The sequence below is a fragment of the Vigna unguiculata genome, chromosome 3 (genome assembly GCF_004118075.2).
Source record: "Vigna unguiculata cultivar IT97K-499-35 chromosome 3, ASM411807v1, whole genome shotgun sequence".
NCBI lineage: Eukaryota > Viridiplantae > Streptophyta > Magnoliopsida > Fabales > Fabaceae > Vigna > Vigna unguiculata.
In genome coordinates, this window is record NC_040281.1 from 43,487,669 (window position 1) to 43,631,847 (window position 144,179).

At 30.2% G+C, this 144,179-nt stretch overlaps 7 protein-coding genes, 2 long non-coding RNA genes and 2 other non-coding genes across 16 annotated transcripts in view; 6 read left to right on the forward strand and 5 right to left on the reverse strand.

Annotated features, from left to right (window-relative positions):
- Positions 1–2,368, reverse strand: part of LOC114178064 (auxilin-like protein 1) — a 6,416-nt gene extending 4,048 nt beyond the window's left edge. The window contains exons 1-2 of the mRNA XM_028063753.1: positions 1,792–2,368; positions 1–1,221 (exon numbers count right to left, since the gene is read on the reverse strand). The exon at positions 1–1,221 is cut by the window's left edge and continues 2,224 nt beyond it. Of these exons, the coding sequence (XP_027919554.1) occupies positions 1–1,221; positions 1,792–2,201 (1,631 nt within the window). The 5' untranslated portion in view covers positions 2,202–2,368. The remainder of the gene's footprint in view (positions 1,222–1,791) is intronic.
- Positions 2,369–19,253: 16,885 nt separating this feature from the next.
- TRNAE-UUC lies at positions 19,254–19,325 on the forward strand. The gene has a single exon. It is a non-coding gene; the product is annotated as a tRNA-Glu (tRNA).
- Positions 19,326–25,071: 5,746 nt separating this feature from the next.
- LOC114175473 lies at positions 25,072–27,141 on the forward strand. Its single transcript, XM_028060225.1, has 6 exons — positions 25,072–25,264; positions 25,357–25,438; positions 25,991–26,057; positions 26,179–26,349; positions 26,421–26,481; positions 26,975–27,141. The coding sequence occupies exons 1-6, from the start codon at positions 25,072–25,074 to the stop codon at positions 27,139–27,141; spliced, it is 741 nt and encodes a 246-aa protein (XP_027916026.1).
- A 2,848-nt stretch (positions 27,142–29,989) lies between these two features.
- LOC114177543 lies at positions 29,990–31,410 on the forward strand. Its single transcript, XR_003603144.1, has 3 exons — positions 29,990–30,082; positions 30,186–30,272; positions 31,342–31,410. It is a non-coding gene; the product is annotated as an uncharacterized LOC114177543 (long non-coding RNA).
- A 1,659-nt stretch (positions 31,411–33,069) lies between these two features.
- LOC114176521 (pheophytinase, chloroplastic) lies at positions 33,070–37,154 on the reverse strand. 2 transcript variants are annotated; one of them, XM_028061587.1, is made up of 7 exons: positions 36,951–37,154; positions 36,759–36,869; positions 36,520–36,658; positions 35,510–35,680; positions 34,807–35,047; positions 34,523–34,614; positions 33,070–33,550 (listed from the first exon to the last, which is right to left on the reverse strand). In XM_028061587.1, exons 1-7 carry the CDS (start codon positions 37,024–37,026, stop codon positions 33,277–33,279), a joined length of 1,104 nt encoding a protein of 367 aa, XP_027917388.1. In that variant the 5' UTR covers positions 37,027–37,154; the 3' UTR covers positions 33,070–33,276. The 2 variants fall into 2 exon arrangements, with proteins under 2 accessions (XP_027917388.1, XP_027917389.1); XM_028061588.1 differs by having other exon boundaries at positions 36,759–36,865; positions 36,951–37,058.
- A 5,359-nt stretch (positions 37,155–42,513) lies between these two features.
- On the forward strand, positions 42,514–50,529 carry LOC114177983 (tubby-like F-box protein 2). Of its 2 annotated transcripts, none has more exons than XM_028063620.1 (5): positions 42,514–42,667; positions 48,309–48,684; positions 48,762–48,849; positions 49,325–49,454; positions 49,549–50,529. In XM_028063620.1, exons 2-5 carry the CDS (start codon positions 48,331–48,333, stop codon positions 50,219–50,221), a joined length of 1,245 nt encoding a protein of 414 aa, XP_027919421.1. In that variant the 5' UTR covers positions 42,514–42,667; positions 48,309–48,330; the 3' UTR covers positions 50,222–50,529. The 2 variants fall into 2 exon arrangements, with proteins under 2 accessions (XP_027919421.1, XP_027919419.1); XM_028063618.1 differs by lacking the exon at positions 42,514–42,667 and adding an exon at positions 42,713–42,989.
- Positions 50,530–55,654: 5,125 nt separating this feature from the next.
- Positions 55,655–58,985, reverse strand: LOC114179103 (anaphase-promoting complex subunit 10). 2 transcript variants are annotated; one of them, XR_003603430.1, is made up of 7 exons: positions 58,700–58,985; positions 58,563–58,623; positions 58,383–58,475; positions 58,239–58,309; positions 57,224–57,328; positions 56,952–57,137; positions 55,655–55,904 (listed from the first exon to the last, which is right to left on the reverse strand). XR_003603430.1 is itself a non-coding variant. In XM_028065322.1 (6 exons), exons 1-6 carry the CDS (start codon positions 58,876–58,878, stop codon positions 57,068–57,070), a joined length of 579 nt encoding a protein of 192 aa, XP_027921123.1. In that variant the 5' UTR covers positions 58,879–58,985; the 3' UTR covers positions 56,641–57,067. The 2 variants fall into 2 exon arrangements, 1 of the variants encoding a protein (XP_027921123.1); XM_028065322.1 differs by lacking the exon at positions 55,655–55,904 and having other exon boundaries at positions 56,641–57,137.
- Positions 58,986–67,195: 8,210 nt separating this feature from the next.
- On the reverse strand, positions 67,196–72,715 carry LOC114176100 (U-box domain-containing protein 5-like). Of its 3 annotated transcripts, none has more exons than XM_028061028.1 (6): positions 71,931–72,715; positions 71,311–71,384; positions 70,627–70,803; positions 70,234–70,341; positions 68,773–69,947; positions 67,196–68,385 (listed from the first exon to the last, which is right to left on the reverse strand). In XM_028061028.1, exons 2-6 carry the CDS (start codon positions 71,365–71,367, stop codon positions 67,617–67,619), a joined length of 2,286 nt encoding a protein of 761 aa, XP_027916829.1. In that variant the 5' UTR covers positions 71,368–71,384; positions 71,931–72,715; the 3' UTR covers positions 67,196–67,616. The 3 variants fall into 3 exon arrangements, with proteins under 3 accessions (XP_027916829.1, XP_027916832.1, XP_027916830.1); XM_028061031.1 differs by having other exon boundaries at positions 72,570–72,607; XM_028061029.1 differs by lacking the exon at positions 71,931–72,715 and adding an exon at positions 71,518–71,924.
- Positions 72,716–82,430: 9,715 nt separating this feature from the next.
- On the reverse strand, positions 82,431–82,501 carry TRNAM-CAU. Its single transcript has one exon. It is a non-coding gene; the product is annotated as a tRNA-Met (tRNA).
- A 19,307-nt stretch (positions 82,502–101,808) lies between these two features.
- Positions 101,809–102,569, forward strand: LOC114177519. Its single transcript, XR_003603141.1, has 2 exons — positions 101,809–102,120; positions 102,316–102,569. It is a non-coding gene; the product is annotated as an uncharacterized LOC114177519 (long non-coding RNA).
- Positions 102,570–139,258: 36,689 nt separating this feature from the next.
- On the forward strand, positions 139,259–140,029 carry LOC114175012. The gene is made up of 2 exons (XM_028059764.1): positions 139,259–139,624; positions 139,702–140,029. The coding sequence occupies exons 1-2, from the start codon at positions 139,344–139,346 to the stop codon at positions 139,757–139,759; spliced, it is 339 nt and encodes a 112-aa protein (XP_027915565.1). The 5' UTR covers positions 139,259–139,343; the 3' UTR covers positions 139,760–140,029.
- The last annotated feature ends 4,150 nt before the right edge of the window (positions 140,030–144,179 follow it).

A 144,179-nucleotide genomic window follows, 5' to 3' on the forward strand; every position in this document is an offset into this window, starting at 1 on the left:
TGAGCCCCATTTCCTACTTTGTATTTCTCCTTGCATTCCTCTTGCTGAGGACCTTCAACTTCTCCAACCTTTTTGTATTCTGCTTTAACGTTGAACGCTTCCCTTTCTTCCTTGCCACACTCATGCGCTCTGATATCTTGAACCAGTTTCTTAGTATGGCTATGTTTTGTGGGCGTAATTACCTTTCCAGGCTCTTCTGTTCCCACCAATTCAAAAAATTCAGTTGCTTCTTTCCACATCCCAATTCCAGTACTTCTATCTGATTCTTGAGATGACCTGGACTCCTTGATATGCGTTTCATCAAACACGTTTAGAAGTCTTTCCCCTTCTAACAATTCCAGAGTTTCTGGGGCAGCCTTCCCAGTTTTCTGCCTTTCATCTGTGAAAGAAATTTTCTTTTTGCCGATTCTCTGCACACCTTTATCATTCAAACTATCAAATTTAGTTATATTCACACTTGTCTTTGCTTCATTAACCTTTACATCATATCTTGAATCTGCATTGCTTTCGGAAAGCCTCTTCTTTCTCTCTTTCAATTCCTTGGCACTCCTATGTTTTGCTTCAGATCTATGCATGACTTCTTTGATAGAAGCAGCAGATGAATTTGTATCAACCTCCACATCAAGGAAAGGTGGCGAAGTATCACCAAGGGTCTCTTCAATGTCAATCCCCTCTTTCTTTGAAAGAAAACCACCAGTGTATTCCTGTTTTGCATCCAATACAGGTGGTGGCCGAGAAGGGGGCGGCACTTGAGAGGGTAGGGTTCTGAGGCTAATGTGAGACACAGTTATGAATGTTTCACTGGAATGAGAATCATTTTTGCAGCATCCACTGCGCAGATCAAGATCACTACCAAAAACCTGTTCACCAGATGTAAAATTAACCGGAAGTGACACCATTTCTCTATGGTTTCTCCTTGCCTGGCTTGCATTAAATTCCATATCGAGGTCAACATCATCAACAACCTGTAAGGAAGGATCCGTCCTATGAAAGTGCGTGGTTTCATCAAATATTTGACCGAATTCAGGAGCAGCACGCAACTGACTAATAGTACTTTTTCCCTTTGACATATCTTCATTGCCTGTACCATTTACCTTATGATACAAAACGTTGAACTCTGTAATTCCATCAGAAGACCGGAAATGATCATCATTTGGCATGCCTTCGTGAAATCCAAAATGGTCCAAGTCTCCGGAAAATGAATCAGTTTCCACCGGCGTCCTACCAATGAAGAAAGAACACGGTTATATCGTTGCAATATCAAATTCCAATCTCAGTAAATTAAAATATAGTGAGAGTAGAGAGAGAGTAAAGCACAAAAAATAGATATAAAGAAAACAAAATCTTGCAACAAAAAACTTCTAAAAACACAAAGAAATACTGAAAAGCGGACAGAAGCATTTGACAACAGTAACACCATATACAATATATCTGTAAATCCAAAGAATTCACCATTTAATCGACAAAAGAATACTTATCACCCTTGCTTTAGAAAAACGGGGGTGGAGTAGGATTACGAAAAAAAACAAACCCAGCGTCTTCCTATCCTATGCAATAACCAGAAGCAAAAACCGTAGTTCCCGTTGCTTCATATAAAAAGCCCATTTTCACTACCATTACCCCAAAATCCTCAACGACGAAACTAAAATCACAAACTGATACTAAAATGCACAAACTCATTGCCTTGAGTTTCCACTGCGCATTAAAACAAAACCAAATCCAATCATGCATTTCAACGAACAATCAAAACCAAACTGTAAACACAACAACCGCGATGGCATTTATACATACCATGCTTCTTCTTCTTCAGCATCATCACCGTCGTCTTCTTCGGAGACACTGTCGTGAAACAAGTCCTCGTACGAGAGCCAAAAATCGAGGCCGTCGAAGCCTCGGAAAATTTCGGAGTAGTCGCACGCGACGTTTCGGAAGTCGAAGAAGACCTCGCCGTCATCGAGCGACGGAAGATCCAGCACCGGAATGGCGGAGGCGCGCGGCGCGTGGAAGCTGGAGAAAATCTCGCCGTAGTCCTCGAAGCGTGGCGAGAGGGAGTGGCCGCCGGCGAACCTCGTCGCGCCGCCGTATACGTGGTCGTATAGAGTTTCAGCCGGAAAACCTGCGCCTCCTGCGGCGCCGGTAATTTTCTTGGAAACTGTGACGGGAAACTTGTTTGGTTGGCGAGAATGCGCCAAGCTTTCCATGAGAACGTTAGGGTTGTTTCTTCTTACAGTTTTTTCTCTCAACACGCTCGCTCTTTTCTACTTTGTTTCTTCACTTTCACTTTCTCTCTCTTGCTCCTTCTGCTAACTGAGTGCAGACACTGCTCGGAGTCAGAGGAGGACGACGAAACCAGAAAAAACAAAAAATGAGTGATGAAATTGAAAACGAATGGGAAAAGGTGGTCACGCCAAATGACCAAACAGCCCTTTTTTTTTTTTACAACTTTGGTCTAGTCTCTGATTTCTATTACTATTTCAAAATAACCAATAATTCTATAAAGAATTTACGTAGATATTTTAAATAAAGATAAAGACTATATAATTACATATTTTAAATAATGATATATAATAAAATTGTTGAAAAACAAATACATTTATCGTTTTTCTTTCCAATTAATAGTACATATTGTTTATACTATTACATTACATAATGATAAATTATTGTGTATAATAAACTATATTATTTTAATAATAATGATAGTTTTTAAATTATACTTTAGATTAATTAAATGATAAAAATATCTAGGGACCAAAACAGAAACCAGAATGACTTTAAAATAAGAGTGATGTGATGTTGCAACTTCTTCGATATATTTTCTTCTTTTTTTTTTCTTTTGAACAAAATAAATTAACAGAGTAATTGATTGATTAATTAATTAAAGGAATGAAATAATTAAAATAGGTAAATAAAAGTGGTTACGAGTAATCACGCGGGAAAGAAGAAGAGTTGTTAAGCTTAACGATAGCATGATGGAGACATGCCTGCTACTTTAACGCGTAAAAGATCTTCTAACATCGTACACAAATATACTGTTTTCTATTTAATTGTAAAAAAGAATAAAGTTATTCTAATTTTATTTTTTATTTTTTATTTTCGTTTGCTTTTCAGGCGTTATTGCGTTCACTTTGTTTACCAGTGTGCGATAAAAATCATTAAAAACCTTGATAAAACTCATTGCACATGTGGTTATTAACTAGTATTTAAGAAAGTATTTTGAATAAAATTTTGAGATAATATTTTTTATCTTGTATATTAATTGTTACCATTAATAAAATTTTCAATTTTTATTATGATTAAAATTATCTGATAGATGAATGGTGTACATTTTGGTAGGAATACAGGGGACCTTTTGTCTTTGCTACCAAACAAAACCTACACCGTACCATTTTATTTTAAAACATAGAGACAAAAGTGACGCATTCATACAACGTTGGAGTGAGATTTGTTATGTCTAAAACTAAACTGACTTCAAAGTTCGTACATTGCACGAATTTCAATTTTTTATTATTATTACCAATTCAGTGTCCTAGAATTTAACAATAAGATGATTATTTTATTTTTAAATTAAAATCCATATATTTTTAAACAAAAATTTTCAGGGATAATTTTTAAAAATTCACTTTACTGTCGTATTTATTTTTCATTGTAAAAAAATGTTGCATTTTCAGTTGAATTTTTCTGAAGATTGATTTAATACAAGAAAAAATTTATCCAATATCTCTTATATACAAATAAGAAAAGTAATTATCAAACCTAGTGAAAAAGGACACAGATAGTAAGTTATTTGTATTATATTATATTATTACAATACGTAAATTTATTTCCATTTTTATTTTAAAATACAATTGATAACGAATAAAATATGAAGTATACAAACCAAATAGACAAATGTCTTTTACATTTTACTATATATAGTTAAAAATTAAAAAGTAAATTACAATCTTAACAAATATAACTCAATTAATAAAAGTAATTGAATTCGTAAATCTATTTTATATTTGATTTGGAAATTAAAGAATGATTATATATATAATTAAGTAAAAGTCTAACTCAGACAAGAATTTATTTTAAGTAAAAATTATCCTATCTTTCCACAACTTTATTCAGTACATGATTAATTACATTTAATTTTAATGAAAGTCATTTTTTTTTTCACAACTTGAACAATTAAATAGAAGTTGTCTCGTATTCCAACAACTTCAACTGCACAAGTCACAAATGGTCAAAGGTGGAAACCACTTCTTCATATTAAAGTGGTGTCAATAAGACACAACTTAGTTCTAAACCTTTTCTTTTTAAATCGACCTAAAAATATAATTAAAAAAAAAGTTAACCTAGATTGGTAAAAAAAAAAAACTCAAAACTCCAAGCATGTAAACAATAATAAAAAATAGTTTGACGTGGTAAAAAGAATATTATATATCTAATATTTTTTTATCAGATTAAGTATATAATAATAATAACCCTAAAGCAAAGCCAAAGGTGAAATTAAGGATGTGATATTTACATAAATTGAGATTCCATTTTGCTTTCATGTGAGATATACATTAAAAAAAAAAACTTTCAAATAAAAAAAAAAAAACTTCTGTTAACCAAAATGTTTCAGAGCCTTCGATTCAAATATTTTGCAATGAACTTCAAACTTCGTCAATACCTAAATTTTCAGCAAAGGAAAATATAAAAACCTATGTAACCCAAAATACCAGTGTGTATGTTTTACATGTGCAACACCATAATTAATTAATTCCCAAAATGTAATACAAACATATTTTGCCTCAAATATGCACAAAAGTACATTTCAGAAATGCCCAAATGCATCATACATTAGTACAAAAATGTATATAAGATAGGACCACCACCAAATGAAGTTCCAAATTGCACCCAAATGTAAAGCAACAACAGTTACACCAAAATGTAGTCCGAAATAGTAACACTAATAGGTACAAAATCTATAAAACAAGTACCAAAATAGTCCAAATTTGAAACAAATTGAGAACATGTGCAGCACCAATACACACTAAATGCAAATTAATACACATAAAAATACATTAATATACAGCACTAATACACCAAAAATGAAGTCCTACAATGAACCAAAATCATAAATTAGTGATATTCACTCTCTCATACACAATGCCACACCCCAACTTCCATTCAAGGGGTATTATGTCACAACTACCTCCATGTCCAAATATGTAGATATACCTAACTTTTTTTTCTCTCTCTTTAAATAATTAGAGATTTTACTAGATAATATAGTTAGCACAGATTTCTTTAAAATTGTGTGATTATGCATACACAAAATCAAATTAAAGATCATAATATAAGATGGTTCATTTCTTACAAATTTATACTAATTTGTGACTTTCAAGCTTTTCAAATTATTTATTATCCTAAATTAGTTAAAACTCAAATAGTTGGATGAATAAAAGAATGCTACAAGTTTAAATGAGAAGGGAAGTTGAAATAGGAGCCAATTTTACTCTTTTTTAAACATAAAGGAACTTATGTGATTCAAAAATTCTTGAAAGAGGCAAATTCTATAGGACTAAAAGTCAAAGGTAATTAAATTGCCTTTCTAATACTTATTTATTTCTTATATTACTCATTATTGGAATAATTTTATTAATTTAAAAAGTTTCTAATAATCTTTTATGAGGAAAAATATTGCAAAGATTTAATTTGATCCTAGTCGTTCTATACATCTTTTCCATCCGCTGTCTTATTAATTAACAATTTTAAAATAGAATTAAATAATTTCGTAACATACACACAACTATTCTCAAATTTTATATTCTTAATAGTTTAATATTAAAATTACTTTTATTGTCCTGCATTAATAAATAACATAAAGGATAATATTACACCTACTTCCGTATGTCCAGATCTAGGGACTACTTATTCATGTAGATAATACAACTTATTTACAAAATTCAATGTTAAATGATAATTTTTTAAATATTGTAATTGGGTTTTTAAATATAATTGATGCAATATCTACTCTTTGTATTTACCGTAAGATCCTAGAAAATGGCGTTTTAAAAGTGATAGTGGTTTAAAAATAGTGAGACTCGATTATTTTAATATTAAAAGGTTTTAGTATAAATAGAATTGTTATAAACGAGTTTCATTATTTTAAAACACACTAACTCTCTAGAAATCACTTTTCTAGAGTTCTCTGACTTCTCTGGTCGTCTAATTGAAGAACTGAGACCGTAGGATTGATCCTCTCGGCAAGCTCTTCAAATTGGACCGATTAGTTTCTCCGTTCGCGTAAGCTGAGTTTCCGCTCTCTTTTTAGTCTTTTTCTGTTTTCTGTTGCATGCAAGCCCTCTTCCGCTTGCATGCGACGTTTTAATCATCAGTATGAGTCTCTGTTGATCAATGATCATAACGGTATGTCCTGATCGTTCTTGTGATGTTTCTATGTGTAGATAGAGCATCCTGTGGAGTTAAAGGTGTTGACATTTTTAAGGCGTTGACGTTTATAAAGCTGTCTAAACAGCATAACATGTAAGGGAAGCTAACCACTCTTCTTAATTTGAATAGAAAATCCGTAGATGAGCTTGAATTACGTGTTTGATAGATGAATTAGTGTTTGAATTGCAGGATTTGGTGAATAATTGATTTGTGCTTGAGGCAAACTGATCCACTACATGTGGGAACAAGTTTGTGACCTGATATTTTCGCCTAGGCGAATGACGCTCGCCTGAGCGAAAACACTAGGAGATGCACCTCTGTTCCTGCGCGAAGTCTCGCCTAGGCGAGCTGGGGTCGCCTGAGCGAGAGACGATCTCGCCTAGGCAAACCAGCCTAGACTGAGCGAGAGTTCGCCCAAGTTTTCTCTTTTTGCCACTATTAGTGTCTCGCCTAGGCGAGACTGGCTCGCCTGAGCGAGATGACCTCTCGCCTAGACTAGACTTTTTAGTCTGAGCGAGAGCTACTGCAGTAGTAGTGCTCTAATTCTGTTTTCTTTTGTTGAAATGTATGTTTTAATGTATCCTTGTGCAACTTAGGCCCTGTATGGTTGGAATGCTACCATTGATGTATTGTATGATTAAATTGGATGAATACAAATTATGAGAAGATGAGGTTGAAATGGAATTTCAAGGGAAATCCAAGTGAAATTGTAGTGTGTGTAAGGATGTAAGGAATCTATAATGGTTGATATCCTGAAACTCCAATAATCATTCAAGCTCAAATAGAGCAGAATGAATTATGTCGTGAGGAGTAGCAGGAGGTCATCGTCATTGGACTTGATCCAGTCTAGACGTGGAGGGGACTTACCTTGGGAACGATCGGGTGAATACTCCATGTGTCCAGACTCTGCAGAGTTTGAGAACCGTTACAGGTGCAAGCCACCAAGAGATCTGATGTCGCTTACATAATCCAGATATTGAGTCTAGAGTCGTGTATATGTGTTGTGGTGGTCTATATGATTATGGTGATAATGAGAAAGATTACATGGTTTCTGTTTATAATTGAACTGCATGATTCCTTAATCAGATTAGCTTACCCTTGCTTTTTGTATTCCTGTCTTGTGTTGTATGTTTCCTTTTGCGATGATCACCTATTCGGTGGGAGCAGATGTGGTTGCAGTGTCAAAGGCACTTTTGGAGGATGAAGAGACATCGTGTTAGTGTTGAAGAGGAGGTTTCTAGTGGGAGCTTTAGCAGTGATCAATAGTACAAAGTTTATTAGTTTAGTTTAAGTGTATAAGTGATATATTTTTTATTTTTATAGTTATACCTTTTGGTAGACCGTATTAATATATTGTGTACACTGGATTATCTGTTTTGGAACTATGATGAAACTCCCTTTTATTAGTTTTAAGCTGCTGAAATTGAGATGTTACATCTATACTATATATTATATTATACAAGGGGTCATTTTGGTGTACATATTTATTTTTTATTTCTATCTTTTAAATATTTTTTTTTTAAATTAAAATAATTATTTTACAAATTTTATTCTTTAAGTAACCATTGTATAAAATTGATATTTTTTATTTAACCATTTTTTATAAATTTAAATTTCTTTAAATTAAAATAATTATTTATAATAAAATTTTAAAAATTATTTATATTTATTTAAATAATTATCGTATGTGTTAACTAATTAATTAATTAATTATAAATATAATTGATGAAAAATGTCTTATTGGACACCACCTTGTGTCTTATTCTTCTTTATTTCTTTCAGACTTTATATCACAACCTAGAACCAAAGTAGAAAATGTCACCTAATTTTTACATTGATTATTAACTAACATTAAAGCCTTCATGATTTTTCTTTTACATTGATAACATTTCCATGAATTCACTAATTCATGTAAACAACTAATATAAAGAATTAATATTAAAGTAGGGATAACATGATCTTGTATCTCTGTTGTTGTTATTGTTCACATTATAGTTTATTTAAATTTTCTATCATACTATAAATTTATTTTTATTTGAAATTACATTTTATGTAAAACAATCTTAACATGTTCTCTTTTTCTTTTCTTTTTCTTCCCTGTAGCACATTGATTAGCCTTGTGAATATAACTTTTGTTTATTGGAAAACTCAGTGACATCTACCAGTTAAATAAACAATATAATTAAAAGGTAACTTTTTCTAGTAGTAATAATAATGGTCTCTGAAAAAAAAAAATAGAGGGACAATAAGATGAGGTTTTCCGCCTCAAAAGTTCATGCATCAAAATACATTGACTCACAAAATTAATTAGAGAATTAACATTATAAAAAAAAATATTTTGAATCAATAGCAAAATATATATATATATATATATATATATATATATATATATATATATATATATATATTAATGTTTTCTTTTGTTTGAATGAACATTTTACAAAGATGTGAGGAGAGTAAAATAGTATGGGCCATTTCTTCCGTCAATACAAATGTTTTGAAAATACATAACTCTTCTGATTCAAAGGTAAATTGTTGGATTGACTAAAAGAATTAAAAATAGAGTGTAAAATGATACGTTAGCATGTTTTTGTCCTCTCAAGACCTCAGAAGTTAAAATAAGATTAAGTGGGGGTGGTAAGTTGAGATTAATTAACCTATCTCTTCAATTTTATTAAAATTAGAGGATTGATTTGTCGAGTTAATTTTTCTAAATTGCATATTTTTTTTGTTTTAGTATAATGATACACATTACTTTTAATTTAATTATAGAAATGTTCCTACCATGTTAAATAGTTTCAAATCACTTAAGAGTCGAGACTTAAAACAGTTTAAATATTTTTCTTCTTTCACTCTTTGATGTGTCTTTTAAAAACAAAACTGTGGTAGAGCACACACTCTAAAATGTACAATACCTCGAATGCATGGTGATTGACAATGATTCTATCATCAGACTTAAAATCGAAACATTAAAGCCTACTGTGGAACCGATAACAAGGTTTTATACCGAACCATAAGTCCCTTAAGCCCTTTAGTATTGGACAAAAACATATCAAAGTTTCAAACAACTACAAATTTCAATTTTTATCAAAATTTATAGACTAAAAGCATATTTAATAATTTTCTTAATAAGTCTTAGAATGTTAAAACATTTTTGAGTTGGTCTTACTCAATATAATTGAACTTTCACATACAACGTTGATGAATATTTCATGTTACATGAATATTTCATGTTACATGAATATTTTTTTCATAATTATAATATTGGTAAAAAAAATCTACTAATTGATCTATGACTAGTTTTTTATTAAAAATTAATTGATTTTGCAACCACTTCTTTTACATCAGCTCACATGTAACTGATTCAATTATTTAACAATGCTTAATATTACTATTAATGTGTTTTTTAAACATATACATTGAATAGTCACTCTTATTTTCACTCTTTAGTCTATAATATGATATGCTCTCAAGTTCAGTAGTTAACATCTTAGTTGGAGAGTGGATGTGCCTCCAAAAGACACTTTGACACTCAAGTCATAAGTGAACATCGTTGGATGGTAATAAATGTTGTAATAATGAACTTGTAACATGATTACTTCGTGAACAAAACCATTTATAATGCTATTTATACTAAGTTTATGAGCTTTTACCTGGTTAGGTATGAAATTCATATATGCTTGAACTTCATAGATAATTATCTTAATTAATTTGCTTAATGATCTAGCTAATACGTTTTTTAACTCTTAACATCTACTAATCATTGATCCTTGCTATCATATTGTGATGTTGTCCATATGATCAGTCATTACAAACTTAGAGGATGTGCAACCAGACATTCATATCCGCTTGAAATGGTTTTGGGTAGTACAATTCTCTAAAATAGTTCAATTTATTGGTGCATATAAGTTGAATATCATTTATGTTCCGATCTCAAGTCAGTGGAGTGTCATCGTTAGTGTCAATCACCATGCATCTAAGATATTGTCTGCTATGGAGCTTGTGCTTCGTCACAGTTTTGTCCTTAAAAGATACCTCCAAAGGTGGAATGAGTATTTAAATCGTCCTAAACCTCCACTCATAAGCGATATGAGATTATTGAGTGTGGTTAGTGATGGATGTTAGTAATGTTGTAGGGGACCATGGCCTCACTGAATTTTTTATTTATTTTTAAATATAGTATATATTATATTAATGAAAATTAAAGTAGATAAATTTTTAATTTTTGTATGAAATATAATATTTAATCTTAATAAATAATAAAATATAAAAGAAAATATAATGAAAAAAATTATTGAGATATTTTCTTTGGTCTCTCTTATTGTCTTTTATGTTTCTCACTTCATCTTCCACTATTGTATATCTTATTTATTTTTGAAAAAAAAATTAAAAAGTTAGGCATAAATTTAATATTTCTGCTCTCAATTCTCATCAATTATCTTCCATATTTTAAGATAAAGAAGTAATACTCTCTTAAATTTTGATAGTAAAATATTAGTTTAATATTTAGCAGTGGCGGATCTTGACCAAAAATGTCGGAGAGGCCAAAGTAATATAATTTTGATATAATTAGATTCCATCATTAGTATAATGCTTTAAAAACTAACTTCTCTAACTGAACATTTTTTATCATTAGTATAATGTTTCAAAATATGTGAAGAGGTAGAATTTATCTTGTTTTAGTCAATAATTTCCTTTTCATCACTCTTAAACGATTAATTTATTCTTCCATTCTTTATCAATATACCTTTTTTGTAAATAATACTAAAAAATAATTGATCATAATCTAATAAAAAATTAAGACATGTATTATTAAAAAAAATATATTCATTATTATTAATACATAATACATTATTTTTTTTTCTATATTCATAAAAAAGAGAATATACAAAAAGCTCATGAGATAAAAAAAATAATGTTTTCATTATCAACCAAGACAAGAGACAGGAAAGGAAGAGGATAAATGAGAAATATAATGAGTTTATGTCTAACTTTTTTTTTTCTTTAAAAATAAAAAGAAGACATATGAGAGTGAGAGATTATTACAATTTGTGAAAAACTAAAAAGACAATGAAAAGGAAAATAAAAATTATGTTAATAAATATTTAGTTTAATTACTTTTTTGATTCATGCTTTCCTTTAAAAATTTTAATTTGGTCCTCCAATATTTTTTTTTAATCTCAATTTGGTCTTGATTTTTGAAAAACTAATGTAATTCAATCTTTTACTATCAATTTCGTTAAATTTCTTGAAACAGATCAATGATCTTTTCATTAAAATTGAGACTCTTAATATGAATGATTTGCTTTGTTGATGTAATTAACCTAATCCCAATGTCAATTTTTAAATAAAAACAGGAACCAAAAGAAAAATTAAACCTGAATATTTTTATTTTTTATTATATTTAATTTTATGTTTTATTATGTATTTACAATAAATATTATGTTTAAATAAAAAAAATAAGAAATAAGAAATATAATTTTTATTAATTTTTAATATATATTGCCTACAATTTAAAAAATTTAATAAATTATATATATATATATATATATATATAACTATATATATATATATATATATATATATATATATATAACTCAAAAAAAATCAAAATCTTAGGGGGGCCAGGGCCCCTCCCTGCCCCCAAAGAGGTCCGCCTTGATATTTAGTATTTTTTTCATCTCATGAGTTTTTTGTATATTTATTTTGTTATGAATGTAGAAGGTAAAATTATGTATTATATGTTTTTTAATAATCATTCTTTAATTTGTGATCACTTGATTATCATAATTATTTTTAGTAATTACTCTCTCAATTCTCGATTAGATTTTGATAAATTAATTTTTAGTCTTAATTGTTTTTAAATAGCCATATTGATGAAGACTAAAATAATATATTAATTTCTTTTAAGTGATAAGAGGAAAGATACTCATGAAAATGAAAACAATACAAATCTACCTCTTCACATATTTTTCAGAAACATGATAATGAAGATACAATTGTTCAATTAGAGGAACCCTTTCTTAATACTCAAAGAGGTACATAGGGAAGTTTCATATTAATTATTTATAACTTATTCCAAGGAAACGTTTTCAAGTATGGGAGTACCTAAAAGTGGAAGAGATGAAATTAGAAAAACTTATATAAAATGGATTTCATATTAAATACAACTTCAAAACTATCATTTTTCCAAAAAAAAAAACATACAAGAAGATTTCAATATTAAATTATATATACTTTTGTTGCATCAATGATAACGATTAAATATATTATTTTGATTTTTTAAAATTTTTGATCAAAGTCACTAAACATGATAAAAACATTCTCTAAGTTGTTATTATCATTTTATATATATAAATTTTCATTATTATTATTATAACTAGATACCAGGAAAATATAGGAGGAGGAACATGATTTAGTCTGATCTATTTTAACCTACTAGTCATTAGCTTACGAATAGTAGGAGAGAATAAGTTGAGTTGTCATATAAAAGGAATTCAATTTGATTGTATAAAAAAATTAGAAAACAAAATTTTATATTCAATGGAATTGAACTCATTACAGAACCTATAATCACTTTGTATACACTTTCTGGAATCAACTAAGCCAAAAAGTATTTAAACATCATTAGTTTATCTTTGTCACAAATAGATATTTCAAAATATTTAATTTTGTTTTGTTTGATCTGATTTTTTAATTCTATTTATTTGAACATACATGATATATTTTGTTTTTATTCCTAATTATATATAAAATTTATCTTAACTTTTAATAAATACACATAAATACACACTTAACTCGAACATTGATTTCAATTAATTTTTTATATATTTAAAATATCTTATTTTAACGATTTCTTTATCAAGTTAGGGTTAAAATACGGAGCAAATTTTCTTAAAAAAATAATTATTCGTCTCAAATGTTATAAAAATTTCATCTTCTTCCATTTGATTTATGTTGAGTGACATTAATCTTTTACTGAATTTTTAATAAAATAATGTTTGTATCTTTTTTCGTTTTAAAAACATTATTTGAATAAATCACACACACACACACAATTTTTCATTAATTGTTTTTCTTATTTATGAGTATATTTCCGTATTATTTTTTTATTGGATGATTTTTAAATATATGTATTTATATTTGTAATGACAATGACATCAGCACACATCAAATGGATCTAAGAATGTTCATCATCTTGTTTTCAGCAAGTTTAGAAGAGGAAAAGTAGTTACTGAAATGACACTAATCATATTCAATAAAGCTTTTAATTCACACTCTCGTTAAAACCGTTATCATCCACATAATAAACCCAAGTGCATACAGATATAATCATAAACCCACATTTTCTGCCAATCATTATCCAAAATGGCAATTTAAAAAATAAAATTGTAGTTAATAATCTTCCCCAAGTCACGCCCAACAATATAAAACATGAAAATGTGAGCGAGAAGAAGTATCCTAAAAAGTCTAGAATAGAAGTATATTCAATGAATACTTGAGAAACAAGTTTAATAATTATGCAAAATGTTCTATGTACATCTAATATCCACAACCGCCTTGCGCCATCATCGTAGAACAAAGATTGTGTTTATTACATCCTCTAAAAAGATAATGATTATGATCATTTCCTTGCTACTCTCAATTTCAGATTTCAACTATGCACAATTAGTGATAGAGCACAAAAGATACCAAATTTATTCAATATGATCATAATCTAATAGTGTTTAATTCAATTTCAATACCCAGAAATTTTAATATTCCCAACAATAATATTAAAATATAAGTTTTAATATCGTCTATAATTTAATAAAATTCCAAAAATCTTTGAAAATAACAACATTTCATTGTTATTTTTTTTAGGATTAAATATATTTTTTAATTCTTTTAAATTTCATTTAAAATTGAAATATTTTATCTTCAAAACTCTTACTCAACGTAGTCTTGTAGATATATGTGTATTTAATTCTCTTAACCAAATTTTATTAAGTTTATTTGACGTTTTAAATGCGTTTCAAGAGAATTTCTTAACTAATATTGAATTGAAAATGTGTCAACCAGTATAAACAAACTCAGATGTTATCATGAGAGACGATTAAAACATTAAATAAACTTAATAAAATTATGTTAAAATGATTAAATTTACATATCTCTAAAATTGGAAGACTAAATTAGACTAAAGTTTTGAAAAGAAACTAATTTTAATTTTCATTAAAAATAAAGAGACAAAAATATATTTAACCTTTTTTATATTAAATATTATGTGTACTCTTCTTTTATCCAGAGTGAAGATGATATTTTTTTATTTTAAATAAATACTCAATTTTCCTATTCTATAGTATTATTTTGAACACAATTACATTTTTTCTCTTTTTACTATATAAACTATTTAAATTTAATTTATTTTTACCCATTTTTTTCTTCATTATTACCTTTTAAAGGTTACAAATGATCCCATTTGCAATCAAGATACATTATTGACCATTGCTTTTATATTCATTTGTTTTTTATAATGTAATTGTGTGTTTTTTTATTAATTTTTCTATACAAGGAGTAGTAACTTGGATTTACAAATACCGTAACAAATATTTTTTCTATGATTATTATGTTTTACTGTTCATCTTTGTGTCATTAATTAAAGAAATAAATACGTTCCAATTTTTGAGTGTAGTATTTTAAAAAACAAATTAATGATTCATTTGAGAAAGATACTAAATTATTGAATTATCAATTGAATCATTTGCGTTACCACTTGAATTTTGGTAATATGTGGATGAATAGTTCTCAAGTACTTTTTTTAAAGATATTGTAAATGGATTTAAATTGGTGCAATTTTTTTTTTCAAATTACCAAAAGAGACAGATTTATAAGAAGTTATAAAAATGGGTAAGTCAGGTCAGTTCGCTGTTTAATTTGAATTATTTGAATTTGTTAAATTTGTTTAGGTAAAATAACTCAAATTTGTAAAATATTAATATTTTTTATTTAGTATAATGTTTTAGTTACGACTAAATAACTAGATATATTTATTAAAAAAAATCCCAGATGAAAAATAATTAATATAAACTTTAATTGAAAAAAATATCAAAAAAATATTGATCAAATAGTTTCAATCAACATTGGATATACATGGTACTAATAATATTAATTAAGTGATATGTAGCGAATTGTGGGTGCGAATTGCAAGGACGAATTTTGTCCTTCATCTGTGTTTTTTCATGGGATATGTAGTGAATTGCGAGTGCAGATTTGTAGGATGAAGGATTTATTCCATCCACTCAAAAGTGAGGTAATTTCAATGTATTTTTGTGTAACATTACAAAATTACCCTTATTATAAACACATGAACCAGTGAAGCAATTGCTCCTTTCCCAGGTTCCTTTCTGTCATTTGTTTGAAGGAGAGTGGTGGTGTTAGTTCACTGTAAGAACTAAAGTTGTGTGTGTGTGAATTGAATGCACCGGTGTTGGTGTGTAGTGTGAGCTTATGAGTGCAGACACATGGCTGTGGTGAGTGGTGGAGGAGGAAGATGGTAGACGTGGTGGGCTATGGTGGGGGAGGAAGATCATAGATGTGATGGAGGAACATGGTGGTGGAGGGGGCTGATTGAAGGGGATGCGCACCAGTGCGGTGCATTGTGTGTGTGTGACATCGATTATGTAATCGATGTCTGTGCAAAAGAGAGAGTGACACTGATCGTGTGTGTTATTTTTTTTAATTTTTTGTATAAATTTGTTTAAAATTTAATTGTACAATTTTTTTAATTTTAATTGTATAACTTTTATTACATTCATAAAAATTTAAATTTTTTTATTTTAAAATTTCATATAATTTTAATATTTTTTAATTCGTATTAATTATTTGTAATTATTTTTATAACATCAAATTACAAAATTATTCTCTTTTTGCATCAAAGGTATTTTGATAACTTTCTAATTCTATCTATTTTTACAATTTATTTTATCTATCACATCAATCAAATATCTCATTAACTTTGATAAAACTTATCTCCAAATCAACTCACTTTACTCTCTAAATTCACTCCAAAAAACATACAAATTCATCCACTCAAATCCATTTTCACACTCTCCTCCAAATCTATCTCTAATCGAACACACACTAAAAGCTTATCTAAGGGTAAAATTAGTTTTATTACCATGAATTAAAATATCTATATAGAAATAGTCCGTAAACAATTAAATAATTTAGCTGATAAAACTTCAATTAATTAATAGTTAATAGAAAAAATAACTTTAACCTACTTCGTGTCGGATTTAAAACCCAAACCCAGTGAAAACAATATGCTAAGAAGGATAAATATATAAAATTAAGAGGATAAAATAATTTTTTATTTATATATTTAGTAATAATTTTAATAAAATAAGGACAATATATTAGATGGGATAAATATATAATATTAAAATGGTAAAAGAATTTTTTATTCATATATTTAATAAAATAATGGATGTGTTTGCCTATCTCGTATACAAGTTAGTCCATCACTTCTATATCAATTTAATAGGACCGGTGATATTCTTTATATATATATATATATATTATCCATATTATGTCTGGGTACATCATCTTGAGAAGCTTCTGACAGTGATAGCTGATTCCACCATTAAAACATCAATGCAAATTGCATTCGCTACATGTCGAAATTGCAGCCATTGCCAGGTTCTATGAGAATCAGGACCCCACTACCTTTCATATCAACGTTCATTTCAACTATGGACTTTCGGATGAATGAGGTAACACATAGATTACAAATATATATAATGTGGAATTAAAAAATCGGAAAAAAATTACGGTGCTGGTCTAAAATTAATTAGTGAATAATATTATATAAAAATTTGTATAACATATTTTTTTTTATGTCTTTTAACTTTAAGTACATTTATACTCTTTTAAAATATAATTTAACTTAAATCTCAGGATATTTTATTACAAAAATATAAAAATTAAAAATTAAAAAAAACAAATATAAATTTAGAATTACTTTAAATGGGAAAAAAATATCATAAATTTAAAATTTATTATATAATTACTAATATTTAATTTTCGATCTATTTTAAATAGTGTGATACCTTTCAAAAACATATTAACATATTACTTGACCACACATAAGAAATTTATATCATTCTTAATTCAAAATCTTAAGACTATAAGTTTATGAGTCTTTATCTTTATATGATATTCAATTTTCCCATTTTTATTTAATGTAAGACTTAAACTCACTTAAATTCCCAAATTGAATTAACCACTTTCATTTCCCATCATGCTTGCTTATCCTAATTTAAAATTTGCTTACAAAATCTCCATCATTACTTCAATGCATGAGTTCAAAACAAAAACATTTACATTGCCATGGTTTCTTGCTCAGAGGAATATTTAATAATTCTGAGACCAACCATGATGCCCTTTTCCTTCCTGCCTTCTGCCTAACATTATACATATTATATTTCGATTATCAATCATACTAAGTTTTTATCATGGAACAGTCAAACGTTGTCGGTTGCTCAAGACTTTTTCAACATATAATTAAGTACAAGTACCTACAATATTGTGTTGCACAATATGTTTTTCAATTTTAGTGTTTACATTTGCTTGGAATAGACAATGAAACGAACCCAGTCTTGGGAATCTGAATTTCTGAGTATAATTTAGTTAATTACTTTTTTTGTTTCGAATCGAGGTTTTTTCTTTTCTATCTTATCGTCACTTTGTTGTTTGCCTCCTAATAACCGGTCAAGGCATCAAATCAAGCAGCACATAATAAAACACTCACTTTCGAACATTCATAGGCAATATATTATACAAATTGCTCCATTCAAAATCGTACATGTTTTTCTTTTAACATAATCAATGGTACTTATCAGCGACTTGTCTAGGAAACTTCTACTAACAGCAAATATAATAACTATAAAGTTCTTTAATATATTAAATAAGCAACTTTAAGCACGTATTCTTAGTTGTTTGTTGCGCTTTAAGATTGAAATAGTTGATGTTTGTAGTGAGTAAAGAGATTGTTGAGTTTGTGTTAGAAAAAGAAAAGGGAAATAAATAAAAGAAAAGTGAGATTCAAATGTAATGAAACCTTTTGATTGCTTTTGCATCGTTGAGCAATCACATTCCATGGGGGTTTGTGTCCTTGTGGTTTGTTCCGTCATTTAAGTCAAATGATTATTCTCTTTTGCAGTAGTATCACTGTTTAAGAAGATTTGAATTGAAGAAATGATAGAACATAATATAGGGTCCACTTCAAGGATGAGACCAATTACCCAAATCCAAAGAAAAAAGAAGAAGGGTTAGTGGCTTCGTGGGTCATTGTGTCTTTTACTTTACACTCATTATGCTTCCACCTCACACTACTCAATTTCTTTGTTTCATACACATATCAACTCAATTCTATTTTAAGAATATCATTTCAACAATTTAATTAAGATCTTGGCCTCAAAATTTTGCTACTATGGGAACCAAATGGTGTAATATGTGTAAGAAATATTTATTTATTAACTTTGATGAAACAGAAACAACGACAACTCTGTTTGCCACACTTTGAAGACATCATTAACAGAGACACACCATTATGACTTCAAAATAGCTTCTTTCCAATAATATAGCATGTATAAATAAAATGATTAAATATCGGGGACATTTAAAATTAAAATCTATATTATAGCATGAATAATGAAACCCCGTGGTCAACTATGGTGGTGCTCTAGTGGGGTAGCACTTTCTCTCAGTCTCCAAACAAGTAAGACATTTTATAATTATTTGCAGTATTTCAGTATTTATATTAATAGTTTACGGATCAAAATTTTAACAAAAATTCCATTGTCGTCCAGCAGTTAGGATATCTGGCTTTCACCCAGGAGACCCGGGTTCGATTCCCGGCAATGGAAAATTTTATTTTTTTTAAGTTTTCTTTATACTCTTATATTTTCTATTGTAACAATGATAGTTTATTGTGGGCCAAAACACAACAATGAAATACTCATCCAAAACAACTGATGAATGAAATACACATCCAAGATAACTGATGAGTAAACTCAAATTAACATAAATCTAAAATCTTGATTCTAAATTTTCCGAAAAGATTTAATTTTGTAAGATTTTCTTAAAAATAAATTTCAAATATATCTAGAGTTTATATATATATATATATATATATATATTAAAATTATAAAACCACATTATCTTGCCCTTTTTTATTAAATTATCTATCATTTCTTTTATTTATACTTCTTTTAATTAAAAAAAGTTGTATGGTTTCTCATAGATAATTTCAGTTTTTTGAACTTTGTTCTTGTTAGATTATGTTTATAAAGTTTTTAAGATGCAATGATGTTTTCATTAGGAATAAGCTTTCTACACTAAAATGTGATGCTATATAATTATTTTTGTAGCAGATTTATGGATTTAAATAATGTATAAGTGAATGTTATAAAACCACATTATCGTGCCCTTTTTTATTAAATTATCTATCATTTCTTTTATTTATACTTTTTTAATTAAAAAAAGTTGTATGGTTTCTCATAGATAATTTCAGTTTTTTGAATTTTGTTCTTGTTAGATTATGTTTATAAAGTTTTTAAGATGCAATGATGTTTTCATTAGGAATAAGCTTTCTACACTAAGATGTGATGGTACATAATTATTTTTGTAGCGGATTTATGGATTTAAATCATGTATGAGTGAATGTTATTAAAATATTTTTGTTTTTAGAGTGAATGAAATTGCATTAATCCACTTCTACGCCATACGGTTGTTTGATCATTATTAATGTTAGGGGACATATCTTTATCTAAACTGCCACCAATGATATTTATGGTTCATAATAATAGAGTCTTTAAAACCTTATGTTCTTTCACTAGGATAATTTCTCACCACTGAGCATGGTATTTTCAATGGTACTATTCTTGGAGGTCATTGATAATTGTGTTATCTTCTCGATGCAAAGTCTTTTAATTGATAACTTTTATTCCTTTGAACAAATATTTGCATATGAGATGAATTGCATGTATCACTCAATCTTGTCTTTTACTATAAAACACTCATATGATGAGTGTTTGTATTTTCAATAATATCAACTTGTGGTATCGACGTTTCGGGTGTTAATACCTTCCTCAATGTTAGTATGAGGTCAATGTTGATTGTCTTTTCTCATATGTGCACCCCCTTTTAGCATTCAAGAGAGTGTAGTGTACAAAATTTGATGCTTTTGGTTCCTTGATTCATACAATGTGTTGTCATTAGGGACATTCCTTTGCATACTACCTCTTTTTATGAGGTTGTCTTGGCTCAAACCTTATTATAGAAAGTCTTTGAGTTCTTTCCAACTAGAAAAACTTGTCCTGCATCTCAATTCATTTAAGTCAATTGTGGACTTCTTGCATGACTATCAGTGAAGGGACCAAGTCTTAGAGCAGTGATCAAGTGGTGTAAAGCTACCTCAAGATTCAAATTTTATATGTTTAGATTCACTTTACCGAAATGCTATATAAATGACTACAACAATTCTCTTTTATGCTATTTGAGTTTGATCGCAACAATTAACATCAAATAATGTGGATGAATGGTCACAAGCCAATTATTGGACCTTGTTACCAAGGTGTTAAAATAATCTATCGATAAACATGTAAAATGCATAAAATAATAAAATGCATAAAATAGAAAAGGGAGGAACCAACAAACATTTAATGTGGGAAAACCTCAATATGGAAGAAAAATTCATGGTTCCTTGTCCTGTAAAAACTTTCACTAATAAAAATTGATGGGTACACCACAAGTTCTTTTGGAGATTCCAAGAATCAATAAAACACTATTCTCTTCACCAACAAGGTGGATAACAAACCCTAATAGGTACTTTAAATAAACAATAGAGTGAACCTCAATATATGAGAAAGGGAATAAAACATTTTCTCCAAGGTAGCTTCTCTGCACAGACTTGCACAGGATACACTGGTTGCTCTTTTCTTCTTCTTCTTCACTCTCTTTCTAATGGCTTCTCACTAGAGGTACTCACAACTTCATTCTCTCTGTCTCACTCTATTTTTCTCTCATTTCAAACCTGATGCAAGGGTTCCATATTTAAATTGCATAATGGGAGTTGGGAGCCCATAAAAAATACCTCCTTTTATTTTTTTAATTAAATCAGTGTGGACCCAATAAATTGGTGACCCACCTGACATGTTAGTGACCAATTTAAGTATAATTGGTTATTAATTATAAATTTTGATCCATAATAGTGATTATTTAAGAGAGTAATACTTTTTAGTTTATAAATTAGTATCTAAATTAGTCACTATTAGGGATAACAACGAGACAGGGCGGGAACGAATTTCACCATCCCAAAGAAAATATTCATCCCCATACCCATTCCTAAACCTAATGATCAGTATCAAATTTTTGTCTCATCTTCATCCTCACCGGTAACGGGCATATACTTGTATTCATACCTATATCCGTTTTCTTACTATTTTAATATTAATTATTTTTTATAAAGAAATACTAAATTACGGTAAATAAAATATAATATTATCAAATATTCGATATTAAAATGAGAGTTGTTTCTTCATTTTGAAATATTTAGAAATAAATTATAATTGTATACATTCCAAATTAGAATATCAAATAAAATTTCATGAGAGGCAAAGTATTTATAAATTTTGCACCATTAATGAAACCTAGTTGATAAAATTTAAACATATTTAAAAAATATAAAAAGAAAACAAATATTCAAATTAAAAAATATTTAAATGTTTGTTTACGTAAATTTTTCAAATTCTAATAAATTTTTTTTTACACTAATAGAAGTTATAATACATCACTTGATCAAAATCACACAAATAACAAAGATTCTAATAATAATAGAACTTTAACATAGATATTTCATCTTTTGAACTTCAATACATGTTGGATGATGATAAAAAAAATTCATGACAATTTCATTAATTTATTATATTATAGTCGATAAAATTTATTTATACAATTATAGTGATAAATTTACACATATGATAATAAGTTAGAAAATAAAAATAATTATATAAAAATATCAAAATAATATTTTACATGATAAAAATAAATAACAAATAAAATTATTAAAAAAATTATCAAACATGTGTCTTAAAACTTTTCAAATATCAACTTTAGAGATGTATATAAATTTCATGGCAAGCCAAACAATTAAAAGAAATAAAAAATAGAATGTGTGTAATGTTTTTAGTATGTATGTGTGTGTGTGTGTGTGTGTATATATATATATATATATATATATATATATATAAAAGATTACTTAATAGACTATGAGTGTTTTAATAATTGAAATGAGGATGAGGATATGGCGAAGACGGGTATTATTGTGAGTATAAGGACGAGACAAATATGTACATCTTCATCTCATCGTCATACCCAATTGAAAAAGTCGAGTATTTCTAATATCCAACTCATACTCAGTCGATACGAGAATTCCTAGTCAAAACAGGGATAGGTTTTATTTATCATCCCTAGTTACTAGAGTGACTACTTATTTTTTGTCTTTAAAATTGATTGTTATTTAAATATTTTCTTGTAACAATAAAATTAATACATCTCTTTAACTTGCTCCTTTGTACTTGTAGGTTCGTCAAATACATCCTAATGTCTTCTGCATGCTTTTTTGATCGAGAGATGAAGTCATTTCAAAGACAATTGGATGCTTAAATCAACAAAACATATTGATAATGTAACAAGTGTTCAACAAATAAAGAGGACACACCTAATAAATCTCAACATATTTATAACAAATTTAATATTTTTTTTAGCTTGATTAATTCAGTCCAATAACCTCAATACTTAATACCTTATTAAGTAATTAATTGTATAATATTAGTCATGCTGAAGTGTTAACTATGCCCGTGGGTACAAAATAATGACTAACATCATCTTGAAGATAAACGATACAAATATATTTGCATTATTTTACACCTCTAAAATTTAATGCATAGTTTAGTTTATTTATTCAATAACACAGTTAAAAAAATATTGTTAATATATATATACCAAATACCAAATAATTTTAATTTAGCAGGTTATTCTTCACTCACTAAAAAATTATTTAAATAGATAGTAAAGTTCAAAATAGATAAAATTATTAAATAATTAATATAAATAAGATATCATGAGATAAACTATTGTTATTATATGTATTCTTGATACACAATTTTTTAGATATATTTTGTTAAATAAGTTTTTTAGATATTACTAACGAAGAAAACACGTCTGTTATGATATGGATGTTTATGACAATAAAAAATAATAAAATAATTAAAAAGTATCAAATCGAACAAATTGGTTAAATTTTAAAAAAAGAAATACTTAAAAGATCAAATGTTGATAAAATAATTATTTTAATTTAAAAAAAATTATTCAAAGTACAAAATTGGAAAACAAGATGTGAACAACAAAAAAAAAAAACTTTTCATGTATAGGTACACATTTTATTTCTTTTCTTGCTTAACTAATTTATACAATGATTTTATTCGGCTCAATCCAATTGGGCCAAGTTTAACTATATTTTATATTTTATTTAGTTTTTATTTTAAAATGTTATTAGAATGTACATTCCAACATCTAAACATTTTGTTTTTAACAATTGTACACGACATCTATTATTTTAATCATACGTTAATCTCAAGCAATACAAACACATTATATCTTACTCTATGATTATAATAACATACGCACTAAAAAACTATCTCTTAACATATAATATTAATAGTTATTTCAAATAAATTAACACAAATTATGATAAAACTTATTATTTCAAGGAATATTAATTTTAAATTATCATTTTCATAAACTATATTTAAAATAATCAATTATATATATATATATATATATATAATTTATGAAAAATAATAATTTTAAATAAATATTTCTTCAATAATGCATATACACACACATTAAATAGAACTGATAATCAATATGAATAATTTATTTTAACACAAAGCAGAGAATAAAGTCCTGTTCGCATCACTTATGGGATGGTAGTAATTTACTCAAAATATCATATTCTCTTAGAAGATAATTTATGAATAAAAATGAATAAATTCAATGTTTTAGAAACATAGATAATCAATATTTAGTATATCATATTCAGAAAACAGAAATAGTAGGAAGAGATTATAAGAGATTTTTCAATTTAATTGTTTACCTAAACAAAATTACTCGGTTTAACTATTTGAAGTTATTTAACTTGAAGATTATTGAATAACTACATGAGTGAAGGTGGTCCTTATGATTTAGAGAAAAGCAATCTACAAGTGCTTGTTGAACTCTAATGCAAGCTTTTGAGGATAACAAGAGAGTAAGATAAATATTTAATGAATTAACTAATCTTAAGGGTTGAGACCCCCTAGTTCTATATAGGGGTCATATGAAGTATAAAAATTAGGTCAACTTTGAATTGATTGCATGATGGTTTCAAAAGTTGTACAAATTTAATAGGTTCATTAAACTATTTCCATCTCTAACAAAAAAAAAAGGTCTCTAATGTGAATAAGGGTTTGATTGATCTTGAAATATATAAAAACTAGCCATGTTTTCAACCTTGCACATAAATTAAGAACATTAAGAAGCATCACTTAAAATTGTACTTGAGAAAGAGGAATGGCAGAGAAGAAGAAGGGTGAAGAGAATGAGGAAGAATTTGATGTTGGTTTGGAGAAGCTGAATCTTGGAGCTAGAAAAAAGTTGGTGGTGATGAATCTTAATGGGTTACTACTTCACAGAACTAATCGTGGTAGCAAGCAACAAATTATAACTTCTCGACCTGCTGATTGGAAAAGTAGAAATTATCTTGGTATGTTACACACACAGTGCTAATTGGAAACATCATATATTTTAATGCATTTTTTGAAAACTATTTTTGGTTTTGTTATTGGTGTTGTGCAGGGTTCAAGAGGCCCTTTTGTGAAGAATTTATGAAATTCTGCATGGAAAGATTTGAAGTGGGGATATGGTCTTCCACAAAGGAGTTAGTTACCACCAACCATTCTCATTATATCATTCTTTTAGATTAATGATTTTATCGGGTGTTTCGTGATTTAAAGTAGGGTTGTTAAAGAGTATTTTAATATTTTTCAAAATATAATTATTATTTTATAAAAGTGAACTTAATCGAACATAATCTATCTAAAATCGTAGAGTTTCGTCATAGTGTTGTTTTTAAAAGATGTCTCAGAAGATGAAAATAAAAAGAATAAAGAATATTTAAACTACATTTGACCTTAATTCTTGAACAATGTGAGACTTATTGAGCATAACAGAACATAATCTATTATACAACATTGTTTGTCACATAGTGTTTAACGTCATTGAATTGATTGTCAAGTATATCACACATTTATTTATAAAATATGAAGATTAAATTGGTACAAATTTAATGATCACAGAAACAAAAATGTAATTTCAGTTGAAAGTTTAAAAGCTAAAAACATAATTAACTTTTTAATTTAAGATAATTTTTTTCATGCAAGTGAATTGAGTGTATTTTGTATTTAACACAATTATTTCATCATTGAAACAGGCATAACATCCATGCAGCCTTAAATTGTGCAATTGGGACATTGAAGAACAAACTGCTATTTGTTTGGGTACATTTATCAATCAACTTGCTTTTGAATAAATAGATAGATGGTTCATGTGCTAAGTATGGTATTTTGTTATTTTGTTCTTGCTTTTTTTTTTTTATTGATGGCTCATAAATTTGTTCAGGGTCAGGATCAATGTACTAATTCTGGGTTTAGGTCCTTGGAGAACAAATACAAACCTCTTTTTTTCAAGGAAATGATAAAAGTATGGGATAATGTGAAGATAGGAGGCCCATATTCTGCTTCAAATACTTTGCTCATTGATGACAAGCCATACAAGGCCCTTCTCAACCCTGTAATTAAAATACATCTCTTTATTCTTTTTAAGATTTTACTTCGAATTTACTTCATTAGTCTAAATTGCAGGATAATACATCAATATTCCCAGAGCCATATAAGCCTGAGGATGAAGCTGACAACACTTTGGGTTAGTTCTATATTTTTATTGGTTGTTTCATTTTCTGATTCAGTAAAACTTATTTTTGTTGGGTTATATATTTGATTATATGAGGGTCGTAGTCATTAAGATTGTGATTCTATTTAAATGACATTGGTTTTATACGTCTTTATTTTTATACAGTGTTGGGATATATATATTTTTTCATATGAGTTATAGTTCTATTTATATGACATTAGTCTTACACATATAAGACCTTTGACACCACTTTTATCCAAAAATCTTAAGACAATAGTGTTATGAATCTTTATTCTTATATAATGTTTAACTTTATTTATTTTATTCAATGTGAGACTTTTGATTCACAGTTAAACTATTCCTAACAGTTTTTTATCTTTAATTTATTATCTTTAAAACTTTTCAGTTTAATTTCTTGTGTTTTAAAGGTGGATGTATGATTCTTCCCCAATACTGTTAATTTTAAATTTTTTTCTTAAGGTGTTGAAAGTTTTTATTTGTGTAGATCCAAATGGTGAGCTTTGTTTGTACTTGGAAGGTGTTGCTGAGGGTAGTGATGTTGAGTCATATGTGAAGGATCATCCATTTGGTCAACCTGCAATCACTTCCTCTCATCCTCATTGGACTTTTTACTCCCAACTGAGAGAAAATCTTCACAAGAAGGAAAACTGAACAACAATGTTTAACCTTTCTCTTCTGGATTCAAGTTATTGAACTGCTTAAATATTTATAAAATATGATAGCATGCACTAAACAGTGGTTTACTTTTCTTTTGATTGATTTCAAAGAACATTGATGTTGTTTTCAGTATTTACAAAAAGCTTATATGTGTTGTTGTAGTTTAGTACTAAATTATTTTTTTCTATCTACTGTTACTGTCTTTGGTTGTATGTGTGGATGTATTTCATAAAAAATGGAACATTTATATATTTAGGGTTTCAATATTTGTAAACAAATATTTTTATCCTTACAATATCTAAAGGAAAGAGGATTGATTCATCATTTTTGGATCAATTAGTGGGTTATTGAGTGACAATGGTTTATCTATACAATGATGATCATTATTTAAACATCATTCAAGTAATAAATATATTTTCAACTTCAACATGTCCAAAGTATACCTCACTCTATTTCAAAAATAAAATTGAGAAATTGGAAGAGCAAAGATAGGTGCATTGATAAAATATTCCTTTCATTTTTCTAAAAATAACCTCTTAAGTTTCACCCCAATGAAAAATAACATTTTTCTCGATTATTTCGTTCAAATGTGAGGTTATAGTGTTGAAGTCTCTCAAAATATTGTATAGAAAGTTCTTAACCAATGGAAAGATGTTACCTAACTTACACTTGTTGGGTTGGCCAGTTTCGTATAGCTTTGTTATCAACTTCACCTTTCTAGACTTCACTACAAAACCTATAAAGACAATATTATTTATGTCAAAGATGCATTCTTTTTCTAAAGAAGAAAGAGAAGGATAATATTAACACTTCATCTTGGGTGCTCCTCATTGTTGTTCAAATTTCATTTTTCATTAGACATGAAATCTAACTTTTGTGAACCACTGAGAAAGAGAGATAAATTCTCAGATTTACAAGGATTACAAGTTTAAGAAATAAAATATAAAATGTATCTTTATGAGCAAGAATATTTGCTCTCATCATGTTCCTTATAATTCTTCTACTTTATTCGTGAAGTTGTAAAAACAAAAATTCGAAAAAGACAAAAGCTCTAAAAACCAAACTGTTCTTATGGGACCAAATTGTACTTCACAAGTCTCGCAAACTGTCTCGATGCTGGGATGTCGAGTAAATCTTCTGGCTTCGAGGGGTTGTGGTCACGGCGCAGGTGTGCCTGCAAAAGATACCCTGATGCCAAAGTCAGTGCTTAGTGATGTCAGTGGTTACAGAGAATATTTAATGCGTAATCAATGCATGAAATAGTGTGTTATTTATACCTTTTTTACCTGTGGGTCCTACCTGGGATGGGCTTTTGGCCCAACATTCTCTTTTTGGCTATTCTTGGATCCAGTGTTGAGAGGGGAAATTACCCAGAGATCCTTTAGGGGTAGGCGGTATTCGGTACTCGGTCATGAGGATCTAGATTGTTTTGGGGAGGGATACTCATAATGCGGGATAGGCGGCTTAGGGAATTATTGCCGCAAACCTATTTGTTTGCGATTGGAGACGTTTGGAAAAGGACGCGACCTCAAAGGGTCGTTGGTGGCCGCCTGGGGAGGGAGGGGCATTCCTCAGTACAAGGTATGCGGCTCGGGGTGCGTTTGGTGGCTGTGTACTATAGGGGATGTCTAGCGGGGGGTGTGCGGCCCAGATGTTTGTTGAGGGCCGCATGCTGAAGAGGAGGTAGCCGGCGTAGGGTGTGTGGTGGTTGGGTTTGTTGGGGTTGTATGCTTAGAGGTGCCGAGGCCGTGTACTTTGGGTATGGTTGGGACATCAGCCTCCCAGTCTTAAGGAGAGAAACAACACGTAAACTTAGAGGCCGAGGCCGTGTACTTTGGGTATGGTTGGGACACAAACAAACAAAAATATTTTTAACATAAAATACCCTTCAATATAACAGTGAAAATCTTAAGTCATTCAAACAAAAAAAAATCACTATAAAAGTATCTCTTACATATGTATATGCATATAATCATTCAAAACAACAAAAGAACAACTATAACAAGTACAACAAAATGAGAGGAGCTACTAGGAATGATAATGAGAAGAGTTAGGGATGATAATGAGAAGAGTTACAGAAAGGTAGTGTCTATCCACTACCTACCATGTCTGGAAAAAAAAATCGTTCACTTACCTACTTTGCTACTTGTTGGGTATTCATAAATAGTGAGTTAAAATATTATTATCTTCATAAAAAACATGAATAGATTTTTTTATACCTACATGTATTTATGAGTACTCACAAATATTTATATATATATATATATATATATATATATATATATATATATATATATATATATTTAATTTTAAATAAATTTGTTTAAAAACAAATGTTTAAAATATAAGCTTAGAAAAATAAAATAATTTTAAAATACAATTTAAATCAAATTACCCATTAAAATATTAATACAAATAAATTTGTTTTTTTCTAAATAACAAATTTAAACAAGTTGCACCAAAATATAAAGTTTTAAAAACTAATATTTTTAAAAATAACTTTGATTTCATATGTTTAAATTATATATATATATATATATATATATATATATTTTAAACTATTTTTTAATGATTAATATTTTTTTCTAATAATTATATTGAATTACCTTATATATATATATATATATATATATATATATATATATATTAAATAAAATTTATTAATAATGATTAACGAATAATGAGTATCCACATGTCACGTATTTTGTAAGCCCCAATTTTTCAGCTTATATGTGTATGGGCCTGACCCTTCTCGTAGATCCAAGGCCAGCCCAACCCAACTATAGGACCCCAATACCCTGTCCAGCCTTCTCATCTTCACTTGTCTCATTTTCAGAAACAGTTTCCTTTTCCCCTCTCTTGTCTCCTACAAGGTGTTCTGCTAGGGCACAACGCTCTTTCGTCTCTGAGCTAACGAAACCCATTCTACCTCCAAGTAAGTTGAACCTTAGTGTTTCTAGTCCGTTTCTTCCCCCTTTACATTGTTTAAGCATGTTAGTCAGGTTAGGGTTCAATCTCCTAACCTCGTTTTGTCTAAGTTTTCATGTTTCAGCTCACTATTCTTGTTAATGGAGCTGTTGTGCTCCTTAGCTTTGGGTTGTTTGCTTTTGCTACTCTAAATCCAGGTAAGGGAAGTTAGGTTCTCTTTGAGCATGCTACTTGTTTCACTGTTATTTTATGCATAACAATGATTTGAAAATGCTTATGCTCGTGTGTGATTGAACTATAAAGCTTGGTTGGACTATTTCTGGTGTTGCATGCGTGGAACAGTGGGGGAGAACTGATATTCTCGCCCAAGCGAGCTCACATCGCCTCGCTTGGACGAGAATACCAGAAGCTCGCCCAAGGTTCTGCCTCGAGCGCTCGCCCATGCGACCCGTTCATGTTTTGAGCGACACCCCGTCTCGCTCAAGTGAGAAAGTCTCGCCTAAGCGAGAGCTCGTGAAATCTCCTAGGGGCCACTGTTGCAGTCTCGCCTAAGCGAGAGCTTGCAGCTTAAGCGAGGTGACTTCCCTCGCCTGAGCGAGGGCTCCTAGCTTGAGCGAGGCTAGTGCAGAGGAACGTTATAACATTTTTTCTTGTATGTTTGGGTGATTTGTGGCATGATTGGTTTAAAATACCTTTTTAAACGAGGAGTATGTGAATATGCTTGACTGTTTGATTCCTATAAATTGAAATTTGCATGCTTGGTATGAAATTGATCATGGTTATGTTGGTTGGTAGTGTTTTGGCAAGAGAATTGGATGTTTGAGACAAAAATGGTGGTTATGGTATGAGAAACATGAAATCGGTGTGAGATAGGCATAATTCCATGAGTCTCGTGGGGAGACCTCATGGTGGTGTGTAGTGTATATAATTAAGATAAGGATTCAAGTAAGGATCACATCCCAAAACTCTAAAGGATCAGTGAGTCTCATGTAGAGCAAACTGATACAAGTGGTAAGAGTTGCAGAAGGCCCTAGTCTCTGGCAAGATAATGACCTTAGACACTTAAAGGCTAACCTTGAGTCATAGTGTCTTGCTTGTTTGCTCTAACATGAATTGGTGCTTACTTTGCTGCATGTTTGAGGATTGTTTTAAGCATTTGTTTGCTATAATATGTTAAATTTATTTTACATTAGTTTACCCTTTCATTTTTGTGTATGTTCGTGTCTTGCTTTCTCTTTTGCGATAATCACCTTATGGTGGGAGCAGATGGAGGAAATGTTGAAGGTAGACCTGACAGTCGCAACGGTGCAGTTTAGATGGCATGTTGTATGTGGCTCTTAGGAACAGTTTTAAGGCTCTAATGCCTTTGTAGTTCTTGCTATATAAGCAGCTTCTTTTGCAAAGCAGTTAACTTTTAGATTCATGTCTAGTTCATGGCATTATGTTTGGTATGCCTTAGTACCTTCAAGTACCTTCATGGATAACTGTAACAGTATATTCTGAAGTGTATATTGTTCATCTCGTGTGCTCTTTATTATTATAATCATGCGATGTTTTATTTAATAGATTATTCTATTTAAATAGATGTCACATATTTTAATACTTATATCCATCTCATTAGCAAGTATGCAATGAATTAGTAGTAAGAATTCATTAAAAATATTAATTTAGTGTTAATCATAAATTTTACTAACAAATATATGCTATAGATATTTTTTTACATCCAAACAAACAGTCTTTCTCTCTCTTCAAACTTCTACTCGACTATCCAATTATTGAAAATGAGGAATTATCCATAATAATTTTTGTCCAGATATTATTTTGACTTATTTTGACCTGTCGGAATAAATTCCACGTTGCAATTCGAAAATATACACTTTAGGCTGTCACAATAAATTTTTTTTTCTCTTCCCTCTAATTGTCGTCATATTTTAAATATGATTGTCTCTTACATACACCTAGATTGATTTCCCTCTACTTAAATAAGTGAGAGAAATAAACTTTACATACTGAAGCCTATTCTCCACACACAAAGAAAGAAAATCCAAAAGTTCATTTGTTCATTTGATGGTTATATGATGATCTCAAAGGTATACTTATTGTGAAAGTTCCTTGAGGAAGGAACGGCCATAAACCAAGTGTTGCCACCTTCAAACCAACATCCTTCAAAAATAAGAAACATTTAAAATCATTTGAATTTAACCACAACCCCTCAATTTTTAAGAAATGAATGTGAAGAGTTGCTTTTTATAGAAACAAATTGAGGTATTTTAAAAGAAACATTAATGAATGAAATATTTAAAGTATTGAATATCTTAAATATCATTTTATTAATCCTACAATTCATCTCAAATTATTTTAAATGTTATTTTACATTTTAAAAGTAATTAACTTATTTATAATTTTAAATATTTTTTATTTAAAATCTATAACAATATATAAAAAAATATCTTCTTTTATATCCACATTTCATTATTTCAGTTTTAACCAAAATTATTATTTTAAAAATTAATTATTTTATAAATAATTTATCTTTAACCGTTATTCTAACAAACTTCTTTTGTCTTTAACTATTATCTTAAAAACTTTTGTTTGTGTACATATTTTATTTTTATAATTTTATATTCAATAACTATTTTAAAATTTAATTATATATTTCTTAGTGATCTTAACTCAAATTTCTATAAAAATTAAAAAATACAAACACATGTTCAATAACATCTGTATTTTCACTGGTAATATATAAAGTGAATTGTAGAACTAATAACATATAAAACCTTTTGAAAAAAAATTAATTATTTTAAATAAGAATATATGAGATGAATTGTAGGATTAATAATAATAATAATAATAATAATAATGAAAATATTTATTATTTTGGCTATTTTATTTACTACTGTCAGATGATCGAAAACCAACCAGATTAACTCTTATTTGCAAATGTCTGAAGGAGAAAAGTCAGAGTGCAAACATATAACTAACGAAATTGTTTTATGTAAGAAATGAATGCATACATTATCTTAAAAATATACAGGTATGTAAAACGATTCTTGTAATGTATTCTTGCCATCATGTTCTCTATCCTGAGTATTCTTTACCCAGTTCTTTGTACACAAAGTATGCTGGTAACTACTATTGACTACTTGAAACTAACTGAATCAAGAACTTGCACCTGATTGGTTTTAAAAATTAAATACATGTTCAAACAGTTTGGAGAGTCACTTCAGGTGTGAGGGTTGTCAACCAATCCAATAAAGCCTTGTTCACAAGCTCTGGTGTCTCATCATGTGGACAATGCCCGGCCTGCAAGTTTACAAGAGTTGTTTTTGGATAGAACTCTTTGATTCGATTAGCCTTTCCTGGACCAACCCAAGGGTCAAGGTCGCCCCAGAGCAACAACAACGGGCAAGATAGTTCACTTAAGACAGCATTTAGAGTGTACTTGCTCTGATTCATCATGAACCGTGTCATTAACCTGGAGACAACATTGGGTGAAGCAATGAAAACAAATAAACAGGAATAGTTAGGAGAAGAAACTCATAATTAAGGTTGGAAATTTCTCAAATATGTGATATGTGGAATAATGAGATATTCATATGATCAATTATGTCTATAGATGTGGTTTATTTGTCGATCAATCTTATAATTGTTGCATAAATTTTGATACAGTAATCTCATATAATTGACAACAATTTATGATGGTATCTACTTTGTAATGGACCTAGAATGGACGAAGAACTCTATAAATTTTACCTATGCTCTGTGTTTTTGATTCATCAAATATGCTCTATTCTACATTATACTATACCATCAACTATACCATCAAAGTTTAGAGAAGAAAGGTTTGAAACGAAAAACATTAAAGCATTCTCATTATAGTGACAAATGGTCGAAGGTTAGTCCTTAATCATTTTCCCACATTACTTTTACATTACAACTTTACTTTGACCACATTAGTTGGTTTATAGCATAAGTATCCCTCTTATCTACATTGCTAAAGCCTGAGAAAACGTGATTCTTACCCATATATAACAACAGGAAAGCCAAAATAGAAATTTACAGCATAGTATTTGGATCTAATTGCAAGGTAGAGAAATTCGGTCTCACACTGAAAGTATGGAATTCTGATGCGGGTTTATAAAGTCTTATCATCTGGAGCTTTTTCTAACTACAATTGTTACTTTTTACGGTGCAACTTTCCCAAGGTTTATATTATTCAATATTATAGTTTTTTACCGTGTATCTCGATTGCAAATGTGCAGCACGCATTTTCTCAAGCTAGTGAAATGGAATAGTGAAAAGCATGGGATTACATTCGAGGGGATTCTGAAGTCAATTTTATAAGGCCTTGGACTCTAACAATAGTAATAGCTAGGCTTTACGGTGTAAAGCTCGCAATGTCCTTTTCATCAAACATAAAAGTATTAGCATGGACATAGTCATGTACCTGTAATAAACTTCTCCAGCATTTGGATCTTGAGCTGGCCTTGATATAGATTCCACAAGATAGTCATCCACATTGGAAGAATTTATATACACCTGTGAAAAACTATGCATTCAGACATATATGTACAATGCAACTAGTAACAAATAAATAGTAGAAAGTTGTTGAAAGGGAATACGCAATCCCACCAAAGACAAAAGCCTCCGGGAATGATATCCTCACAATTAAAAAAGCTAACACTTTAGTAACACAAATTTGGTTTAATAAGATGATAGCAAGAAACATACACTTTTTAGAACTGACACAATGCGAGCTGGTTGCTTTGCCTGCCAGAACAAAAATCCAAGAACTACACGCTGGAAAGCTTCCTTCAAAGGCTTTAGGACAAACTTTTGTAGGGCTGTTTCTTCAGAAGTTTTACTTTCCCTTTTCTCATCACCAAATTGTCCAGCAGAATTTAGTAAAGCAACACCATTTACAAGCTCAGGCAACCCAATTGCTGCAACCAAAGCAGTAAATCCTCCGAGGCTGAAAAATTATCATGATGGAGGTAAACAGCATTTATACTTTATATAGCACATATTGTTGTCTGTCAATTCTATACAAAAAACAAAATTGTACTTGGAATTTAGTATAAATAAGATTTTGGTCCTGTGGCATCAACTTGTAAATAAATTATTAGACAACTCAGGAGTAAGAAAAAGTTAAGCATTGCATTGCAACAACCATATTTGACAACATAATACTTGAGAATTAATTTGCCGAAGATAATTTTCTACATGTTTTCTAGTTAATGAAATCTCTGTTGCTAAGGTAAAATGACATAGTTACTAGTGCACGAATGCCTTGAGAGCCAATCAAACAGTGTCCAACAAGACGACTATGTTTGGGGGAAACCATGCATGGAAAACAACATCAAAACTTGTGAAAGGAAGAAGACCAGAATTTCAGACTATACCCAGATGCAAATTCAGGCAATATAGTTCTTACCTATTTCCAACTAAAACTGCTGGTTCTTTTACTATTTCCGTCACAAAGTCCACCACTTGATCCCTCCACACCATGGCATCATAATCGATAAGTGCTTTGTCACTCCACCCAAATCCAAGCAAGTCAATGGCATATACCTTATGTTTCTTGGCCAATTCTGGAATGTTGTACCTGGAGATATAAATAAACATATATGATTATCTCCACATAAAAAGTGATCTTATCGCACGGATAATTCAAGGCACTAACAAAAGAAAAATTGCTATAAAAATTACATACACCGCAAAGACAAAACAGAAACACTCAAGCTTATTAGCTTACAAGAAGGAGCAATAGTAACACATTATATCCGATGTATTGATGAAGTTAGAATACAAAAACATATGATGGAAACACGTGTAAAATGGGCACACTCGGTCCCTATACTGTAAAAGGTCGGGGTTCATTTTCTCCATGTACTTTCATTCGGCCATTCCATGTAGATTCCGATCCCCGTCTGCAGCAATATGTTACAACACATACCCTTTACGACACAACCATCACGACTAATGTCTGGAGGATGAAAATATAAACAGAACCATAGTATAAGGACCGAAACCTAAACTAAATAGGAACAAGGACGCTAAACCTACTGGAATAAACGTTAGCAAAACATTATCTAACAAGCTTCTATTGACATACACTTAGTCCAACACGCACGATCCTGTAATTTCTAATGAACTTGAACCCATCATAATAATATACTTAAAAGAATGTGTCAGGTAGAAACTATTATTTCCAGGAAATGCTAGTAGCTCAATCTCTAATACTTATACACACTTTCAAACATACGCTCTTATTCACTGTAATTTAGAATTGAAAATCCAAACTTCGCTGGGCCTTACTTCTAGTTTCCAAAAGAAAACACATTTCCCAAAAAAAATAAAATAAACAGCAGTCTGGTAAGGTGATATGCAAAATGAAGGTAAACTATTGGCGCCAAAAGATAAAAGGAGCAAAAAAAAAAAAACCTCCAGTGGAACGCAGAGGCCCCAAAACCATGAATAAGAACAATGGGGGAACCTTCTCCTTGCACAACGTAGTGTATTTTATGACCCCTCCATGTCCAATAATTGTAACCTTCTGCCTTGTACGGCAATCTTTCAAAACCTGAACACATATTCATTCTCCGTAAGCACAACATAAGCAACATTCAACACAAACCACACACACACACACTCGAATGTGAGTTAGTATCAAATCCACTAACCTTTGGAAGACGGCTGAGCTTCCGCTGTGAGAGTGGAAGAGGCGACCGAAACGCCGGAGGCCACGATTCCCTTAACCGCAAAAGTCCTCCGACTCATTTCGCACTTGCTTCCTTCAAACGACATGAAAAGTGAGGAACGAAATGTTGTGGAAGTTAGTGAAAAAAAGAGAGAGATAGAGATAGATGCGTTACGTTGAGAGAGAGGGAGAGAGGTTTTAGTGAGGTGTGATGGGACGGAAGGGCAGAGAGCACATATGGAAGAAGCCATTGAAGTGAACTGAAGTTGGAACTGGAATTTACTTGTTCCACTTTTGTTTGTGGAATTGGGAGTTTTGTGTGGTGAGTGATTTTTGAGCTTTGTGGCAGACTCCAAACCAGAAAACCGCTCTCACTCACCGTGATATTATTTCTTTTTCTTTCCACAAAATTGTACTCTTTAAATACCATTACCGATATTCTTTTTAACATTTTTCAAAATATGTTTTGTATTAATGAATGAATTCCTTTTTTAAAATTATTATTCATATAATCTTATTTCTTATTTGATTATTATAAAATATAAATATAAGATTTAATTAAGTTTTAAGTTCCGTTTTCTTAATATTTTTTTATAATAAGGTCTTCCAGATATTTATATTTTTTAATTGAATTTCTGTGGTTAAAATTTTTTATTAGACAAATTATATGATTGTTGTCTAATTCTATGGTTTTACTTTATTTTCTTTCCGTATTAAAAAATGTAAATTTTTACTATAATATATAATTACTCGTATAGTATCCAGTTTGGGACTAGTACCTCAAATAAGTACTTTAAATAAGGTGTTAATTGCATCTTAACTTTTGAAAAACTACTTCAATTAGATCCTTTTTAGACGGATTTGACTAACGCCGTTAACAACATGTCACGTATTAATTTGTGGTTTTTTTAATTTTTTTAATTTTTTTTTAATTTAGTCAATTTTTTAAGTTCGATAACTAAAATATAAGTTAGTATATTAATTTATACCTACACATGATCATATAAGAGAAAATTTGTTACATTACCATAACTTTGTATGATCTGTTATTAACATAACAAAATCGTGAATGACGTAAGCAAAATCTTTATATTTAAACTTGTGTCTAACTATGAATAAATCATCTAATCTCAATAATTAATAAAAATAATTATTATTAATTTAACATATTTTAAGTGTTGATCAATCATAATTAGTTTGGATTTGTATATCGTTCAAGTAATAAATTAAACAATTGTTTAAGTCTGCATTTTAATTTTGAGAGTTTGATGTGAACTTAATTGGAATACAAACTTATAAAATTTTAAAAGTCATATTACATTATGAAATATTAGAGGTTATATATGTAATTACAGTATGTAATACTATGAACATTGAAAATTTGTAAAAATTTAAGAGATATAAGATATATAATAGAGATAAGAGATATGTCGCAAGAGGAACTTATTTTATTTATATATATATATATATATATATATATATATATATATATATATATATATATAAACAAAATGCAACAAGATATAAAGTGACAGTGACATAACTTTACGTGATCTTATTTTTTTAAATAAAGTTACAAAATTATTAATCTAAGAATTTTTCATTTCTAAATGCAGATTTAGATAGAGTCTAAGAGGTCAGGTCATAAGTTGAGCATGAAGCCGATAAAAAAATAAATAAAATTAAGTTGGTATAAAATCATACCATATTTATTAAAATAAGTTTAGTGAGAATTTCTCGTAGATATCCTTATTTTATTTACATATTAACTCTAACAATTTTTATATGATGTATACACAAATATATTATATTGTTGAATGGATCTATATGAAATTAATGTATGTGATGAGATGATTAAGATTGAGAAAATGGAAATACCTTAACGGTATTGTGCTAAGTTGTGGTAATTGTTTTAATTATACAAGTTCATTAAAAAATATATATATATATTATAACTGCAAGATAATCTAAGTCATAGATTAATGTATCAGGTGACAATAAAATAAATGAAATTCTTGCATAATAATAAAGTAGGTAGAAAGAACCACCTAATGAGTCAAATGTTAATATAATGGAGAAACATGCTTAATATATGTTTTCTAAAACCATCAAATTCTATCAAGTTGTCCTAGTGTTATATGTTACAATTGAAGACTTGTGTAGTTGTGATTTATGGATCAAGTGTAACTTGTAGTTGTGAGTTTTCTAGATTGATACTGTGTTGTGTGAATGATATGTGTGTACCCTTATATTGTATATGCTATTATGTTGTAATTATATTTGTATGAATTAATCAAGTGATCTTGCACGTAAACACAAATTTTCAAGCAGGATTATGAGTGTTATTTTAATGGCTAAATTACCCTTTTGGTCCCTCTATTTGTCATGAAATTTCATTTTGGTCCTCGAGTTTTTCGTTGTCTCGATTTGATCCTCATATTCTTAAAAATGACTCAATTTGGTCCTCACCGTTAACTTTGACCAGACGGTGTTAAAGTCAACGCCACCTGTCAATTTCTGGTTTTTTTAATTTTTTTTTAATTTTTTAAAATTTTTTTTAAATTTTTTTTAAATTTTTTTCTTTTTGACACGTGTCACTTTATAGTCGTGCCACGTGTCAAAGTGACTCAATTTGGTCCCTATATTTGTTTTTAGTTTCAATTTAGTCCCAATTTTTGTAAAAATGAAGCAATATTGTCCCTCCTTAGATTGAGACTCAATTTAATCTTTATATACAACTTATGATGATATTCTTAATAAAATTGACATTTTTATTAAATATTTATAGAAATATTTTTAAAAATCAAATAACTTGTCACACATAAATTTAGGAACTAAATTTCAAGTTCAAAACAAAATCAAAGTCTAATGTTTTGTGTAGAATTTAAAGTTAATTTAAAATATTTATAGAAATATTTAATAAAAATGTTAATTTTAGTAAGAATATCACCATAAAATTTATAAAAAAGTAAATTTAGTGTCAATTTGAGAAAGGACAATATTGCTTCATTTTTACAAAAATTGGGACTAAATTGAAACTAAAAACAAATATAGGGACCAAATTGAGTCACTTTGACACGTGGCACGACTATGAAGTGACACGTGTCAAAAAGAAAAAAATTTTAAAAAATTTTAAAAAATAAAAAAAAATAAAAAAAATTAAAATTAAAAAAATTAAAAAAACCAGAAATTGACACGTGACGTTGACTTTAACACCGTCTGGTCAAAGTTAACGGTGAGGACCAAATTGAGTCACTTTTAAGAATATGAGGACCAAATTGAGACAACGAAAAACTCGAGGACCAAAATGAAATTTCATGACAAATAGAGGGACCAAAAGGGTAATTTAGCCTATTTTAATTCACTTGTTAAAACGCTATGTATATTTTTGAGAACTTGATATTCAATATTATTATGCAAAGAAATTTAATTGCAGTTGTCAGAAGTATTTCCAATCGAAACAATTGATCAAAAAAAAATAATAATTAACTAAACCAATTATTTTAGATTAATTTTTATTTTTTTCCGAAACTGAGTGGTTTGATTCAGATTTCAGTTTGACAATTTAGAACCAACTCAAACTGAATTCAATTGTTTAAGTATTTATTATCTATTATTTCACTATATCAAAGAAATGTGTGTATGAGAAAAATCTAATGTGTCTAACTATGTTGATGAACATAAATATATGAGAGATATGTAACACAATATGTTCAATTATTATGAATGTAGTGGATAAAGAATTATGATTATGATACAAATATTAAATTATTAGCCTTAAAGTGTCAAAGAAAGATAAAATATTACTAGAGGAAAACAATACAAAGATACTCATCTTAATGTTTGTGTTTTATAATTTTTTTCAATATTGTATAAGTGTGCGCAAATTTGTTAAGCTTATGGAGTAGATTCTAACCACAATGTATAAATATAACATTATCATCAATGTTATTTGTTTTTCCTTTTAAGTGTTATTTATATTTAAGATAAATATGTTTTTGGTTTTTATATTTTAGTAAAAATTGTTTCTCTTTGAAATTTTGACGTCTCAAATACGTTTCTCAACTAATACTGAAGCAGAAATATGTCAAACGGGGATAAACAATTCAAATGTTATAATGAAACAGTTTGAAATGTCAAATACACTTAACAAAACTTTGTTAAAAAGATTACATCCACATATTTCTAAAATTTTGAAACTAAATTTGTCAAAAATTTTGAAGATAAACTAATTTTAATTTTTAATAAAAGTCAAAGGATTAAGTACATATTTAACCCTTATATTTATTATAAATCATTACCTAATACAAGAAAGAAAGAAAGTTAATAATATAGACAATAAATTATTAAATATTACACTCAAGTTGAAGATAACACATGTTTAATTATAGTGGACTAGAGAATGAGAACGAAACTATTTATGATAATATTAGTTCATCACATAGAGAAATGAGATGAAATACCAATACTAAGAAAAAAATATAACCAAAATGTAATCCTAATCCAAACAAAATCACAAGTAATTTTTATGTTGGATTTAGATATATCTTTAATAGAATATCTAGGGATATGTAGGTTGGGTTCGATATGGTTTGTACAAATCTAGTACCCAACCCATTAAAAATATCAAGTTGGGTTTCTACAAATTCTTTGTGTTAAGCCCAATCCACTATTTTCCACTTTTAAATTTGATTAATTGGGTTAAGATTTTGTTAAAAGTTATAATTTTTAATTATCAGTATGATTAAAATATAACACCATCATTAAGAAAATTAATTTAATATTTCAAGTAATCTAATAAGTCACAATTTTGTCTAAAAGACACGAAAATGAAAAACCTACAATTTCTTCTCAAGTTATTAATACTAAACTTGTCACCCGACCTATATAAGAGTGAGTTAGATACATATATAAAAATGAGTTAGATACAATTGACTTAATAATAAATGAAACCCAACTCAATAATTAATAGTTATACAAAAATTAAACGGAACTATAATATCAATACTTTTAATAGTTATATATATGTTAATTAGTATTTTTAGTCCATATATTTGTAAGAATAATTTTTTTTTTATATTTATTTTGAATCAATCTTTCTTTAAATCAACTTTAACACCAACAAATCAGAATTAACATCCATCTAAAAGATTTAAAAAAAAATAGGTTCACATTAAATAAAGAATAAATAAAAAAAAACATTAAATCATAAATATAGGAGAAAAAAAAATATGTTGAGTCTTACATCTAATAATCTAATAATTGTACATAATAATATATTGGCATATATCTTACTATTATAATAATAAGTTATTATTATTATTATTATTAGAATGTTACAAATTATAATTATAATTCTACTAATTTAAAATTTTTATTACACATATCAAAATTCACAACATGATTTATTTTATATTTAAAATGATATTATCACGATTTGAACCTTAGATAATTTGGTTAAGGAATATAAGTTGCAAGATTGATTGGTACACAATTTCTATTTTTATGTGATTTTAGTTTATACATTCTATAAAATTTACAACTAGTTTCTATTTATTTATTTATTATTATTATTATATGTTATTTATTGTAAATTTTAGTTATATAAATATTTACTTTGTATAGCACATGAGTTTATTATTATTCTCTAGCAATAGTCAGAAAAAGGCCACGTGTAGGGAGTCACACTTTATGAACAGTGGAGATTCCTGCACTAGATTTCATCCAATAAATAAATCATGCTTCACTTTTTCTACTAAAAATAATTTTAAAAAAATGGTGGAAAGATAATGTGCATCCGTTTCAAACCACACGTTTTTGCGATCTTATTTTGGACCCCCGGTGGCGGTAGCGGTGGCCGGTGATTGATAGTGGCGTTGGAGTATAACATGGGTAATACTCCTTTCTCCTTTTACTTTCTCTACAAAATCAGAGAACACTGTTCTTTCCTTCTTCATATCGGTTAATCGTGTTTCTCTGTTTTTACTGTTTCTGGATCCGTATTCTAGAAGCTTTCTTCTTTTCTCTCACACTTTTGCTCGCGACCTTCTGAACTCTCTCTACCATTGATAGGAATTTTCATGCTTTTCTTTTTGGATCAATGCTCTCTCTTCGTTTTTATTATTATTTTTGGTATGAAAATAGATTCTCGTCTATTAAGTTGATTTCAACGACAGAACGTGTTACATTTTGTAAGGACTGCAGAGTTGATGAGGTTTTTTTTTTGACACTGCAACATTTTTTGTTTTGTTTGTATTACCTTGTCAGTAGTAAAAGCACAAATCGTTATGATATTATTAAATTATTTTGATTATGACCCAATATTAGTTAATTTTGGGGATGGCTTGTTTCTAGTTGTTGTCTTGAAGTTGCAAGCATTGAATATATAGCCATGTCTACGTGCTGTGTATGTATGTTATGTAGGAGTGAGATGATTATTTATTTAGGTAAACTACTCGGTCCTTATTTGTATAACCTTCTGTATAAATACTTTTAGGAGAAGGGAATATGAACTTAAGAGCGCATTTAGTTTCTCTTCAAGTTAAAATTAACTAGTGTACCTTAGCTTCTGGAGAAAGTTAAACGCATAAGTTGATCTTAGCTTTTTTTACATGCTTATGAAGAAGTTTATCTAAACAGGACCTTTATTTAGCACTCGTTGATACTGTAAGATCGACTGTAGTAAATTAAAATAAAAAACTTATCTTGACTTTGATAAGTTTCTCTGGCAAACTTTGTGAATCTAAAATGTACTTACACCAAAGCATAAGTATGTACAAATTGTGATTGTTTCTTTATCAGCTTTTGGCTTTTTACTTCTTGTTAGTAACAACTATAGTGGAATTGTTAGTATGTGCCGGTGTGTCATTGTTTCAATTGTTCTTTTCAGCCCAGTCAACAATTGTATGTTTTGTCTCAAGTATTGCTGTATCGTCTGTTTGTTCTATCTTTCGGAGAGTTTATCCATATGACCAAAATTTTGTCTTTACCATGTTTTAGTATCATCATCTGTACTTGGTGTTTGAGTCTACTCACTGTCTATTTTGTTCTCTAGCTGTTTCGTGACTGATTTCTGTTAAGATCAATTAATATGTTATGTTGTTAAGCCTTGTATATAGTCATATATCCTTGCTATGGTTGCATAACAGTTTATGAGAGTATATTTGTGAGATTACATATTTGAAGTTTGTTGTAACTCATCGAGAGAGTATTTTGTAACACTTTGAGAGAAATTGAGAGAGTATTTTGTAACTCTGAGAGAGAACTTGTTCTTGTTGATAGTGTGGCTTTGTTGTGGATGTAGATTGGTGTTGGTTAACACTCTTATTGAACCATGTTCTATCTTGTGCGTGCTTTGTTTCTTTGTTTCTTGAAGTTCTTGATTGGTGAGCTTTACCATTGTATTGACTTGTTTCACATCAAATTTGTTGAAAAGTGGTGACAAAGGTGTTGCCTTACCTGTGAGATGCCATGTTGATCATTGCTTTTAAGTACAATATCAACATATACTACTAGATAGATATACTCAACACTTGTGTGATGGTAAAATATTGAATGATCTGCCTCATTCCGATAGCAAATTGTTGAACAACAATGCTAAATTTGTCAAACCAAGCCCTAGGAGACTGCCTGAGTACCAATCCAAAAGACTCCTCCTAAGCAACAAAACCAGGAGGTTGCTCTATATAGATTTCTTCTCACAAATCACCATTAAAAAAACATTTTTGACATCTGGTAGATAAAGAGGCCAAGGTGGAAGAGCAACCATTGTTATGAATAAGTTAACACAGACCATCTTTGCAACTGAAAAAAAAGTGTCACCATAAAATTTGTAAACATATACCACCTCTTTGGCCAACCACTAACCTCAATGATGATGGTGAACAACGATGGTTAACAAGGCAATAGCAACAAGAGCTTTGATACAAACTTGAAATATGGTACGAAAATAAAGAATTATTTTATTGATATCAATCACACAAATTACACTCTCATCATCTCTATTTGTAATAACCAAAATCTTTGAAAAAGGTAATACAAATATGTTGAAATAAATAGAAAGGTTTTGAAGATATTTTTCCATAATTACTATGGAGATATTAAAATAATTTTTTATCCTAATAATCTATTATTTACAACATAGAGGTGATGCAAAGTTTGTGATTGTCATGAAGGGTATGAGGAAAAATGACTTGTATTCCTTGGAGGGTACTATATTCACTGGTTTTGTGTTTGTTGGTGAGAAAAATTGTTAAGAATTGAATTATAGCACAAAAGGTTAGTTCATATGGTGAAAGAGGTTTGGTTGAATTACAAAAGCAGGTGTTATTTGCTGATAAAACACTTGAGAAGTTGAAGTGTTGTCAATACCACGTTTGTGCTAAAGCCTATAAGGTCAAATTCAATACAACACAACAAAGAACAAAAGAGACTTTGGATTATGTTCACGATGATCTCTGAGTACCATAAAGAACTCTGTCACAGTCTTGGACAAGGTATTTCCTATAAAGAGTAATGATTACTAAAGGAAATTATGAATCTATTTTTAGAAGACCAAGGATATAGCTTTTGAGCATTTCAAGATCTAGATGCGACTAATGGAGAATGAGACGGGGAGAAGAGTAAAGAGATTTAGAACAATAATTATAGTCTTGAGTTTTGTTTAGAGGTATTCAATAACTTCTGTAAATAGAATGGTATAACATGACATAGAACTATGGTTGGAATTGCTCAACAAAATGCCCTAATAGACAGATTTGATAGGACCATTTTGAAGAGTGAGATGTATGTTGCATAGTGCAGAGTATCTTTTGGGTTGAAGCAATTGCGATTGTTGCCTATTTGATCAATCAACTACTCTGGAGAGAAAGACTACTGTGGAAATCTGGTTAGTTCATTCTCCTAACCTTAAAAATTTGAGAATCTTAGGTAAGATAAGCTGATAGTAGGAGCTGGTAAATGCATGTTTTTAGAATATCATGAAGGGGTGAGGGCATACAAAGCATGGTGTCTTGAACTGAGATTCAAGAAGTGTATGATCAACTATCATGTTATTTTCAATGAGATTGTGATCGCTTATAAATCAAAGGTTTTTGAGTTTGTTGACAGTCGAGATGCTGAGAAAAAGAAATCTATCTTTGATTGAGGTAGTGCCAAGAGCTTTCTCTGATTTTCTTTTGACAGACCATGATGAGTTTGGAGAAGATCTTACTAAAGAGCACCAAGTTGATGATGGTTAAAGTGTAGCACAAGGAAGGACAAGGAGAGTCATCAAACCACCAGAAAAGTATGAATATGCAAATTTAATTGTATTTTCTCTTGTGGTAGCCAGTGAGGTATTTTGTAAGATGAACCCGATTGCTTTAAATTTGCTTTAGCAAGCCAGGAGAAGAAGGAATATTGAACAACATGAATGAAGAGATGAAGACACATCATGATAATCATACTTGTAGGTTGATAAGGAGACTTGTTGGTGCAAAGATTGATCAGTTGTAAATGGATTTTTAAAAATAAATGATGAAATTTTAGGAATTGACCAGGGAAGGTTTAAGGGAAGATTGATTGCTAGAGATTTTACTCAAAGGAAGGGGATTCATTATAATGACGTGTTCTCCCCCATAGTAAAGCATAAATCCAAGTAGATACTCATATTTGCCGAGTTTGATTTTGAATTGGAGCAAAAGGGTGTCAAGACTGCCTTCTTGTACGGAAATCTTTAGGAAACCATTTTTATGAAGCAACCATAAGGGTTTGAGGTGAATGGTAAGTGTGTTTATTACTCAGATGGTTTCATGTGAAACAAGTTTGATAAGTGTGTTTATTTCAAACTCTTACCTGACAATCACTCACTGTAATATTGTTGCTCTATGTTGATGATATTTTTTAATAGAAAGCAGTAGTAAGTCTGAAGTTGAGAAGGTGAAGATTGAGTTGAATAGTAAATAATAAAGTAGGTCTTTGGGATTGAGATCATGGGAGACAAAAAGAAGCTATTATACCTGGCTTGGAGATCCACCTTAAGATTGTCTTTGATAAGTTTGGAATGACAAACTTGAAAACTGTTTCTTCACCTTTAACTTAGCATTTGAAGCTAAGTTGTAAACAATATCCTAAGACAGATGAAGAGTGTGGTTATTTAGATACAATTCATATGCAATCTATGGTGTATGCAATTATTGCACTTGACTTGATACTGCTTATGTTATGAGTATTATGAGCAAATTTATTTCAAATCTTGGGTAGGAAAACTGACAGACTCTTAAGTTGATTAAGTTATGAGGCACTTGAAGGGGGTCTCATGGCAGAGTTCAGTTTGTGGTGGAGCTAGAGTTACTGTTAGATCAATTGCTTTGGTACACATTTTAGACTCAAATTATGTTGGATGTCTAGATACTAGGATATCTCTCGCAGGTTATGTTTTCATTACTTATGGCTATTAGTTGGAAGACAAGTTATAGAAGGTGTGGTTTTGTCTACCACTGAAGTTGAGAATATGGCCATATCAAAAGTTGTGAAGGAAGCTTGTGGCTCAAGGGTTTTGTTGAAGAGCTGAGAATGCACGACCAAATTGTCATAGTGCATTGTGATGACAGTTATCAAAGAACCAAGTTTGTCATGACTGGCACTAAGTTGCATTTTGTAAGAGAGGAGATTGCCAAAGAATTTGTGAAGGTGAATAATATTTCAACAAACTATAGTCCCTTTGATACGATTACAGAAATGCTTCCAAACTTTAAGTTCTACCATTAGTTGGGTATGGTTGGGGATTAAGTGTTGTTCTGGGCTTGTACATGTTCCCTGTCTAGTGTTAGAGAAGCTTGTTCATGAACCAAGGTGGAGATTTGTTGTTTTTGGCTCGGTCAACAAGATGTATTGACTATCTCTAGCATTGTCATATCACCTATCTATTCTATCAACTGCAGAGTTTTTCTTTAGGACCAAAGCTTTAGTCTGTATTGTGTTTCAGTATCCTCATCTATACTTGGTGTTTGAGTTGCTCAGTGTCTGTTTGTTCTCCAGCTGTTATGTAACTGATTTCATTTACAAATCAGTTAGTATGCTATGTTGTTAAGGCTTGTATATAGTCTTTTATCCTTGCTATGGTTACATAACAGTGCATGCAAGTGTGTTTGTGAAATTACGTACCTGATATTTTCTGTAACTCATTGGGAAGTCTCCTTAACTCTTATGAGAGATAATTTGTTCTTGTTGATAGTTTGGTTTTTTTGTGGATGTAGAATGGAGTTTGTTAACACTTTAATCGAACCATGTTATATCTTGTGTGTGCTCTATTTCCTGGTTCTTTTCTTGTTCGTAGAAATTCTTGGTTTCTTCATTGTTACGATCTGGGCTTTCTTTATTTGTGAGCATTCCCTTAGAACTGGCTTGTTTCACATCAGTTTCTTTATCAGTCTTTGGCTTTCCTATTCTTGTTGGTATAAGAACACTTCAGTGGAATATATTAAAGCATGTTAGAATGGAATGTAGAAGCATTTTAATTTTGTTTGGATTGTTGTGGTTTTGTGCTGTGAAGAGGATTGGTAAGCCGTGAGAACATGTTGTTGAGAAGCATAGTCCGTGAACTCAAGGAGATGAGAGATGGAATAGGAAGCACATCTAAGCGAAGTGCAGAAAGCAAGCTTCGGCTCAGTCGAACAAAGTCACATATTGCTCCAGATGTTCTTGCAACTACATTTGAATTTATTCAACAGGGACAATGGGCAAATCTTCCACAAGAATTGCTTTTTGACATAATCCAGAGGGTTGAAGAGAGTGAAACATCTTGGCCTGACCGAGCTGTTGTTGTCTTCTGTGCTTCTGTATGTAAATCTTGGAGGTCGATTACAAAAGAGATTGTCAAGACTCCTGAACAATGTGGAAGGATCACATTTCCTATTTCATTGAAGCAGGTAATAAATCCGTCACCCTAATTCTTCCCTACTCTCTTACGTTTCTTATGTTCTTTTCCTTTTGTGTGTATGGATAGCCTGGTCCACGTGATTCTCCAATACAATGCTTTATAAGGAGGAACAAAGAAAGTTCTACATATCTCTTGTACTTTGGTCTGGTACCATGTAAGTTATTTCATTGCTGAAACCTTCCATCCTTTTCTAAAATGAACGGATATCATATTTCTCAACTTTAAATTGATCTTTAAAAGATTGGCATTAGTGTCTATGGATGTTAAACTTCAAGAGTTATTTTATAAATATTTTATTGTCATTTACTTTGTAGGTGTCCGCATCATTTTGTGTCTTTATATTTCCTTTGTGAAATTAGCCACTTGGTATCAGCATAATTGTTAACATTAATATAGTGTGTGGCAGAATGCACCTTGCTCGGATATAAAATCTTACCTATATATATAACTTAAATGGTGCTTGATTAAGATAGAAATGAACTTTAAACCTTTTGATGCAGTCAAAGCCAAAATTTTGCTTTGTTTTCATCCTTTCATGATCTGTTTGTTGATCCGTCTCACTGAAGTTTGATGGAGAACGAGTTATTGGTATTCTATTTGAGAAGCTTGTTTTGGCTTTAATTGTACAGCAGAGAATGACAATAACAAGTTGTTATTAGCGGCCAAAAGGATAAGAAGGGCAACAGGCACTGATTTTATCATATCCTTGGCCACAGATGATTTTTCTCGAGCCAGCAATAAATATGTTGGTAAACTGAGGCAAGCTTTTGGTCGATAGAAACCTTACCTTCTTTTCAATTTTCTCCTTGCTTCTTATGATCTTCTCTAATATTTGATGTTGTACTTTTGGCAGGTCCAATTTTTTGGGTACCAAGTTCACCATATATGACAGCCAACCTCCCCATGATGCTGCAATTCAACAAAATTGTCAATCTAGTAGAAGATTTCATTCTAAGCAGGTGTCACCAAGAGTTCCAGCTTGTAGCTATCTTGTTAGCACAGTTTCCTACGAGCTGAACGTCCTTTGCACTAGAGGGCCGAGAAGAATGCATTGTGTCATGAACTCTATTCCCGTCTCAGCAATTCAGGAAGGGGGCAACGCCCCAACTCCGACTTCTTTCCCTCAAATATTTGATGAACCTTTTTCTCCATCACCAGCAGCGAAAGAAAAAGTTCCAGTCCCCGATTTAAACTCTGCAAGCTTATCAGAGCCACTAATATCGACCCAAGTTTCAACTGAGCAATTAGAACTGAAAAACAAGGCTCCACGATGGCATGAGCAGCTACAGTGCTGGTGCCTAAATTTCAAGGGCCGTGTGTCTGTGGCTTCTGTTAAAAACTTTCAGCTTGTAGCTGCTGTTGATCCATCTCATAACGTTTCTGCTGAGGAGCAAGACAAGGTAATCCTGCAATTTGGAAAGATTGGAAAAGACATATTCACCATGGATTACCGTTATCCGCTCTCTACCTTCCAAGCCTTTGCCATCTGCTTGAGTAGCTTTGACACTAAACCAGCCTGTGAATGAGATTCATCACTTCAACTTGATCATCATCTGCTGAGTTGTTGATTGTCAATCATGGTGGCATGCAGCTGAAATTTAGCTGTTCAGCCTGTGGTAACCTTCCCTTGGATCGGTTGTTGATTCTGGAATTTGTTCAATTTGTTATCTCCTGGTCGCCTAAAATGAAATTGTATGAAGTTTAACGATTTGTGTAATATATGGTCGGGGTATTCCTCCCTCACAAATGTTTTGATTTGTTTAAAGAGCTTAATGGCCATGCCTTATTAATATAAACAACATTACACTATCAATCAATCGATCCGAAATTTGCACGAGAATGAATTTTGAGGTAGTTATTATAAAATATCAATAAATCTGTCCTATTTGGTTATTTAAGATTAGATAACCATGTAAATCTTTTTTTGATGAGTGTACAACTTATTTTCTTGTGTAAATACTGAAATTTTCAGTTGTTAACATTCTTTGCAGGTGTTTATAACGTTGAACAACTCTTTAGCAAGAGCTGAATATCATTACTTATTAACACTCTCAGAGGTGAGTTGCGTGTACTTCATATCTTCGTTTAGCGAGAGCTAAACATCTTTCTCTAAGTGCTCTCGTTCAGGTGAATAACAATTGAACCATTAGTAGACTCGAATTCAGTTCTGTTTGAGTTCAACTTGGCATTGTGATTCAGATTCATGATAAAAAATACGGGTTTGGGTCAACTTGTTACCACACTAAACCTGGCCAATAAGGGTCTGAAACTCACCCCCAAAAGAATCCATGTGATCATGGCATAATGATTATTTTAACTTTTCTATGATTTATTAACTTAAAGAAAAATTAAATATTGAAAAATATACAGGTTTAATTCTGATGGTCGCAAAACGTTTTTTATCCAGCCAAATACTAGCCTACATCTTGTTTCTTTTACTATCTTTTAAATGGTCCTATTAATAAAATAAACTATTGTTACTTCTCATTTGCCACAAGTACATAAAATCACTTGTAACCCCTTTATTTCTCCTTGAGATAAAGAAGGCAATTATTCTTTTTTCTATAAGTCATTTCCAGTCTTTCCAAGTATCTTGTAATTGCCACTTCTAAATACAACAAAAGAGTTGTCTAATTCTAAATTCAAGTTGTCTAAGATACAAACTTTCAATAGAGTGTATATACAAAAATAGAATTAGTTATTGAGAAATTAAAGAACATTTTCTTTATTTATCATTTCATAAATGTTCTAAGATCTAGTATTTATGAACTTGAAGTAGAGTTGCTTGCAAAACACATTAATATTTCACTTAGAATTATTAGTTGATGTTGTAAGTGACATTACTTGTACAGTTTCAGAGAATAAATAATAAGTCACTGTCAAATAATCATGTTTAGATTACTATGTTCTTAATTATAAAAAATCATATTCCAACAACTTTTTACTTAGTAATAGACGTTTGATTGGAACATTAGTATCATAGTACACCCTTAATTACTTTGAAATCATTAGATATGGCTTTAAAGATAATATTTTAAATGTTAATAATTTTACTATACACGATTTATTGATTGAGGTGAGGTAAAATTTTGAAATGTTCAGTTTATTGTAAAATGTTAATAATTAAAATATGAATAATAATGATATTAAATATTTATAATTAAGATTTCCAAAAGATTTCAAATGAATAATCAATTATTCTTCACATTGTTTTCGAACGATCTAGAATTCCTCCACACTTTTAGTTTTGCACGTCTCTAATCTTTTCTCCATATTTTATTTTTCTCTACTTTTTCCTTACGCTTGAGCATATTGACTAGGCTGCCAAAAATGACCAATCTTCAATATTTTCTTTTTGTTTTCATTTCTTATTTTCTTCAATTTTAGTTTAAACATTGAGCTTAGCACGTCTTTATTAGGCTACCAACAACCTATTTTCTTCTTTCCCCCTTTTAAGCGTGTTTACCTAGTTCAACATAAATCCTTCAATTTACTAAATGTTCACTAAAGTTTTCATGAGTCTTTCAAGTCCAATATAAATTGTAGAATATATTGCATTGGAATCTTTGGAATTTGGCCATAAAGATCATTGTTTGACAAGTCTAAGCTATTTTAGTTTGACCCTTATGCCTCATCAAAGTGGTCCATTGTGGTACAAATAAAGCTTAAGAGAAGAAAAAGATTGTCCTATTTTATGATTTAAAACACACGTCTCAGTTAACTAGCAATACTTCAAATAACCTGCAAAGAAAAGCCATCAAGTTATAAACCCCACAACTACAAGTCAACATTCAATTTTATTATTTGGGCCTAAACACATTTCTCTTTCCCTGCCTACAAAAGGTGTATGTCATGCATCAAAATAATTAGTTTTAAAATCAATCATAAATCCATTGACCACGCCTCAAGGAAAAATAATCCAAACAGAAAAGGTCAAGATAGAAGAGACAAGCACATTGTCATGAGATTTTGATTTAGTAAAAGTCATTAGAATCCTGGAAAGAATAAGACAAGTTGTCTGTAGATTATATTCTATGACAGTGGAACATGAACCAATACTAGATAATAGTGCCAATTTCATCATAGTTTCCCGATGAAAAGTAAGTAAAAATGATTATGAGCGGGAAAATTTTTCACACAATGCACATCATTTTGTTAATAAATATAGAACTCTTGAAGCTGATCTTAGTTTCAGATTGTGCATAATTTCTCACTGTATTAGAAACTAAAAAAGGTGTACACAATACATAGTTTATACAATACTACGTAAAATTGATAACTAATAGAAATTAATTGATTGTGAAACAGACAAACTACAACTAACCGATACAAACCACAAGGAAAATATCTAGTAATATCTCCCCATCAAGTTGGGCGATGAATGTCACAAAGTCCCAGCGGACGTGTGATGAAGTGCCTTGGAGAAGGCGTTAGCGAGTTAAGTTGAAGAAGAAACAGGAAGAAAATGAATTAAACCTTGTTAAATCTTCTCACAATTAACATTACAATCAATCTCAATATGTTTATTGTGCTCATGACACACAGGGTTATGAGTTAGGTGAATGGCAGATTGATTATCACAATTATACAGCGGGATTCTACAAACATAAAGATCGTGAAAGAGATAACGTAACCATTGAATATCACAAAATTGGCTACAGCCCGATACTCAGCTTCAAAGGAGGAATGTGAAACAGTATATTGCTTCTTGGTTTCCAAGATCAATGACGAGCCAACAAGACTGGCTAAAGCCCGATACTCAACTTCAGAGTAGAGATGTCAAATAGTAGATTGTTTCTTGAATTTCCAAGAGATAAGTGACAAGCCAAGAAACACACAAAAACCAGTGATAGAGCGTCAATTATCTAAGCAACAAGCCCAATCAAAATCGCCAAAAGTTGAAAGTCTGAGCTCTAAGGAAGGAAAGGGATCCTTTTAAGTAGCAAAGAACACTAAGTGCAACCTCGTAATGAGGATCAAGAAGATTGGACATGAGTTGACTAAGCCCCTGGACAAAATAAGCAATGTTTGGTCGAGTGATAGAAAGATACAAAATGTTTGCCATCTAACGGTTTGTATCTCTAGCTGCATCAGAAAAAGGTTGTCCTTGAGTAGCTTGAAGTTTGATAGAAGGATTATAAGGTGTATGCGCATATTTAGAACCAAGCAACCCACTGTCATTAAGGATTTCTAGAGTTTACTTGCGTTGATTCATGCGAATTCCAGATTTGGATCTTGCATTTTCAAGATCGAGAACGTATCTTAAGGAATCAAGGTCTTTGATTTTAAATTTGGTGTCTAAGACATGCTTAACATAGGTGATTTCAACCAAATCATTTCCAGCTAAAACAATATCATCCATGTAAATTAGTAAGCAGTTAACAAACTAAGATTTTACAAACAAGGCCTGATCAACAAAAGATTGTTTGTAATTGAGAGACAAAAGAATGTTGGATAACATGCTATGCCATTGTCTACTAATTTGCTTGAGGCTATAAAGAGACTTAAGCAACCGACAGACTTTAGAAGTACCAAGGATCGTAAACTGAGAGGAGGAAGCATATAAACCTCCTCATGAAGTTCTCCATGAAGAAAAACGTTATTTACATCTAGTTGCTCCAAAAACCAACCCTTAATATGGCAAGAATAATTATGAATGTAGTGATTTTAGCAATAGAAAAGGTGTCAAAGTAATCTACACCCTCTAATTATGTGTAACCCTTGGCTACTAACTGAGCTTTACCTCTCAACAGTGACATGGACATGATATTTAACCTTGCAGATCCCCTTGCAATCAATAGGACTCTTACCTTTGGGAAGATCAACAAGAGACCATGTTTGATTTTGCTGCAAAGCATGTAACTTAACATTCATAGCCTTTTGCCAAAAATCCATTTTTGAGGCTTGCGAAAAAGATGTGGGTTCAGAAATAGTATTGATAGAAAAAAAAAATTACAAGTATTACAACAATTATAATCGAGAAGATAAGACAAAGGATATACACAAGTTCCGCAGGATTCCTGAAACAGCTAGAAGCAACCACAAAATGACAGTGAAAATCTGCTAGATAGAAAGGCTCGCGCCGAAGTCTAGTGGATTATCCAAGAGGTTGACTTTGTAGAGATTGATTTGGGAATGTGGATGGATTTGAAATGTGGTCATTGGCTACCGTGGAAGAAGTTTATGCAGGAATGGTGACAACGAGAATATGTTGTGATGCAGTTGGGGTGGATATATTGAAAAGTAAAGGAAGCTGATTTGGAGAAGTACCAATTTGTGGGGGAATAGACACAGTCAATGGAAACACATTTTCATAAACAATGGCATTTCTTGAAAGAAGGATTTCATGAGATTGGAGATCATACAAGACATATTCTTTAGTACCTTTCCTATATCCTAAAAAAACAATTTTACGTGCGCTAGGCTAAAATTTTGTTCAGAGATGGAAGCGTACTAGCACAAGCTAAGCAACCAAAAACCTTTAGATGAATCATGCAAGGTGGTTGGGCATAGAACAACTCATAAGGTCATTTGAAATTCAACAATGGAGTAGGCGGTCTATTAATAATGTCAATAGCTTGTTGTACAACAAAATGCCAAAACATTTAAGGCAAATGGGTCTAGTACGAAAAGGCTCTAGCTATATTTAAAATATGTTGGTGCTTGTGTTCAACAATGTCGTTCTGTTGAGGTGTCTCAACACCTGTTCTCTGATAAATTTTTCCTCTTGAATAAAAATATAAAAAAATCAGATAATAAAAACTCTACTCCGTTGTAACTTCGAAAACATTTCAATTTAGTATTGAGTTGTGTTTCAATCAAGGAAATAAAGTGAGTCAAATGTGTCCTGGTTTCAAACTTATGTCTCATGAGTTTGGTCCATGTAAAACGATATAGTTATCAGCTAAACTAAAAATATTTATGTCCGGATATAGAAGGTACTAAATATGCCAAATATCTCCATGAAGAATGTAAAAACTTTAGTGGAATGTGTTTCACTACTGTGATGTGGCAACTTTCTTTGTTTAGAAAAGTGGCAAATGTCACAAGGAGTATTATGCGTATAATGAGGAATAACATGATATGGAATCAGAAACATGACCTAATCTAAGATGCCAAAGAGACACAATGCGGTGATGAGGTTGCAGATTTATCACATACAGTCCCTGGTGCAAGCTTAGCTGAACCAATCATCCTCCTGGAAGTATTCTGCACAATGACACAAGAATCAAAGTCAAAAGACAATTTACAGTGCAGTGTGTGAACTAACTTATGGGTGGAAATAATGTTGACATGAAGTTCCCGTACATAAAGAACATCATCAAGGATTAAAGAATAAAACAACAGTACCATAAATGGAAGTAGACACTTGAATATAATTGGGTACACTTGAATATCATTGGGTAAAGTAATAAAAATGGGAGAAATAGATTTGTGAGAAACAAAACTTTGGAAATTGAAAGTAATGTAGTAGTGGCACCTGTATCCAAAAGCCACTGAGAAGCAATTTTACCGTGGTTCAAATTTATACAATTCTTGTAAGTCAGCAACGCAAAAAATGTCTCCCTAATGAAAATGATGATAAAGGTCTTGCCATACGTTAGAGGCAGTGTCCATCCAGATAATGGATTTGAGAATCGATCCATGCACTGATCCTTGAGGTCATAAGAGAACTGAATGTTTGGCAAAGGTTAAGGCAAAGTGTCGTCATTGAATCTTAACTTGTTCTTAGATTTTAGGGCAAGCTTCATAGCCTGAGCCCAAGCATGATAATTCTTGCCATCTAACATAGGAGAGACAAGAGCAAGAGCTAGATTTTCATTTGAATGGAGGAAGAAAGGATTGGAAGGATTTGTGTGAAAATCGGTATGGGTTTCAGAAGCCATATCAACTGGAGAAAGAATCAAGAATGAGAAAGAGGATGCAGAATATTTGATGCCATCTTAGTTTATAGATTGTGTATAATTTCTCGTTGTATTAACAACTGAATAAAGTGTACACAGAACAAAGTTTATATAAGACTATGTAAAGCTGAAAACTGACAGAAACTAACTGACTGTGAAACAGAAAAACTAATACAACTAACTGATACAAACCACAAGGAAAATATCTAGTAATAGCTGAATCTACAGCTTCTACTATAGAGCACTAGCACAAGTAAAACGAAATATAAATATTTGCGAGACACAGGGTCCTGAATTACTGATGGCCTCATTTACTGATGACAATTTTTAAGAATATTGAAGTGAAATATACTTGAAATTTCGGCCAGTAGTGATTTGGTTTCAGACATTCCAGATAATATAATCACTTAATGAGCAGCATCCTTTGATTTAAGACCAGGTTTCTTCATTAACTCTTTCCGTAAATTCTCATCTTATAGAAGAGTAGGTGATGAACTCCCTTGAAGTAAATTGAAATGGCTGGTGTGGAATAGGATTCCTGCAGCATGGTTACATAGAAAAACGTTAATTAATAAATTTATAACTGTATCCAAGTAATTGTTTCAAAAGTAAAAGGAGACTCACGGTCGAGGCCCATAAACTTTGATTTGCCGCACATGAGTATCCCTTCCATTTAGATGGTTTGACAACACAGCAATTTGCAACATGAAAGTGTTCACAAAGGTATCCCTGTGATTGGTGAAAGGCAATTACAAGATTCTATTAAAAAGTATGCTGGTATCAAGAAGAAGCAATCCTTAAGTTACATTACATTACTTTGGTTACATTACAACCATTGAGGCTTCATTCACTATCAATTTCAGAGTAACAATTAAGGACAATCCAGTGGTTCAACAGATGAAATGAAACAAGAACTGATTATTGCATTCATAAATACCAACAAACACATCTTCAAGTAGCATGACAACGTTCCTATCCTATCTAATTTCTCAGTTCACAATTTGAATAAAACATCCTCAAACCTTGAACATAAATCCAGATATATAAGGAGTAAGAATTCAAAGAAAAATCAGTAAGATTTGAGCAACAAAAGCCCAGAATTTAGTCACTTCTTCAGAAGACCACTAGGCGTAAGCACATCGTATTGCCTCAAACACAATTTAATCAAAACGCACGGTCCATGTTGATCTTATCACTCCAACAATACAACAGTAGCTGTATCCTATTAGATTAAGTCAATTACAAGGATCACATGGCACCTTAACTCTATAAGTGGAATCATTGCCAGTCCCAAGTCTGACTAAAGGAGGAGACTATTAATCCCTCGACACAAGGTTTGTCAAAACCCCAAATATATGAAGTTAAATATAATGTTAAGAGAAACAAATATAAGAGAGTTTCTACACAATACTTTTTATACTTAGCTAGTTTTACCTCTTGTAAAAATCTATTTCATTTTTTTTTTCTGTAAGTGTTTATAGAGAAATTTATTCAGACACAAAATTACAGATATGGTTTATTAGTTTCTTCACTTTCACGAGGTTCCCTTAAATTCCCTACTATAAACTATCATGTCCCCCATTTAAAAAAAAAAAACACACACACACACACACAAACACAATGACCAAAGAACACTTACCTAGGATCAACTCCAGACAACGACAGATAGACCCACCCAGTTGGCTTCACTAGTTCCACGGTCTTAATCTCCTACAAATGTTCCCAAACCCATCATTCATCAACAATCGTAACAACCAAATCAAACCCAAACCAATAAAATTACCTTCAAGTTGTGAAACCCATCACCGGCACGGATGGAAACTTTACTCGGCGTGTAACTCTCGTCCAACTTGAAATCCACGTACAGCACAATTAGCTGCAACAATAAAAAAAAAATTAAAAATTTAGCACTTAGAAAGTAAAATTATATTTTGTTTGCAAGAGGGGTGTGCCGTGTACGTACTTGAAGTCTAACTTTCTTCTGAAACTGAACGTTAACCAAATGGGGTTGCGCTCCGTCGGATCTGAAACCACGAAAAGCGTGATTGAGAATGCGAGTGAAGATAAGAGAAAGAGAGTGTGAGCAAGTGAAGGAGTTACTGCCAATAGGTTTCGAGGTTATCGTCACGGAGAGAGGAAACACCGTTACCGGGCTTGCAAGAACTGACGCTCCAAGCAGCTTTTTTCCCCATCTCCGTTAAGTCATCGTCTACCGTCAACAATTGGTTTCCTCCGCTCAACTTTGTTTCTTCTTCGCCCTCTGATGATTCTGCTGCCATTCCCCGAAACCTCAGACAACCCTATCTCTCTCTCTTATTTTTCAAGATTCTTCAACTACTACAAGAGAAAGCAAGTGATGAATTGAACAACAACGGTGTTCAAAAAGGAAGACCTTTTAGTTAATGTTTTTAAATTTTTAAAAACTGAAATTAGGGTGTGCTTGTGAAAATTTAATTTTGGATTATATGTGTCCTATATGGTAAAAAGGTTCAACGTTTGTTTTTTAAGAAAATATTTAAAAATAAAAATAAAATATTTGAATATCAAAATGATTAGAATAGTTTTTAAATTTAAGGTTAAATTATTCCAAATGTCTCTAATCTTGTAACGAAATCTCAAATATGTCCCCTTATTCTTATTTGATTCAGTTAAGTCTTTATTTTAAAATTTTTTTTCAATTAATTAATTTCTTTCCGTTAGTAGTACATTAACGGTGTTAACTATGTGTCACATGTCATCACATGATTTTATTTTATTTTTTAATTTTTTTTACATAAATAAATTGTCATATGTCCCTCTTATATTGTGTCATGTGGCAGTAGCAGTGTAACATGTCACTATTGGATGTGAAAGGTGTGATGTAGTCTTTTTATTTCTCAATTTGATCCTAATTCTTTAAAAATTGAATCAATTTCATCCCTATATTTATTTTTTATATAAATTTTATAATGGTATTTTTATTATAAGTGATCTTTTTAATAAAATTATGTTTATTTAAATGTATATTTTGCATTGAATTTTATTTAAATATTTGTTTTCACATCCAATAGTGACACGTGGCTACATCACATCGTCTCAACCACGTGGCACAATATCAGATTGACATGTCACAATTTTTATTTTTTAAGAAAAATTATAAAAAAATAAAAAAAAATTACATGCTAACACGTGGCACATAGTTAATACCATTAGTGTACTACTAATGAAAATGACTTAATTGAAACGGAAATTTCAAAATAAAGACTCAATTAAGTCAAATAAAAATGAGGGGATCTACTTGAGATTTCGCTACAAAAATGGGAACGTCTGTGATGATTTAACCTTATTTCAACTTAATTTTTAAAGGTATAATTACTAATTTCGTTCCCTAATTTTTGGTTTGGTTCAATGTGGTCATTTATTATTCGTTGGTTCAATTTAGTCTCTAAATCATTTGAAAGTATTCAATTTGGTCTCAATAAGTTGGAGTTAACACCATATCCATACAAGACACATGTCAAGCCATGAATTTTTTTTTTTTAATTTTCTAGTTCTTTTGAAAAAAATTCTAAAAATTTATAAATTGCCACGTGTCCACGTGTTACCGTCTTAACACGTGGTAGTGGTAATAGTTGTTTTCAATTTAGTCTTCTCCAATTTGAGACCAAATTATTAAATAAGTTTAATTACAACTTATATATACATGTTATAATATTTTTTTTAATATATACATAAAAAAAATTATTGTAACATGTATATATAAGTTATAATTAAACTTCTTCTAATTTTACCTCAAGTTTAAAGATTAAAGATTGACATTATATTCAACTATTTTTTCTTATATCTAAAATGATACATTTTAAATATAAAAATAGGCTTAAATACCTTTTTGGTTCTCATTTTCGTAGTGTTTGTTGCGGATGGTCCTCATTTTGACAAAATGTTTAAAATGATTATAATTTTTACCGAATGTTTGAAATGATCCTCATTTTCGCAATTTGTGTTTTATTTGGTCCTTTTATGTAACACCGTTTAAATAATTAACGGAGCATTGTATAAATTGTATAAGTGACACGTGTTTGTTGTGGATGGTCCTCATTTTGACAGAATGTTTAAAATGATTCTAATTTTTACCAAATGTTTGAAATGGTCCCCATTTTCGCAATTCGTGTTTTATTTGGTCCTTTTATGTAACACCGTTTAAATAATTAACGGAGCATTGTATAGGTGACACAATTTGTATTAGGGTGTGTTACGTGTATTGTACAAGTGTGGTAATTAGATATTTGGAGATAAATAAGTGAGCTAGGGTTTTGGTAAGGAATGTTTGGGCAGTTGGTGAGTTTTGGCAATCTTGTTCCTCCATTCCCAATTGGTGTTGCTGAAATCTTCCTCTTCCTACAATCCCATTATATAGGTATGTTACGATCTCAATCTTCTTCCTTTACCTTTGGTTGTAATCGTTGGAAGCAACCATGTTGTATCACTTCGTGCACTGTTGGTGGTTCAACGAGAAATGGATTAACCCCGAATTGTAGCTGCGGAGAGATGTCAGCTTTGAGGATGACAAGAACTCTAAAGAATATTGGTAGAAAATTTTGGGTACAATCTGTTTTTATTTTTGTGTTAATAATAAATTGGTTTTAATTTTTGATTTATTGATTTACAGAGTGGTGGTTCCAATCATTTGAGCTGCAACTTTTTTCAAATGGTGGTGTTGATGAAAAGGATGATGTCATCATCATGACACAAATGAGGCAAATTAATGATTTGGAGAAGTCATTGAAGGTTGCTGAGAAGAGGCTGCAATTAGTAATAGGGTTCACTTGTGTTGTTATTGTATTATTCGTACTGTTATTGTGTGTAATCTTTTAAAGTCCAATCTATTTTATACTATTGTTAAATGAAGAAATGAATTAGTTTGATTATGTTGACATTAGTCCCAACATGTTCAAAATGACATCTTAATCTGAGCATTGAAGTAAGTGATATTGATCTAAGCTTGGGAAAAATTAAATTGATCTAAGTCTGGAAGAAGTTAAATTCATAACATTAATTCATCCTCATCAAAATGCACTACATCAGTGTTTGGCAAAAGTGAAATTCAACGAAGTTTAAGGAAAATCAAAATGTAGTACATCAATAATGAATTCTGCATCAGAAATTCCAAAAAAAAACTAAGATGTTTGTAGCTGCTATCATGGCCTCCTCATATCAATAACTAAGTCTCAGCAGGTGTTGCAGGCTGTCCATCCACAAGCTTATCTGGGCAATTGTTCCTGTTATGTCCAATCTGACGACATATGCTACATTTTTTTCTATGACCTCCTTTGCTGATTTGTATGTTATCCTTTCTCAACTCTCACTCTTTCAACCTTCTTTTTTTCTTATCATCTTATGTGGTGGATGGACATCAGGGTAGTGAGTTCTTTTCCATAAGACTTCACCATTGACTGGAAAGATGATGGATTGATATATTTCTTCGTAGATGGATCTCCTGAAGCATATTGGTATGAAGTCCTCAATTAAGATCATCTTATGTGGTGGATGGACATCAGGGTAGTGAGTTCTTTTCCATAAGACTTCACCATTGACTGGAAAGATGATGGATTGATATATTTCTTCGTAGATGGATCTCCTGAAGCATATTGGTATGAAGTCCTCAACATTGACATTGATGAAATTCATGGGTTAAATATGTCTTTGGTCCCTCAAGTTTCAGTGAATTTTGGAATTAGTCCCTCATCAAAACTTTATATCAATTTAATCATTCATCTTTCAAAATGCGTGAATTTAGTCCTTTTAACAAAATTTTGTTAAGTTTATCTTACGTTTCAAGCACATTTCATGATAGTATTTAAGTTAACATTGAAGCAAAAATGTGTCAAACAATGTCAATAATTTAAATACTATCATGAAATGCGCTTGAAACGTCAGATAAACTTAACAAAATTTGGTTAAAATGACTAAATTCACGCATTTTAAAAGATGAAGGACTAAATTGGTCAAAAGTTTTGATGAGGGACTAATTCCAAATTTCGCTGAAACTTGAGGGACCAAAAACATATTTAACCCGAAATTCATTGCTGTAATAGCATGGCAGCAAGAGATAACAGTCAAAAGTCATTTCCTACAATTGCAATGTTGAGCATCCACATTCACTATGTACTTATCTCTAACCATGGATATGTGCCTCACTTCAAATAGTTTTTCTCCTGACCAGCTACAAATATCATTACACATATCAGTACACGAATAAGTTGATTGTGTTAGAAAAAGACAAAAACCTAACCTTGGGATCCAATATTTGGTTAACTCTTTTTCCTTATGTAGTCTGTCAAGGACCTTGGGACAGATGTTTCCTTCAAAAGTTGTAACCTTTTTTCTCCTGGTGGCCCACCTTTCCATTAAATAAACTTTGATTTCCTCAAGCATGGTGATTATGGGTTTGCCTCTTGCATCCACTATGACACTATTAAAAGCTTCACTCATATTGTTGACAATTGTGTCGCATATGGCTCGATCACTAAATCTAGACTTGGACCAGAACCTGCATGAATAATAGTGTCAGTATTGATATCAGGTATTTGTAAAGAAATCATGTATTTGTACAAAAACTAGGTATTTGTACAGAAATAAGGTATTTGTACAGTAGAGATACCTTGGAGGTATAACAATAAGGTATCTATAAGCATCAATATTTAACTCTTTAATTGTTAACATCACTCTTTTCCAAACTGATGGGTGTGTGCTCCTAGCAGCCTTCCACATGAGTATCTTTAATTTTTGGACAAAGAATCTTTTTCTGAAATTTGCATACATATGCCTCATGCAAAACTTGTGCTCCTTAGTGGGTAATAGATTCTGAATGTGCAATGATAAGATTATTAGTACTTACAACATTAAACAAAAATTAATAAATTGAACATATATTAAACATACCTTTTGTTGGTCAGACATAAAGGTCATTATCCCACACACATCAATACCTCCAAGATCACCAATAAGCAATTCCAAGAATCATGTCCAAGTTTCTTTGTTTTGAACTTCCACAACAGCATATGCTAAGGGCAGTAACTGATCATTACCATCTCTACCCACATCACTCAACAACTCACCTCCGTATTTTCCTTTTAAAAAATAACCATCCAAACCTATGATGGGTCTACAGAAGATAAAGGAATCTTTACATGCTTTTAAACAGGAGTAAAATATCTGAAAAATTGCTTCATCATTATCATTTTCCACTTTGATTTTTATAGTTGATCCAGAATTATATTTTAGTAATTCATGTGCATAGTCGTAGATTCTTTTATATTGCTCTTTAAATGACCCGTCTACTATATCTGCAGTCATTGCCCTTGCTTTACGAGCTGTTGATATTGACACATGTGTATTCCATTTTCTTAAAGCCCTTTGTCTTACGTCATTTATTTTTAGCTTTGGATTCTCTATTAGAGTTCGGTCCAAGGTTTCACTAAGCCACTTTGCTTTAATGATATTAATCTTGAATTCACTACTACAAGAATGAACATCAAGTAGTTTCCTTAATTGCCAAATCTTACGGCTACGAACATAGGAACAATATGCGGACCATTAACATTTATTTTGTGCACCCAAACAACCAATCCTAACTCGCTTACTATCATTTTTCAAGAATTTCATATTTCTCTCTGCATGAATAGCGTAAGTCCTAATGACATCCTTGAAGTGGTTGTTGTTTAGAAAAACAGTTCCTACTTCCCATTTGTAATCCACCATACTTTTTGGCATTACAAATGTCTGGAATGGACCACATCCTGTCCTTTCATCATTGTTTTCTTCATCCCCAGTTGTTTCATTCTCGCTATCTGGCCCACTAAGTAATTCTTCTTAATGTCATTCATCATCAGATAACTCGATTAAATGACGTGCTCTATTTTCAAATTTACCTCTGTTAGAATCATCACTTTCAGACAGTTTCCACTTCAATATCACCTTCCACTTCAATCTCACCTTCCACTTCAACATCACTATTCAGACCACTGGCATCCCCAATCTCTACTTCAGCAGCCTCTTCATGGGCCTCTACTTCACTACCGTGGTGGACAACAACATCGAACCTATCATCATTTATTGCCCTAAAGTAAATTAAACAGATAAAAAAAATGTATTATTAAGCCTACTTTAACGCAATGGGGGACCACTGCTACAATCAATTAAAAATAAAATAATGAGGACCATTGTTAAGACTTTGGCAAGTGTACCAAGTCGCGCAAGTAGTAACCGGTAAGACTGGGATATCGTTTTCCAAGAGACTCGTGTATACTAATTAAATGCGTAATTAGTGACTAATTTAAACTAATAAATAAATCCATATTTTGAGTTTTAATGTATGAAATTAAACTTTGCATAAATAATTAAAATTGAACTTTGGAAGTTAAAGACACTTAGTGAATGGAAAAGATTAGAAATGATATGACTTGATATTGCCGGGGTTAGAATTCACCAACTATGCTCTCATGCAACTACAATTTAACATCCTCTTCATTAATATGCTAATGTCAACCCACAATATTACTCAAACCCTAATTCCTTAATAGATTGAGCCTAAATTTCCTTATTAAAAACCAATTCCTTGAACTCTTAATAAGTAAATTTGCTTTATGCACAAAGGTTTAAGACAACCAATGGGTCAAGCCCCATTCCTAGGTACAAGCTCCATTGAGTTTTCTTATTCCGAATCTAGGTTTCAAAAGATATTTCCACACCCAATGAACCAAAAATCATGCAAGAGATGACTAAATCAATGCAAGCTTTAAGTGAAGAAATAAGAAGACTAGCAATTAATGAAAGAGTCATATATATAATCAAAACATTTGCATTTACATAAGAGTTTCGTGGCTACATCTAACCCCAACAAAAATGGGTTTAGCTCTCCATTGCCATGGAGAGCTCAAGCTTAAAAATGGAAGAGATGGAAGAGAAAGAGATACAAAGAGGAAGATGGAGTTGTTCCCACAAGCCCTAACACTCCTCCAAGCTCTCCAAATGTGTTCTTCGTGCCTCTAAAATGCCAAAGATCCGTTTCTTCTCGCGAAAACAGAAGAAAAAGAGCCAACTTGCCACATCAGCAAACACTGGCGCCTGGCGAAAGGGTCTCACCGCCAGGCGGTATCGAGCAAACAGGGGCAAAACTGGCAGCTACCGCCCGGCGGTTCGTAACAGGGGCGCCTGGCTGGCACTTGACTGGCGGTCTGTTCCGCCTGGCGCTTGCGTTGTGTCGCCAGGCACTTCCTGTTGACATTTTTTTTCTTCTCCTTGCTATTCCGGGTCACTCATTAATCTGGATTTTTGGACAAAGCTTCCCATCTACAAAAAGGACACAAAAAATGGGGATTAGTGGTATATTTAGATAAATGTAACCCAAAATGTATTTATTTACAAAAGTAAGGTAAAATTGAGGATTAAGTAGGTTAAAAGCTTTGGAAGAGATGATTTTGCTAATGAAATATAGCTTGGATAATGGTAAAAATTAACATTATCAACCATTACACCAACACCGACAACCGACAAACAAACCAACTAAAATAATACCATACTGAACCCCACCTACAGACACAAACTACACAAAATCATGGAAGTAATTTAGAAATCATGCAGAACATCACAACAATCGAAAGACAAACAAACCCAAAAATAGAATTACGAAAACCCTAACCCACGAGCAAACACAACCCAGAAAATCCTAAACCCACTTACCTCGTTAATGATGATTAACTGGAAAATTGAAATGAAGAGCGCAACTGCAATTCAATGATGAAATGACAAGTATTAGCTGCTTCCTCTGCAAATCCGAGCTCAAGAAAGACGAAGAAATTTCCCTATTTGCAAAATTTCCCCTAAATTGATAAATTAACGTTAATTAGCCATATGTACCGTACACGTAACACACTCTAATACAAACCGTACCACCTATACAATGCTCCGTTAATGATTTAAACGGTGTTACAGAAAAGGACCAAATAAAACACGAATTGCGAAAATGAGAATCATTTTAAACATTCGATAAAAATGAGGACCATTTTAAACATTATGTCAAAATGAGGACTATCCGCAACATACACTACAAAAATGAGGACCAAAAAGGTATTTATGCCTATAAAAATATTATATACTCATATCATAAAAACTCAGAATAAATTCTAATAACATGTGAACTTTTAAATTAGTTCAACCACTGTAAAGGAAGACTTCATCTGAACCACCATTATAGCAACTTTTGTTGTTTTGCATGAGCAATGTATTCAGTGTATCAATTAGAATTCTAGAGTGAAATACTGAAATGGTTTGTTCCTCTCTTTTTGTCATGTAATGTGTACTTTAATAAGTGACATCTATTAATCTATATATTTAACTATTCACAGTCATCACGATTCAATGTCAGACTGTGTATTACCATAAAAAAAGCAGTGCAATCTACCTAACTAAATATAAAACAAGTAAACCAGTTTGATACTAAAGACAGTTTGTTAATGGTTTTTTAGAGAACTAATTCTTTATTTTTCAAACTCTCAAGGACGGTTTCAATTAAACGGTGTTCTGAACATAAAGTAGGATAAGATATTAAGTGAGTGATATTTGAACAATATAAACCATTCAAAATATATACTCTAAAATCAGTTCTCAAAATATTTACTGTTTAAGATATACAATATAAAATGGAAAGACAGCTCAATGCTCTACCAAAGAAGGCTGTTCCTATAACTATTCTGACCAACAAGTTACAAGCCAAAAACATCCCTATAACTAACACCAGAAGAAAAAACACTACTTTATACAGTTGGCAGCTACTGAACAAAATTATGCAGCAGGCTTCAAATGCTTCAAGACGAGATTTGGCATTAAGAGCAAAATGACTTGGTCTAGTCTCACCACAAATATTCAAAGAGCCTATCTAAAAATCCTCTCTGCCATCCAAAATGTCTCTTATCAGACACATAATACCCACAAAAAGGTTCTGGAGGGTATGCAGGAAAAGGTCGAAATGCATGGAACCTCATTTGCATCTCCTGTTATTTGGTGCAACTGAACTGGATTTTGAGAAGATCGACAGTCTCTTCAAAATGGAAGGTTTCTTTGATGATTTCTTTTCTTCATAGCGATGGGTAGATTCTTGAGAGGCATTAAAATTTGGCTCATAATAGTCTTCATTCTCAAACTCTCTATCTTCCTTTAAAAGACGGAGTAGTTCAAGTGCATAAGCCTTTGCCATGTCACTTCCTGAATTGGAGATGTCGACAAGAGAAGGAATAATCCCCTCTTCCATAACCATCTCACAGTATTCCACTCGTTGAGAGCATAAAGAGAGTAGAATACGCAGTGCCGGTTCCTTTTCCTCGTCACTGCCAGTCCCAAGTATTTCAACAATAGAATACATGCATCCCTTTGTTTCAACCACAGTAACCTTACCCTCTTCTGTCTCACAAAGGTTTTTCAAAATATGTATACAGTCTCTCGAAAGGGTTTTATCTCCAAAAAATTGCAGTAATTTTGGGATGCACCCCAGAGATACCATGTAGGCACACATTTGACTATTGGATGAAAAATTAAACATAATTTTAATAGCTTTTCCTTGGAACTGTTTGCTACCAACATCAAGGATCTTTGAAACAGAAGTGAGTAAAGTGGAAGCTGCAATGTTAGCTTTCTCACACCAATTTCCTTTCAGCTCTTCCATTATGGTAAGAGCTTCACCAATCACTTCTGTGTCAAGAAGACTTGCCAACATAATGCATGCATCTTCAGTTAAAATGGTCATACCATTGCTACATGAAAACCACAAAGAAGTCATTCCAATAACAAAACAGGAACAAAGATAAAGCAGGACGGCATTTTTAAATTGAAAACACTTTTTTTCCTGCTTTTAGGAAGTAAATCCATCAAATATGCGTTACGAGTATAAATATTCAAGATTAAATGAAACAATAATCTCAAGGTATTGGCCAAGGATTTGGAATGAGTTTTAGCATCGAAGGAAAGCTCCAGTATCTTTCATTCTTACTCTACGCCCCGTAAATCTTGCTTTTCAACGGTTAATTGTTAAAAAATCCATAAAACTCACAAAATAACAAATTAAAGCAAACAAATGCAAGCTAAACGAAATAACCAACAATGAACCAAGAACCAAATTGCAAGGGAAAAAGAAATTGTACCGGCAGCACTTCACAAATTCCAATAGCAATTTAGTTCCAGATCTCAGAGCTTTAACATCATGCCTCTCACAGGCAGTGCTCAGAAATCTCGTGAGTGGGTCAATGAAATCTTCAGATGGGACAGAGCAAAAGATATGGTTATTGCATTTGAAATCTATTCTCATATCTTCAATGAGTTGGCATTGAGATTCCCATCGACGTTCATGGAGTTTAGACAAACGCATCAGATCAACGTCATGAATCCGTGCACGAGATTGGTGCCTACGAGAATTGGCGCTGGTCTTGTTCAATATCAAATCTAAGCCATGATTGGCATTAGAATGAGAGGAATCTGAATTATAACTGGTATCTAAAGATCCAAGTGACACGTTACTAAGATCCATTTGGAAGTTTAAATCATACAAAGAACTTCCAAAACTCTTAATGGAATTGGAGGAAGCTTCCCATGAGTGAAAATGTTGCACTTGTCTGCTCGGGTCAGGAATGGAGACTCCATTAGTTTCACACCACTTTGATATTAGGTCCTTGAAGACCACATTTGGAGTCAATGCCATATGATCCAGTTTCTTTTTGGTTTTTGGGCATATAGTATTACCCTCATCAAACCACTTTTGTATCCACATCCTTTCATATGTTTCTCCTGAAGCAATGACAACAGGGTCATACATCAACCTTAAAGATATTGGGCATGTATATTCCTCAGGAGGTGTAGGTCTGTCCAACTCATTGGCATGAGTTCTATGCTGATCATGGTTCAAGTATGGTTCTGACTCGACGTGAAGGATGCTTTGAGACTCGTCAACTGAGTTTTCAGTTGTGATTGGTCCTTCACTTTGCATATAGACCTCAATTTGTTCTCCGGTGATGGATTTTTTGTTCTTTAGCAGGAGATACAAAAGATTTTTCAAGACAATCTCTTTCGGCTGATCAGCTGGTTTGACTTTATTTAGCAACTTCTGAATAGATCGTCTCTCTATTAAGATGGCCGATGAGGATGTAATATTAAGTCTTGCTGCTACAAACTGAAAATGTTTTATTTCAGATTCTTCCACTGAATCTTTATCTGATGTTGAAGAATCTTGCTGGAGCAATTGTTTCAAAACCTTCCCAGCTGCTACTTCAGCTGAGTCGAGGACAAATGTAACACACTCAAGATCACCAATTAGTCGAGAAATCTGCAAGAGACATTGCAATGCCAAACCAAAGGATTAAAATGAAGTTCGAAATAAATATACGATGCAACAAACAGCATAAGCCAATGTAGTGAATAAAATAAAACAAAATATCAGATATGTCAGATCAACAATAATGCGACCGTATGTAATATTCAACTAGAAAACAAAATTTTCAGCACTGTGTGGATATATTTAATTTAATCACCGAATGGATTTTACTAATTATGAGAAGGAGTGTCTGATTCACATGTAGGCATTTAGCATACGGGAATAAAAACGGACTAACCTCTGCGGCCAACATCACCGGAACCATATTCAGAATCTGGACCAAGTTTTTTACCATCGATTGTCTTGCCTTTTGAAATTTTGAGAGTATGGAATCCCCTGTCATTGCCTGGAAGTGATATTAGAACCAACTGAATTAGCTTGCCACTAACATAATCAATGATTATATAATATGTAACTGCAGTTGCTCAATAATTTTCTATGCATCACAATAAACTTGTTTCTCCATATCTTTGCTCAATTTGATATGATAGTACAGCTACTACATACGATGATTTATTTGAAAAATTTTAACTCCTGCAAAGAAGAAATGGTATCCCCCTTCCCAAGTTGTTTATGCATATTACAGAATGCTATATAGCTTTATGTAGCTGAAATAATAAGAACTACACACCAGGTAGAGTTTGCTAGATTCAGAGCAGTATATCAGCAGTTGTGCAGCTTTATAAATTGCACTGTTGAGCAAACATAGAGCCTGCATTCCGCAAGGGCGTGCTTCTTCTATACGTGGAATTATCCGCAGGATTCTAGCAACTAATTTCCTGAGTTCTGTGCACATCGCACGATGCACCTTCATAGACAAATTACAATCAATAAAATTCATGGCTTCAGTATGCAAAGTAGTTGAAAAGAAGTATTATTTTTAATTTTAACACCCCGATGGTGCAAATACTCAATTAATAACCCTTTTTTTTTTCTCTATCAGTCTTTTTTTATCATATAATATCACCTATGACATTTATCACTTCTCTCTTCACTATTTCTATCTCTGACTGGGCATAGACTTCCATTGGGGTGTCCACCAAACATTCTTCTTTTAGAAAACACCCACATATCTTAAAAGTAAAGGGTAAGCTATAAAGTCAGCGCTTTTTTCTTCTAAATCAAACAAGAAGAAAAAAGGAAACAACGGCAATTATTTTGAAAAGTATATCTTAGCGATTGACTGAGTAAAAGGCTTATATTCTCTTCATCAAAATGGATTCCATTCAAACAGTATCAATTTAATAAGAATTGAATGTAAACTGTCAATAAACATCCTCAATATAACACAATTAAATTAAATTCTTTCCAGAACCTTAAAGGAGCAAGGACTTGGTAATGTCTCTACCAGTTCACTGCCATCATATCCCATTCAGAGAGTATCCGAAGCTACAAAGGGAAGAACATTAAGCAAGTTAGTTCACTTCTTATACAAAATCATGCACAGAGCTTTAAAGAGAAATTACAGCGTGTGGATATCTAACTCCTATTAATTTATGGTTTTCAGCAGTTAGGGTAATACCTTTCCTGAAATATTCAAAACTATTTGCCAACAGCTAAGAAGTTACCACAAAAAAGTGTCCCGGGTAGTGTTATCTCAAAACTCAGTAAAAAACCCATTTGAAAGTAAGCATAAGAAGAGAAAGAGAAGATTTAGGGATTGAAGTTGGGATATTCCAGGCAATAAAGTGAATTTATGGCATCATCATTAGCTAAACGATTCATCATTCAGTTAATTTATACTGAAATTAAACTGCTGAAAAAATAAATGAAGCCAGTTTGGAATACGAAAAAGAGAGCAACAAATAATCCGCTACATGAGATGAAACGAGTTAGTATATTGGAAACAATTTGAACATAAGATGAAAATAGGATGCGAGGATTGAAAGTAATTTGGATTACACAATGGCACAGAAAGAGGGGGAAATGAATTACCCTCTATAGTGAGGACGATAAGAAGAAGCCTTCCAACAGAGCCAAGTTGATTAATTCCAAACCATCATCATCACACACTCCAAACATGCCACTACCCACCATCAATAATTAAATAATCTTTGAAACAGTAAAGCCACGAGGCGTTAAATGAGCACTTGATAAAACAGCGAAATCGCCACTAAGTTGATCGTGTGAAGGAGAATTCAGAGAGCTCGGAGTGCTTTCGTACAGCTCTACCATTGACAAGAAGCACGACGAACATCAAAACGCAACGGTTCCTAAGAAACTTTATTAAAAGTAAAGTGTAGCACGTGTCGGAGTTCATAATTATCTTTTCTTATAATCTCCAAAAAACAAAAAAGTCCCACTTTTGCTCAGTTGACGATGTCCTCCATAAGTGCCCCACCCATCAAAAAGATCAGAGAGAGAGAGAGAGACAGAAGACTTCAAAAAAAAAAAAAACCCACTAATAAAGCAAAACTGATAATAACGCAGAATTGATTATGATTAAGGCCTAAGGGGAGGGAGCATTCAATTAGGATACAACCCACGAAAGGAAAAATATCAAGAAAGGAAGAGATTGTATCTGGAGTGAAAGCGAAGCATGGCGCTGAAAATAGAAAGAAGAAGCATATTTACCAGGTTGAAGATTCAGAGTTTGAAGGAAAGAGGAGAGAAAGTGAGAGGGAAGATAAATAAATAAATAAATAAATAAATAAATAATAAGAAGTAAAATAAATAGTATGAGTGAGGAAATTGAAATGTGTGGAGAAAAGGGACCAAGTCGAGGAAAGAAGAAGGAAAGAACGTGGCAATCTGAGTGGCAGTGGCAGTTTGACCTGCGAAGAAGACAGTACAGTGCCCTCAACAAAGTGCAACTAACAGTGACTATTATTGGATGACCTGCCTGTGAGGGCTGTGATGGATGTGCTCCGTCTCTGTGGGTCCCATGGTGTGGCTGTGACGAGTAGCGCTTTATCCCGCGTACTATTCTCTATCTCAAATGAGCACTTGGCACTACTCACAAGCGGTCAATAAAGTCTTACTCATTTCAATTTTTTTATAAAATTAAATTCAATATATTTTTCTTTCTTAAATTAATCCGAAAAGTCTGATTCGTTTTTAAATTAAATATATATATATATATATATATATACACATATTACTTTTACAGTTTATAATAAATATAATATTTATTTTAATACGTCGAGTATTTATCAACCAACAAATAAATTTTTACAATGAATTGAAATATAATCTTTATGCCTCCTGTGTTAAAATTTTTTTTACATCACTTCTATATAATGCATGATAAATATTATATGATTTAGTTTGAAAATAAAAATAATTTTTGAAATAATTTAAGATTAAAAATTTATTTAATTTTATAGAAATTAGACGTGTATATACAAAATATAATGAATAACTCATACACTATTCAATAGTTAATCTTAAAAAATATATTACATTTGTTTAATAAATACATATTCCATCTCATTTATAAATAAAAAATAATCCACAATATCTATAGCACTCTGAGTCTCAATATTTATAGAAAAATTTAAATGCAGTTTTTTTTATTTTCTTAGGACTAAATATGAAATTTGGATTTGATATTAAAATTTGTCTCTATTTTAAATCTTGATATATTTTTGTCTCCAAATTTAAAAAATAATGGATATAGTCCTCCTAATCCAATTGTATTAATTTTTTTTACATGTCAAACACATTTTATAATAGTATTTGAGTTGTTTTACTATTTTGACATGTTTTAACTCAAATGTCATCCTGGAACTCGTTTAACAAGTTCAAACAAAATTAACATTATTAGATTAAAATGATTATATCTACTCTTTTTTAAATTTTGAGGACCAAATTGAGATAAAGACAAACTCTAATTTTGCATGTGGGTTCATGGATTAAAAATATACTTAACCATTGTAGGTGTACACCTGTGATGGTTCCCAGGCTCTGTAGAGTTTGGCCTCAAGAAGTTATCACCCAATGACACACAAGGTAAATTCCCTTCGCACCTAAGACCAAACAAGTCCAATAACTAGGACCCCTTATGACTCTCACAACATAACCTATTATGCTCTACTTGAGTATGAATAGTTATTAGAGTTTAGGATACTTCCTTCTCGGACCTCCTCACGTCAAGGAATACACTAACAATACCATCACAAGGACTTTCTCCTTGAAATTCCTTAAACATCATTATCATCATACATGCTCACACAACAATTTTACCTTAAACTCATAACAATTCATAGTCATGACATAAATAAGTCCATCACAACATTTTCACATCAATTACTAATATTAAAAACAACCAAACAGTAGAAACAGGCAAAACAAGGCATCTAGTGCTCACCGCCATTTGCCTCGTAAAAACTGGAGATTAGTGGCATCATGCCATTGTTCAACTCCAAACCATTCAGAAAACTAACGCTCAGTGGTAGAGTTTGGCACTCAGCAGCGCTCTAAAGCCAAAATTATCCCAAAATGTAGTAGAGTTGGTGCTCAACGCCACCCTAGCGCCACGCAATGATGCACCAAATAACAACTCCATTTTATGATGTTGAGTGAACTTGGACTTGATCAGTTGTTCAAATTGATATCCTTTCCTCATTACAATGATTCAAAATAGTTTTACCACATGATAGAGTGTACCAACTTGTTCTATTGCTCAAATTCCAAATATCTCAATCAACACAAAATCCCACCAAACCATTTAAGCATCAATTCACATATATATATATCATACAAATTCACATCAAAACATACACATCAACTCAGATTCATCAAACAATCCAAATTTCATTATCATGCAAAGCTACAAATTTATCAACCTCATGCGCACCAAAAACTACTCTTACTTGACCAAGTAGCTCCAAAACTCCAAACTACCTCAAACTATAGGATGTTCTATCTACACATAAAAACATCACAAGAACGATCAACATCTACTGTTATGATCACTTATCAGTAGATACTCATATAAAAGATTAAAATGACATATGCAAACAAACAAAAAAGACTCACATGCACAGTGGCGGAACTATATGGTGACAGAGGGGAGCCACGACTCCCCCATTTTTTTTTTTTTTGAATTTTTTTATATATATTTACATATTTTTTTAAATTATATTTATATATTATTTATATTAAATTTATATTATAAAATATTATAATACAAAATAAAATAAAAAAATTTAATAGAGACATTGATTTATAAAAGAGATTAGATTTTTTCTTTTTTTTTCTGACTATAAGATCTTTCTATTATGTAAATTATCGTGTGAAAAGAAATAAATACAAAGAGATAGATTGGAAAATAAAGGTTGAGAAACACATAGATTGAGATTGAAGTATACATTCTTGCATGATCTCTCACAGATCAAGATTAGTATCTTATTATGATTTATGTATATTAAATTTATTATTCTTTTTAGGATGTTTCTCCCAAATTAAGTTTATCTCAAATTAATATAAATCCTAATTATGATTTTAAAGATTCTTTTATGAAATTGGTATGAACCCTAATTATAATTCTTCCCAAATTATTATAAGCCTTAATTATGAAATTTAGGGATTTTGTGTTCTTCGGTGCCTATGGTATTTTTTTTTAAATTTTGAATTTATACAATGTTGCTTATTCAATTAAAGTGGTATGAGTTTTGTTATGTTTTGCGCTGTGATAATTGTAATTTGTGAATATAAATTTTAGTTTTTCTAGATATGCAATAGGTGATAAATTTACATTAGAAAGATTATGATAAAAAGTAAAAAAATTAATTCTTTTTTTTTAAAGAGGAAGGTTTATGATAAAAATGAAAAAAATGAATTTACATTAACTGAACTTGAGAAATTTCATGAAAACCAAGAATTCAAGACAATAAAAAACAAATCTCTAAAGTTCTTAGAGTTACATATAATGAATTTAAAAATTCATTAGAACACGATCTGAGAAAAACGACCTCAAATTTGACAATACCACCAAATCAAATTGATGAGGTACGAAGGACTTATCTAAAATGATATTCATGGTTTGGTATTATGATATAATAGCGAATGATAGTAATATTTTTTTAAATTCTACTATTATGTGTCCTTGTTTTAAGCAAAGGAAATAAAGAGAAAAGATGAAGAGTCTTTTTTTTTCTAACTAAAAACAAATTATATATAATAAATCTAATTTGGCACCCCTACATTTTTTATCCAAGTTTCGCCACTGCACATGCAACAAAAAAACAAAAGACCATGAAAAAGGACTGAAAATTAACTTACTTGAACAGAAAAAATGATCGGTCCAAATTGATATGCTCGCTACGATGATCACTCCTACGGCCTTAGATATTCAATCAGGGAAATAGAGGACAAGAACTTCTAGAAAAAAGTCAAAGAGCTCTAAAAATGTAGTTTCTAGAGAATTGATATGTTTTCAAGTAGTAAAACATGATTATAAAAATTCTATTTATAGTGAAATAATCGAGTCTCATTATTTTTAAATCATTATCAATATTAATTTTTAGGATTTTACACTATCAACCTCGTAAAGAATTTGCTTAACCATCTTTTATAGGATTAAACAAAATATTATAAAAAAGTAAAATCAATTTACATGAAATATATTTCAAAGATACTGTAAATTAATCGAAATAAGTTTGATTATCATTTACTCATACTAATATTAATTTTTCTTATATATGCAGAGCATCAAAAGGAAATTTATAAGTGCAAGTAAAAATGAATGTACAACAATAAAAAGTAAATCTGATTGCATACATAACTCAATTAATTAAGAGATAATTGGTTATTAAAATATCTGAACCTTGCTAGTACATAAAACTCTTAAAATAAACTGATATATATATATATATATATATATATATATATATATATATATATATATATATATATATATATAACACATTAAAAACATTTATTAGTTAATAATGATTGTATTAACTTAAACGTCCGAGGTATCCCCTCCTAATTCAGACCCTTGCATGGAAGTGGAAGAGGTTCCAGCAATACCAAATAACAAAAAGAGACTCCGTCGACTTCAATAAAAACAATAATGAATTATAATATCTTAATCGACAATATTATAATTATAATCAAAATGTTTTATAGTAATATAATACATTTATTAAAATAATAATAAAAATGATGAAAAAGAAAGCTGCGAAGCAAGTTATACAATTTTATTTGTTTTTTATTTAATAGAAACATAACCTTGTTTTCCAAACTGTTTTGTTTTCATATTTGATTTTCGCCTCCACCAGTCACAGTCATAAATTTGATGTTGTAAAGTGTCATTCTCGGACATGTCTTAGAGAAATAGCTGAGTAGCATAATATCTGTGGGCATTTATGTTACTGTGGAAAAAAAAGTACTACAGTACAATTAATTATTGGCTATTACAGTGAAAGAACAGAAAATATTTATTGTTGAAATATTTATGAGGGCAGGCATAATATTTACTTCCTTTTTCTTTCTGATTTCTTTTTCCGGCCATATTTCAAGTTGGTTAAGGTTGGACCTGCTTTTGTCAAAAATATTTTTCACATTCGTCGATTAGAATCGGGTCGTTGGATAACCTAATTAAATAATAAAAAAATAACAAGAAAAATATGGTGACGAAATGAACCAAAGCTAATGAATAATATAAAAAATTTAAAACCATGGAAATATATAAATAAAGTTATGACAAAAAAATTTAGAGAACAAATATTATACATTTTTTTTGACAGCACAAGTTATAAAATTAAACAACATAAAAATTTAAAATTTTCTAGAGTAATGTGGCGGCTTGTTTGGATTGTTTCAGGTTCTCATGTTGAAATTCAACGCCTAAACATATGTAATTTGGTTTTTAATTTTATAAAATTCAAATTTAACCGATAATAAACCAAGCCAAATTTTGTTTGAGTCGAAGGATAAAAATTCATAATAAATTTTAGGATTCAATTGTGATTTTTTTTTTTCAAATTACTCTTTGACAATTTTATTGCTTCCCTTGTCATTTATCATTGTTATATTTTTGCACACACACCAACAAAATGGTATTGTGGAATTTAAGTATTCTTGTGCATGCAAACTTACTTTTAAAATGTTGGAATTACACTTTCAAAATTGTTGTCTTCATTATTAACAATCTTCCTATACTTATCTTGAACTACCAAACATATTATGTTATTCTTTATAGGCGTAAATCAAATTATAACATGTTTCATATTTTTTACTACATATGCTACCCCTTACTTAGAAAATATAATAGGAATAAATCAGACTTCAAATTACATGTTTGTCTGTTTTTTGGTTACTCTGTTAATAAGAAAGGTTTTATTTGTTTGCATCCTAGTGGTAAGATATATATTTCTCGTAATGTGTTGTTTGACGAAGATAACTTTTCTTATAAAGTACACCCAATATTTTTTTAACAATCTTTGTTGTCATCTCATATTTCTCCTCACTCACATCCATTCCTTTTATTGCTTCCCATGCCTCCATCTCACACTAATGAACCTAATGATCACCACACATCCATTATATCTTAAACTCCTCCATCAATCACTTATTCTCATGATATCATCACTACAACTAATAATCATTCTTCCTTCTCTAATAATGATGACTCACATGAAAATTCTTTTATATATGTTATTGCTTCTTCTACAAATCATGCTTCCACTCTCAATGTGCATCCCATGACGAGAAGAGCTAAGTCTGGTATATGAAAGCCCAAAGTCTGGACTTTCACTACTACAGACGTTGTGCCTCATTCTCCTCAGGTTGTCATTAACGATCCAGAATGGAAACATGTATGAATCTTGAATATAATGCTCTCATAAAAAACAATACATGGACTCTAGTTTATCCACCCCTAAGAGTGCACATTATCGATTGTTAGTGGATTTTTAAAAATAAATATAATCCAAATGTGTCCTTACAATGACGAAAAGCCCGATTGGTAGCTTGTGATTTCAATCAGGTAAAAGGAATTGATTACTTTGATACCTTTAGTCCCGTGGTTAAACTTGTGACAATTAGGGTCGTTCTCTCACTTGCCATATCTAATGCTTGGCATGTTCACCAACTAGACGTAAACAACGCTTTCCTAAATAGTGACCTTAATAAAATCGTATATATGGATCAACCTTTTGATTTTTCCTCCAATTTATACCAAGTTTGCTGCCTAAACAAAGCCATTTATGGATTGAAACAGGCTCCTTGAGCCTAGTATAAAAAGTTTAAGCAACACACTAGTGCATAAACGATGATCCATGTATATGCATAAATGGCTTTGTTTAAGCAACACACTTGAGCCTAAACAAAGCCATTTATGCATATATTAATTTACGTTGATGGTATTCTTATTATAGGTTCCTCATCTTGCGCTATTAAGAATCTCATCACTACTTTAAGTAATTCGTTCTCACTCAAAGTTCTCAGAAGCCTCCACTAATTTCTTGGTATTAAGGCTCACTGGACACCTGATGGCTCATTACTACTTAATCAAACCAAATGTGTTCGCTAACTTCTGCAAAAAGTCAACATGGTCGACGCTAATTCACAACCTTCACCCATGGTCTCGTCACCTAAACTTATAGTAGATGACACTACAACTTTTCAAGATTAAACTCTCTTTTGGCAGGTTGTTAGTGCTCTTCAATACTTGATGTTCACTTGCCTGATATCACGTTTGTAGTTAATAAGGTCTCCCACTACATGCACAAGCCACAACTTCATCATTAGAAAGCTTACGTTACGTTATTGACACTCATTCCCATGGTCTTCATTTCACATCGTACAAAAATTTCTCTATCCATGCCTTTTCCAATGTTGATTGGGGTCAAAAATTGATGATCGCAAGTCAACCACCGAGTTATGTATATACTTAGGTTCTAACCTTGTCACCTGGTCAACCAAGAAACAACATGTTGTCTCTCGTACCAACACAGAGTCTAAGTCACGAAGCATTGCCGTTAGGAATGGCAACAGGTCGGGTACGGATAGTGCCTACCCGCAACAAAAAAATTTGTCTGCTACCCGCCCTGCTACCCACGCGGGTACCCGTTTAAAAAAATACCCGCGGATACCCGTGGATATCCGTAAATATTTAAAAAATATATTTTAAAAATATTTGAAATTAAATTTAAATAAAGTTACAAAAAAATGTAAAATAAAATATAATTTTAATTTTAATTTTAATTTAATATAATAAAATATTATTTTTATTTTTATTTTAATTAAATTCAACTTAATAAAATATAATTTTAATTTTAATTTTAATTTTTTACGCGTAACGGATAGCCACGGGTACAGGTAGTATGATACCCGCACCCAACCCATTTACCCGCTTTCCGCGGGTAGCAAATACCCACGGGTACCAACCATCTGTCACAAACTTTATCCATGGATACCATGGATACGAGTATTTTTGTCATCCCTAGTTGTCGTTGTTGCTACTGATGTTTCCTGGCTTTGTAACCTTCTCCTTAAACTCACTCTTCAACGAACCACTCCTACAATTTACTTCGAGAATCTTGGTGCAGTTCTACTCACCATAAATCATGCTATGCACTCCAAAACCAAATACTTCGCTCTAAATGTCCACTATATTCGTGATTCGTCTAAAAACAACAACTACATAATTATCATATACTCGTTCGTTATCAAATCGTCGATGTTTTCATTAAAGCCCTATCTAAGTCCTCTTTTATTCCTTTTCATGATAAACTTCGTGTTTCTACTTTAAAATCTCCTCCTAAGTTCAAGAAAAGTGTGTTAGGGATATATATATATATATATATATATATATATATATATATATATATATATATAGTCTTATGCAATAAACTCTTTGTGATAGTTTTACGTTTCATGCTTTCTTCTTCCATCGGTTGCCCTAAACCTCACATTTTTGTATATTTACTTTTCAATCCATTTTTTTTTTCAAAATCATTCGAATTTTTTTTCTCACTCACTTGTGTACACTTATTCGAATATATTTTTTTTCTCACTCACCAACGCTCACATTCAAAACTTAATTTACTATCATTTTTCATCTTTCTTCATCTTCCTAAATATTTTTTTTACTTGAACTTAAACTCCAAATGTTAACTCTTGAATTCCCCATATTTATCTCATTTTTAAAAGTTGGTTATAAGATGAACGTTTTATGTCTTGATACATTCCAAAGTGCTTGTCTACATCTTCTTTGTTTTTGTTTAATTTTTAAATATCTTCAATACTTTATAGGATATTTTATTTCATAGCAAACACTAGTCAATTTATCAAGGATACAGTAGAAAAAAAAGGATTTTAAGCACCGCGGTTTCCTAAGATCTTTAAAGTCAAACATATTTTGAGGATTTTTTTATGTATATTCATGGTATTTGTCCAGGTAATATCTGTTTATTCTTTATATAAAATTTGTATTTTTTTAACTTATTTTTTATTTATTTCAAATTATTTTTAAAAAATAGATCTTATAGTATACATTTTTTATATTTTATTAATTTTTAAATATATTTGTTTGTTTTTTATATCAAATTTGTATCTATAAACTTATATTATAAGAAACCATTTTTAAAATATATCTCTAACTTTCATTTTTGAAAATTTATTTAATCACTATATAAAATATTTCATTCTGATTATAAAAGGAATAATAACATTCTAAGACAAGTATGACTTAGATTATATTTATTGTTATCCACTGAGTAAAAATTGATAAGTAAGAAATATATTTATTCCTAATCATTCAAACATTTACTAAATAAATTATTTTATAAAAAATGGAAATCAAATTAACAAAAATATGATAAAATTAATTTTTAAATGTATTATGAAATAAAAAAATGTATGAAAAATAATTACGCATTTGGTTTTTTCTTAATGTATGAAGTGACCATAAAAATGGTCAAATGATTGAAATCTTTTTCAGTTTACATTTCAAAATTATTAATATTTTATTATGTATCAATATTTATGTGTAGTAATTTATTCTGAAGTATTTTTTAAAAAGTAAACTCAATTTTAAGAAAAAAAAAATAGTTGCAATGTATATTAACATTAAAATTATATTTATATATAAAATTATTACTTTTTATTATTAATGTTATCCATGAACAATAAATTGATAACTTATAAAGTAAATCTGTTAAATAATTACATATTAAACAAGTTTTTAATAATTATTTTAAAATTTAAAAAGTTTAAAAAATAATGGAAACCACTCTGTAGTAATTTATTCTGAAGTATATTTTAAAAAGTAAACTCAATTTTAAGAAAAAAAAATAGTTGCAATGTATATTAACATTAAAATTAGATTCATTTATAAAATTATTACTTTTTATTTTTAATGTTATCCATGAACAATAAATTGATAACTTATAAAGTAAATCTGTTAAATAATTACATATTAAACAAGTCTTTAACTAACTATTTTAAAATATAAGAAGTTTAAAAATCAAGGGAAGCTACTCATATCAGAGCCAGGTTTCGATCCTGGACCTGTGGGTTATGGGCCCACCACGCTTCCGCTGCGCCACTCTGATTTGTTGTTACTGTGAAAGATTGAGAAATATTAAACTTTGGTTTACAGATGTATCTATATAACATGGTCACAAAGACATCATATGCCATTATTAGAGATGACAAATAAACCCATCTTCAAAGGTATTGTCCAAATTCATACCTTTTTTGATAGAGAATCTTCGTATTGATTGAGTATAGGTAGGAGTGATAAAACAGGTTAAGCCTAATGGGCCAGTCCGTTAGCACGTGTTAAAAGGGACGAGTTAGGTTAAGGATTTCAACCTGTCAGCCCGTTTTGACTCGTCCCTTCCGTCAACTTGATGGGCCAAAGTAAAGGTCAGTCCGTCCTGACCCGTTGTTCCATTTAAAAAAATAAAAAAAAATAAAAGTAATTAAAAAGATTATTTTTTTTATATTATATTTTTTAAATATGTAAATATATAATAGCATTATAATTTAAATAGCATTATAATTTAAATCATTAACACCTACAAATTAAGTTTCAATTATTAGTTATAATTGAATAATTTAATATGTAAATTTAATAATTATTTTAATTTATCTAATTAAAAACATTAACTAATCAATTAAAAATTTAAAAAATATTTTATTTCATTAAATATGCCTTAAATAATAATTTATATGTAAATATAAACAATTTTTAAAATTAAAAAACAAAAAACAAATTAAAAAAGTTAAAAAAAAAGGAAAAAAAAGTGGACAGACCAGCCCGGTCTGGCCTGTTAGCCGGTCCAATATGGGACGGGTTGTGATTGTTGACCCGTTTCATTTTTACGGGCCAGTCCGGCTCAACCCATTTTTTATGGGCAACAGATGGGTCGGGTAAAAATGGGCTGAACTCACCTGTTTTGCCACCCCTAGGTATAGGTATGGATATGGAGAATTCTCAACTTTTTCAATTGAGTACATAGATGAGTATGAGGATATACATATTCGCTCTGTCCCCGTCCTCATCTCCATAATACCCGTCCTCGTTTAAATTATTAAATTTTCACATTTAGTTAAAAAACCTTATATATATATATATATATATATATATATATATATATATATATATTACTACTTTTTGTTTCTTCTAATTATTTGGTTTGTCATGAAATTCATTTGCATCTTCAATATATTTTTTTATCTTATTATAACATTTATGTAATCATGTTCAAATGATGTATGTCAATTAAATATTTTTTATGTCTCACATTTGAATATTTCTATTTCTATTCTTTTTTATTTATTGTATAGTTTTCTTTCACATTTAACACTCTCAACTTAAGTGTTTAATAGCTCAAACGTTTCATATTTACAAGGTAATATAAAAAATTCATCTTCTTTACTCTATTATTATTAATTTTTGTTTCATTTGAAAAACTCTTTCGTTTTGCTAAATTTTTTTTCTTTATTTCTTAATCATTGACTATGTTGATATTTAAAAAGTTTTTTTAAATCTCTTAGGTATTTTTCATCTTATCATATCCTTAATTATACATTTATTTTCTTTTTTGTGATTTCATTCAATAATTTTTGAAATTGTTTCTATGACATATATTTCTTAATTATACATTTGTTTTTTTTTTTTGTGATTTCATTTAATAATCTCTGAAATTATTATAAGACACACATTTGATAAATTTTTAATATTTTTATTTGTTGTTTATTTTGATCATGTAGAATACTATTTTGATTTATTTTATATAATTATTTTTTATTTTCTAACTCATGATTATCAATCATAATGTAATTGTATCACTATACTATATAAATAAATTTTATTTACTATAATAAAAATTTAATGTAATTGCTATGATCTTTTTTATCACCATCAAACATATATTGAACTTCAAAAGATACAAAATTTATGTTAAAAATTTATTATTGTTACTTTAATATTTGTTCTTTGCGGAATTTTGATCATGTATTATCTCTTATTAATGTATAAAAAAGATATTCATTAGAATTTAAAACATTGAACTTTTAAAATATATTTTAATTTGAATATTTGTTTTCTTTTTATATTATTTTATAAAAAATATTAATTAATATTAAAATAATAAAAAAATGGGTACGTATGCGTACAAAAATATACTCGTTGTCTGATGAAAATGTGGATAAAATAAAAATTTAATATCCTTTGAGTTTCACCGTAAAAATAAATATGATTTTTTTTATAAAAGTAAACATGAAATAGCGAAACATGTTATCATCCTATATATGTTTCTTTGTGATGTCCCATGATTATTGTTAATTAAATAATAATCACTACATTCCTACCACGTCTCTTCAGAACATGAATGAATATCTTCTGACCCTTTCAACATTAACGTCTTGTACCATAACTTTTGTGGTCTTTTTTTCATCTCACGATATTCGATTTCAAACTGTTTTACGGAACACGACACCATCAATGAAACCTCTCTGATGTAGTATGCTGTAAGTTTCCGCGTTTTCTCCTTTGTTTATACAGAAGTGGGGTACGCGGCTAGCTGCTAGAATCATCTTTGTACTCAAAGTCTTTAATTCTCAGAACTTTTCTGGTTAAAAAACAAGAACCCTAAAAATGCCAAGGCTAGGTGCAAACAAAGTCTGCTACAAACCAATGGATTGACCAAAAACCAGTTCACACAATCTATTAATCAACTGTTACTATTTATATACTTTTATTTTGTTGGAAATTCCCCATATACAAGTCAATGTAAGGTGTAAATTTTATTTTACAAGTTGTTTTTTTAAGATTGAGTTAGACTCAAAGTCCACTTATTAACATGGTATCATATCTAAAAATGGATCTTTGTAGCTATGACCCTCCAAAAATTTAATTTTTTAAAAAATATATTTCTAAAGTTTTTAAATTTAAAAAGAATTTTTTTTAAAGTTTTTATTTTTTAAATATATTATATTGATGGAAATTAAATTAGATAATTTCTTTTATAAAGTATAATATTTAATGTTAATAAATAATAAAATATAAATAAAATATAATAAAGAATAAAATCAATTATTGAGATATTTTTTATGTTCTCTCTCCTTCTAAGTTTCTCACATTTTTTCATTTATTTTTCACACTTACATATTTTCTTTTGTTTTTGTTAAAGAAAAAAAGTTAAACACAAATTCTTTCTTTTTGTTCTCTTCCTTTTCTAAAGATAAAAAAGGTCACTTTCTTTTATCTCTTGATAGTGAAATATTAGTTTAATAGTTAATATTTTTTTCATCTTATAAGTCTTTTGTATATTTATTATTTATGAATATAGAAAAAAATTATGTATTATATGTTTTTTCATAACTTTTTTTAATTATGATTCGATTATAATGTATTTTTTCTTATAGTAATTATGTCTTTCAATTCCGGATTAAAATTTTATAAATTATTTTTAATCTTAAACTTTTATTTTTTAAATAGGTATATTGATGAGAAATAAAATAATAAATTAATTTTTGTTAAGTGATAGAAGGAAAGATATTAGTGAAGATGAAAACAAGACAAATTTACTTTTTAACTTATTCAAGCATGATACTAATTAAGAATACTTCTTTATCCATTTCTTAATATTCAAAGAATTATAGGTGGGAGACTCATATTAATTCTTTGGAACTTATATCTGAAAAACGTTTTCAAATGTAAGAGTATCCAATGACCGAAAGGGATGAAATTATAAAAGTTTATTTAAATGAATTTTATATCAAATACAACGTCAAAACTATCAGTTTTATAAAGAGAAACATACAAAAGATTCAATACTAAATTATATATAATTTTGTTATATTAGTGACAATGATTAAATATATAAATTTTAAATATAATATTTTGGTCATTTCAAATTTTTTGGTCAAGATCCGCTCTGATCAAGCCATTATTTAAAAAACCTATCCTAGTGAAATTATTGGACATCCTATTTCACCCGCTATCGGGCCACTAACAGACCACCCGTTTTTATACCTATGCACGATATGTATATACCTCATTGTGAGAAAGTGTGTTAGAAGTCCCACAACGATTAGAGATGAGACAATATGGAAGTACAAATCTCACCTTATAAATCAATTTTTGAGATTGAATTAGACTTAAAATTCATTTCTAACATATTTTATTAATATCACTCATATGTTGACCGTAAATGTACTACAATAAATTCTTCTTTTGACTCTTCTACAATCTTGAGCACGTAGTTTTTTTTTAATATTATTTAATTTAACTTTCAGTTTTTTAAGCAACTTAAGAAAATCGTTTCACGTATGTTTAAAAGATTGGTCTGACGGTAAACATGAGAAAAATCTATCACTATAATAAATACAGTAGTAATCTAATTATTTATTACTTTTAACTTTTAATGTACTTGTTTTCTATAAACTAGAAAAATTATATTTTAATTTTTATTCTTTATTTTCTGATGTGATTTAATATGGGTCATTAATTATTTTAATGATTTAATACGGATCATTGATTCTTTCAAAGAAAAAAATAAAAGTACATTAATCATTGGTCCACATTAAATTATATCAAAGAATAAATTATGAGAGTCAAAAAATAAATTCATAGAATCATTGTTTCAAACTAAAATACTTTTCATGATTTCTTTTTATGTTTCTTTTCTGTTTCCATTTCAACCTAATTAAAATTATATATATTTCTGTTTCCATTTCAACCCAATTCAAATTATATATATATATATATATATATATATATATATATATATATATATATATATATTAAGAAAAAAACAACATAACTTATAAAAAAAATTTATCATATAGAATATCAATTTCAAATGCAATAATCATTTATTAGTAAGTTGTACCGTGAAGGGCAAAGACGAGTTGATCTTGGTGTTCTACATAATCTATGACATTAAAAGAAGATTAAGATAATTAATTGTTGTTTAGAAAATCTATATCAGGTCACACTTATGACACCTAGATCCATGCAAGAAAAAAATTCATACATGTATTATAAACATTCATGAGATACAATATCTGATCCACTCATTATAAAGTGACCTTATAAACTCATCGGTTGAGGAATAACGAGACTGAACGAAGAAGACATATTCGCACAAACTCATCTAAAAAGTATCAGCTACGAAGAATAAAGACATAGTAGAAGCTAAGTTAACGTGTGTTCGGTGAGAACATCTAGACCTTGTAAGAAGAGTAGTGGAATTGTACCAAGTTTTAAACGATATAAAATATAACAATCAATATAATATAATATATATAATTGATGAAATAGACATTAATAATAAAAAATTTAAAGTAAATTATGAAAATACTTGATAAAGAGAATTTACAAAATACATAAATCAAATAAGTAAGATGAACTAAATAATTCTATAAAAAATAATTTAAAAAATATAATTAATAATAATAATAATAATAATAAATATATTAAAAGTATATTACAGTTCCATTTGATTTGATTTGAGTTTATTCTAAAAATTCAAATGAAAACTAGACCTAAAAAAGTTGAAGTTACTTTTATTTTTTGAATTATTATTTATTGGGATGGGTTCTCATGGTTCCCTTTTGAACCGCTCTAATTTTGATAGAATGTTAGACATGCGACCCGTGTCTGGCTTGGTTAAAAGGGAAGCTACTATTTGTAGCGTGAATTAAACGTACGTTTAAAGGTTTCAACGGATCCTTGATTTTGTGAGAATATTAAATTTTTGTAGGTTATTTTAGTATGAGTGTTTCATGGATCCTTGATTAATTAAAATATGTAAAAAAGAAAAATGACTTACGTAATGAAAACGACGTTGTTGGTTGCTGAATTCACGATGCGATAGAGATTGAAATTGAGAAGATATGAAAGTTTGAAATAAGGTGAAGAAGCCTGAAACTTTGATAGTATAGTAGCTTGACCGTTATGTTGGATGAGCAAAAGACGTGGCCATGGTAGTGTGTGATCTTTGAGTCCAAATATGCATGCATGAAGACACATGCACAATGCTGCAAACCCAGAACACGATAATATTTGTGCGATGGGATATCAATTTATTGGATTTATACTGATTTATTTGAAAAAAATAAAAATAAGTTTTTTATGGACTCTCAATTTTTTCTGCAATTTAAATATACAACCCTTGCATCAGATTTGTTTAGAGAGAAAGAAAAAATAGAATGAGATAGAAAGAAATTGTGAGTATATCTGGTGAGAAGCCACCAGAGATATTGAAGAAGAAACAAGAAAAAAATTACTTTGAAGAAAATGTTTTATTTCTCATCTCATATATATTGAGGTTTTCTCTATTGTTTATTTAGAGTAACCATTGAGTTTGTTATCTACCTTGTTAGTGACAAAAATAATGCTCTGTTAATACTTGAAATTTTCAAGAAAACTTATGGTGTATCCATTAATTTTTATTAGTGGAAGTTTGTATTGGACGACAAGGTCCCGTAGATTTTTCCTCCATATTAAGATTTGTCTACGTTAAAAGTTTTGGTGTGTCTTGGTTTCTCCTTTATCTGTTTTATGCATTTTATTATTTACATATTATTTATTTAGGGAAAATTTAATCTGAGTTTTGCTTCCGTACTTGGTTATTTGTTATTTTTGAGATCTTTCCAACAATATTAATATATTTAACCTGCTAAAGAATTATTATTTTATTCTAAATTTTATACTGCATAATATTTTACTACAAATTCCACCAATAAAAAATTATCATCATTGACCTCTAATTAAAAATAAAAGATAAAGAGAAAAAGTTTGGCAATAGTATGTGAAAATGAGAATTGAGAACAACCAACTTATTGGCCCAGCGTGAAGATAACATATATATGGATTACACATCGAAGAAAACGACTGATGAAAATAATTTCATTGCATCTGGTCCAGGTTTTGTTCATCCTTTTGTAATACAAGCCTCATAAATTAAATTAGGAAAATGTTCCTCCAACTTCAATCATATTGGATCCAATGTCAAGGACAAAACCTGATAAAGTAAGAAAATCATGTTCTAATAAAGTTATTTTCACTATTCACTAAGCATATAAAAACATAAAATTAATTGAAAAAATATATTTTACCGGATGAAATGCAGGGATTAGAGTGTCCCATCCTCTCTTTCTTCGTCAACACCCTCACGCGCTCTCTTCGCTTTTGTAATATCGAGGATAAAATCTTGTTATTATAAGCAATTTTCCTGTGATGTTCTTACTCGAAAGATGTGTGCTATTGAACAAGTTGTGAAACTAGAAAGTCTCTTCAGTAATTTACACCGAAAGCACTTTCCATTTGTGTTGTATTTTTTAATTTTAACTAATTTCCTTTTAGTGGTAATAAATTAGATTTAATATGTATATTTGTTTTAATTTTGTATTTGTTCTTTGTTTTAGTTATAATTTTTTTTGTGTGTAAATATTATTTTTTATTGACTTAAGTTACATTGATTCTTCATTTTCAAGATTTTAAAATTGTGAACACTCAATTTCGTTTATATGAATAAATTTATTTTTGAATAAAATAAAGAAAAAATAAAAAATATTTTTTCGTTAATGATAAATAAAAAAAGATGAAATAATTTTTTTTTAACGATTTTTCAAACTTTAATTTTAGAAAAAAAACATGAGAGATAAATAAAAGATAAAAAGGAATAAAAAGAAGAAGGAAAAACTCATTTGTTTTTAACTATCACATCCCTTCTTATTAATCCAACAGTCCAACATATTTTTGTTCTCACTTTTTACTTTTATACCCTTTGTTCATAATAAAATAGTGATATGATTTTAATTATTAGAAGCAATGTCTCTTCTAATGTAGAATCAATATTATTGATGATGATTGATATTATACTCTGATTGGCTGTGATTCGGTTCCCGTAATGTGCTACTATTAGTGGCGGATCTTGATCAAAAAGTTTGAAGGGGCCAAAATAATATACTTAAATTTTATATATTTAATTATTATTACTAATATAACAAAAGCATATATAATTTAGTATTGAAATCCTTATATGTTTTTCCTTAAAAAAAATATAGTTTTCAAATTGTATTTGATATAAAACTCATTTTAAATAAGTTTTTTCAATTTCATCTCTTTCCCCGGATATTCCCATATTATAATAAGTTCCAGAGAATTAATATGAAACATTCCGTCTATAATTCAAAAAAATTAATATGAAACTTTTCACTTATAATTCTTTGAATCTTAAGAAATGGTTCTCTAATTAAACAATTGAATTCCTAGTGTCATGCTTGAAAATAGGTGAAGAAGTAAATTTGTAATGTTTTCATCTTCAAGGGTATCTTCCCTTTTATCACTTTTAAAAAATGAATTTATTATTTTATTTTTCATCAATGTACCTATTTAAAAAAAATTAAGACTAATAATTTATCAAAATCTAATTAAAAATTAAGAGACGTAATTACTAAAAAAATGATAATCAAGTCACATTTAAGAAATGGTTATGAAAAAACATATAGTACATAATTTTTTTTTATATATTCATAAAAAAATAAATATAAAAAAAACTCATAATTAGTGAAAGGCAATAGTGAGATTGGGAGAGGGGGAAACGTGAAATTTATTGCAAATCTTAACCTAATTTTTGTTAATTAAGTGAAGTATGCATGGGCCATCCGGTGCTACCAATTGAGGCATTATGAGTCATCCATTCGACGCCACCTTTTGATTCATCACGTTGACCTATCTTTCTATTATAATTAATATTCGTAAAGTGGGTTGTATGTTGGTTTAATCGACGCCCTTTGCATTCTCACAACGGCTAACACCATTTTCATTTTTGAAAGTTATACAGTAACATTCTTATAGTGAAGTTTGAGATTAAAGATTGAACTTGCCAATTTGGCATGACTAACATTGAAGATTATAAATGGAGTTTTAAGAAGGTGATGTGTCAAGCTACTTGTATTTCTACAACTTTGATTTTTGAGTTGTAATAAAATTTATAAACAATTGCTTTCTCATAGAATTAAATATTTTTTCTCCAAGCTTTTATAAACAATTGCTTTTTATCTCTAACTTAAATTGTAAAGAATTTAGTTCATAGAAAATCATGTAAAATATTTTCTTCAACAAACAATATATGAAGTGTTTTTCTATGAGACAAAAAAAGTTTCATAATAAACTATAATGTAATTTTTACATGTCGTTTGTTAAAAAAAGATGTTTTACATCAATTTTGTAAGTGTTTGAACGAAATACTTTATATTTTAATTCAAGGATGAAACATAATTTTTTATGTCAATTTTAAGACGAAAAAAATGTTTAAATTTAATTTAAATATATAAAAAATTTAACATACATATAGAGGTGTCAATTTGGCCTAGCCCACAGGACTTGGCCCTGGCCCATGTGGATTAGGGCCAAAAAAGCCCACATTGAAAAAAAACCCTCAACAAAGAAGCCCACAGGGTCAAAAATCCTACAAAAGCCCTATGGGCCAAGGCCAACCCATGGACTTTCATCTTCCACATGAAAAATATATTATTTTTTAAAATATATTACTATTTGTGAGACAGGCCCAATGAACCGAACAAGCACAACAACCTGAATAGGTCGAATGACCCGGACCTGCTCGACGACCTCGACAAAAACGATGACTTGAACAGGCTCGATGATCCAAACAGGCCCAACTACCCGATGACCCGGAAGGGATCGACGACCCAGACGACCCGGAAGGGACCGACGACCCAAACGACCCGGACAGGCCTGACAACCAGAACAACCCGACAACACAGACGGGCTCGACGACATGGACGGGCCCTACGACCCAAACAGGCCCGACCACCAGGACGAGCCCTACGCACCAAAAAAGCCTGACGACCCAGACAAGCCCGACGACTCGGACGGACCCGACGACCCGTATGGACTCGATGACCCGGACTGGCCCCACTACCTAGACCGGACCAATAACCCCCGGACGGGCCCGACGACCCGGATAGGCCGGATGATCCAGACACGCCCAACCACCCGAACAACACCTACGACCCGTATGGACTTGACGACCCTGACAGGCCCTACGACCCAGAAGGGCTCGATGACCCATACGGACCCGACGACACGGACATGCCCAAAAACCTGGGCGGGCTCGATAACCCAGATTGGCCCTACGATGCAAACGGCTCCGATGACCCAGACGGGCCCAACGACCAGGACGAACCTGATGATCCAGGCAGGCTTAATGACCCGAACGGGACCGACGACCCGGACGGGCACGATGATCCATACATGCCCAACGACCGAAACAAAATCATCCGTGTCGTCGAGGCTGTCCGGGTTACCGAGCCCATCCGGGTCGTTGGGCCCGTTTGGGTCATCGGGCCCGTCCGGGTCGTAAGGCCTATCCTAGTCGTCATGCCCGTTCTGGTCATTGAGCATGTCCGCATCGTCGGGTCCGTTTGGGTCGTAGGGACCGTCCGGTTCGTAGGGACCATTCGGGTCGTCGTGCCCTTCCGGGTCGTCGGGCCCGTTTGAGTCGTTGGGTCTGTCTAGGTCGTCGGGCTCATCCTAGTCGTTGGGCTCGTCTGGATTGTCGAATTTTGTTCAGGTCGTTGGGCCCATCTTGTTGGGCCCGTTAGGCTCGTCGGGCCTGTCCTTGTCATCGGGCTCGTCCTGGTCATCGCACCCGTCCAGGTCATTAGGCCCATCCGGGTCATCGGGCTCGTTCGGGTCATTAGGCCTTTCTGGATCATCCAGCCCATCCGGGTTGTTGGGCCCATCCGAGTCATCTGCGTCATAAGGCTCGTCTAGGTCGTCGGGCCCATTTCGGTTGTCGGGTTTGTCCGGATTGTTGGGCCCGTCCGGGTTGTCAGGCTCGTCCTGGTCGTTGGGCCCGTCCTTGTCATCGGGTCCGTCCTGGTCATTGGGCCCATCCGGGTCATCGAACCCGTCTGGGTCATCAGACCCGTTCAGGTTGCTCGACTTGATCTTTCACTCTGACATAATGTAGTATTATTTGGGGGGCTAACCCTCCTTAGCCCTAGTCCTAACCCACTAGAAAGGGGGCTTTGGGGGTTGGGGCTTTTTTTTGGCCCCCTCATTTTAGGGTCCCCCAAAAAGAGACTTTATGAAGAGTGGGTCAGGGCTGCCCATGAGCTAGGGACCAAATTGACACCTCTACATACATATATGAATGTCAATATTGCGAAGTTTTCCTTAGCCGAAAATATTTATCCCACTTGATAAAATTTAACTCAATATCCTTTTGTAGATTAACGGATGACAGTATTAATAAATTAGTTTTAATGTCCACTTTGTCGTGAGATTTGTAGGTAAAGCGGCAAAGTTTCATTTAATGGATTAAATATGATTTTTTTTTCCTTTAACTTCTATAACTTATATTAAATTTAGTTCTTTTAAATCAAATTTAATAAATAAAAATTTAAAATGTTAAATAAATTTAATAAAATTTAATTAAAATAATTAAATTTACGTATATTTTAAAGATATGAAATTAAATTTGTTTAAAATTTTAAAGAGTGACTAATTCTAATTTTATGTAAAATTTTAATTTTTACATAAAATTAAGAATAAAAACATATTTAATATTAAAGTCATCACATTCAAGATTTTGTTCTTTTCTAATTTAATGGTTATTGAGAAAGAGTTTTCATGACTTAAAAAAAGAGGATATTTATAAATTTCAACTCCCAACCAACATCAAACTTTTGAAAATACTTAAGTGAATTTCGTAGTCGAGACTAAAGAATAAAAACGACTTAAAAGAGTGAATGGAAAGAAGAAGAAATATATTTATAAATTATTTTGGATTAATTGTTAGGAGAGTGACTATTGCGCTTAGTTGAAGAAGCAAATATGCAGAGCGGAATATTTAGTTGTGTTGTGTAGAAAGATTGATCCCAATGATGTTATGAGAGGAACCGTGTGTGGACCAAGCAGAGAGCACCTTATGAAGAAGTGTCTGGGTTTTGGGTCCAACACAAAGATTTATATATATTTATATTCTGTGCGTTTAGTGGTAAGAAGAGGAATAAGGAGGCAAGAACGACGTAGAAGATAAAGTTTTATAATGTTTCACAGGAGTCAACGTCCATGTCCTTTCCTTCCTACGGAATACGTGGAATATCTGTCACTACATAAAATATGCAAACACAGAACAAAGCGTGGACATTGTTTTATTGGCTCTCTAAATCAAAACCAAAATATTAAAACATTAAGCATTAAAATGGTTCATATGCTGCAAATTTTCCAAAACATTTTCCCACCCTCTTGTCTAATCACCTTTCTTTCTGCCGGCTTCTCCTACCCCACTCTGCAAAATAACAACAATTAACAATCTCTGTCAAATAAAAGAAATTTGACGGGATCAGCTTCATTTTCTTTTTAATCTTTTCTTCTTTCATTTAACTTTGAACAAAGTACCAGAGTGGAATCCAATTTTTGCCGTCCTTCTAGTGCTGGAGAGGTCAATATTAAAAAATTTGTCTATTCATAGCAATAATTATAAGTTGGTGTTTTTAACTTGTTTTTATTCTGTCTAACTTAGAAAATTTCACGAGTTATAAATGGAGTAGGACGGACTCACAAACCAACTTGTGTTTTTCTTTTTTAAATGAATAATAATAATTTTTTTATATAATATTATTTAAATAATATAAATCTGTGATAATATTTTAATTCAAAATCATTAATATTTATCAATTATTTTTCAATTATTAACTATAACTAAATAATTTAATATGTAAAGATAATAATTATTTTCAATTAAATATATATTTCAAAAATCACTTTGGATTGGGAAAATCTAGGTATTTCTTTAACAAAAAAACTAAACACTAATTACGTAAAATATAAATATTTGAAGATTCATCTCTCTTAACCTATTTTAATTACACATGTCTAGTATAAACTTCTAATTATGTTTTTAACCACAAAATAAATACTCTAGATTAATTTTGGCTCAAAATATCAATGGACAAATCTTATGATAATTGACTAGAAATTACAACACACAGCAATGATATAAAAGAGGGTTAAATATGTATTTGATCCCTCAAGTTTTAGTTAAATTTGGAATTAATTTCTTTTTAAAACTTTTGACCAATTTAGTCCTTCATTCTTTAAAATGCGTAAATTTAGTTATTTTAATCAAATTTTGTTAAGTTTATATGACATTTCAAACTTATTTCATGATAATATTTGAATTGTTTATACCGTTTGACACATTTTTGTTTCAATGTTAACTCAAATATTATCATAAAATGTGTTTAAAATGTTAAATAAACTTAACAAAATTTGGTAAGAAGGACTAAATTCACGCATTTTTAAATATGAAGAACCAAATTGGTATAAAATTTTAAGAAGAGACTAATTCCAAAATTCATTAAAATTTGAGAGATAAAAAAACATATTTAACCCTATACAAAATAATACTTGTTTTTAGGAAAGTATAAAAAAAGGTCGTTCCTGTTAAAATTATTGATATCATACACGACCTGCTCATTAAAGGAGGTTGGTCAAGATATAATTAATGGGTGAGTTTTTTTTTTTTTCCTTTAAATCTTTTCATCGAATATTTTTTAGATGCTTGTTAAATCTTTTCCTAAAAAATAGTAAAAATAGAAGTTACAAACATTTTTTTATTTTTTTATAAATGTAGCTTATTATCATTTAATATAAATGTGCGCGAAATATGTTTTAAAATACCCGAAATATATATAGTTTCTGTTTTTTGAAAGGATCACTTATTTTTTAATCAATACTTTTAAAAATATTTTATTTTTAAACTTAAATCGACTGGTCCAATATTTTTAGGGTAAATCGTATAAAATATTAAATACGTGTTTTCTTATTTCTTTAAAATTAAATATTTCTTTTGAATCTGCTCTTAATAACGGGGTAGAGTGCGAATCGCGATTTTAATAAGTGAATTTTGTAATTAAAAATAATTTGGTTATATATTTAAGGTATAATTATTAATTTGGTCTCCCAATATTTTGAGTAAGTTTAATTTGGTCTCTAAATTTTTGGAAGGTTCAATTTGGTCACTAGATTGTTGGAAGGTTCAATTTGGTATTTTATTTTTTTAAAGTGGTTCAATTTAATACCTCTCGTTATATTACGCATAACATCGTTTCTACCATGGTGAGTTGTCATGTCACTATGGTGGGTGAAGTTGTTAATTGGGTTGGTTTGTTTGTTGGGTATAGTTAGTGATGTCAAAAATATTCGTACCCGTGGGTATCCGCGGATAAAACCCACAATGGGTAGGAAATGGATATTAAAAATGGATACCCGCTACCCGTGGGTACGAGTATTTTTGATACCCGCATGTTAACGGGGGCAAGTACGAGTATCATAGTATCTGTACCCGTGGATACCTGTACCCACTAAACTTTAATTCACAAAAATACCCTTATATATAAGCTGCACAGTCTTCATTCTTCCAACTTCAAGTATTGGTACGTTGTCTTCTTCCAAGTACATCCCTTGACATTTTTCCTTTTTCCTTCTTTGAAATTGGGCATATACATCAAACCATATATAGATAGTGACGTTTATGGTATGCTTCTTGTCTAATGATGGAATCAAAATAAGAATAATTGGCATGTGACAGTTGAGGCTTATTATTTGATTATTTTTCAGGAATCAATCGGAAAAAGTGGACTTATTGATCAAAACACTAATTAAAGAATTTTCATTCTGTTGAACGTTATTTTATATTTATTTTTATAATTATTTGGACTTGTATGAACTTGAGTTAGTTTGAAATTTATTTAAAATTTATGACAATGATGTATTTTATTTTATTTTATTTGAATTTATGATTAAATATTTATTTTTTAAATAATTTTGTAAATACCTGCGGGTACTCGTGGATATCCGCGGGTATGAAAAAAATAGACGGATACCCGACGGATATGGATAAGGGTATGGGACGGATATTTATCTAGCAGGTAGGGTATGAGGGAGCTACTACCCGTACCCTACCCACCCCGTTGACATCCCTAGTGTAGTTTTAGTTAACATCATTTTAATCTCTCTATTGATGTTTTCTTAATAAGTGTAGTCAGTATAGTACTTAGATTAATTTGTTGGACCGTAACAATTCATGATCGTACAAACGACATTAATTGAAACATAACGAAAAGTACTCAACTGATCCACTCTACAGCATAAAGATACCAAATAAAACTTTCAAAAAATTCAGAGCCCAAATTGAATCAACTAAAAAATTGAAAGAACAAATCAATAATTATACATATATCTAACTACCGTTATGTTCAGATCATCTCGGGTAAGTTTTTCATGTATTGCTAGTGTTAACGACTAAAATATATGTTTAACTTTTTTAAAAATAAGTCGAATTTTTAGAATGACGAAAATAATATAAATTCTTTTAATATATATAACATTTTAGGAATTTTAGTGGCACCCATAACATATTTCTCTCTGAGAAAGGCCAAAATAAAATAATCAAATTACATTTCTCAACAAAGCAATTATAGCACCAAATTGAATTCGGGTCTCTATTGAGATTTCACAAATTTATATATCATATAGCACACTAAAGTGAGACCAAACACTGAGTCTTCAAATGTCATAAGATCATAAATACACATAATAATATATGACAACAAAATATCCATGTCCCGTGACACACCAGTAATTCGCACTCTACCGCTGATCAAATGTATTGATTTCAACATTAAGATTTTTATTAAAAATATCTCAATCAAAATACTACAATTTTTTTTTATAATTAATGACTTACAATAAATACTTGATAACTAAAAAAATATAATCACTTTGACTATTTTTACTAATTAAGTATTGGTTCCCGTAAATAATTATATTCATTTACTATTTATTTATCAGAGTTGATTAAATGTTTGTGAATTATTCAGATATAAATAGGTTAAAATACCTTTTTTGTCCCAATTTTTGTCAAATTTTTTCAAATAAGTCTTAATTTTGGTTTTGTATTCAAATAGGTCCCAATTTTCGTCAATTTTGTTCAATTGGGTCTTTTTTTGCTAACACTGTTTAAATAATTAATGGCCATGAACAGTGACGGCCACGTGTCACTTCGTGGTTTTTTTGAATTTTTTTGAATTTTTTTTAAATTTTTTTGAAATTTTTTTGAATTTTTTTAAAAATTTTTAAATTTTTTTTAAATTTTTTTTAAATATACACGTGTCAACCTAGGAGCGTGCCACGTGTCACTTCGTGGTTTTTTTGAATTTTTTATTTTATTTTATTTTAATTTCTTTTGAATTTTTTTGAATTTTTTTTAAATGTCCACGTGTCAACCCAGTAGTGTGCCACATGTCAAAGTCAATATTCTATATTCAATTTGGTCCCTATATTTGTTATTTTTGTTCAATTAGGTCCCAATTTTTATTAACATTAACCAATTTGGTCCCTATTGAAGATGTGAACAAATTTAATTTTTATATCAAAGTTATAATGATGTGAATTTTAATATATTATATAAAAATATTTAATAAAAAATGTGAATTTTAATTTAAAAATTAAATTTGGTTTTAATTTGGAGAGGGACCAAATTGGTTAATGTTAACAAAAATTAGGACCTAATTGAACAAAAATAACAAATATAGGGACCAAATTGAATTTAGAACATTGACTTTAACACGTGACATGCTATTGGGTTGACACGTGAACATTTAAAAAAAATTTAAAAAGAATTTAAAAAAAATTCAAAAAAAATTCAAAAAAATCACGAAGTGACACGTGGCACGCTCCTGGGTTGACACGTGTACATTTAAAAAAAAATTTTAAAAAATTTAAAAAAATTCAAAAAAATTCAAAAAAAATTCAAAAAAATTCAAAAAAACCACGAAATGACACGTGACCATCACTGTTCATGGTCGTTAATGATTTAAACGGTGTTAGCAAAAAAGGACCCAATTGAACAAAATTGACAAAAATTGGGACCTATTTGAATACAAAACCAAAATTAGGACTTATTTGAAAAAACTTAACGAAAATTGGGACAAAAAGGTATTTTAACCATATAAATAAGTGAATTGGCAACTGTATTTTAAAATTATAATTTAAAAAGAAAAATTAATAATTAGTCCATGGAAGCAAGTGTGTTTGTTTATCGCCAATAAATTCCTATTGACAGAACATAAATATTCGTTATGCAAAATAACGCAACCAAGTTGCATGAGCCCAACTGCGTGTGGTATTTATCATCATAATATCACCGACATGAACTTTGTCGTCCAATAATAAGTACTTTTTGAAGAAAAGTGAGTATATTTTTACGTTGAAGAAGTATCATATAGTAGTGGAGGAATCAAACCCAAATTATAATCATATATATATTCCTGTATCATCAAATCCAAGGGAATATCCCACACATATATGCCGCAATACCACAAATTTATTAATGCCAAGATCCTGCAATTTTAAGGGGTGGCTTAGTGATCATCATAATCTCCAAAAATAGTACACAGATACCCTTAAATATGTTCATAATAAATTCCCAAACTAATGCCTGATTTACATTATAAAATTTATATTGGCAATGTTGCTACGTTTGGAGGTTGAAATTGGATTTACCATAATAGATGCATGTCACACAAATAGTTTAGAACTTCAGTTCAGATTAAAATTATACACAGCTCTGCTGATCTTGTTTTCAGATGCTATCGAAGACTTTATAGTAGTTGTTTTCATTCTTTTGGTTATTGTTGGAGTCCTTATTTGATCTTTCCGATTAACTATAAAACGGCATAAACAACATAAATGACAACTCGTTTTTCACTACAATTGTACTCATATACTCTGTTTACTCTTAACTAAATATTCCTTTGACTCCAAAGCATAAGTCGTTCGCAACGCAACAACCATGCATCAAGGTGTCTACTTAATCTTGGATGTACTGAATAAGTGTGTTCAACACTAAGAGTATGGAGTCAAAGTTACTTTGATGCAAAACCGTTTTGCATTTATTTAGTTACGAAGCTTGTTATGTTGTTTGTTATGAAGCTATTTGTCAAAGTGACTTAAAAACTTGATTACTTGATTTTTTGGCTTTCAAATTGTTGAAAATATTTTTTTATATAGTGTGACAATAGTGTTGCGGTAATGTCTCAGTAATGTCTCAAAATAACAGAAGTTCTACATGCTTATAGCATTTTCATATAAAATTTTTGTTTTTTGGAGATAAAGTTTTGGATTTTCAAATTTGGATTGAGCATACTGCGATAGAAAATATGTTAACAGATACATTGACTAAAAGCTTAGTTATTTGAGTTTTTCAGAATCACGTAATTCATATGAATGTGGTTAAGTCTTTTGATTACGAGTTTAGTGAAAGTATGAGATTTACAATTTATATTATTATGATTTTCATGATATTTAAATTTATCAATGACATCATTTTCATTACATCTCTTTTAGCATATAAAGATGTATGAACTATTTTGAGATCACATATTTATTATGTTTTGTTTTTATTTTATATTTTATTATTATATTGTTATTAGTATGGATTAATATTAATCAATAAATTATATTATTTGTTAGTATCGATTATATTGCAAATGGTTACTAATTTGATGAATAATACATAATTTTGAGTTTCTAATGAAATGTCTGTGATGTGTTAAATTGTTTAGTGAACTGTCTCTAGTGGACTTGAATATTTAGTAACTTATTACGACATTCCTAATCTCTGGTGGTAAGATATAAAACTAATATCATATTAGTAACCGGTTAGTAACGTAAAATCATATTTGTTAGTTAGGTTCTAGAATAATGAAAGAGAATGATATCCTGAAATGCACTTTCATCATACAGTTGGATCTTTTATTTGAGTCGGGACACACAATCATTTTAAACACATACTTTTAAATATACTGTAATCTGTATCGAAGTTTTTTTCAACTTGATTTGTGAAATTCTTTTGAAAGATGAACTATCTTCATTTACGCAAAAGAACCAGCCATAGTGCTGCAAAGCTATAAACGTGAAATAAGCAGTAGTATACATATTTCCACTCTTTGAACATAAAAGATAACCAAAAATTATGAGCATGTCCATGGTGAATTTTGACACTGAAAGGCACTGACTGGAATCTATAAAGAGAGGTCCAACTTGCGAATGACAAAACAAAAGAGTATCTATGGTTGAAAGAATAAAAGAGTAAACGAATGTCCTTTGATCTTGATTCTTCTCTTCCACTTGTTCTCCACCATCGCGATTCACAAAGTGGTTTCAAGGGAACGAAGAACAAGTCTCTTTATCTTCTGTCATTTTACAAAATATACTCATCCAACATGCCTAACCAGTAACCCTTCCCTCCAACTTATAAAGGGGCCAGCTTGGTTGTTGTTTTCCCATACCATTACTCGCCTCAAGCAATAGTTTCCTTTTCTTTCTTCCATTGCCTTAAAGTTAAAAACTTCATTCCATACATATTGAGATGGAATCATCTTGGACCCAAAGGCAAAACAAAGAATTTGAAAAAGCCCTGGCTAAGTATGATATAGAAACCCCAGATAGGTGGCAGAATATTGCCAACGAGGTGGGAAAATCAGTGGAGGAGGTTAAAAGGCAATTTGAGATCCTCAAAGAAGATGTCAGACGCATTGAGCGTGGTCAAGTGCCATTCCCCTACAGAACAAACAATTCTAACACTAATTAAGCCATTGCTGTCAAAAAACACAGGTACTGCACCACCTTTTTCTTCATTTTGCTTTCAACACTTCTTTCTTTTATGCTACTATCTTCTATCCTCATTAACCTACTTCTTCATTTCCTTACATTTTGCTCCAACTGAAGCTGTTTTCAGCCCTTAGTCTAATCAAATTCTTAACATTGAAACATTTTTGTGTATAATATCCCTTCCTCTACTATTGGCAGATCATGATCCAGGGTCCAACAAAATTGAAGACCGGCGACGATTATAATCGTATCTAAATAAATGAAAGTATTATCAGCAGTGAACTGTAGAAATCTAACTGTAAGCAACCGTGTGTGATTGCTATAGTTTTTTAGCACTAGTGTCGAACGTAAAAGAAAAAAAAAAGTATGGAGTAGATGCATTTACGAATTAATCACGTTTGTAAACCGGTACTACTGATTATTAATAAGTATATAATTTGTCTACCTACTCCTATGCACGTGTGGTTACAAAAGCTAAAGAAAGCAAGTTTCAAGAACAGCAGAATGCTCTGAATAATAAAGCTAATGGATAAGCATGCTTATCGTACGATTTAATTTTTTTCTCTAAAAGAATTGTACACGATAAACAATCCCGTACCTGCTAGAAGTTTGGCCTGGACTTAGGGTTCTTGTGACTCTGTCCATGCAAGGTGTAAAACAAAACAAGAATAGATGTGAACGAGAACTGAAGCTTATGTAGAATGGTATTCCTGGACTATCATGCTTACTTTTCGTTAAAATAAGAAGGAAATAAAGAAAGAGAGAAAGAAAAAACAATGGAGAGTAGGATTGATGGGACAATGAGAGAGGTAGTGCATGTTTGGTTCAGATTCGGTGCAAGTTTGAGTCTAAGTCTCACATTAACTAGAAATGAAAAAGTAGAGTATTATATAAGAATAAAGACCCATCAACTCATTGTCTTAAGATTTTAGATTGAGAGTAGTGTCAATGTCTTATATGATTGAGTTCAGGTTTCATTGGGGTTCTATCTTCCCGGTGATACCTTCTCCTTAAAATCCTAACAGGTATATGTTTTATTTTCAAAATCAATTAAAAGATAAAAAATTTGTTGAATTAATTAAGTTAAAATCAATTTTTCAACACAACCAAATAAACTCGTAGTGTAGAAGAAAAGAATATGGTGATTCGGTAACTGAGATGGGAATTTGGAAGCGATGGGGTGGTACTGTGGTGGGAAAAAGTGGAGCACAGTATCAGAAGAAAGGAATGTAGGTCAATGGTCTCAGAAGGGAACAAACAAAGCAAAGAGTTGAAAATTGAAGTGATAGGGTAGGGATAGATTAGATTGAGGTTGCGATTTCCTACTTCATACACCTTGTATTAAGCATCTCTTCTTCAATTTTGCAAACTTTTTTTGAAATACGGTGGCTAGTTTAGTTTTGCTAGTATCATACAAACTTACGTTCAACAAATTTCTTTACGAAAAAGGCAGAGAAGTTAACATACTTAACGAGACTTCACATTATTTTACGGTATAAATAAGTTTATAAGGCAGTAATACAGTAATACAGACTTAAATGAAGGATGACACTAATTGAAATAGTGCCTCCAACTTCGTGTGTTATTATTATTATTTTTTTGTTAATACTAAAAACCTTGTATAAAACTTAAGTTTGGTATTCATCGTACCACATTAGTGTATTCTAATAAAATTGACGACAATATCTATTTTATGTAATTTCTAAATCACTTGTTTTGGACATAGATATATTTCTACTTATCTAATTTAAGACACTTGTTTTGGACATAGATATATTTCCTTTACAAAGAGTTGCAATATATGAAATTGTTGAAAATTTTTGTAAGATTGATTATGATGTGTACATTTAAAACTCCTATCCATTTATCGTACATGTTCCACACTTTGGTGACGACTTTACATTAAAAAAAAAAAGAGATGACTTGTACTTTCGTCTTACTCTCCACTCATAGTACATACATACATGACTATTCAATAGAACTCTTCTTCACCTAAAATTGATCTTGGTAGATACATCATTTATCATAATAACCATGCTAAATATATAAAACGTTGATGGAATAGTTTTAACCCTTCATTGACTATCAAAGAATACCAATTATTCTCTAATTAAAGAAGAATTATCTTAAAGCATTTATAAATAAGACAAATTTTCTTTCACAATTAAATAATTGATTATTTATATTATTAGGTCATAATACAACAAGTAATTTAATAAGCCAAATAACAACATGTAAAGTTTGGTAAGAAGTACTAATTACACAAACCTAAAAAACAATCACAAAAGTCCTACAAGGACAAAATAAAATATTACACAATATTCATAGTGTGTGAGAATTAGCTCAAATTAAATTAACTTGAAGCATATTTTTCTTACTTTATAGCTTCCTAGTCGTCAACAAGTGTTGCACCACTCTTCATTTTGTATTTAATAAGTTTATTGAACAATAAAGAATATGAAAAACAGTGTACTAAAAAAATAATTTCTAACTTTCATTCCTCTCTTACAACGCACTTCCTGTATCTGGTGTTGTTGAGAACAATATTTGGATTGTAATTAATTTGGCAAGTAGTAACAATGGAGAGTACAACTTGTTGTAATGAAGGAGTATCTTTGGTTAAAAACAATTAAAGGGAAGTCCACTGTTTTTATTCTCATCTTCCACTTGCTTATGTTGTCTCACAAGATCTTCTGCCCATTTGGAAGATATATTCTGCCAAAAGATTCAATCTAACCAGCAACACATCTCTTTAAAGAGAAACCTTGGCTATCTCTTTCCCACATACCAACCATTATATCACTCTTCTTTCTCTAGGGTCAAGCCCCAACTGTTTTTGTTTTTTCTGTTTACACTTTACATTTATTGAAAATAGTTCAAGTGTGAATCAAAGCCTCATATTGGATATAATAGACAAAGTTAAACATTATATAAAATGTAAGACTCATGAACTCATTACTTTAAAAGTTCAGGATAATAGTGGTATCAAATATCTTATATGTGTAAAACAAATGTCATATATATAGAATTATAATTTCTCAATAACTATAACCCTATAACCCATCCCAAACCATATGAAACATAACGCAACAATGATATCAGAGCACTATAAACCGTATAACCCATACCAAACCATATAAAACATTACCCAACAACAATCACCTAGAGAAATCAAATAACTATTAAAAAATTGTTGAACATGTGCTATTAAATAACTATTTTGTTTTTTGAATTTTTCCTTTTAAACCTAAAACAATTAGTACTTAAAAAAATTTGAGAAATTTTCTTTTGAAAACTAAAGCAATTAATGCTAGAAAAAAAATAAGACTTTATTCTTTTGTAAACATAAAACAAACCTTGAGTTTTGAGTTGGTCGGGACAATACGACAACAAGGAAACACCATGTAGATGGCAGAATATTTATTTGATTTTCTGTTTCCAAACAATTTGACCGTTTACTGATATAATATATATGTTTTAAAAAGCATATGCAATTCAAGCTTTTGGTGAACTAAGTTAATATAATAATATGTTTCGGTATATTACATTGCCAATTTTTTTGTTATGTAAGTTAAAGGACTAAACTAAATTGTTCCGATCGCTATATATATGATTTTTTATTTCGGTTTTGTTTATTATTTTGAAGATTTGATGGAATATTTTTAAAATAAATTAATTCAGTATTTTTTTTTATAGTACAAAGAGTATTTTATTCACTCAATCTCTTAAAATTAATTCATAAAAACAACCCTTAATGTTGCAAACAATAAAAGCTTATTTATGTTTTGAGATTCTAATATAATTCAGTTTCTATTAAATTTTGGTCGTGGTCTTTAAGATTTTAAAACTTCTCAAGTGTGTTCCTATAATTAGATATAATTAGATGTGACGGTCAGATAACAGTTATTGTGCGTTGTCAATTTCTATAAATAACGAGTTATTTTTTAAATATTTATTGTATTTAATAAAAATTATATTTAAATTTAATTAAAATTATAAAAGTAAAAAAATATTAAAAAAATATAAAATATATAACTACACACTTAGAAAATAAAATTATAGATTAACAAACTACAAATTATAAAATAATATAATTTCATAGTTACAGAATTATAAATTATAAGTTATAAGTTTGCGATATTTATAAAAATATTAATTCATTTTTATATTTTTCGATTCTTACAGAAATCGAAATATATAAATCGATTTAAAATGTCAAAAATACATTAATAAAAACTACATTTGCTCCCGTGACACTCGATCCAGAAGCAAACTAAACCCAAACTAAACAACATTTTAACATAAAATATAATATAAGTATCATTATCACCATACCACAAGGTTTACTCATTTCATGCATTCTCAAATTCATACAATAAACAATATAGAGGAAGAATGAAGAAAATATCAAGATAACATATTTGCTTTGGAAGATATGTTTTCAGTTGACCCAACTTGGATAACATTAAGACAAATAAAAGCGAGACAATCGATAAATGTTTGCCGAGGTGGACAAATCACGTATGGATTCAGGAAAAATATTTCTTAAATATTGGGTTTTTTTTTATATATTTTGCTAATAAAAAAATTTAATCTATAAACGTCAGACCTCAATCAAATAGATATATTAAAGAAAAAGATATATGTTCAATTAAAGAAATGTAAAGAGAAGAAAATTTTGTTAAATTAAAATTTTTAAAATAAACGAAAGAAATGACATGTAACTTATTTACAAATATCATATCTAAATTATTTTAATATTTAATATTAAAATATTATTAGATGCTGCCATAATCTTCTCTTCAACCCTAAAAAATGAAAAATAAAACGGAAAATCAAGATGTGACGTTCTCCAATATTATTCAAAATCCCATATTCCCTTGGACGGTGCTAATTGCTAATCCGAATATAATTGCTAATCCGAATATATTTGTCTAACAATATGAGTATTTCTTCGTAAATTAGAAATATTTATATTTAATTGGTTTATTGTTTATCCTACCCTTTAGCATGTCTAGATCTTCTGAACCATGCCAGCCACTCACAATTGCTTTTTCTCTAAAAGGTTTCAACTTTTTCAAATAAATAAATAAATATATATATATATATATATATATATATATATAAGATAGGTTATTAGTAATACACGTGTGACACATTCTCCTGTATCTTGAATTTCTCCGGGTTTGATAGATTTGGAATATATTTGAGATTTGTTTCTATTTATATTATATACGAAACTTTTAACATTTTTTTTATGTTTAAACATATAAAATTAGATATTAATCTGTGATTATTATGAAATGTATAGATGTCCATTGAGTTGCTAGTAGTTACCTATGATTGATTGCTATTGATATTAGCATTAGTGTTGTAACCATTGAGTTGTATCTCTTGGGTTGCCTTTTGTATCATTAAAAGGGACTTCTCCTGTTGATAATGACACACAAAAAATCAATTCCTACTCTCTATTCTCTTCTCTCCTTTATTTTATAACACGTTATCAACACGAAGACTATCCAACTAAGTTAGTGGAGATGTTTTCTCTTTAAGGATAATGTTCTGCATACCCAAATCCAGGTTCTTTCTAACTCTTTCCTTATTGACAATTTTGTCTTATATTCTTATTTTTTTGTGATAAAAAATTATTTGACTTTATCAAGTTTCATCTGTCTTATTATTATCATTATTATTATTATTTTATTGTGATGTTGATTATTTTAATTATTGTCTATATTAATTTTATAGTTTCATAAATAAAATTTGATTATTATCAATATTTTATGAGCTAGTTTAAAAAAAAGTCAAACCTTACAAAATTTGAATTTATGACTTTTGATATTATAAGAAAAAATTATTCATATTCTTGAGTATTAGAAACTGAAATACATCTAGATGCGATGAGTCTTGATGATGCTCTAAAAAAAGGAAGAAAGATCTTATAACAGCAATATCGTGAAAACATTATTTCACAAATATTCTCAAATTATGTATACCTTCTTATGACTAAACAAAACAATGAGTTTTTGATGAAAAATCATGAGATCAAATTGGTTATGCTTCATTCCCAGAAGTGAATAGAACAACATCCATGAGACTAAATTGGTTATGCTTCATTCTCAAAAGTGAATGCAGCAACATCTGATCCATATTTTTGTGATCATAAAAGAAATTTCAAAGAGAAATTTTGTCATCAGAAGTGGAACAATGGTATAAAAATGAGAAAAGAAGAAGATGAAAACAATGATAGATAATATGAAAATATAATTTATTACTACGGTGGTAAAGACTATTTGGGTCATACTTGTCTTACATAAAAACATCCTAATAAAAACAGGGATAAGAACATAGAAACACACTTTGTGTTTATAAAAATATGGATGTCGCTCATCTTGATGTTGTTTTTCTTAGCTAAACTAAATGGAAGTATTAAGAACTTTATTTTATAAAATTGTAGAAGAAGTTTTTATGTGACAGTACAAAATATAGTTTTATATATTAAATTATTTTTATTATAATTTAATTGAAGGTGAATTCTCTATGGCATTATTACTATATGTTTGGTGTTGGTTATCTATAAGTAAGAATCAATATTTTCTTTTATATTACGAAATGTATATGTGAAATGAGTGTATAATGAACATTTCTTATTATATACAGTAATTGTTATAAAAGTGTGAATGTATAATATAGATACTTTTTAATATTGGATGACAGATGAATAACATTATTAAACTTGAATTGGTATTATGTAGGGAATATGCATGATAATTAAAATATCTTTCCTAGAAACAATATATATATATATATATATATATATATATATATATATATATATATATATATATATATATATATATATATATATATATATAATGTCCCATGATAGAAATAGAAATGTTGAATTTTATTAATTGCATATTTTTAAATGTTGAATACAAAAAGTCATCATTTGTGCCTTTACATGCACAAGTTAAATGAAAAAAATATATTTATGGTACATTAATTGATTGAAATTGAATTAGTGGATGTAACTGAATTTGTACAGTAAATTGACGTAACAAGGGACAATGAAGTAACTTTTAAATAAAAGTAAATAAAAAGGACCATGCATTTTTGGCTGTAGAAAATTTAGGTTTTGGAAGGTAATAAATTTGAACTTGAGTAGTATTAAAATATAATGGGTAAATTAAGATTGCATTAAATGATATATTAAAATAAAATACATTTTTTTGTAAGAATGTGAAGAGTTTTGATATGGATTTGTGGTTCTAATTTTATTATACTATACATATATAAAGGTTCAAAGATTTTGGATATGATATTTTATACTTTTAGTTTTATTTGATATTATTTGATAATATATGACTTGCGAAGTTGATTAATTTTGGATGATACCTGCAACAAATTGAGGTTATTAAGTTCATTAAAATTTAAAATTTAAAATTTAATTTATATATATATATATATATATATATATATATATGACCATTTTAATATGCAGTAATATTGGATAGACTAAATATATTGTATTTGCTGATAGTGCAAGAATTAAACTCTCAAGATTATTAATTTATTTTTCTCATGTTTGGTTATTTGAGAAGTCAATATTAGCATTATTTTTATATCACAAATAATATTTTAAAGGCTCCAGAAGAGCTACTACACTTCTACAAAGAAGTCTAATAGAAACTTATTAAGTTCTAAAGATATTTGTCTAAATAGATATCATATTGAGACAAACAATGAAGAAGATATGAAATATCTTTATATCAATGGACTTGGGTTGAATAAAAAAAATGTGTATTGAAGAAATTATCAATCTTCTCTTATGGCTTGCACTACACATGTATCAGTACAATTGAAATGCATATCATTGTAAACCAGAAGTTTACTAATCAAAAAGGAATTCCTTGTTTGGCATGATCAATTGGGTCATCCTAGATTTATCATGATACGAAAAAATAGTTGAAAACTCTTGTGGACACCCACTTAAGAGTCAAAAAATTTCTTCAATCCAATGATTTCTCATGTAATACATGTTTACAAGGAAAGTTGATAATAAGACCATCACCAGAAAACTTTAGAAATGAGTCAATATCATCTTTTGGAATGAATACATGGTGATTTTGTGGTCCAATGCGCCCATCATGTGGATCATTTAGATATTTCATGGTTTAATTGATGCATCAACTAAATGGTCACATGTTTGTTTATTATCAACTTGCAATCAAGCATTTGCAAAGTATTAGCACAATTAGTTAAGTTAAGAGATCACTTCCCAGATTATTCGTTTAAGAAAATTTGTCTTGATAATGCTGGTGAATTTACATCTTATGTTTTTCATGAGTATTGTATGTCAATGGGAATTGTTGTTGAACATCCAGTAGAACATATGTTCATGCTCAAAATGGACTTGTAGAATTATGAATAAAACGTCTAAAGTTGGTTGCAAGACCATTACTTATGAGAGCTAATCTTCCAATCACTACTTGGAGATATGTAATTTTACATGCTACAGGATTGATTCGCATCAAGCCAACAAGTTATCATAATTATTCTATTATGCAGTTGGTTTTTGGTCAGTAACATAATTGTCTCATTTAAAATTTTTTGTATATGATCGAATTTCCCCAAAAGGGACTATGATGAGTCTTTAGAAACGATTGGGAATATATGTTGGATAGGAGACATATTTACAGTTTGATTTATCAACTGTTATTTTTGATGAATAAGTTTTTCCAACATTAGGGGGAGAAAGAAAACATTTGGATAAGGATATTGGTTGGAATGAATTATCATTATCTCTCTTGATCCTCATACAAAAGAATGTGAACTTGAAATTCAAATGATAATTCATTCACAAATTAGTCAATCAATTATCATATGTTTTTTACTGACATAAATAGGGTAATTAAATCTCATATACCAACTGCTAAATGCTCCAAATATAATTGATATTTATTCATAACACGATTGAAGCGTGGTAAGCCTATTGGTTCCAAAGATAAACATTCTTGAATGAGAAAAGGAGCTAAAAAGACAAGATGACCTAATCGAGGAGGTGTAAATCACAAAAGATTCATTTGACATAATTAATAATTTGGTTCCAGAAGAACCTTGGTTCCAGAAGAACCACATGTACACGAAATTGTTGAAAATGATGAGATCTCAATAAATTATGTCATGAATAAGATAATATGGAACCAAAGTCAATGTTGACGATGTTTTAGCATATAATATAACGATGAATGTTATGAGTAAAAATGAGGATCAAGATTGTCGACAAATAAATGATTGGCCAAATGGAAAGATGAAATAGAAGCAAAATTAGATTTGCTTGTTAAATAAAAGGTTTTTGGACCTATAGTCCGCACACTTGAAGGTGTAGAACTCATTGAGTACAAATGGATTTTTGTGCAAAACAATATTATAAAGAATGATAATTATAAGAAAATCCCTGCAGGATTTAATTTACCCAACAATGCAAATTCTAAAATGGATTATTCAATAAAATTGAACAAGTCCCTTTTATGGATTAAAGCAATCAAGATGTATATTTGTCCTTGTAAGTACTTGTTAAAAGAAAGGTATTTATCATTGTATTTATGTGAAAATATCGAAAAATGAATTTGTCATAATTGTTGTTTATGCATATAACATAAACATCGTTGGAACTCCTAATGAGTTCACAAAGGCAATTGAGATGAAAGATTTTGGAAGTACAAAGTTTTGTTTAAGATTACAAATTGAGTATTTAAATACAAGTGTTTTTGTACATCAAGAGGTTTATATAATGAAGGTGCTTAAAAAGTTCTATATGAAATCGTTACAATGTCCATACCAGCAAAGACACCATTTAACAAATGTATGACTTATAAAATCATCTTTTATTATTATTATTATTATTATTATTATTATTATTATTATTATTAGGAAAAAATATGTTTTTGGTATCTCAAGTTTGACCCAAATTTAGAAATGGTTCATGATCGAAACATAGTCATGGTTTGATCCCTGTACTTTCAAAATCATTGTTTTTAGTTCCTATTTTTGGACGGCGTTACAAATAACAAACGGTGTGTCACGTGTTATTTTAATTTTTTTATATAAAAGAAAAAACTAGCGCCAGTCACAAAAACTGAAAAAAAATATGTTTTTGGTCCCTAAAGTTTAAACTTAATTTGAAAATGGTCCCTGGTTGAGACTTGATCACTGTTTAATCCCTGCATATTGAATAATAACTATATAATAATAATAATAATAATACTATAATAATAATATATAATTATTAATAGTATTATTATTATATAATAATAACAATAATTATTATTATTATATCTAATTTTTACTAATATTAAAATAAATAATAATATTATAAATATTATTAATATTAATAATAATAATTACATAATAATAATAATAATAATATATCAGTAATAATATAAATAATAATTAATAATATTAATATATCACTAATAATATTAATAACAATTAATAATATTATTATTTATTAATATTATTATTAATAATATGTAATAATAATTATTATTATTACATATTATTAATAATGTTATTATTATTAATTATTATTAATATTTTGTTAATATTAGTAATTAATAAGATTATATAATAATAATATTATTATTATTATTAATATTATTAAAAATATAATTATAGTGCTGATATTAATAGTATTATTAATATTATTATTGATATATTAATATTATTAATTATTATTATTATTATTAATATATGATAATATTATTATTAACAATTATATAATAATAATAATAATATTATTATTATTATTATTATATTATTATTATTATTATATAATGTTATCATTATTAATAGTAGTAGTATTATTATATTTTAACAATGATTTTGCATGTGCAGGGACCAAATAGTGACCAAGTTTGAACCAAGGATTATTTTCAAATTAAGTTCAAACTTCAGGATCAAAAACATATTTTTTTCCAGTTTTTGCAAGAAGCATCGGCCTAGCCGACGGTAGTTTTTTTTTATAAAAAAAGTTAAATAACACGTGGCACATCGTTTGTTATTTTTAACGCCGTCCAAAAATATAAACTAAAAACAATGATTTTGAAAGTACAGGAACAAAACAATAACCAAGTTTCGACCAGGGACCATTTCCAAATTGATGTCAGACTTGAGAGACCAAAAACATATTTTTCTCTTATTATTATTATTATTATTATTATTTACTATGTTTAAAATAATTAATTATATTTAAGATTTAAGATTCTTACACAATAAATTATAATAGAGTACTAACCTTGATCTATAAGAGATCCTCTTAGTATATGTTTTTTCAATTTTTAATTTGTGTGTTTTCCAACCACAGTTTCCCCATCCATCTCTTTGTCTTTTTTTTTTCTTCTCTCATACGTTCTTGATGGATTACTGTGGACAAAAGTCTTATAGTTAGAGACATAACCTCAATTCTTTTTATAAACCAATGTCCCTCAAATCGATTTTTATTCTATCTTTATTTTATTTTATTATCACTTCTTATAATAATCAATAAATTTTTATATTTTATTGAATTACAATTAAATCCATCACAATATTTTAAATGAGTCACATAATAAAATTAATTTGTCAATTAATTCTAACTGACAGGATAATGGAAGAATATAAAGACAGTTAAAAGTGCAATTAAACGAACTAAGAAAGATGAGCCTCTAAGGAAACGTAAATAGATGTGGAACTTTTGCAATGTTGGGGTTCAAGTAAGGAAAGACAAACTTAATATTCCAAGAAGATTAGTAATTATATACCTAAAATCCAGAAAAAAAAAATTGAGATAAAATGTACTCTTATTGTTATACTATATGCTAGTTGGGTTTTACATATCTATATAAGGCATATTTATCAAAATATATTTCTTAAAGTTTATTGTTTGATGTGCTTATTAATCATGTGTTATTGGAACATTATTAATCTTTAATTTTACACTGTATCTCGGTTTAAAGTTTATTTTTTTATATACAATAAATTATGCATTTGAATTTATCTTATTGAGAATCAATTTTATATTCACGGTAGATAAAATTGATCATTATTAAAAATATTTTTAGTATATGGTTGATATTCGTCGTTTTAATTTAGAGTGTACTCATTTTACTTACTCTATGGGTTTTTCTGTGATAAGTATGAAAAATACTTATTATTTTTATTTTATTGGACCTCTTAATTGTATTCAATCATGTGTTTTGTGCAAAGTTTTAGGTTGTTTTTAGGTTAGATATATTTTGTATTTTTTTTGAAGATTATTGTATAGGAAAGTGAAGGATTGGAGAAGAAGTGAGATTATTCTGTCAGGACCTTGTCGCCCAGCGAGTAAGTCGTCTCGCCCAGCGAGAGGACGATTTTCTGAAGTGGTTATAGTTTCGAAAGTTTCACGAAACTGTTGTGCTGGAGTATGGGAACGTGACAGGACCAGGAGAGATACGAAAAAGCGCCATTCTAGGGCAAGGAGACTTCACATCAATTCATCCATTCTATCAAATTCGTCCATCCTTTGTTCTCTAGATGCCTATGAGTGACTAAACTCCTCTTTCATTGGGGTTGGATTTAATGAACCTATAATCTTTGTAATTTTCCTATGCAATGTAATCTCTTTCGTTGTTCATATGTTTTATCTCAATTATAAATGTGCATGATGAAAATCTTTGCTATTTGGTTGTATCTAATTATTGGGAAATGAATTGGAACTTAACCTTGGATAGAACAACCATGAGATTGGGTTCTAGGAGTAGACGTAATCTCTAGGTCATTCTATATATCAAATCTTAATGCAAGTCATGTGTTAAAATAGTTAAGGAATTAATGTTTTGACATATTGGACTCAGAACTTGCTTCTAAGGAATTAGGGGCTAGTAAGCTTATGATGAGGATGTTTGAGCAAGATAGAGAAATTGTGTAGAAAATATTGCGTTAGTATGGTTCATGAAATCCAACCTTGGTGAAGTTTTTCCTAAATTCTTCTATAACTTAGTGTTTATTAATTTTGCATGTTGTTCTTAAATTAAACCAATCTTTTATGTTGACATCATTGCTAAAATTAGTAAATAACCACACTTAGACAAACGAACACAAATCCCTTGGAAAAACGATACTTGGACTTCCATTTTTACTACTTGTAACGAATTGGTACACTTGCCAAAGAGTTAACACCCTGACACTAATGAGTTTTTTCTTCTTTTTCTAAAAAAAACTTATCAAAAATAATTAATAAGTTATTAATCAATCTTTATTTTTTATCAGGAAATAAGTCAATCTATGTAAGGATATTATGATACTATCTTAAATATTAATGTTTCATGACACATGTTTGACATGTTAAAAAAATTAATGTAATGGAGTTAAAAAAATTATATTTATTTATTTTTATAATTTAGAAATCAAAATATGTCGTAGATTTGGACAAAGAGAAATCACAATTTAAAGTTCAAAACTAAAAACATACTTAACCTTAATTTTTATCATGAAATTAGTTGATCTATATAAGGATGTTATGATACTATCTTAAATATTAATGTTTTATGATTAATTATTGGAAAAAATCTTTCGAGAATCACTTTATTAATAAATAAAATAAAATAAACACAAGGAAACACGTAGACAATGTAACATCCCTATTTTTTTAATAAACTGTATTATTTATTTTAAATAAAACAATTAGAAAATCTTCTATTTTTACTAATGTTTCATATTTTATTATGATGTAGTTTAAACATTAAAAATATATTTTATCATGATATACTTTTTACTTATTAAAAATAATTATAAGAACAAAACAAAACGAATAAAATATGTGTATATATATATATATATATTAGGTAAAAATATTTTAATTAAATAGGTGTGTGTAAAAAAAAAGAAAAATAAAGAATCTTCTAAAAGAAAAAAAATTAGAAAAGGAAAAAGAAAAAAATTAGAAAAGGAAAAAGAAAAAAAAGAAAAAAAACAAAGAAAAGAAAAGAAATAAAAGAAAAAGAAAGAAGATAAGGAGATTGAAAGGAGTTTTGTCTAAATACATGGAAGATAAGAATAATTAGAAGTGATAACCTTACATTTAATGCATTCATTCATTACTTGGCAAGTTGGCACATGCATGGCTTATAAATGGATGAAAGAAATGGATGATGAAAGAAAGATGACCTAAGATTACATCATCCACATGTATTACATGGATTACTTGGAAAGTTTTGGATTACCTTTCATTAATGAAATGAATCTTATCCTAACCTATAAATACATGAAAGAAATGATGGAAGGGTGATTACGTAAGAGAAATAAGGAAAACATAAAGCTTATCCCTTCATTAATGAAGAGAATCTTTGCATTAATGAAGTTGCACATGGTTTTCTTATAAAAGGATGGCATGAAAGAGAAAAATGTAGAAAGAATTAAAGGAAAGGTGAGTTAAGTGAGAAGCAAAGAAGGGAAGAGAGAGAAAGAAATAGAGAGAAAAAGTTGAAGCAAAAGATTTGAAAGAGATCTTTGTCTTCTAGAAGTATTCCTAGTGTGTCCCTCCAACTAATCAGGTAAGGGGGGAGTGAGGTTAAGCTCTTTTTATATTAATCTTGATAAACTCATGGGTTTTATATTAATCTTTTATTTATTTTGACTCATATATTATTCTATTAACTTATTTTCATTTATTATCCTCTTATATTTATTTTATTTTATCTTAAATTATACACTGCTCCTGTTTATTTATTTATTTTATTTTATTTATCTCCAGTTACACACTGGTCCTATTTATTTATTTTATTTTATTTATCTCCACTGGTCCTATTTATTTATTTTATTGTATTTATTTCTAGTTATGCACTGGTCCTGTTTATTTATTTCAATTAATATATCTCCAGTTACGCACTGGTCCCGTTTAATTTATATTTTGTTATTTTATTTATTTATAACGTTATAATCCTTATCTAATTTAAAGTTCTTGCTTTGATTCTTACTTTATCATTATTTTATAATAAAAAAAATGTGAAGTGAAAGTAAATATTATTTTTTTTAGTGAGCTTTGATAGAAGAAAAATTGCATGTACATTTTATCGTTGTTTTATATTCTTTGTGTATAGTTTATATAATGACATGATTTGATAGTCATCACATTTTATGACCTTTGAAAATATCCAAGAGTATGTCAGTTAAGTAAGAGTTAAGTCTGGTTTCAATAAGTTGAGATTAAACCAGTGTCAAAGTGTTTGTATTTGGGAAGTCACAGTTTGGTACACTACGGGATGAAAGGCAGGGACCATGGTGGGTCTAAGGAAGTTTTACCAAGTAGGTGAATATCTGGATAGTTCAGAATAGCGCACTGGACTAGGATATTCATAGGCCAAACTTGGGACTATCCGATACCTGCTCGGCATCGCCAAGGTTAGGTAGTGAGTATATATCTCTTTTGTGAGCCGATAAATGGCTAATATTCTCGAGAAAGAAATAATTATGATTGTACCAATATTTTATGAGAAATACTTAACTACCTAATCACTTCCCAAAGTAACTTTTGATGTTCAAATTGGATCATCAGAAGTGGAATATGGATCCATATGTCTGGTAAAACAAGATCAAGTTTTGTGGTTGTAGGTCCAAATTTAGGCCCCCGGTGTTTGTATTGTTTGTTGAGTTTATTAAGATTGATATTTAAGGCTTATAAAGACCTCACTCCTTTCATATTTTTCTTTCATATGTACCTGTTGCATGAGCAGAAGAGGAACCTACTCAGTGAGAGTTGTTCAGGATATTATTGGTGGATCTTCTGAAGATTGACTCATGGATAATTTCTATTAATATCTTTAGGAGATATTAAAAATATAGATAAATATTCTATTTTGATGTAAGACTCTTAATATTATACAAATATATATTTTTGTAATATTTCATGAACAATTACATAGATGTAAACTACATTTATGAATATGAAGTTATGTTATTATTAATGTTCTCTCAAGGATAATCTTATGAAAAAAAATTAATTTCATATCTTTTTATCAAATAATAATTATTTAGTATAATAGTCGGGGTGTCACAGACAACACACCCATGTCCTTTGACCTTGAGTACACCCACACTCTCCAAAGCCAAAGCAATAATTTAACCCAAACCTCACACAACGCTCTTATTACAAGAGTATTAAAAAATAAGAAGAGTCGAATATAAGATTGAAGTGTCTTTGACTCGGAGCAAAGAACATCATGGACTTAGAGTCCATTATATAGTTACTAACACCAACTTCCTTGGTTGTCCTAGGTGATGTGTGAGACTTTTCCAGACATGTTATTTTCATCATTCCAACACTAATTTATAATGCTATTTAATTTTTTTTATTTAATGTAAGACACAAACTCATTTAAATTTTTAATATATAATTAATAGAATATTTTATTTTAATAAAGGTGAATAATGATCATATATTTATAATTCTTAAGAAAGTTAAATATTTACTTCATTCAATTGATCAAATGATTACTTTTTTATTTTTATTTTCTAATTTTAAGTTTAGCTAGGAAATATATTTTAATTGTCTAGTTATAGATTATTAATATAAATATCTAATGTAATGTAAAATGCTTTTACAATACCTTTTTTCAAAATTTGAAATAACTAAGACATAATTTAATGTTTTATATTTTTTTCTTTTTGTATTATCTCATTAAAAAAATATTCTTTTAATAAGCACGCATGTAAAGTAAGTGTGAGGTGATCTCACAAAATAGTACACTTTCTCAAATCATTGTATTTTCTCCCAATCATTTTTCTTTTGTAAATACCTGCAAGTATCCATAAATATTCGTAGATATTAATAAAATATACAAGTATCTGCATAACAGATACCTACACAAATTTAAATACTTGTACGAAATATATATTTATTGAATGAATAGAATATAAGATACAAAATATATATTTATTCAATGAGTAGAATAAGAAAACTATTGTCCGTACCATAATATCCCTTAGTTGAAACACATTTTTCATTTCTATTAAATCATTTTTCTTTCATAAAATATGTTACTCAATCTAATTAAAATAATTGAGATTGAATTGATTTGTAAGTGATGTGATTACTTCCAAACAACTTCACGTGTTAGATATCCCATCAAGTCACCAACTTGCATTCAGACTAAACCATTACCCGTCCCATGATTTTTTTCTACTCCACTTTGCATCATCTTCCGGAAGCGTCTTAACATAATGACAAATCTCTTATTTGGTTTGAATGATTATTAATTTTTTTTATGATAAAATGTATTACTTAGATAGAAAATAAATTTAATATTGAAATTATATAAATTATTTGAATAATTTGATTATTTAAAATTATGAAATTCAAAATCCCACATAAAAAATAAAAGATTTGAAATTATACATACACTATTTTTTCTCATATTTAACTATAAACTCTTTCATCACCTCCATCTCAAGTGAAATATTGTGATGATCTTGGTTACCATGCTAACAACAATTGGTTTGGGGGATATTTTCTAGATAATGTTAGTTGATTTTTTTTTTTTTTTTATGATGCTAATGAAACCATTTTATAGGTGCTGTAAGTCTATATTATTATATCTTGTTTTCGATTAAGAGTTTTGGTTTCGTTTTTTTATTTAAATTAGAATTACTTCCAAATTAATAATTAAAAATTTTATCAATCATTGTGGACGAGATTATATCTCAATTGGTTTCACTCTCTCTCTATTTTCCTTATAATTGTCAAAGTTATTTTCATCAATATTTAAAAACAACAAGAAGAATGTCAATAATATTTTATTTTCTAAAGTTAATATTTTTTTTTCTCCAATCAATCAATCTCGAGTATGATTTTTTTATTTACGAAACTTTGGGTCAAAATTAATCTTAAGCAATTAATCCAAAAATATTACCAAATGATAGATGTCGTAGTTGTCATAAAATTTTAACATTTGCAAAAGTGATAGATTAGTTGTCATGAAATTCCAACTATTGTAATGTTTTACTAGCTTTATATTATTATTATACATTTATGCAAATTGCAACTGGTAATTGGTACTCTATTTTACATTCATACAATTTTGTTTCATAGTAATTGGCATTGAAATAGAAATGACAAATGAACTACTTTGTCTAAATTTGTATCGATTTTAACAAGAAATCTCTAAATTGATTATGATATCGGAGACCGAAAATGTTCACAATAAATTCTAGAGGGATCAAAATAATATACTCAAAATTTATATGTTTAATTATTGAATGTTTTTTCGTAGAAAAATGATATTTTTAAAGTTGTATTTGATATAGACCCTTTTTAGATAAGTTTTTCTAATTTAATATTGGTTTAATTATTCTTTTGGTACTTGTTTTTGTTTAAAAATGTCAAATTAGTCCTACAGTTTTTGTAAGTTTCAATTTGATCCCAATTTTTAAAAAATTGATGAATTTAGTCCTTTTCATTAAATTTTTTAAAGCGAATCAATGATTTTTTTTTTATAAAAATTAAAGATGTTAATAAGGATGAAATTAATTTTGATTTTCATTAAAATTCATTGATCTGTTTCAAGAAATTTAATGAAAATGACTAAATTGCATCAATTTTTTAAATATCAGAACTAAATTGAAACTTAAAAAAAAAATAGAGGACTAATTTGACATTTTTTTGACAAAAACATGAATCAAAAGAGTAATTAAATCTTTGATCTTTTTTCACTCCTTGAATATGTCCATATTTGAAGACATTTTACTTGGGATATGTTCCAAAAAATTAATATGAAACTTCTTGCTCGTAATTCTTTAAATATTAAAAAATGACTCCTGTAACTGAACAATTGAATCATTAGCATAATGTTTCAAGATGTGTGAAGAAGTAAAATCTATCTTATTTCAATCTTCATAGCTTCCCTTTTATCACTTTTATAAAATGAATCAATTCTTTTATTTTATATCAATATACCTATTTTCTTTTAGACAAAATAGAATTAAAAAATAATTTATCATAATCTAATAAAAATTTGATAAAGGTAATTACTAAAAGGAAAAAATATATGATAGTCAAGTCATCATTAAAACACATTATGAAAAACACATAATACATTATTTCTTCTTCTATATTCATAAAAAGTAATACACAAAAGGCTTATGAGATAAAAAATAATGTTAACTATTTATAAACTAATACTTCACTATTAGATAAGATAAGAGAGAGTTACCTCTTTTTTTTCAAGGAATGAAGATAATACATGAAAAATATGAACAAAAATAATGAATTTGTGTCTATTTTTTTTTCTTCAAAAACAATAAAAAGACATGTGAGAGCGAGAGATGACTACAATTTGTGAAAAACTGAACAAATACTATGAAAGAAAATAAAAAATATCTTAATAAATATTTTTATTCTTTATTATATTTAATTTTATATTTTATTATTTATTGACATTAAATGTGCTATTTTATAAAATAAATAAAAAGATACATAATTTAATTTCCATCAATTTCTAATATATATTACACATAATTTAAAAAAATTATAAATTTTCAAAACTATACATATAATTTAAAAAAAAAAATTGAGGAGTCATGACACACTTTCCCCAAGGTAATCCACCATTGATTTTGGGAGCTGAAAGATGCCATGACCCTCCAACTTTTAAATTATGTATATTGTAATAATTGGTAGTTTATCTTTTAGTAACTATTTTTTTAAATAGGTACATGATGAAGAATAAAGGTACGTATAACCCTCTAAGAAATAATCCTAAGTCAAATAACGCTAATTTATATCCGTAAAAATAATCAAATTACTGTTATAAATTTTGAAATTTTTAAAATTCTTTATCCCAATAATATACTTTTCATACAGAATTTGAAATTCTCTGAAATTTATCCAGTAAGTGAAAATAAATTGCAGCTGGCGAATGCATGAGACAAGGCCCACTGAGATGACGAACGGAGGTTCTATCAACCAAATATTTATTTATGCTTCCAAAATCCAATACCAATCTTCTTTCATAAAACAAAATTACTCTCTCCAATCATAGCTGTGAATTTTCAGACAGCATATACTTCACAATATAAAGACACCCAATTTGCCAAAAATTAAAGATCATAATTTTATGCTTGGGACCAACTCAATAATTTATTCATTTTGATTCTCCTTCCATTATTTTACTTCACTTTTACATTTATGTGCCAAGGGAAGTTAGCCTTTTCCTTTTACAAGAGGCCAATTATTATTCTTTTAAGAATAAATTACACTTAATCTACCTAAGATTAATTTCTTGACAATTTTTTTTTAATATTTATAACAACGCCTCCTTTATGAGGGAATGCATAATTTAGGTCAAACCACATAACACACTTGATAGGTTTAAGTTTAACTTTCTTTTAAAAAAATGACATTATTTATTTAAAAGTCTTATATAGAATCTCATCTATTTAAAAGATTGTTCTCACCTATAACCCTATTTAAATCCCTATTTTGATATAAGATTTTTAAAATGTTTAGTATTATTAACCTAAATAAACTCGTTAGTAATTACAACTTTCTTATATTATGTAATACTACACATGTATTTTGTACATATATTAAGTATAATTTCCTGTAATGTAACATTAATAAAAGTAATTATTTAAAAGCTTATTATATAATGTAACAATTTTTTTTTCTTGTACGCATTCTCCATCTATATTTTTACCAAACCAGCTACCATATTGTTCATTCCCACTTATAGCCTTAATGTCTCTCCACCCAAAGACTCATGCACAAATTTAGCGATAGAAACAAAACATGTGTAGGGTAGGGATGACAATTCGGGGCAGGCCGGCCTGCAGGCATGCATAAAAAAGTGTGGGACGAGCTAGGATGTTGAACCCGTTGGCCTGCAATGGCTCGTCCCGCATAAGTCCGCAGCCTGCGCGAGTTAAAAACGGGGTGGAGTGGACTGGTCCGCTGACCCGCTTACAAAATTATATGTTCTCATCTTTTTAGTTCTCACATCATTCATCACGTTGTTTCTATAAGTTTCTTCTTCTTCTTCTTTTTCTTCTTCTTCTTCTTATTATTATTATTATTATTATCTTTATGTATAACCATTGTATATAAGATAATGATTTTAGTTTTTGAATATAGAATATCTTTTTATGCATTTTTAGGTACATGTCTTGTAAGGTGACATATTGCTACTGTACTTTAATTATAATCTTCGTTCTTATTTTGTTTTGTCTTTGATTAGGTAAAGTAATTGGAATTATTTTGATAGAAAATGAAAATCAATTATTATGAAAAATAAAAAAAAATATATTTTGCTCAAAAAAAAATATTTTGCTCATCACAAATGCGGGCCAGCCCGCAGGCCCACGGCGCGGGCTAGAAAAGTGAACCTGATATTACACTGCGGAGTGGGCCAATCCGGTTCACACTTTGCGGACTAAAATGCGGGACGGGTCAAAACGGACTAGAAAAGTAAACCTAATATTACACTGCGGGACAGGCCAACCCGATCCACTCTTAGCTTTTTATCTCATGAACTTTTGTATAATAATTCCTTTTAGAACTTGAAAGGAAATATTAATTGTTACGTACTTTTCTATAACCAATTTTTAGTAGTTTAATTATCATAGATTTCATTTTTAAAAATTGCGTTGTCAATATTCAATATTTTTTCTTAGTTCAAAATCACACTGTCACAAAAAGGTGTTCCACGTCACCTAGGCAATGTTGGACATAGAAAAAACAATTTTTTGTAAAAAAATATGTGGTGACATTTTTGGGAATATTTTGCCAAATTTGTGTTAGACCTTAGCTTAACCCACATAAATTTAATAATTTACATTAATTAGCCCTAGGTTCAACCTAAATTTTGAAATTTACTTGGATTGAGCCAGGATCCAACGTAAATATTTGTTTTATAAAAAAAAGCATGACCACATTTTACACTGTTCTTTTGTGCACAAGGCTCCCAACAAGTGCAACACTACAAGAAAAATAGATATTACCAACGACAATAATTCGTCGTTAAAGGCAAAAATCCATCAGTAATTTTGTTTTATCGACAGCCAAAAATCCTTATATAAACGCTTTATCGGTAAATTTAACCAATGGGTATTTAAGATCCATCGGTAATTATTGACGGACAGATCCTTCGAAAACCACCATTAATAATTACTAACGAATGCCTTCTTCGATAATTACCGACAGTTGCTTCCTTCAAGAATTACCAACCCGATTCGTTTACAAAGTACACATAGTCATTTAACGATGGCATTACCGACGAATTTATCCATCAGTAATATACTTGATATGAGTAGTCGAAAAATGTATTGGTAATACATAATTACCAATGGAAATTTATCTATCAAAAAATATTCGTCAGTAAATAGTGCACTTGTTGTAGTGGATGGTGACGATAAGCTTTTAATGTGTTCTTCACTCCATTGAGACTTGCGGTGGTTGTTTTCTCTCTATCATTCATTCTCTCTGATTGGTTTTCATTCTCTTTGCTTCACTTCTTATCGTTTTTCTTTTAATTCTTTTGGAAGGTCAATTTCTGATTTGGATAATCTTTCTTTTTTTCTTTAAATCGTTCACTTCTTTTTCTTATCATACGATCGGGTTAAAGAATGTTGCTACAACAGCAGAAACCATAAAAAAAATCAGAAAAACAAATGTTTGAGCTACCTGAAAATCCGTTATTGTGTTACCTAGATACTTATTTATAATTTAGAGATAGCAAAATTAACAAGTTAGATCTGTAAAATACACCTTTAAATCTGAAAAAAAGAAGATAAACTCTAAATACTATCAAGGTATTTGACAAAAGGAGTTGTAGAGGTAGGCGGAAAGAGACTGAAAAAATAATCAACTTTGTTATAACCATCCATTATATGCACATTTATTTTTAGTATAGAATAAGAAAAATAAATATGTAGTAGGAAAATAACATAGTGGACGAATGAAGCTAAGGTGAAGAATTTAGTATATACTCGTAAATAAGAAGAAATGATAGTTTTTATGAGAAAGGAAGCATAACACGACAAATTCAATTATTGGTCTCAAAATCTTTAAAGATGTAAAGTGGGCCAATTCTACACATCCACTCAAAGTTGTATTTATTCGCTTCTAATTCGATATGAAGCAAAGAGATTGCAATTGATTAGCATATAGCTGCATTACTCACCTCGATCGTGTTACTTTTCAGTACACAGGAATGGTATATCTAAACATAAATGCAGTACGACCATGCTTTGTATTTTAGTCCAAAAAGAGTAATCACAGGTACACTGTGATAAAGAGAAAGAAAAATTGTGTTCGCATGGAATTTTTCTTCTACAAACATCCAGTACAAATTTATTTTATTCTTTTAATTTTATGTTTTAGTTACTATATGACAAAAGAATATAAATTTCTATCGGTACCGTTAGCATTGTAAAACCACTAAAATATTTATAATTTTCTTATGTTGCTTCTCAACCAATGTTGAAGGTTTATTACGTGCTTCGAATTTTACGACAAATATATATATATATATATATATATATATATATATATATATATATATATATATATATATATATATATATATATATATATATATATATATATATATATATATATATATATATCGTTGGAAGGAGCGTTCATGTGGAAAAAAACAAAACATTATATGCCTATGATTCACTTATAAGTTACCAGAAATATGATTAAATTATTAAATTATGTGAGTTTTTAAAATACTTACTTTTTGTTTTTTTTTTTTTCACGTTGCTCAAATATCACTAAAATAGATTAAATCAGCAAAATATTGTTAGTCATCGGTTAAGTCATCTAAACTCATGACAACTTTGAAAATAAAAGTTGCGAGAACCCAATAACTTCTCTTATACGATTTTATTTTCGAAGTTGTCATGAGTCCGCATAACTTAACTCATGAACAATTATATATATTTTTTAAGAAAAATGATCTTTTAACAATTAAGTTTTGATAATTTTCTCTTATTACATGAGGTTTCATTTTTAAGTGGTTTTTTTCATCATATTTTTACTTTTTTTTATATTTTTAAAGCACCTAAAAAATAACACCTTAAAAAAAAAAAAGTTGTCAAAATTTAGTTTTTATACATATCGATATCCTTCTTTGAATTATCCATTTTGTAATATCTGAACAAATTTGTTCCATAAATTTGAAAAAATCCCTTAATTTTTTATGATTTATAAGTTAAACTCAGAAGATATGTGTTGTGTGGTGTATAAGAAAACATGCATGTATCTGACATGAATGTGCAGGACGTGATATTTGTGAGTTGTTTTGTACTTGGTGGTGCTCCTGGTTTGATTGTGGCAGTAGAAGAAGGTAAGAGTAACAGAGGAAGTGGTAAAAGGAAAGGAAAGTGGAGTTGAGAAAGAGATGAAGCAAATGGTAAGAAGCATCTTTGTGTAAAACGTTTAAAGGATTGTCTTTTAGTCGTGATTCTCCTCCTCCACTTGTTTGTCCATTCTCCCTCTTCACTTGTGGCTCTTAAGGGGACGGGTCACGTTATCTTCAGTGTCCTTTTGGGAGATATATATTCCTCCACCAGGTTCAAACCCCACACACCACCACCACCTTTTCTCCTCCTACTTATAAGGACCAACGTTCAACACCTCTTTCCCGTGTCTTCCCTTCACCTTTTCTTCACCACAATCATTCTTTTCTTACCCTTCTCAACAAATGGCATCATCTTGGACTCAGAGGCAGAACAAATTGTTCGAACAAGCCCTGGCTTTATACGACAGGGAAACCCCTGACAGATGGCAGAATGTTGCCAATGTGGTCGGAAGATCAGTGGAAGAGGTCAAAAGGCACTACGAGATCCTCAAAGAAGATGTCAAACGCATTGAACATGGCCAGGTTCCGTTTCCTCGTTACAAAACCAACACCACCACCAACTAAGAGTCATTGGTAATTAAGTTCACTATGTTTTCTTACCCTAATGCAGTTTAGCTTTAACGTTGTATTGTATACTTCAACAACATGTCATGTGATGTGACTATCTCTGTGATTCAAGTTTATCATAATACAGTCCTACTTGTATTTGCACTATTGTTGTCGTGTACTACGTACTGCATGTTGCGGGGTCCATCGAAAGAGATAGGAATTTTTTAAATGGAAAGCCCTGAAACTGAAAATGCTAGTTTTATGTGGTCCATTTGTTTTGCATCAGTTTATGTCCAAATTATCTTCAACACCCAGCAGCTACTTCAATAATGCCTCAAACTTTTGATTATCTAAGCTCTATGGAAAGTTCTCATAAATTTGAATGGCCCTACGTATGCTACTTCAAACAACTGCCATGTGCTTTGAACCAAAAGACAAGCCATAATGAAGAACAACAACAGCCATGTGATTTGACATAGAAAGCTCGGGTTTTCTGTCTGAAATCTCAAAAGAGTATCTAGCATAAACTTTCACCGCTTTGTTTTCCAAGCTTGGACCCTTCTGTTTTTCTACATTATTTATAAATTTTGGCTACATTTCTGTATGTTCTTTGTATGTAACCCTTTTTCTATTGACTAATAATGTTTCTCTTTTCCGCCATTTGCAGCCATTTGCAGGTTCTTGAAGATCCAGAGACCACAAAGCATGAACAGCCATTAGCATTCTCTTGAATAAATAGTGAATAGTGTATTTCCAGCAGCAAGCTGTGAAATAATCTAATTGCTCCTTACCATGTGATTGTAGCAGTCTTCTTTCCTGTTTTTCTCCTTCTTTGTATACTCATCTTCGTTTATCCATGCTGTATTGTCAAATTAATATTGTATTTAAGGAAATTTATTTATCGCATCTTAACGAAGGATTACATGTTAATTAATCTAATTTTTAATATATGAATAAGTGCTACCAACTTTATTTAAATGCCAACATGAGTTAGTACGACTGAAATCAGGGAATTGGATTCCGTAATCGTGGAGTCATGCACCTCACTCCAGTATTCTTGAGTATGCAAAAAAACTATGTATTTCAGAAAAGTTAGTCTCCAGTAATTAAATAAGACAATGCTTAAGAATGGAAAATTATGTAGACGGAAAAATATAAGTATAGAGAAAAAAAAAATTACGTAATAAATCTTCCCAATATGAGCTAATAAAAAAATGAAAATCTTGATTTCTCATAATAGACTTCAAGAGATCATCTTTGGATTTCCTACAATGGCATTACATTAAAGAATGCCCCATGACATCAGACTGCTAATTTCTTGGTTTAGTTTTCCCTAATTGCTTTTTGGGTTGTTTCGGGTTGATGATTATTTTTGTGCATTGATTACATAGTTTCATTCACTAATTTTTCTTTTTTAATAAATTATGTAATCAATATTATCCTAGTTTTAAGAATAGGTTCTTGCAACAAAAGAACAATTCTTCCACTACATTAACTTCTAAGAACCCTTTAATGGTACAATTTGACTTAAATAATGAATTCTTATTCCTAAGAATCATAACCGACATCACAAATATCTATTTAAAGATGTAATCAAATTATATTACATGTTACATTAACTTGTGTATTATAATTTAATTGTATATTTAATTCATTTAATATTTCTCATATACTACTCATATTGAGCTGAACTTATCCATCTAAAGTCATAAGATTATATATATATATATATATATATATATATATATATATATATATATATATATATATATAAAGTTAGAAAATAAACGACGTAATAAATCCAATAAATATCATGAAGATAAATTTTAGTATTACGTACAAAAAAAAATATCGATAAAAATTGGATTTTAATTTTGTGTTGGATTGATATATAACTTACACCCTCATTGTATCCATAGATAATATGTAATTATTTACAATAAAAGTGAACAAAAACTATTTACGCTCATAAATATATTTGAATTTGTAGATATAAATTAAATTTGTTACTCCCAAATTACTTATCACAATAATAAATAAAGGAAGGTTCTTTGATTAGAGCAATCTCACTTCCAATAAACGTTTTAAAATAAAAATAACATAAAATGTATTGGTTATGCCCAAATGAAAGATCGGAGATGCATGCATATATGGGCTAATAATGCATGGTGGCCCTCATACTATTTGTTGACAAAATCTCCCATTCTATAAAACCCTCATCAAGACTGAGGTAAAAGACCATAAAATCCATCATTTAAAGAATCACGTCTATTCTCAAGAAAAATAAAAATAAAAATAAAAATGAACAAAGTACAAATTACAACAACAAACTTTGACATGGTTAAGTCCATGCTTAAATTTCTTAATTGATAAAGTAATCTCAATTTTCACATTACTAATAATAGCTAATAGTCTATGTCAAACATAAAGGCGTTACACTTTTAAAGTAATCAAATAAAATTTAAATTTTACAACTAAGTTACTTCTTAGACTTATTAATTAATCAACTTCACATAAAAGATATCAAATATGAGGGAAGAAAAAAAAAAGTTGTAATATGATTTATCTATTCCTAACTTCTAAGAATTTATTTGTCCATCTATTTATAACATTTTCGGTGCCTTTGTGATGAATAACCTATTCTCTCTAAATGGCCACTCTACAAATTGATGGATGAATATATTACTTGAAATCATATATGTAAGTTGTTTAAGTAATAATAAAAATTATATAACCTAATTTCAAGAATGACTTGTATTATCTACTGCAATATATGAATCACATTCAATGCATAACTTAATAGTTATCTCTTATGTCTTTCTTTTTTCAATCATAAATATACTTTTTTAACGAAAATAGGACAATTACTATATGTTTTTTGGGTGCAAACTAACAACTAAGTCAAATCTATAAAAAACAATCGCATTCACATTATATAATAATTTTTATTTGGTTAAAATACTTTTTTGTCCAATTTTTGTCAAGTTTTTTTAAATAAGTTCTAATTTTAGTTTTGTGTTCAAATATGTCCCAATTTTCGTCAATTTTGTTTAATTGAGTCCTTTTTTGCTAACACCGTTTAAATTATTAACGACCATGAACAGTGACCGTCACGTGTCACTTCGTGGTGTTTTTGAATTTTTTTTATTTTTATTTTAATTTTTTAAAATTTTTTTAATATTTTTTTAGATGTATACGTGTCAACCCAGAAGCGTGCCACGTGTCACTTCGTGGTTTTTTTTAATTTTATTTTATTTTCTTTGATTTTTTTTTAAATGTCCACGTGTCAACCCAGTAGTGTGCCACATGTCAACCCAGTAGTGTGCCACGTGTCAAAGTCAATATTCTATATTCAATTTGGTCCCTATATTTGTTATTTTTGTTCAATTAGGTTCTAATTTTTCTTAACATTAGCCAATTTGGTTCGTATCGAAGATGTGACCAAAATTAATTTTTATATCAAACTTATAATGATGTGAATTTTAATATATTATATAAAAATATTTAATAAAAAATGTGAATTTTAATATAAAAATTAAATTTGGTTTTAATTTGGAGAGGGACCAAATTGGTTAATGTTAACAAAATTTAGGACCTAATTGAACAAAAATAACAAAATTTAGGACCTAATTGAATTTAGAACATTGACTTTGACACGTGGCACGCTATTGGGTTGACATGTGGACATTTAAAAAAAAATTAAAAAAAATCAAAAAAACCACAAAGTGACACGTGGCACACGCCTGGGTTGACATGTGTACATTTAAAAAAAATAAAAAATTTTAAAAAAAATAAATAAAAATAAAAATAAAAAAATTTAAAAACACCACGAAGTGACACGTGGCAGTCACTGTTCATGGTCGTTAATGATTTAAATGGTGTTAGCAAAAAATGACTCAATTAAACAAAATTGACGAAAATTGGGACCTATTTGAACACAAAACCAAAATTAGGACTTATTTGAAAAAATTTGACGAAAATTAGGACCAAAAAGGTATTTTAACCTTTTTATTTCTACAAAAATAAATAAAAGATAAATAAGAGATGTTAGAGACACAAATATGACCTTTAGCATGATATTTTTAATAATATCAAGATTAATTCTTTTTGTTTTGACATTTCTTTATGAACATGTGAAGTGGAATATTATACCTAATCTTTATAAATATCGTCGTTTTTTCTTTCCATTCCTAATAACATCAACTTTAACTCGTATTATTGGCTTTTTTAATTTGTGGAATTTTAGTCCCGATTAGCCATTAGATGAGAGTGGTGACAAATTTATACTTTGAAACTGTGAATAATGCAAACTATTTGAGTAAGAGAAAGAAATTTTGATTTGATTTTTTTTTTAATTTCTCATTAAAGTTCATACCACCCAAAAAATGGATAATGAATTTTAGATCTCTCAAAATAGTTTGAAATATTAATTTTATAAATGGTAGGTTTTAAATTACTAAACCTACATTTATTCAAAAATATGTATTTTTAATGTGCATGAAAAGAAAAAAAAAATCATGTTAAATGTAAACGCTAAAAGCCATTTTCTTTTACCATCGTATTTAGTGTCGTTCATAAATAATGTTAGTTGAAATTTTTTTTAATAAATAAAAAAAAATATATTAAAGGAGTTTTTTTTTTTTTATCAGCAAAGAATTGATATAATTAAGAAAGAACACTTAAGGGGTGCTCTAACCCTTATACAAAACAATCTAGTACATATTGATGTTCTAACTTGGCATTATAGCACCTTTAAAACAAAAAGCTAGAACAATAGCATAACCCTGAACAAAAACTATGGGATAGGCTTGTGGATCCAAACACAAAGATCTAGCAAATTCAGCATAATAGAGTTGATCTGCCTCCTTTGAATTGCTATCCTAATCCCTTCTGCTTCCACAAGCACCACTTCATTGTGTTTTGGTTGCTACAGAATAGAACAAGCGTAATGGAGGTCTGAAAATATGCTGCATCATAAAATAGTTATGAACACAGTGGAAGGAGATCTTTGTCGCTGGTAGTATGTCCTTTTAAGCCTTCAGCAATAGCATCCAAGTTATTCCAAATGCCTACGGCTTCACATGTAACTACAATATGTTTTGAACCTTGATTTGTGTTCCCTTGTACACAGTCACCACCACGATACAATTCCATTTAGCTTTTGAACACCTGCAGTTTGATACCTATCACACTGGAACACACAACATTACCGTATCACATGGATTTTAAGCATGTAAATGGGGATAAAATCCAATCACTATAAGAGAACGATGTAGTAGGAATCTTATGTTTCATCCATACCCAAGCTACCATTTGAGCATGACTGAAAATTTCTATAGGGTCCACTTTCCTTTGCTTAAAGATTACCCCATTCCTATGGTTCCAAATTTCCCCTATAGTAGCTAACCACATGCCTTTCCAAGCTAGGTTTTGTCTACTATTAAGATTAGCGAGGTGGAAGTGGTTAAAGTTCGCCCTAGGATTGATATGGTGCACATTACATACCCTCAACCATCTATCACACATATTCCACACCATTTGGGCCACCCTACAAGAGAAGAATAGATAGACTACAGTCTCTTCATGTGTGCCACACAAGTCGCAGAGATTATGTTGTAATTGAACCCCCTTTGCTAGTAACTTATCCTTAGTCGGTAACTTTTCCAAAAATACCCTCCATCCCAGTATTTTAGCCTTTGGGGTTACCCTTGTGCTCCACAACATTGTAAACTCTTCATACACTTCATCTTCATCGTATATTTGCAATGCTTTGTAGGCCGATTTTACTGAAAACATCCCATCCTCACATTCTTTCCATTTCCAAGTATCGGGATATCCCTTACGTAATCGTAGGCCATTAATAGCTAGGAGAAGTTGTTCCTCCATATTTGACTCCCAAACGAATTTCTGTCTCCTCCAACTTAGGTCCCACTCCCAACGATCGTCTTCCCAGTGTCCAACCTCCCCAATAACTCTATCCTTACACTCTGATATCGAATATAGCCTAGGGAACCTACATTTAAGTGTTTCTTCCCCTGCCCATATGTCTTCCCAGAATTTCACTTTATTCCCTTCACCTAACACCCACTCAAAACTTTTATCAAACCAGAGTCCTTGCGTCGTACTCCCACACACGTTATAGATGTCCATCCACCATCTTGACGCAGACCTCGATATGTTAGAATCATTAAGGTTCCTCCACGATCCGTACTTTGACTCTAGGACTTGTTTCCATAACCCTTTATCCTCCATTCCTAGTCTCCATTTCCATTTTGCCAAGAGTGCTACATTAAATAGTCGAATGTCCCTTATGTCTAGGCCCCCTACCTCCTTTGGTTTACATATCTTTTCCCATTTGACCCATGCTATTTTCCTGGCTTCCGAACCCCAACCCCAAAGGAAGTTTCTTTGGATTCTTAAGAGCTTATTGCTCACACCTTTTGGCATTTTAAAAAAGGACAGGTAGTATAAAGGCAAAGCAGATAAGACAGATTTAATTAGACATAACCGACCAGTCATACTTATTAATTTACCTTTCCAAATAGATAATCGGGTACTGACCTTCTCAATCATAGGCTGCCAGAATTGTGTAGATCTTGGATTTCCTCCAATTGGCATTCCAAGGTACACAAAAGGGATTTTCATATGTTTGCAGTTTAGGGTAGTTGAAAATACATTTAACATTGATTCATCTAGACCTAACCCCCCAACTTTGGTTTTGGAAAAGTTAACCCTTAGCCCAGATGCCAGTTCAAAACTTCTTAATATGGCTTTTAACACTCGTGCATTTTGAGATTTTGCTTCACACAAGAAGAGAGTATCATCTGCAAATTGTAATAACCCCACATTTACTCCATTAGACCCAACTTTTATCCCACTATACAAGTCTTTCTTAGCAGCTTGTCTCACTAACCCTGCCAAGCCTTCTGTAACAATAAGAAACAGGAAGGGGGCTATAGGATCCCCTTGCCTAAGACCTCTTGTAGGAACAAACTCTTTAGTAGGACTCCCATTAACAAGGATTGACACCGACGAAGTACCCAAACATTCTCTAATCCATCCAATCCATCTGTCACAAAACCCCATTCTCTTCATCATGTAATATAGAAAGTCCCAATTAACTGAGTCATATGCTTTTTCATAATCAACCTTTATTATTACCATCCTCTTTCTTTTTAGCCTATACTCCTCCACTGTCTCATTAGCTACCAAGATACTGTCCAAGAGACCTCTTCCTTTGATGAATGCTGATTGAGAGTAGTCTATAACCTTTGGCAACACAATCTTAAGCCTATTTGCTAAGATCTTAGATATTACCTTGTACACACAACCAACTAATGAAATTGGTTTATAATCATCCAAGCCAATAGGGTTTTGCTTTTTTGGAACTAGTGTTATGAAAGAAGCATTACCCCCTTTTGGGATCTTCCCTCCTCTCCAAAACCATCTCACCGCTTGATTAAACTCGTTCTTCATCGTGTCCCAATTGTGCTTTAAGAAGAAGAAGTTAAAATCGTCCGGACCTGGACTCTTCGATTCACCACATTGGTTTATCGTCTCCTCTATTTCCTTATCACTTATTTCCTCAACTAGTAGCATATTGTCTTCCTTAGATATTGTTTGGAACTCTATGTTTCGGAAGTTGATACTAAAAGATCTAAGCGCAGAAAACCTTTTTTGGAAGACCTGTCTTACCTCCTCTCTTACCTTTGTTGGATCCTCACACCACGTCCCATCCAAGACCAGCCCTTTTAGTTCATTCGTGGCCCTTCTCCATCTTATTCTTGAGTGAAAATACTTTGAGTTAGTATCCCCTTGTTCTATCCATTTAAGCCTTGCCTTTTGATTTAGTAGCCCACTTTCCTTATGCAAGAGCAGCTTCAGTTCACTTAATAGTTTCATGCGCCTCACCTTATCATCATCTTCTAAATTACTTTCATCGTCTTTTCTATCCATTTCGTCTAGTTGTAGGAGAAGGTTTTGTTTCTTCAAACCTATGATTCCAAACACCTCTTTGTTCCAAACTTTTAAATCAAACTTCAGCTTTTTTAGCTTCTCTTTTAAAATGATCATTGGATTACCCTTCCCAATATATGTGTCCCAAGATTGTTTTACCACCTCCTTAAAAGTAGGATCAGATTTCCAGATATCGAGGGTTTTGAAAGGTTTAGGTCCCCAATCGATTGTGACTGGTTTCAACACTAAAACACAATGATCTGATACTTGCCTTCCTTTAATGTATTGTTTACTATCAGGCCACTGCTCTAACCATTCAATGGAGACCAAAATCCTATCTATTCTGCTCTTAGCTGATCCATTTTCTTTGTACCAAGTATATTTAGCTCCAATCAGTGGTACGTCTAATAGCTCCATAGATTCTATAAAATTATTAAAGCCTTGCACCTCTTTTAGCGTTGTATTACCACTCGGATTAATGCCCCTTCTTTCCGTCATTTTTCTTACTGCATTAAAATCACCCAAAATACACCAATGACTACATCCTACCCCCATCTTGATATTGATTAATTCCTCCCACATTTTTACTTTTTCATTAAAGTTACACGAGGAATAAACGTTAAAAACTGCGACTAGAGTTAAGACATTATTAACACTATTACAATACTCACCAAAGACACCTATATATGATTCACCTGCAATGTGCTTTGCTAGCTTAAATTTGTTTTTATGCCAAATTGTTAAAATTCCTCCCGAGTTTCCCACTGTCGGTTTGCTCACCCAATCAATATTGTTATCCCCCCACAGGTTGTAACAACTAGATGGTTGCAGATCACTTAGCTTGGTTTCCTGAATACATATCATGTCCACTCCTTCACTTGCTAAAATCCCCTTTAGATATTTCCATTTGTGACCCCCTCCTAGACCCCTTTATGTTTATACTAATGATCTTCATTAACAACTATGTTCTTTTCTCCATTGTTTTTCCTTTGATTCTTATCCCTATTTTCCATGTATGCTAGTTCCTTTAGAATTTCTTCCTCTTCACCTGAAAAGGTAACTCCTAATTCTTTTGCTAGGCTCCAAATAGTTGCAGATTCAGAGTTACTCGATTGGCATCTTGTAGACTAGAACAGTCTATTACAATTTAAGATATTATCATCAGATAACGAGTTACAAATAGTTTGGACCACTGACCTGAGAAGTTTCCGCTTTCTAGCTTTGCCCTTGTTCAAGACGTTGCGATTCTTGGATATTGGTCGTTTCATGCTTGATTCTCCTTTCCAGAATTGTCGTCTCTCCTCGAAGTCTTTTGGATCCATAATTGATTCTTTGATTAGCGTCATATGCTTAGATGTTTGATGTCCCACTAAATCTTTAGAGTGGATCGCTGGATTGCCTAAAGTCGAAATTTTATTTGTGTCGTGCGTAGATTGGAGAAGCTGAGTTCTTGAATGTTGCACTTCAAATTTCCTCTCCCTGGACTCACGTTCGACGTATTGATGTTGTTCTTCATCATGAGCTTCAAACCCTTACCTATGGTGATTGAGCCCCAAATATTCACGTCCTGGGTGCGTGTTTGTTAGCAGAGGTGTTGTATTACATTTAATTAAAAGCTCAGTAGACGGACCAGAGTTTATGACTTCTGGGTCTGCGTTTCCATTAAAGCCCAACTCAGATTCCTTGACAAAAGACTCAGAAAACCCCTCACTAGCAGATTGGGCTACCTCTGCTATAGGCCCAAAGATAGGAGTAGCGTGATCTCGTATGGCTGATTTCGTTGCAGGCGTAAAACTTAAACCATACTCATTTATAGGATCTGTGTCTGTCAGAGCATCATCCAGTTTAGGCTCAGACGTTCCACTTCCAGCTTTGGATCCACAACGGTCGGGAATAGAGACGTTACCAATCCCACTTGACAATTCCGGTATGACTTGGGGGCACCGGTCGATTAAGGCTGCCGGCGATTGGATCGTCTTTTCCTCTTTCATCTTTTCCTTCTCAGAATCAAACAAATTTTCGTTGTCGCACCATTCTGATATAGAACTGAATTCAAATGAGCCATTGCAGCTTGTATTGCAATCAGAAGACAAGTTATTTTCGTTAGCGCAACAACATGTGTGATATGTTCCTCCGTTGGTTTCTTCCTCTAAGACCACATTATATATTCGCCCGTTTATTCTCATGCTTTTCTGTACCCAGATTTTCGTTCCAATTGGGACTTTAACGTTTAGTCTGGCAAATTCTAAGCACTCCCAGGTAAGAGTTTTTTCATCTATGGAGACTAGTGTCCCTATTGGAGCCACGATTTTACCAAAACACTGTTGTGACCATAGGTTTAGAGGCAATCCTCTACATCTGACCCACACCAGCTTGTTTTGAATTGTCTGAGAGGAGTTCCAGGGTGTAACAGAATCAATATTTGCTTCCCACCACTCCTTATTCTCTCCTATAAGATTACCTATCTCTGCACCTTCAATTCCTTGAATCAGTATTGCATTCTCACCCAGGTACTTTGCATTCAGACGACCCAACCCATTTTGAATTACTTCCTCCAGAACCTTGTTAACTTTTGAATAATCACTTACTCTGGCAATATGGCTTCCTTCCATCCAGTTGATGTTCGCCTCTTCTGTGTCAAAGGACATGCCTTTCCATGCTTGATTGGATGAAGTGGTAGAAGCTTTTACAATTTGAGCAAAAGTTTGATGGCGCTTGACTTCTCTCCAAACCTTCCGAGTATGGGGTGGCCTGTTTCCTTCCAGAGTATTAGGTTTCTTAGCTACTTTCCACCAATCTTCCCTTCCATATCTGGGTTTCTGTCTATCATCCCTTTCGTATCTGGGTTTGTTGACATGCAGTTTGGTAGATCCGATTCTGATTGAGTCTAGCTCTCGTTGGAAACTTTGTTCATTCTTCACCTCCAAAAATCGAACAAAACCAAACCTATGCCCCCATTTGTCTAGTCGTCGCGAGATGAAGATATCCGTCACCTTTCCCCATCGCTGGAACACTTTCCACATTTCAAGCTCACCATAGCTGTACGAAAAGTGAGAGAGAAGAAGGTGGAAGTCCTCCCTCCCCACCCGGCCATCACTCAATGGTAACAGTCCAGATACTGAATTATTGGGTCACTATTGTGTGGAGATTCTTCTGCACTCTGCTAAATATATTAATGGAGTAATTGGATTACTCCAATCCAATCTGTATATACAACAAGATCAACAATATGGAAAAAAAGAAAACAATATAATAAGACACTTTTTGATTACCCTCTCTATTATAAGGAAAATCAAACACAATGTGACAAATGTTTATTTTTTGACTATGGTACTATTTCATTACAATATAACGCTAAATTTATAAATAGTTACATATTTGTCATCCTGTTTTTTTTTTTATATTTGTTGTCCAATAATAGTGGTGATATATATAATGCAATACAACGATAAAGAAATTTTTTCCTATTTTCATATTTTTCTTCAATTTTTCAATATTTGTTTGTAATATTATTTAATATTATAAGATAGTTTTGTTTCTATTTTTCTTCGGTACTTGCATACTCTAAGACTGCTTGATAAATATTAGTGGAATATTGTTTCCGTTATATGATATTGGCGAAATGTTTAGCCATAACAGTAATTTTAGTTTTAAAACAAATATTCCTCAAGTTTTTTTTATAAAGAGTCATCCCAAAACACAAAAAGAAAAAAAAGAGAAAAGAAACCCAAATTCAAAATGGAAGCTAAAAAAATAAGTGAAAATATATTATCGTTGAGTACAAAGAAAGACAAACAGATATGTCACAGTCACAGAGTACGTGACTTGTTAGGACTAATTTAATACCACACATACACACAGAACTAATTTAATTAATTTTGTTTGAGTTATTAGTTTAAGCAAGATTGATGAATACTTCTATCTTTAGCACCCTCTCACCTTTAAAGTTTTGAATTCATTATTTTTAGAAATAAGAAACATTTACGACTTCTTTTATTAATATAATAATAAATAATAATAATAATTTATTATTATTATTATTATATTTATAATTATAATTATTCCGTTAAACATTCTCCACCATAAGAACAAAGTGTTCATCCTCAACGTCGTGCGTTTTCTGTGGGCGATTTGCCTGGCTGATGACCCAGCTGCGCCAGAAAACCAACCGTTAAAGCGATGAACAAGCGCCATTAGTGGCAAGCATCTCAACCTATTTCTCACTACACACACATATAAATACACGTTTCAGCAAATCAATTATCAGAGCAACAAAAGCAAACAAAATACAAAGAATAAAACACAAGCTTTTGAATAAATTTGAAGAAGAATAAAATCATGAACACCCTGAACATGAAGTTCGTTGTCGTGGTGGTGTGCCTTGCCGTGTTCATCGGAACCACCTGGGGCAATGTGCTCGAAAGCGCCAAAACCACTGCAGGGGATGCCAAGGACGCCGCCGCCCCAACGGTCAAAGCTGCCAAGGACTCCGCCGCGTCAGCCGCCGAAACTGCCAAGGATGCCGCCGCACCCGCTTTTGATGCCTTTGCTCCCTCCGAGGAAGGTGCCGGCGCACCCTCTGAGTCTTTTGCTCAGTGGGCTTACGAGAAAATTTCCGGGTAATCTTTTCTCTCGTGATTTATATAGTTTCGACATTCATCTTTGTTTACTGATAAGATTATAATTGTTGTGACAGTGGTTTGGGGTTGAGAACCGAAGAGGACAAGTCAAAAGACGAGGACAAAAGTCGTTGAAAATGACAAGTTACAATTCTAAGTAAGAGGATGCGAAGGCTACTTAGTAATAGATTATCAAGAACTTCAATTATGTTCTTAATGGGAAGTTCTAGTAATGTGGCTACCGTTACATCAGAATCAGTGTAACGAGTCAGTTTTTTTTTTTTTTTTCTATTTTTCTTTTTCTTTGCATAGGGAAAGGGTGGTTGGTTGTGCCCTTATACCTTAGTTCCCATGTTGCACTGGTTTTGTCACTTGGCTGCCACAACTCTAATAATAAATATACTTTTTTGTGCTCATATTTTCTTTTCCATCTTATCTTTATCTTTCATCCACTTTTTCATCATCTCATCAAAACACTTCACTCTACTAGATTGCTATTCAAATTTTATATAAAACTGTCATCTTATTTTTACTTTGTTTTCTGGTTTGGAAAATTTATATGCAAGAATTGCAAATGAAAAAAATATGTTTTCAATGTTTCCTATACAAATATTTAAAAACAGGACACATTTATAATAAGGTAGCAATTTTGTGATTAAACGTAAAAGAGTGCATTTTCTCAGAATAAAGAGTGCGTTGGTTGTGTGAATTGAATAAATGATCGAGAGATAATAGAAAAGAAGGTTAAATCATCTTTTTAAAAAGTGAAGAAAAGAAAGAGTAGGTGAAACTCACGTCAAAATCTATTGCAACCATGTATGAGACGAAAAGGAACGTAATGTATAAATAGATTCCTTTAATTTTGTGGCCGCAACCACTCCACTGAATGATAATCTACTCAAGGTTATGATAGAAGTAACCTTCACACAGATGTGAAAATGAGTTCTAACCTATAAATCAACTCGGCTCATCACGAATTAGATCGAATTGGATTAAATTTTTTTTACAAATTTCAATACGAATTAATTTTTGACTCTGGCTCACCTAGAACCCAGTTCACCTGGATTGTAAACCGGGTTGGCTCACTAACGTCACACAAGTATTTTTTGTTAAATTGGACTTTATATTTGGGTCATGTTAAGTTATTTTTTTAGCCAACACAGATAATTTGTATTTTGTGTGTTTTTGTTATTTTGGTTTGTATTTGGATTGTGTTAAAATTTATTTAGATTTTAATTAGAATTATAATTTAGTTTTGACTAAAAAAAATATATTTTTTTAATTGAGTGAATCCATGAGCCAACTCGTTTAACCCACCAACCCGCGGTGGGCTGGGTCTGGTTAAAAAGTGGGCTGGGTCTGGTTAAAAAATTTTTGACTCGCTAAAAGTGAGTCGGGTTGGGTTGGCTCACAAGTGATCAACTCGTGGTGAGTCGAGTCGGGTCAGGTCGGATTATCCGTTTTGACAATTCTACCTTCAAAAACTACCATTAGGTGACTTTTTATTTAAATTAAAAATTCTTGCTCATAAAAGTGATAGATTTTTAATATTGTTTCTTATGAAAAGTTTAAGATTGGCAAGGATACATTAAAATTTAAATACTCTGAGAAATTAATATTTGAAGTGACTTAAAATTTGATTCTACATGGGTGAGGCACCTCAGAAAAGTATTTGATTTAGGAGTAAATGTTTGATAAAAATGTATCATGAAAATTAGGAAAATGGGAATAAGAAGAGTGAGGTTTTGAGAAGATTGGTGATACCTTATGCTGAAAAGTTCAATAACAAAAATTTGAAGGAAGGTCCTTTGGTGATATGATATGAGTGTATGGAATATATGAAGTACAGAATGGTTTGAGTGGGAGTGACTTTAGGTAAGTATAGTTAGAAAAAGAAGGTGATGAAAAATTGGTGTGGAAGAGAGATATTAGAATTCGTTCAGCATATAAAATATTGTAGAATATTATGAGATAAGAGAGTGATTTTTTTCTGATGAATCGTGTGGCCACCACAGACAATTTAGGTAGTAGGAGAGTACAGGTAGCTTGTACCTTATGCACAATGTCTGGAACACCCCAAAAAATGTTATACACTTTTTTTTTTTCTGATGGTGACAAGCGATTCTCAGCATCTATGTGGTTAATAAGGATTGTATTTTATATAATTAAATATTAATTGTTAGTATTTTATTAATAAAAATTATTAAGAAGTTTATTTTAAATTTAACTTAATCTTATAAATTTAATTTATAATATAAGATTTATACTCACTTATATAAATTTAAATCGTCATATTTCTAATTAATATAAAACTTTCAACATAAATAATTAAACTCTCAATTTTTTCTATTTTTTTTATAAAATTATTCGTAACAATCTTATAACTTTCAAATTTTAGTAGAAATTTAAACTCATAATCTCTTTCATACTTTTAGTGGTAAATAAGGATAACTATGGTTTCAATCGAGTTATGCAACAATTATATGAGTTTTGCATGTTTGGTCTGAGTGGTACTAAAGTCAATATGATTTGGAAGATCATGTTGATGACAAAGATGTAGTGCATATGGGATGAGATAAAATTAAGTAATCATTATAAATGAAAAGGTAAACGAGAAAAGGGATATGTTTGGGTGATCGACGCTCAGGTAGAACCATGAATTCTGATCTTAGAAGGTTGAAATAATGAAATATTCTTGCAAGCCCTATAGCGACTTCAATAATCTTGAAGAAAACTATGTTACAGAGTAACTCTATGGTCTCTATTAGGAGGAGATGCTCAAATTATAACTAGAGTGTAATTCGCTCTCGAAACTTCATCGCCTCGCCAGTATACAATTCTTATTTATAATCCCCTTAAAATGTATAATAGGATTATAATTTCTACTTTAAATATTTAACATTAAAGGAATGAAAATATTTTTTATATTAAATATTTGATAATAGCTGTCATGATATTTATTATTTTATTAAAATAAACTAATTATTATTGAAATAGGAAAAAATGTGCACCAATACGGATATAAATATTGGAAGACTCCAAAAATTCATTATCATTTTCTTCTCTATCAACTTAGATCTCCCCAAAAACCTTTCTTTTTTTTTAAAGAATTTTGGATCAACTTCTATCCATTGTGAAGAATTAACACTACTCGAGTAATTTATGCGAAAAACCTTATTAAAATCCTTAGTCAATCTCTCTTAATGGTGAGTTCGAAAATTCTACTCATCCTCTAAGAGCAACATGTTTTCCCTTGCATGCAAGCTCATTCATGTCGTCTCTATCTTTCTTAATGAATTTCTATTTGTTAATAATCTTGAAAAAATTTGCCTTGATCATTGATCAAACCTTTGATGTTGTAGACAGTGATTTTTCAAAGTGAGAAGAGCAGAGTTAAGAATTTATGAGAGGAATAGATTTTTGGGTTTGTACCGTGAAGTTTCCAAGTGGGGGTGAAACTACCAGTGTTATTACATTATGAAATTGGTATGAAAGTAGTGATGAAAGAGTTAGATGAGTAGAAACTTTATTAATTGAATATGATTTTTGGGATTGGATGACTATGCGATCTCTTTGAGTTTGGTTGTTTGAGTGTCTCCCATGTAGTGAGCAGTGGCGGAACTTGCTCGATATTTATGGAGGTGCCAAAATATACTTAAAATTTATATATTCAATTTATATATTTAATTATGGATCCGTAAGATTATTTAATTTAATAATAATTGAATCAATACTAAAATTTTTAGTTATATTTTGTTTTTAATGTAAATAATCATATCGTCAGTAAAAAACATTCATCTTCCGTTTTATTTTGCAATCTTATTTTGATAATTTTCATTGTAGAAAATTATCTTTCTGATATAGTTGTAAAAACAAGAAGAGTTAAAATAAGACGAGACGGATTAAAAAATCAATCAAGTAAATGTAATTGACTTCCTATTTTTGTCAAAGATTGATTTTTTCTATTTTCTTCCTCACAGTAGCTTCCATTTTATCACTTTTAAATAATTAATTTATTCTTTTATTTCTTCATTAATATACTTATGTTTAAAAAAAATACTAAAATATAATTTATCATAATCTAAATAAATATTGTGATACATAATTAATAAAAGAAAAATATATGATAATCAAGTCACAATTAAAAACCAGTTATTAAAAAACACTTAGTGCATTGCTTTTTATTCGATATTTATAAAAATGAATATACCAAATGCTCATGAGATAAAAAATAATATTAATTATTAAACTAATATTTCACTATCAATTGAGAAAAAATGAATTACTTTTCTCTTCAATAATAGAAGAAAGCATACAAAAATGAGAGCACAAAATAATGAATTTGTGTTCAACTTTCTTTTTTTCTTCATAAACAAAATAAAACAAAACAAGTAAAAGTCTAAAGTGGATACAATATGTGAGAAACTCAAAAAACAGTGAGAGAGAAAATAAAAAATATCTTAATAAATTTATTTATTTTTTATTAAATTTGATTTTATGCTTTATTATTTATTAGCATTAAATGTTATATTTTATAAAATAAATAAAAAGATAC

Excerpts from the sequence above, each read along its gene's own strand:
- LOC114176521 (XM_028061587.1), bottom strand. The coding sequence starts at position 37,026 with ATGGCTTCTTCCATATGTGCTCTCTGCCCTTCCGTCCCATCACACCTC. Across the intron at positions 35,681-36,519 it reads GCCTCTGCGTTCCACTGGAG|GTACAACATTCCAGAATTGG; the intron begins GTTTTTTTTTTT and ends TTATATCTCCAG. Across the intron at positions 35,048-35,509 it reads GCAGTTTTAGTTGGAAATAG|CCTCGGAGGATTTACTGCTT; the intron begins GTAAGAACTATA and ends ATAATTTTTCAG.
- LOC114179103 (XM_028065322.1), bottom strand. The coding sequence starts at position 58,878 with ATGGCAGCAGAATCATCAGAGGGCGAAGAAGAAACAAAGTTGAGCGGA. Across the intron at positions 58,624-58,699 it reads AACCTCGAAACCTATTGGCA|ATCCGACGGAGCGCAACCCC; the intron begins GTAACTCCTTCA and ends TCGTGGTTTCAG. Across the intron at positions 58,476-58,562 it reads AGAAGAAAGTTAGACTTCAA|CTAATTGTGCTGTACGTGGA; the intron begins GTACGTACACGG and ends TTATTGTTGCAG.
- LOC114176100 (XM_028061028.1), bottom strand. The coding sequence starts at position 71,367 with ATGGGATATGATGGCAGTGAACTGGTAGAGACATTACCAAGTCCTTGC. Across the intron at positions 70,804-71,310 it reads CAAGTCCTTGCTCCTTTAAG|GTGCATCGTGCGATGTGCAC; the intron begins GTTCTGGAAAGA and ends TTGTCTATGAAG. Across the intron at positions 70,342-70,626 it reads AATCTAGCAAACTCTACCTG|GCAATGACAGGGGATTCCAT; the intron begins GTGTGTAGTTCT and ends TATCACTTCCAG.
- LOC114175473 (XM_028060225.1), top strand. The coding sequence starts at position 25,072 with ATGGCAGAGAAGAAGAAGGGTGAAGAGAATGAGGAAGAATTTGATGTT. Across the intron at positions 25,265-25,356 it reads GAAAAGTAGAAATTATCTTG|GGTTCAAGAGGCCCTTTTGT; the intron begins GTATGTTACACA and ends GGTGTTGTGCAG. Across the intron at positions 25,439-25,990 it reads ATATGGTCTTCCACAAAGGA|GCATAACATCCATGCAGCCT; the intron begins GTTAGTTACCAC and ends TCATTGAAACAG.
- LOC114177983 (XM_028063618.1), top strand. Across the intron at positions 48,685-48,761 it reads TTCCTATTTCATTGAAGCAG|CCTGGTCCACGTGATTCTCC; the intron begins GTAATAAATCCG and ends GTGTATGGATAG. Across the intron at positions 48,850-49,324 it reads GTACTTTGGTCTGGTACCAT|CAGAGAATGACAATAACAAG; the intron begins GTAAGTTATTTC and ends TTAATTGTACAG.
- LOC114175012 (XM_028059764.1), top strand. The coding sequence starts at position 139,344 with ATGAACACCCTGAACATGAAGTTCGTTGTCGTGGTGGTGTGCCTTGCC. Across the intron at positions 139,625-139,701 it reads GCTTACGAGAAAATTTCCGG|TGGTTTGGGGTTGAGAACCG; the intron begins GTAATCTTTTCT and ends TTGTTGTGACAG.